The 144,179-nt window shown below is 37.7% G+C and overlaps 4 protein-coding genes, 2 non-coding genes and 1 pseudogene across 14 annotated transcripts; 4 read left to right on the plus strand and 3 right to left on the minus strand.

Moving 5' to 3' along the window:
• Positions 1–1,016: 1,016 nt before the first annotated feature.
• LOC105880694 (RNA-binding protein 8A pseudogene) lies at positions 1,017–3,932 on the minus strand (annotated as a pseudogene).
• A 65-nt stretch (positions 3,933–3,997) lies between these two features.
• On the plus strand, positions 3,998–54,226 carry PPIG (peptidylprolyl isomerase G). Of its 4 annotated transcripts, none has more exons than XM_012781897.3 (13): positions 3,998–4,154; positions 19,277–19,354; positions 19,440–19,514; positions 20,471–20,578; positions 21,196–21,240; positions 23,218–23,305; positions 29,285–29,314; positions 29,405–29,544; positions 44,590–44,800; positions 45,671–45,838; positions 48,102–48,189; positions 52,561–52,697; positions 52,898–54,226. In XM_012781897.3, exons 2-13 carry the CDS (start codon positions 19,294–19,296, stop codon positions 54,003–54,005), a joined length of 2,259 nt encoding a protein of 752 aa, XP_012637351.1. In that variant the 5' UTR covers positions 3,998–4,154; positions 19,277–19,293; the 3' UTR covers positions 54,006–54,226. The 4 variants fall into 4 exon arrangements, with proteins under 4 accessions (XP_012637351.1, XP_012637352.1, XP_075861753.1 ...); XM_012781898.2 differs by lacking the exon at positions 3,998–4,154 and adding an exon at positions 4,205–4,556; XM_076005638.1 differs by lacking the exon at positions 3,998–4,154 and adding an exon at positions 4,205–4,533.
• A 3,833-nt stretch (positions 54,227–58,059) lies between these two features.
• CFAP210 (cilia and flagella associated protein 210) lies at positions 58,060–96,629 on the minus strand. 4 transcript variants are annotated; one of them, XM_012781899.2, is made up of 9 exons: positions 96,457–96,629; positions 88,304–88,530; positions 83,684–83,857; positions 83,396–83,589; positions 76,244–76,400; positions 71,861–72,000; positions 68,246–68,438; positions 67,054–67,218; positions 58,066–60,060 (listed from the first exon to the last, which is right to left on the minus strand). In XM_012781899.2, exons 1-9 carry the CDS (start codon positions 96,524–96,526, stop codon positions 59,719–59,721), a joined length of 1,662 nt encoding a protein of 553 aa, XP_012637353.1. In that variant the 5' UTR covers positions 96,527–96,629; the 3' UTR covers positions 58,066–59,718. The 4 variants fall into 4 exon arrangements, with proteins under 4 accessions (XP_075861756.1, XP_075861755.1, XP_075861757.1 ...); XM_076005641.1 differs by lacking the exon at positions 88,304–88,530 and having other exon boundaries at positions 58,060–60,060; XM_076005640.1 differs by lacking the exon at positions 83,684–83,857 and having other exon boundaries at positions 58,062–60,060.
• Positions 65,015–65,121, minus strand: LOC142872820 (U6 spliceosomal RNA). Its single transcript, XR_012920906.1, has one exon. It is a non-coding gene; the product is annotated as a U6 spliceosomal RNA (small nuclear RNA).
• Positions 96,630–96,667: 38 nt separating the features above from the next.
• On the plus strand, positions 96,668–104,212 carry PHOSPHO2 (phosphatase, orphan 2). 3 transcript variants are annotated; one of them, XM_076005643.1, is made up of 4 exons: positions 96,668–96,927; positions 98,016–98,159; positions 99,967–100,133; positions 103,450–104,212. In XM_076005643.1, exon 4 carries the CDS (start codon positions 103,476–103,478, stop codon positions 104,199–104,201), a length of 726 nt encoding a protein of 241 aa, XP_075861758.1. In that variant the 5' UTR covers positions 96,668–96,927; positions 98,016–98,159; positions 99,967–100,133; positions 103,450–103,475; the 3' UTR covers positions 104,202–104,212. The 3 variants fall into 3 exon arrangements, with proteins under 3 accessions (XP_075861758.1, XP_012637354.1, XP_012637358.1); XM_012781900.3 differs by lacking the exon at positions 98,016–98,159; XM_012781904.3 differs by lacking the exons at positions 98,016–98,159; positions 99,967–100,133.
• A 9,542-nt stretch (positions 104,213–113,754) lies between these two features.
• LOC142872435 (small nucleolar RNA SNORA51) lies at positions 113,755–113,882 on the plus strand. The gene has a single exon (XR_012920695.1). It is a non-coding gene; the product is annotated as a small nucleolar RNA SNORA51 (small nucleolar RNA).
• Positions 113,883–119,595: 5,713 nt separating this feature from the next.
• Positions 119,596–136,460, plus strand: KLHL23 (kelch like family member 23). Its single transcript, XM_012781906.3, has 4 exons — positions 119,596–120,043; positions 120,983–122,197; positions 126,515–126,667; positions 134,070–136,460. Exons 2-4 carry the CDS (start codon positions 120,985–120,987, stop codon positions 134,378–134,380), a joined length of 1,677 nt encoding a protein of 558 aa, XP_012637360.1. The 5' UTR covers positions 119,596–120,043; positions 120,983–120,984; the 3' UTR covers positions 134,381–136,460.
• The last annotated feature ends 7,719 nt before the right edge of the window (positions 136,461–144,179 follow it).

Below are 144,179 nucleotides of genomic sequence, written 5' to 3' on the forward strand. Positions count from 1 at the left end.
AAACTCCTCAGCCTCCCGAGTAGCTGGGACTACAGGCATGCACAACCATGCCTGGCTAATTTTTTCTATATATTTTTGGTTGGCCAATGAATTTCTTTCTATTTTTAATAGACATGGGGTCTCCTCTTGTTCAGGCTGGTCTCAAATTCCTGAGCTGAAACTATCTGCCCGCCTTGGCCTCCCAAAGTGCTAGGATTACAGGTGTGAGCCACCATGCCCAGCCGGAAATCCCTGTTTTAATGATCATAAAAATATTTTTTTTGTTTTTAAATTTGCTAATTTTTTTTTTTTTTGAAAGAGCATCTCACTCTGTTGCCTGGGCTAGAGTGCAGTGGCACCATCATAATTCACTGCAACCTCAAATTCCTGGGCTCAAGTGATCCTCCTGGCTCAGCCTCCCAAAGTAGCTAGGATTACAGACACTTTTTGTAGATACAGGGTCTCGCTATGTTGTCCAAGCTGTCTCAAAATCCTGGCCTCAAGTGATCCTCCCAACCTGGCCTCCCAAAATGCTAGGATTACAAGTGTGAGCCACTGTGCCTGGTCTAAAAATATTTCAAAACACTAAAACATTACAGTGAATCTTGTGTCTACCCACAGTATAGAATGGTCACACTAATTATGTAAATACTATCTTTTCCGCCGGGTGTTGTGGTTCATGCCTGTAATCCTAGCACTCTAGGAGGCCAAGGCGTGCGGATCATTTGAGCTGAGGTGTTCAAGACCAGCCAGAGCAAGAACGAGACCCCATCTCTACTGAAAAAATAGAAAGAAATTAATTGGCCAACTAAAAATATATATATTTAAAAAATTAGCTGGGCATGATGGCACATTCCTGTAGTAGTCCCAGTTACTCAGGAGGCTGAGGCAGAAGGATCCCTTGAGCCCAGGAATTTGAGGTTGCTGTGAGCTAGGCTGACACCACGGCACTCTAGTTGGGGCAACAAGAGTGAGACTCTGTCTCCAAAAATAATAATAATAATACTATCTTTTAAGGGTATTATATGGTCCAGACTGTTAATTTTCCATTATAATACAATGTTTTTAATTTTTATTTTTGTTTGTTTTAAATGTAGAAAACAGAAATGGTACATTTATTTGTAACTCAAACACTAAGCAGGTAGGGTGAGAGAGTCAACAGAAACTCAGAAAGTTTCCCCCCAGCCCCATTTCTCCAAAGTTGCCTGGTCAACAGGAATCTTGGGGAGAACACCCAGACAAGAGGACCTGTCAGCGAAGTCTCCGGTCTGGACTCCGGCTGCGCCTTCAGCCACGTCTCCTCTTGCCCTCGGGTGGATCCCGAACAAACACCAGTCAACACTGATTGGTTGTCCCATCAAATCCTGGCCACTGAGTCCCTCCAGAGCAGCACGGGCTTCCTGGTATGTTTCATACTCCAGTAGAGCATAGCCCTTCAGGTATCCAGTTCTGTCCAGATTGAGGTGGATGTTTTTCATTTCCCCGTATTCTGTGAATTTGTCGTGGACGTCTTCTTCAGTGGCTTCCTCGGAGACTCCGGTGATAAAGAGAATCCAGCCTTCAACAGAGCGCCGTGGGCCGGGTTCATGACCGTCCTGCTCCACACTGGATGCTCCCGCATCCACGCTCTCGACCCCTCTTGGGAGCCAAAGCCTCGACCCTTCCGTTTCTTTGCTTTTTCTTTCAGCTTGTGAATGCTCTTGTGCCCATCGTCATCCATGATGAAATCTTCACCCCTGGCCTCGTGGAGGTCCAGCATATCCGCCATCGTGCCTTCCTTGGAGCTCTCTGTTGGCTATGGTGTTTGGAGATTTCAAGTTTCACTTAACCCCTTAGAGCTGGGTGTGGTGGCTCATGCCTGTAATCCTATCAACCTTGGAAACCCAAGGTGGGAGGGGATTGCTTGAAGCCAGGGTTTAAGACCAGCCCGAGCAATTATAATACATTTTTGTTTTCTTTCTAGGCACATGCCATGATTATTTCCCTTATTATTGGGTTCGAAACTGTAATTTTGTCCTCACTGATGGAATTAGAGCCAAAGTGGCATGTGCAGTAGCATGTTCTGGTTTAGGCCTTAAAACATTCTCTTCTTTTCTCTTCCTGCAAGCTGAAACTCAAAGCAACACACTCTAATCTTGTAATGATAAGACCCTGAGGTACACTGAAATAACATGATGGGAGAAACTAAAGCCCCTAAATAACTACATGGTGCAGAGCTGACCTCTCAACTGGGCTACTTACCTAAGATCTATCATGTAAGAGAGAAATAAACCCATTAAAGTCAGTTTTATTGGAGATTACAATATTTCCTTTTACTTGCAACATATTCTTTTTTGGAACAATAAATCCATGTCCAATCAATTTGGGAAAGTTTGGGATTTCAGACCAATGAAATTTCAGTGTGTTTGGGGCTCAACACAACATGCCAGCTTTTCATTTGTCCAAGTAAGGACATCTGGAGAAAGAAAACAACTATCATATTCTACAACCATCATTTCACAAAAGGATAGTTAACACTAAAAAAAGGTGACAAACTTAATTTCAAAACAAAACAGACCATTTTTCCTAAGGACAGAGAAGTGAAAACTTCATTGTGGCTCAGAACCAGCCACCAGTCCTGGAACTGACATGGCTAATGCTGGTTCAAAACTTCTTTTGAGTCTCCTAAAATCTAACCATTTATAATATATACTAAAGCTAATAAGTACTTATTAATATTTTACTATTAAATAATTCTTCAATCACTTTATATATGTCTCTTTCTCTATGAAGATATAGAAGGTATGTAGATGTATACCCTGTAATAAGACAAGTAATATTACCTTTGTATACCTCAAAATGTTAATTATGGTATAATAATCTGTATCATATCCTCAAAAAATGTCTCTGACTGAAGGAGTGAGAAAGAGAGAGAATACATCAATACAACAACTATGCCACTTACACATTACCTCTACAAGTAAGTGGAAACCTAAGAAACTAATTTGTATATCATAGCTAAAAAAGCATATATTCTAAAGGAAGCTGCACAACAAACCAATGCTCATAGAAAGTCATCTTTTAAAAAATAGTTTTCTCAGTGGTACTTAATATAATCTTTTAAGGTATTGCAGAATTGCTCTGCCCACTGCAAAGTGTAAATCTATTCAAACTCTGGACAGTCTAAATATGAGTATGCTACTGCTCTCCTGCTATAAGGGCAAAGGTGGGCAAGGGACAAGGGGTGGCAGTTCCTTGGCAACATTGTCCTCTCAGTTTTACTGCTATGTAAAATTGGTCAAGCCCCTTATATGTACCACATGCCTAATTGTGCTGACAATTAATTTACCTGAGGTAAATGAGTGAAAATTTTAAATGATCATAACTTACATTTTTTTAAACCATAGGAGCAATTTATGTCCTATAGCTAGCTTTAACTATAGGAACTACAGGAGCTATAGTTCCTTTAAAACACATTCCACATCCCTACAAGGATAGCTGCCCCTTCCCCAGCCCAAATAGCAGTGATTATTTCTAATATAATCCAGGGACCCTTACCCTTTAAAATAACTGAATAATAATATATGACATATTTTCCTTAGAAGGCACTGGATTTGGAATCAAAAGACTTGCTTTGGTACTTACGAACAGTGTGTTTGAGAGGGAGGTATATCTTCCCTGAGCCTCAATTTCTTTATCTGTAAAATAACAACAGCAAAGAAGGTTAATACCCTTTGCAATTTTCTCCTTTCCTCAAATAGCACTTTGCTCATTGCTGCGTTTTAGAACTTGTATCCTAGCGTTAACTGGAAGTTGAAATGGAAACTCTATGAAGGTAGGGTTCCTTTCCAATACCCTGCCAGAGATCAGTAAGTGTTTATTAAATGAAGCACTTCATTTCACGAACGATATGGCATTTTGACGGTTACAAACGTTCCCAGTCAACTCAACTAGCTATCTGAAAGGCATCAAAATCCTAGAAATTCAGAGAGGTAGTAGTGACGCAAGCAAAGGAACGCCGGGAGATCCCGTCAATCAACCCATGACGCACTTCCGGTGCGACGCTTTCCCTCCACGCCGGGACGGGCTGTGGGGGAGGGAGGCGGTTAGCGGGCTTTAGCGCCTTTTCTGGCGGCGGTAGATTTGAAGCGCTTTAAAGGACCTGACCCGGGGAAGAGGAAACTCTACCGGTGCAGGTAAGTGGCTTGAATCTCATGTTATTTTGATGGCGTCATTTGCAGCAGTCCCGGGTACGAGAGCTGCAAGTGGTCAGGGAGACGGGCGGAGCCGGCGCGGCAGGCCGGACCAGGTTAACCGTCTTCCTCTCGAGGTATCTGGGCTCCTTGGGCCTAGAGGGGGCACTTGAGAACCTCAAGACTGGCTTTTGCAGCTGGAGAAGGCTTCCAGCCGAGCCTCCCAGGCTTGGGAACGGCCCTTCCTATGCCAGCCCCCGCCCTCCCCACTACGGCTCACACCTCCCTCCCTGACGCATTTTGCCGCACAAGCTGTAATATGGCGGCAGCGATGGCGGCCTGAACTCTAGGGATCCGGGTTGATTTTTAATGCTTCAAAATCGTAAGACTGAGCACTACTGCAGGGTAGGTGGAAGGGTTGGTAGGAAACTGGGAGGCGCAACCTGAGGTCCTGTCAGTTTAGGGTTGGAGAGTGACGGGCGAAGAGCCTGCATGACAGGGATTAAAATTGAAGACAAGCTTTTCCTACTACTCCGACCTTTTTCTCTCGCAGGACAGCGGTTGTCGTGCATAGTTAAGTGGCCCAGGCCACTATGTTAAGCATTCTCCTAAAACTCAAATCCAGTGTCTAACCTGAGCTCTTAGGAAGTTCTCCCACGTTTTCGAGGAGCTGTGAGCTGAGGAGGCCTTTAAGAGGAGATCATTTCTCTTTAGGAGGAAGGGTGATGGTTTCGGAGCCCCATATGCCTTAAGGAGAAGTGTGCTAATTGGTTGATCTTTAGTCTTAAGGAGCAAAGTCTGGGTCTACTGGCAAGGAGAACGCCCAGTGGTTTTGAAAATGTTGTAAAAGCACCATTTTGTGCATTGGTTTTTTATTTCGTCCCACAACGGTACTTTCTGTATAGTACCAAAATTTTGCAGTAGCGATCACAAACACAGCATCCAAGGAACAATGAGATGTTTTAGAAATTTGGGGGTCCGATAATAACTCTCAGTAGGTAAAACCAGAAAGGGGGAAATACATATGTTTATTATGTCTGTGTGTATTCCTAGCTGGTAAAGGAGGATGGCCCGTATTTGCTAGTTCGTAACAATGATGGGGGGAGGGGAGGGAGAGAACATTTTATAAATTTTGAAATCGTGCCATAAAATCTGGAAAAAATACAAGTTGCTAGAATGGTTGCTTCTGTCCTTGGTGTTTTTTATATACCTGAAAATTTGCCTGTTTTAGTACCTTCTCCTTTTTTTTATGTTAACCATTTGAAATGGGATCATTTCCACAAGAAATTACATACGCCTTTGACCCATTGTACATTGTTTAACAGTTTTTTTATGATTCAGAATTATTGATGCTCGGAGATCCTATAGGGTCTTGTAATAAAATTCTGCCATTTGAATTGTGTTTCTTTCTTAAGGCTTTTTGTACTCTGCAGGCAGTTGTTAGGGTTGCCTTCCCCTGCTGTCAGGAGTGTATATGTGTGCAAACTTAATAGGTTAGAAAATTTGTATTTTCTGGCCAGTCTTCTGAGTGTCGGTTTCTTCATCTGCAAGATGACATTGTTTTGATTTCCAGCTGTCATCAGCTATGGGCTTGAAAAATACTCAGGTTTGTTAAAAGACAATTCAGCGGTTTTACTGTGAGTGAAGAACATTCATTACATTTATTTTGACTTATTAAAGCATTTATTTTTTAGTGCTTGTTGGGTTTTTTGGTTTTATTTTGTTTAATTACATAAACTCAATGTACAATGGTGCTTGTTATTGTGGTCTTATAGTATTGGTGGCCTATGCGTAGGGTCTTTGTCTTTTTGATATTTTGCCTATTTTAAATTAGATTTTCTGGCAGGTGGCATCCCATTCTTTATGCAAAGGGAAATTGGTGGCCATTTATAATAGAAAGATGAACTAGTTCTATTAGTTATGACATTATCTGCAATTCTCTAAATACTAGTTTCTTCTCTTAGGAAATACATGTTGACTCCCCCCCTTATTACTTTACAAATAGAGTATTTCAACAAAATTATAACTATTTTCAGTATCCTAATGTACTAAGAGGTCATATGAGTACGAATTCAGTGATAATTCAAGTGATTTGAAGAGTTTGTTCCAAGTCTTTCTGCTACAGTGTGGTATTGCTTGCTTTTTTTTTTTTCTTTTAATATTAGTACTAAACATCAATTTTCATTTTGCTTAAGTTTCAGTGGTTTTGCCCTGGTTTAATGCATATATGGTTGCTGTAAGAACTTGTTGTATTTTTATTTCTGTAGGACAGAACTTACATCTTGAAATTTACTATGGGCAGTATTATAAATATTCAGAGAAAACTGCTATACCTGGGACTTTGCACTTTGAGTGCCAGAGAGGAAAACTTTTTGTACTTTGCTTTAGAGTGGTGGTTTAAAGAGATCACAAACCTTTTCTTGATATTTGATTATATGATACTAATAAATGTAAGCATCATTTTTGGATATTAAAATGATAATTTAAAAACATGAATGATTCTTTAACTTATTTTTTAAATGAATGAAGTAATTTTGTTTATATGTTAAGGTATTGTTAATTGTACACTTTAGCTTAAGGTTTATTCATGATTAGACCATTGCATTATGGTCATATGGTGGAAAGTAAAATTGAATAAACTATTAGCTGAAATATTTGCGAGTAAACTAGTTTTTACAGTGGAGTTGTAGAGAGTACTAAACCAGATCTTTTATTATTTTCCATTTGTGAATTTGAGCCAGTCATTTCAGTTCTCGTCCTGTTGTTCTTGGTCTATAAAATCAGAAGATTGGATCAGATTATCTTTTAAGGTTCCTTCAAACCTTAAAAGATAAGTCTTTAATTTTTTTATGTAGGAATTACTGGATAAGGGGTCTAAAATGGTTTTGAGGCAGTGGTTCATGCCTGTAATCCTAGCACTCTGGGAGGCCAAGGTGGATGGATCTTTTGAGCCAGGAGTTAGAGAACAGCCTGAGCAAGAGTGAGACTCCATCTCTACTAAAAATAGAAAGAAATTAATTGGCCAACTAAAAATATATAAAAAATTAGCCAGGCATGGTGGTGCATGCCTGTAGTCCCAGTTACTCGGGAGGCTGAGGCAGAAGGATTGCTTGAGCCCAGGAGTTTGAGGTTGCTGTGAGCCAGGCTGACGCCCTGGCACTCTAGCCCAGGCAACAGAGTGACACTCTGTCTCAAGAAAAAAAATAATAAAATGGTTTTGAGTATATCTCTGAAGACAGTGGGGTCAAATTTATGATTATAAGAACTTAAGTAATTGCAGGTACAACGTTAAGGGTATTAGCAGAGATTTCCCACTTAGTATTTGCCTCTGTGGTCTGGTACTGATATATTGTTTTTATATTTCTCAGATTGTATATGTAAAGAGTGCATAATATCCTTATTTATCCAACACCAAATTTGAAATTTAAAAAAAACCGCTAAATTTGGCAACATTACAGATTATCTCTTTCTGTTTTCTTAAAGGATTTAAGAATTTCAGAAGTGCCTGTTATTCATGCTGCTACCAGTGCAGCAGGGGTTTTATGTCTGCCAGAAACACCAAGGGAATGGGTGCTATATGAAAGAGCATAGTTGCCTTTCCTGACACTCACCTCAGAATTTTACCTTGTTTTTATTTAATTCATTAGCAACTTGGCATTCATAAATGTATACAAATGTTTTTGAAGAAGCAAGTCTACTTTCATTTCTCATTTGATCAATGTGAACTACATTAGGAGTGGGTTAAAGTGGCTGGTATGAACGTTAAATTGCTTTCTTTGACAGTAATCTTAAAGATCTGGTATAGTTTTAATTAATTAAACTTACATGATTGCACTTAGAGGTGGAAATTTTATGTAAAAAATGTCTCCTGTTTCATTAAACTTAGTAGATGAGAACATCTTTTGTTTTTTGGTTTTGAACTGAAGAAGTGGATTATATTTTTAAAGGGGGGGGGCAGAGATACCTTTTAAACAGAATACGGCCCCAGTAGACAGACCTAGGAAATGGGTTCTGTATCAGTTGTGGATTAGGCTAAGAGGATGATTACATTAGGCTCTGGAAGAATTTGCTGACTACAGATAAATATTAGCAATAACCCATGTGAGAAGCAATACATTTAAGGTGAAAGGCACTGGGTTATGATAGAAGAGTCTAGTTCTACTGATGCCTCCATTGACTAGTATTCTTTCTGTTTGATAAAGTAGTCACTGTACTTGATGTTGAAGTTACAAAGGTTTCAAATTGGTGGCATTTAAAAACAAATTTTGGGGATAATGAGAATAAGATTAAACCTGGGAGAATTGTTTAACCCTTAGAGAGTCAGTGTAAAGTTCCCAGAGAGTGAACTCTGGCTAAGTTGAATCTTACAGAACTTGTAGGAATTGGCCAGGGAAATTGGAAGAGGCAGAGAGTTGCTCAGCATCTTAATAGTTAAAAGAATTTACTGTCTGCTTTTTCAAGACTGGAGACTCAATGCTATGCTGACTCTCTTACTGTGTGAAACTTCCAAATAATATAATAATATAATTAATATAATAAATTAATATAATAAAAACTCACTATATTACTTATTGCCTTATTACAAACACTATGTCCTTTACTATATTTTAATAATTAGTTGCCTATATCATTGTTCTTTTTTTCATTGCATCCTTTAGTCATATTATTTTAGGATAAATATGGAAATATTCTATGCATGAAACTACACGATTAAACTTTTTACACATGAACTGGTTACCTCTTGCTGATTTTTTTTATGAAATGTATTTGTTGGATATGTTTATAAACCTTAGCATTTTGTGATATTTTGCAATTTTATTACTTTATCATTGAGGTGCAAAAGTGACTATATTGTTGATAGACATTAAAAACAACATATTGGGCCGGGCGCTGTGGCTCACGCCTGTAATCCTAGCTCTTGGGAGGCCGAGGCGGGCGGATTGCTCAAGGTCAGGAGTTCAAAACCAGTCTGAGCAAGAGCGAGACCCCGTCTCTACTATAAATAGAAAGAAATTAATTGGCCAACTGATATATATATAAAAAATTAGCCGGGCATGGTGGCGCATGCCTGTAGTCCCAGCTACTCGGGAGGCTGAGACAGAAGGATCACTGGAGCCCAGGAGTTTGAGGTTGCTGTGAGCTAGGCTGACGCCACGGCACTCACTCTAGCCTGGACAACAAAGCGAGACTCTGTCTCAAAAACAAAACAAAAAAAAAAAAAAAACAACATATTGTAATCATCTGCTTAGAAAAATAGAATATAATAAAATATTAAAAGCTATAACTATTAGGATTTTGTGCATTTTTGTATGATCTAATTTTTTCAGTGAGATTTACTTTATTGCTTGAAGTACTAAAAATGTATTTTCATAATGAAAAGAAAACTAGATAAAATTTGGTATTCAAGGCCAGGAGCGATGGCTCACACTTGTAATCCTAGCACTCTGGGAGACCAAGGCAGGAGGATTGCTTGAGGTCAGGAGTTCAAGACCAGTCTGAGCAAGAGTGAGACCCCATCTCTACTAAATATAGAAAAATCAGAAGTGTTGTGGCACAGTACCTGCAGTCCCAGCTACTCAGGAGACTGAGGCAGGAGGATCACTTGAGCCCAGGAGTTTGAGGTTGCAGTGAGCTAGGATGACACCACTGCACTCTACCCTGAGCAACAGAGCAAGACTCTGTCTCAAAAAAAATAACTGAAATAAAATAAACTGTAAAAAACAAAATTAAAAAATAAATTTTGGTGTTCAAATTTCTAAAGGGGGCCGGGCGCGGTGGCTCACGCCTGTAATCCTAGCTCTTGGGAGGCTGAGGCGGGCGGATTGCTCAAGGTCAGGAGTTCAAAACCAGCCTGAGCAAGAGCGAGACCCCGTCTCTACTATAAATAGAAAGAAATTAATTGGCCAACTGATATATATATAAAAAATTAGCCGGGCATGGTGGCGCATGCCTGTAGTCCCAGCTACTCGGGAGGCTGAGGCAGAAGGATCGCTCGAGCCCAGGAGTTTGAGGTTGCTGTGAGCTAGGCTGACGCCACGGCACTCACTCTAGCCTGGACAACAAACCGAGACTCTGTCTCAAAAAAAAAAAAAAAATTCTAAAGGGGTCAGGCAGGTGAGTTGAGTGTGTGGGGTCAGGTAGATAATAAATGGTAACAGCTAATAGGCAATAATGGGAACTAGGTCAAACTAGAACATATATATGTCATGTAGTGGGAGCAGACTGCTGATTGCTCTACAGAAATGGGGCACAGTGCCAGCCATGGTGATTTTTTTTTTCCCCTAAGAAAAATTCAAATCTGGATTTTATACATATGTCTGCAACTCATTCAGTCAGACTAAACAAATATGCAACAAACAAATCACCCTCAGACTACTACTCCGAAAGCTTTGATTATATTTTAGTATTCTTAAGCAATTCATGAATTATTTTATTGAAAATTTCATGGGGTTAATTTTTTCCTGAAATTTTGATATCTCTCAGCATTGTTTTCTCTTTACTTTTTCTTGGAAAAAATAAGATTCATGTCTGTGTCTGACTTTAGATATTATTTAGTTAGTAATACCAGGAAATCATAATTATAGAGGAAATACTGTCTCCTATTTCTGATTAGTAATAACCTGTTAGTAATGGTAGAGACTGTGTGTGAGCCATCTTTTGTGTCACCATTGTTCTTCATTAGCTACTAATATTAGAGCATTTACATACTCAAGGGATTTATGTAATAATTTTAATAATAATATGCTGTCTTTAATCTATCTTGATTTTAAGATATATTTGATTTGTCATTTCAGGAAAACTAATTTTAATCAATTTCTGTGAAAAGTATACCCTTGAGTGATAGGATTTAAATACATATTACAACCATTTTCAGACAAGTACATTATCTTAGAAGAGTCTATATACATTTTTCTTTTATTAGGAATTTTTTTCTTTATAACGCTTATTAAAGAAAAATAGAAAGTAGTGCGGCAAAAGCCCTCTCCAGTACTACAACCAAACACAATAATGATTGTTTCCTTTTGACTCTTTTTTTTTTTTCCTTTTTTGTAAATCTTTGCCTAAGCTTGAGGGTTGGGAGTAGTTTACTTGATTATGATAATATTATATATGCTGTTTTGTACGTTGATTATTTTTAACAAATTATGAGCATTTTCCAAATTATTAATCTGTATATGCATTGCTTTAATAACTATGATATTTTGTTGAACCAGAGACCTTAACTTAACCATTTTTTTGTAATGTTGGACAGGCTGCTTTTGATTATGTTAATAAAAAGCACCAAGATAACCAACTTTATACCTGAAGGCTCTGTGAATTTGGGGTAGTTCCTTATGATAGATTCCTACCAGTTGAATTTTACTGGTTCCAGGTATAAACACTTAAGAATTTCAAATACTGCTAAGTATTGGAGTTGTATACTGTTACTAGTAATATTATAAATTCCTATTTCTCTTCATTTGTACATTTATTGGGAATTCTTTTAAAAGATCTTGCTATTGATAGGCAAAAGAAATCTCAGTAATATTTCTCTAAAAATATTTTTTACTTGATTGTAAAATTAGTATCTGTATTAAAGAAATTTAGAAAACAAAAAATAAAAAACCAAAAAAAAAGAAAACAAAAAAAAAAAGAAATTTAGAAAACAGAAATATGTAAAAGATAATCTTTATAGGCTGCGCGTAGTGGCTCAGGCCTATAATCCTGGCACTCTGGGAGGCCAAGGCAGGAGGATGGCTTGAGGTCAGGAGTTTGAGACCAGCCTGAGCAAGAGCGAGACCCTGTCTCTACTAAAAGTAGAAAAAAATTAGCCTTGGCACGAAAGTAGCTTTAGTCCCAGCTACTTGGGAGGCTGAAGCAGGAGGATCACTTGAGCCCAGAGTTAGAGATTGCCGTGAGCTGTGATCACTGTACTCTACTCAGGGTGACAAGGCGAGACTCTGTCTCAAAAAGAAAAAAAAAAAGAAATAATTTTTAAACCCATGGCCCAAACATAATTATTGTTAATATTTTGATGTAAGTTCTGTTTATTTTCTATGCATACTGATATGTGTGAAATTGGGATTTTACAGTTAATACCGTTTACTAACTTTGCTTTTTTCACCTGACACGAATATTCTGTCATCCATGAATACTCTTTGATCATTTTTCTTCTCAATTTTATACATTTTTGTAATAATTTTTAATAATACATTTCTTTGTTATAAAATTGAAATCATATGTGTATAAAGTTAAAAAATCTTCCTTACTCAGCTACCCATTTTCTTTCCCACCAGATGACTTTATTAAACTAGAAAATAAATACTTTTCTTTTTGCTTCTTTTAAAAATATACAAAGAAGGCGTACCATATACATTTGTGTACTTTGTGTGTGTTTGGTGTTTTTTTTGTTTTTTTTTTTTTTAAGACAGTCTTACTCTGTCACCCTTGGTAGAGTGCAGTGGCGTTATCACAGCTCACCACAACTTCAAACTCCTGGGCTCAAGCAATCCTGCTTTAGCTTCCAGAGTAGCTGGGATTGATAACAGGTGCGTTCCACCACGCCTGGCTAATTTTTTTTTTTCTTTTCTATTTTTGGTAGAGACAGGGTCTCACTCTTGCTCAGGCTGGTCTTGAACTCCCGACCTTAAGCAATCCTACTGCCTCAGCCTCCCAGAGTGCTAGGATTACAGGCATCAGCCACCATGCCCAGCCTATACCTTGCTTTTTTTTTTAACTTGACAAAATGAGTTAACATTTAAAGATCTTAGGAAATAATTTTTCCAGCTTCCTTATTCTTTCTTTTAGCTTTGTATAATACATTGTATTGATACGCTATGATTTATATAACCTATTATCCCTCCTTTAGGAACATGTAAGTTTACAGCATTTTACCACTACAAATGATGGTGCATTGAATAACTTATGGTACATGCTTTATTTTGCAAATGCATAGAATGAATTCCTAGAAGTGAAATTACTGAGTCAAAGGATATTTGATGCATTTGTAATACTGATATTTGTTGTTAAATTGGCAAAGAATTATATCAGTTTACCTCTTTACAGCAGCAGCAGTGTTTTTATTTTGGTCAATCCAATAGATGAAAAATGTTATCTCTGTAGTTTTAATGTGTGAAAATATGATTTCTAATGGGTAGATGGTATCTCATTTCATGATGGCATCATTTAACCAATTCCTATTACTATATAATGGTTTGGGTTTTTATTTTACTATTATAAAAAGTCATATAATGACAGTCCCTATCTACGTTATTTAAATATTAATATTTAAAATCTTTCAAAACTATATATTAGTATCTTTATGTTTTCATTTGTCATTTAAAAAATATTTTTTTCATGTTATAAAATAACTTACTTTTCCTAGGCAGTCCATCATATGAACTAATTTACTTAACTCTTGTGTTAGACATTTAGGTTGTTTCTAAATACTCACTGTCACATCATGGAGCTTATATTTTAATGAGAAGAGATGGATATAAAAACTTGAATTTATAATAAAAACCAATTAGCAATAAATGTTGGGAAGAAAATTAAAGCAGAATAAGAGGATATAAAGTGTTGGAGGTTGGGGGCTGCTCTTTTCAATATGGTAGACTAGTCAGGGATGGGCCTCTGTGAGAAGGTGATACTTCAGCAGTGACTTAAGTGAGGCTGTGAACCATCAGAAGATGGGATAAGAGCATTCCATGTAGAGGGATCAGCAAATGTAAAGGACATGATGAGAGGATAGGCCTTGGGATGTTAGAAAAACAGTAGGATACCAATGTAGCTGAAGTAAAGTTGAAGAAAATGTTAGGAGATGAAACTTGAGGAACATGCATAGAGGTCAACAGTAACTAAAATATTGAGAGCCATATAATTGAGATAATGGGAGCCATGAGCCACATGTGCTTATTGAACACTCAAAATGTGGCTAGTCTAAATTGAGATATGTTGTAATTATAAAATATACAATGGATTTCTAAGACTTAGCAAGAAAAGAATGTAAAATATCTCAACATTTTTATTTTGATTATATGTAGAAATAATAATATTTTGGACTTCACAGCATTAGGGTTGAGCATCCCTAATCCAAAAATCTGAAATCCAAAATGCTCCAAAATTTAAAACTTTTTGAGCACCACAAGTGGAAAATTTCACACTTAAGTACTTAATAAAAACTTTATTTCACTGGGTATGGTGGCTCATGCCCGTAATCCTAGCAATCTGGGAAGCTGAGGCAGGAGGATTGCTTGAGGTTAGGGGTTTGAGACCAGACTGAGCAAGAGCAAGACCCTATCTCTACTAAAAAAAAAAAAAAAAATAGATAAATTAGCCAGGCGTCATGGCATACACCTGTAGTCCCAGCTACTTAGGAGGATTGCTTGAGCCCAGGAGTTTGAGGCTGCTGTGAGCTAGGCTGATACCATGGCACTGTAGCCCAGGCAACAGAGCAAGACTCTGTTTCAAAAAAAAAAAAAATCACAAAAAACTTAATTTCCTGCACAAAATCATTTAAATATTGTGTAAAATTACGCTCAGGTTATGTGTGTAAGTATATAGGAAACATAAATGAATTCGGTGTTTAGACTTTGGTCTCATCCCCAAGATATGTTATATATATACACAAATATTCTAAAATTCAAAAGATTGGAAATCTGAAACACTTCTGGCTGTAAGCATATCCAGCAAGGATGCTCAACCTGTACATCCTAAGTTAAATAGAGTATATTATTAAAATTAGCCTAATTTTACTTGTCAAAATGTGGGAACTAAAAAATTTTAAATTACCTATGTGGCTCATATTTCTATTGGACAGTGCTGGTGTAGAGCCTTAATTCATGCTAAGACATTTCAGTTAAATAGGATGGTAAGACATCAGAGTTTTAGGCAGGGGGATGATGTATTTAGGTTCATGTTTTAGAAGAATCAACATTCTGGTTATTCTGTGGAGAATAGGCAGTATAAAACTAAGAGTAAAAGTGGAGAAACCAATTAGGATGTTATTGTAATAGTTATATAAGAAGTGACGGTAATGGTAAAGGTAGTAGAATGTTTGACATAGTTTTTTGTTTGCTTGTTTAAAGAGAATGGGGTCTTGCTCTGTGGCCCAGGCTGGAGGGCAGTGGCACAAACATAGTTCACTGCAGCCTCAAACTCCTGGGCTCAAGCCATTCTCCTGCCTCAGCATCCTGAGTAGCTGGTAGTCATGTGCCACCATGCCTGACTAATTTTTCATATTTTTTGTAGAGATGGGGTCTTGTTATGTTGTCCAAGCTTGTCTCGATCTCCTGAGTAGGCTGAGATTACATGTGAGGCCTCCTGAATAGATGAGATTACAGGCACAAGCCACCATGCCCGGCCATTTGTGATAGTTTTTGAAACTAGAGCCAGGCCAGGCACTGTGGCTCTCACCTATAATCCTAGCACTCTGGGAGGATGAGGCGGGAGGATCGCTCAAAGTCAGGAGTTCGAAACCAGCCTGAGCAAGAGCGAGACCCTGTCTCTACTATAACTAGAAAGAAATTAATTGGCCAACTAAAAATATATAGAAAAAATTAGCCAGGCATGGTGGCGCATGCCTGTAGTCCCAGCTACTCGGGAAGCTGAGGCAGAAGGATTGCTTGAGCCCAGGAGTTTGAGGTTGCTGTGAGCTAGGCTGACACCACGGCACTCTAGCCTGGGCAACAGAGTGAGACTGTCTCAAAAAAAAAAAGGAAAAAAAAAAAGAAACTAGAGCCAAATTGACCTCCTAATGATTTGGATGGATAATGAGGTATGAAGGAAAGTGTAACCAAACGTGACCCTAAAGTTTTCAGCCTTAGCAGCTGACTTGGACGATCATAATGTTTATTAAGTATTTGAGGCAATAGGGGTAGGGGAATGAGTTTTGTTTTAGATATTTGATTGATTGATTGACAGGGTCTCTCTTTGTGTCTCAGGCTGGAGTGCAGTGTCCAATCACAGCTCAGTGTAATCTCAAACTCCTAGGCTTAAGTGATTCACCCACCTCAGCCTCCCGAGTAGCTGGGACTACAGGCGCATGCCACCATGGCTAATTTTATTTTTATTATTTTTTGTAGAGGTGGGTTTCGCTGTGTTGTCCAGACTGATCTTCAATTCCTGGTCTCAGGCAATCCTCCCATTCTGGCCTCCCAAAGTGTTGGGATTATAGGCATGAGCCACTGAGCCTGGCCTAATTATTTTTAATAAAAAGTACACATTCTTAAGTATAGCTCAACATTTTCCCAAAGTAAAGTCACCCATAAGCATTGAGATTTTTTTAAAAAACAGAACACACTACTATCCTAGTAGCTCCTCCCACGTAGGCTCCTGACACCATAATTAGTAGTGATATTTATTACAATTTCCAAGTCCCAGAATGACAGGGTGAATGAGATTGTGCCTTAGAGTTGTGAAATTTGGAAGATCATCAAAGATTGTGTCTAAAAGGTTATGGGTAATTAGGGATTTTTTTGAATTTTCATTAACTTTTGCTTGGTTTTCAAATTTGGAGTTTGTTTTAAAGAATGCAGTCTTTAACAAATTAACTGTAGTTGTAAACAAAATTTGGTATGTTTTTGACAGTGACACAAACTACAGGAATAGAAAGGTTGGGACATTGTAATTAAACAAATACCTGTAAAAGTTTCTTTGGAAGAAAATACATAAGTAAATCATTAAATTTCCTCTTTTCTTCCTCTATCCCCCAAAGTAGAGAATTTAAGAAGGCCTACAAAAATTGTTTAGAAGGTAAAGATAATCAGGCACTATATATTAATTTAATGTTTTTCTTTTGTTTTGTTTTGTCATTCTGTCGCCCAGGCTAGAATGTGGTGGCATCAGCCTAGCTCACAGCAAGCTCAAACTCCTGGGCTCAAGTGATCATCCTTGAGCCTCCCAGAGTGCGAGGATTACAGGTGTGAGCCACTGCACCTGGGCCTAATATTTTTCTTATTTTTTTTAAAATTATTATTAATTTATTCTTGCTTCCTGCCTGCAATTTTTCTTTAAGATTAGGATAATTACCTCAGATTTATGGATTCAGAGTATTCTCAATTCTAAATGTGCAGCACTTGAAATCCTTCATGCTTGTCAAGCAGAATTGTATGAAAGAAGAAGTAAAAAAAAAAAAAAAGCTTAATGCAACAAGTTTGGCAGGATATTAAGATAGCTAGGTTTTTGTTCTTCTAAGGAAGTCTATGTCTATTTTCTGTTGGAGGATTGAAAGGTAGCTGTTTTTGCACAAAAAAATTCTAGTGTCTGTTATATCTCTTAGTAATTTTTAAATGGAGGAGGTTATGAGAAAATATTATTTTTCCCCCTTTCCCATGCATTAATGCCAAAAGTGAATATACCAACACTTGGGCTGAATTTGAACTCAGCGTAATCTTTTATATAATAAAATTCTTCACACAATCAGCATTAAATGAATGAATGCATGTAATTTGTGTTTTTCAAATTGTTAATAATTCGGGCAAAGGGGTTGTTGAGCCTCCCCTTTCTCTCCCTTGCTTTTTTTTTTTTTTCTTTTTTTGAGACAGAGTCTCACTCTGTTGCCTGGGCTAGAGTGCCGTGGCATCAGCCTAGCTCACAGCAACCTCCAACTCCTGGGCTCAAGTGATCCTTCTGCCTCAGCCTCCCAAGTAGCTGGGACTACAGGCATGCGCCACCATGCCCGGCTAATTTTTTCTATATTTTTTATTTGGCCAATTAATTTCTTTCTATTTTTAGTAGAGATGGGATCTCGTTCTTGCTCAGGCTGGTTTTATACTCCTGACCTTGAGCAATCCACCCGCCTCGGTCTTCCAGAGTGCTAGGATTGCAGGTGTGACCCACTGCGCCCAGCCTCTCTCCCTTGCTTTTACACGTGTGATATAATTGTGTAAAACTAAACTTGAGTACAAGTAAAATTGGGGAAATGGGAATAAAACAGGTGAATTGTAACAGCTATTATGCTATAGTTGTGCAATTGTATCTCAATTTTGCAAAATGTTCCCATTGAAGGGAGCTGGGTAAAGTGCACACTGGATCTCTCTGTATTTTCTATAGTTGCATGTGAAACTACAATTATCTCAAAGATTTTAATTTAAACGGATAAAGGGCCAGGCTCAGTCACTCAGGCCTGTAATCCTGGCACTTGGGGAGACTGAGACAGGAGAGGATCTTGGAGATCTTTTGAGGCCAGGTGTTTGTTCGAGACCAGCCTGGGTCACATAGGAGACCCTGTCTCTACAATAAATAAATAAATATTAACAAGACATGATGGTGCGTGCCTGTTCTTAGCTGTTAAAACTTGAGAGACTGAGGCAGGAAAATCACTGGAACCCAGGAGTTTGAGGTTGCAGTGAGCTGGGATCATACCACCGCAGTCTAGCCAGGGAAACAGAATGAGACCTTGCATCAAAAAAAAAAAAATGTGTTTTTATTCAGAATGTAAACCTACTATACATGCCATTTCATGATACCATGCTGTCACTAAAATGCCGTCAGGTTTTTTTCTTCCTAGATGATTTATTTTTGGTGTTATTGTAGGAATTTGAATATTTTTCTTCAGTTTTTTAAAGCCTCACATTTTCTTTCTTTTTTTTTAGCCATTCAAATTTAGCAGTTGGGGGTTGAATACCAACTTCAGTGACACTAATGTTAGTCAAGTTCTGATAACTCAATACCATTGGATCAGCCAAGCCTCGCATTTTAATCAGAACTCTCATTTTCATTTAAGGGATTAGATCAGTTGTCCCTGGGTTTCTTGTTTGTTTGTTTGTTTGTTTTGGGGGTTTTTTGGTTTTGTTGGGTTTTTTTTTTTTCCTATTTAAAGGTAATCTGTTGAGTTCACTAATCATACAGACTTTATACAATTTTCTGTTTGAGTTGGTAATCTGTTGTTGGTTTATAGAATAGAAATTTGATTACATAATAATGATTAAGACTTACCTTTCAAGTCTTTTCTATTTGCCTCACAAAATGCAATCTAATTTCTAAAATGAAAGCAGTAATAATCCACATGATTTACTTCAGAAATAAATACCAAAATAAATTCAAACTACATTTCTAGTTAAATTCCATAGAATTATTTTTCCAGAAATTTGTGAAAAATCATTGCTGTTTTAGTGTGCTTCTCTGAAATTGTATTTTACTCATAGATTGCAGTCTTGGAGCCATGGGAATAAAGGTTCAGCGTCCTCGATGTTTTTTTGACATTGCCATTAACAATCAGCCTGGTAAGAATATTAGTTAACGTTTATAAAGAAGTATTTAATATTTTAAATTAGTAGAGAAGTTTAAACCAACTACTTTCTTTTTCAGCTGGAAGAGTGGTCTTTGAATTATTTTCAGATGTGTGCCCTAAAACATGCGAGAACTTTCGTTGTCTTTGTACAGGTTTGTTCACATTTTCATTCTCCTAATAGTAGTCCCACTTGACTGTGGCTTGATTTTTCTTTTTTTTTTTTAAGAGACAGTGTCTCATTATGTTGCCCAGACTGGCCTTGAATACCTGGACTCAAGTGATCCCACCTCAGCCTTCTGAGTGGCTGGGATTACAGGTGTACACCACCACACCTGGCATGACTTGCTTTAATTTTTGATTTATTATATTTTTTATTTCTTCATGCATATAACTTTTTCACATGAGGATTATGTAGCATTGACTAGGGCATAAAAGTAATTCTTAGAAGTATTGGTTGTAATGGGATATTATCTGAATATAATAATCTGTATTCTCCAGAAATATATGGGTGGTTTTTAAATGAATTTTTTAAAAATTCTGAAAGGAGGCTGGGCGCGGTGGCTTATGCCTGTAGTCCATAACACTCTGGGAGGCCGAGGTGGGCGGATTGCTCAAGGTCAGGAGTTCGAAACCAGCCTGAGCAAGAGCGAGACCCCGTCTCTACTAAAAATAGAAAGAAAGAAATTGGTCAACCAATATATATAGAAAAAATTAGCCGGGCATGGTGGCACATGCCTGTAGTCCTAGCTACTCTGGAGGCTGAGTCAGTAGGGTTGCTTGAGCCCAGGAGTTTGAGGTTGCTGTGAGCTAGGCTAATGCCACGGCACTCACTCTAGCCTCAGCAATAAAGCAAGACTCTGTCTCAAAAAAAAAATTCTGAAAGTATTGAAAATTCTGTTTTAAAGAAGTCTATAAAGTGTCAAGACATGTATATTTTATTCTTTTTATTTTTAAATTTTGATTTTTCATTATTTTTATTTCTTAGTATGAGGAGTATTTTGAAAAGAGACATATATTTTACGGGGCAAAAGTTTTCATTTATTTGCTTTAATACTGCATCTTTGATTTTTTTTCTACTAAATGTCATGCTAATTTTTCTTCTCTGTAGGTGAAAAGGGGACAGGGAAATCAACTCAGAAGCCATTACATTATAAGAGTTGTCTATTTCACAGAGTTGTCAAGGATTTTATGGTTCAAGGTGGTGACTTCAGTGAAGGTGAGACTTTTTAAAAAATCATGTGTTCTTTTGTTAAGTATCACAGATCTCAGAGTTATACAAGTCCCTAGTCTTAGTCCAATTTTCTTCTCACTCCATTTAGTCTTTGGTCAAACAATTAAGAGTACTCATGGAAATATATAAAAGACGGAAGCACATAAAAATAATTTCACCTTTGATGCATGAAATTAATTTCAAGAAATTTGCTTCTGGATACCAAAACAAAACACTATGCTTATCTCTTAGTAATCTGTCAGTGTTAAGTGTTTGATTTTGTCACAACTAGTAATCCTTACTACAATATAATTTTTACCTATACTTTTTTTATTGTAAAAACATTGGAACTGTATTTTTAAAGACACTTTGGGGAAAAGTCATTAATTCCTGTTGAAAGACCTGGATAAGCATCTTTAGCATCTGAAAGTTCTTTTTTCCATGTATATTAGTAGTCTTTGTCATAGTTATACCATATCTTTTATGATTTGGTATGATCCTTTGAGTATTATTGATTCAGAATCATTTGAGCATCTACTTTTTCAGAAGTATATTGTTCAGGTAGCATCTTTGAAGAACTCGCTTTCTTGCCAGTATTAAGAGTTTGTGTTTTTCATTCTTAGGAAATGGACGAGGAGGGGAATCTATTTATGGAGGGTTTTTTGAAGGTAAAAATGTTTACATTTAAATTATGTTTTTAATGTTTTTTTATTCTGTTTATTTGATTTTTCTCTATTGACTCAATAAGATTATTTATTAAACAGTGTGTTAATATCCAGCTACCTTAAATGAATCTGAAGGTTAATTTTCTTGTGAAATATTTTATGTTTGTATACTTTTTATGGTGATGGATTTTTTATTTTTGGGATGTTTGTACATTGTACTATTTGAAAGAGTTTAGTTGTAGTGTTAAACTAGGAACTTTTATAGCTCAATCTTAACCTTCATTAAAGGAGATCCAGCAATATTTCTTAGTAACAATAACAAAATTTTCCAATGAAATTTTAAGAAATCTCTTTGATATTTTAAAATTTTGGTTATAATGTTTTCCCCAAATTTAAGTTTTCTCTCTGGAATTTTTTTATTGATACGAAGATCATTTGGAAAACTCCACACATTTTAATGTGCAAATAATTTAATATTTTCCATCTTTCGGTTTTTAGATTTGGTGAAATTTTGTTTCAGATTCTACATGTTTTGTTCTTAATATAATTATCCATGATTGGAATACAAATTCTTCTCTTTGCAGTAAGTAACTTTTTTTTTTTTGAGGCAGAGTCTCACTCTGTTGCCTGGGCTAGAGTTCTAGCCTTGGCGTCAGCCTAGCTCTCAGCAACCTCAAACTCCTGGGCTCAAGCAATCCTGCTGCCTCAGCCTCCCGAGTAGCTTGGACTATAGGCTTGCGCCACCATGCCCGACTACTTTTTTCTGTGTATTGTTAGTTGGCCAATTAGTTTCTTTCTATTTTTAGTAGAGACGGGGTCTCGCTCTTGTTCAGGCTGGTTTCGAACTGCTGATCTTGAGTGATCTGCCCGCCTTGTCCTCCCAGAGTGCTAGGATTACAGGCATGAGCCACTGCGCCTGGCCTCCAATAAGTGATTCTATGGCAGAGGTTGCATTAATGAGTCCAGGCTCAATAATGTTATGTGTGCCTCTCTGTGCTCAGAAATGAAACAAGTGAAATGTAAAGAAATCCTATCTGGACTCGTATTTTTTTGTTGTTGTTTTTAAGAGATGGGATCTTGTGCGGGCGCAGTGGCTCATGACCTCTTGGAGGCCGAGGTGGGAGGATCGTTTGAGCTCAGGAGTTCGAGACCAGCCTGAGCAAGAGTGAGACCCCCATCTCTGCTAAAAATAGAAAGAAATTAGCTAAACAACTAAAAATAGAAAAAACTAGCCAGGCATGGTGATGTGTGCCTGTAGTCCGAGCTGCCCAGGAATTTGAGGTTGCTGTGAGCTAGGCTGACGCCATGGCACTCAAGCCCAGGCAAGAGAATGAGACTCTGTTTCAAAAAAAAAACAGGAGAGAGATAGGATCTTGCTATATTACCTTTGCTGGAGTGCAGTGGTTATTCATAGGTGGGATCATAGTAGGCTACAACCTTGAACTCCAGCACTCAAGCAATCCTCATGTGTCAGCCTCCTGAGTAGCTGGGACTACAGGCGCACACCTGGCTACTCTTTAAATTTTTTGTAGAGACGAGGCCTTGCTATATGTTGTCCAGGCTGGTCTCGAACTCCTAGGCTCAAGTGATCCTCCCGTCTTGGCCTCTCAACATACTTGGATTATAGGTGTGAGCCACTATGCCCAGCCTGCCTTCTCTTGCTTTTTAAGGAGAGTTTAGTTTTTTATTTAAGAAAGCTAAGTTGTGTTTCTAAAAATTTTGAAGAACAAATACAAGTGGAAAGAAAAGGGATTGATAATAGTATTTGGGTTTTATAAGCAGTTGGCATAAAATTAACAACATTTTAATCTAAAAATATGGGAGGAAAAATTCATATTTGATTCACTATTCTTTCATAAACTAACTTGGTTATCTAAATTGTGTCTGGCACTAAAGAACTACATCAGATTTGAAGAGGAATAAAAATGAATTTTTTGGAGGTTATGCCTATAATGTAACTGAAAACTTGCTTCTCTATAGATGAGAGTTTTGCTGTTAAACACAACAAAGAATTTCTCTTGTCAATGGCCAACAGAGGGAAAGATACAAATGGTTCACAGTTCTTCATGTAAGTATTTATAATCTGGTGATTTAAAACATCCCAGTTTTGGTCTACCTTTCTCCATGTGCCTGCCATTGATGACTAATAAATAGAGAGGAATTCATGAAGAAGAAGGAATTGTTGTTGTGGGAATAAAGAATTTTTGAAGAGGAGAAAACTGCTGAGGGAAATTGAACTACGGTGCTAAAGTTTTCAAATGATAGAGACTTGTCTAGAGGACACAGGAGTCAGCTTAAAGGGGTTCTGACAAGCCAAATTAGGACATTTTGAACATCAAAATCAATAATGATAATATCGGTTTATAATCAAATAGGAGCTAGGATTCCACACTGATATAAATAAATGAATAGATAACAAGGGAGAAGGGATGGCTATCCCTTTAGTGGAATGTCAACTAGTAAATATAAAGGGAATGATGGAGTTAGAAAAGTCACTGTTTTATAATCATCGCAGTAATAATTGATTCAGGCAAGAGTCTTTCTTCTATGAATGCTAAATTTAGAAGGGCAATTATAATGAGAACAGGATGTTGACATGGAGCATTTGTCCACATATTATTTAATTACAAAGAGTAAAATACAATCAATCAGTCCTCACTATTCCCTGATTCTGTATTTGTGATTTCATGTACTCGCTTAAATTTATTCATAACTCCAAAATCAATCTGTTAGGGGTTTCCAATTCTGACTGGTTTCTGATTCTGATTGTGACCACATCTCCTATTAGCAATATATGTATTTTTTTTTTTTTTTTTTTTTGGCTTCAAGGACTCTAAATTATATGAATTTTTTAATCCTATCCCTGTGAATACAGATTTGCTTTCCTCTTCAACAGCCTTGAGCTCTCCTGGTCTCTGAGGAATCTGTCAGCACCCTGTGGATTATTTTGGTGTTTCCCTATTTCATATTTATTACTCCTTTCTTCCACAGTGAGCAGTCTGGCGCCTGTAGTCTTCAACGTTTCTATTCATTTGCTGAATCCTAGAATGAACAATTGCCATCCTACACTCCTGTGAAAAGAACCTCTGACTAGAGTTCACTATTCATAGTTATTTTTGTTTTTAGACTGAGGGTAGTAGTTAAAACACCATGTTTAAAAGTGACTTAGTACTTTTTTGTGTGATTTTCTCTGAAATATGTTAGATTCATTTGTTTCTAATTGTATTTCATTTCTCCTTCCCACGTTTTTTGATTTGTTTTGTTGTTTTTTTAAGTTTATAAAATACTAACATGATTCCAAAAGTCAAAACACAAAGAATACTCTAAGTGTCACTTCTACCCAGCCCTTCCATTCCATTCCCATTTTCCCACTTTTTTTACCCCAGTCCAACCTATCCATGTTAGTAATCAGCCTCATTAGTTTCTGGATTATTTTCGTATATTTCTTTTTGCAAACATAAGCAGATATATATGTATTTTTTTACACAATAGATAGCATACTATATATACTGATTTGCTCTTGTCACTTACCCTTGAAATCACTGAGTATATCAGTTTACAGAGATCATTTTCATTCTTTTTTGTAGTTGCGTAGTACTTCATTGTTTGCATTTACTGGAGTTTATTCAACTAATTGCTCATATATGGGTCTTTCTGATTTTTAAAAATGAAACAACTTACATTATTACCTTTGCTGTAGGAAAATTAGAAAACACAGGAAAATAAAAAAATCTACTCCCAGAGCATCTTTCTATGTAGTAAAAATGTTGGTGGACTTTTGCATATGCTCTATAATCAACTTTTTTTTTTTTTTGAGACAGAGTCTCACTTTGTTGCCCAGGCTAGAGTGAGTGCCATGGCGTCAGCCTAGCTCACAGCAACCTCAGACTCCTGGGCTCAAGCAATCCTCCTGCCTCAGCCGCCCGAGTAGCTGGGACTACAGGCACGCACCACCATGCCCGGCTAATTTTTTGTATATATATTAGTTGGCCAATTAATTTCTTTCTATTTATAGTAGAGACGGGGTCTCGCTCTTGCTCAGGCTGGTTTCGAACTCCTGACCTGGAGCAATCCGCCCGCCTTGGCCTCCCAGAGTGCTAGGATTACAGGCATGAGGCACCGCGCCCGGCCTTATAATCAACTTTTTTTTTTTTTTTTTTTTTTTTTTTTTTTTTTTGAGACAGAGTCTCACTTTGTTGTCCAGGCTAGAGTGAGTGCCGTGGCGTCAGCCTAGCTCACAGCAACCTCAAACTCCTGGGCTTGAGTGATCCTTTTGCCTCAGCCTCCCGAATAGCTGGGACTACAGGCATGCGCCACCATGCCCAGCTAATTTTTTATATATATATCAGTTGGCCAATTAATTTCTTTCTATTTATAGTAGAGACGGGGTCTCGCTCTTGCTCAGGCTGGTTTTGAACTCCTGACCTTGAGCAATCCGCCCGCCTCGGCCTCCCAAGAGCTAGGATTACAGGCGTGAGCCACAGCGCCGGGCCTTATAATCAACTTTTAAATGTAATGTAAATCCCTTTGCACATCAGTAAGTATATTAGCATTTTAATGACTACACATTGATCTCTTATTTGAATGTACTGTGCTTTATTAGTCTAATATTTGGACATTTGGTGTGCTTCCTGTTTTCCAAACAGCTTTGATGAATATTGTGCCTATTGTTTGGTGCAGTTTTAAAAATTTCTTTAGTATAAGTTGCTAGAGGTTTAGTTAGCGAAATATTTACACGTTTTAAGTCTTTTCATATATATTGCTACATTGACTTTCAAAACGAAGTATAGTTTAGCACCAGTTGTATGTAAGGGCTAATTTTACCAAATTTTCAACAACACAGAGTAATATCATTTATTTTCCTCTTTTAAATAAAACTCTCCCTGTGCTAAACAAGACCCCCATGTTAAGTTCATATAATCCTTCATGTATATTCTCAGAATCTTCTAAGTGTTGATTTCTCCTTATTTCTTTCCATTTTCTAGGTAACCCTTCCTTACTTACTCTGTTTTTGAAAGGAAACTTCAGTTTTTAGAGAGCTTCAATCTTTTCTTAATAGTTTTTACTGGCCGGGCGCGGTGGCTCACGCCTGTAATCCTAGCTCTCTGGGAGGCCGAGGCGGGCGGATTGCTCGAGGTCAGGAGTTCGAAACTAGCCTGAGCAAGAGCGAGACCCCGTCTCTACTATAAATAGAAAGAAATTAATTGGCCAACTAATATATATACAAAAAATTAGCCGGGCATGGTGGTGCATGCCTGTAGTCCCAGCTACTTGGGAGGCTGAGGCAGGAGGATCACTTGAGCCCAGGAGTTTGAGGTTGCTGTGAGCTAGGCTGACGCCACGGCACTCACTCTAGCCTGGGCAACAAAGCGAGACTCTGTCTCAAAAAAAAAAAAAAATAAAAATAATAGTTTTTACTATAAGATTTGCTGTTTCTGTAAGTGCTTGGTTCAGTCATGTTTATTTTCACAGTATTGTACAACCATCACTACTATTTCCAGAATAGTGTCATCCTCCCAGAAACTCTGTAACCATTTCCCCTCCCCTCCAGCCCTTGGTAACGTCCAATCTAGTTTCTGTCTCTATTAATTTGCCTGTTCAGAATATTTTATTTAAGTGGAATCACACAATATTTGTCCTTTCTTGACTGGTTTGTTTCACTTAACATGTTACCAAGGTTTATTCATATTAAAGCATATATCAGAACTCCATTCCTTTTTTTTTTTTTTTTTTTTTTTATTTTGAGACAGAGTAATCTCACTCTGTTGCCCAGGCTAGAGTGCTATGGCATCAGCCTAGCTCACAGCAACCTCAAACTCCTGGGCTCAAGCAGTCCTTCTGCCTCAGCCTCCTGAGTAACTGGGACTACGGGCACGCGCCACCATGCCCGGCTAATTTTTTCTGTGTATTGTTAGTTGGCCAAGTAATTTCTTTATATTTTTAGTAGAGATGGGGTCTTGCTGTTGTTCAGGCTGGTTTCGAACTCCTGACCTTGAGCGATCTGCCTGCCTTGGCCTCCCAGAGTGCTAGGATTACAAGAGTGAGCCACCGTGCCCAGCCTCCATTCCTTTTTATGGTGGAATAATACCCCACTGTATTTATATACCACATTTTGTTTGTCCATTCATCTGTTAATGGACATTTGTTTTGTTTCTACCTTTTGGACATTGCAATTAATGCTACAGTGAACATTGGTATTTGAGTCTATGTTTTCATTTTTGGAGGGTATATACCTAGAAGTCGAATTGCTGGGTCATGTCACACGGTAATTCTATGTTTAGCTTTTTGAAGAACGGCCAAACTTTTTTACAGTAGTTGCACCATTTTGCAACTACATTCCTACCAGCAGTATACAAGAGTTGTAATTTTTTAATGTCCTTACCAACAAACTTGTTTACTTCTCTGTGCATATCTGCAAACGGGCATGAAAGCACCACAAGTATTATTAATTTTGGGGTTATAAATAAGCCTTAGCAGAACTTGCAAATACAGAATCAGTGAAATGAGGATGTAATCTGTAATATAAGTATATATATTATTCTATAAATATATATAGTATACCAATGTTTTCACATTTCTAGGTGATTGTAGCAAGTTCAAGTAAGCATAGTATAGTAGTGAGGAAACAAGAGTAGGTCTTTCAAGTTAGGTAAACCTAAAAATACACGTATGTGTTATAATTTTTTTCAGTAGTATTATGCTTGCTTTAAGGAAGATTTAGCTTAAGTTGTGTTCCTTTTTTGTTAAGATTTTTAAAAATAATCTTATAAAAAGCCCATCTTTATTATGCCTGTATGTCTGGTACACATTGAAGTAGTAGTCTTCTTTTTATTTTTTTTTGAAGTAGTAGTCTTCTTAACTACATAGACTTAAGGTAGATCTGGCAGGGGGAATTTTTAAAAATTATTTTATTTGCCCAAAAAAGGCTAATTTTGGCCGGGCGCTGTAGCTCACGCCTGTAATCCTAGCACTCTGGGAGGCCGAGGCGGGCGGATTGCTCAAGCTCAGGAGTTCGAAACCAGCCTGAGCGAGACCCCGTCTCTACTATAAATAGAAAGAAATTAATTGGCCAACTAATATATACAGAAAAAATTAGCCGGGCTTTGGTGGCGCGTGCCTGTAGTCCCAGCTACTCGGGAGGCTGAGGCAGCAGGATTGCTTGAGCCCAGGAGTTTGAGGTTGCTGTGAGCTAGGCTGACGCCACGGCACTCTCTAGCCTGGGCAACAAAGCGAGACTGTCTCCAAAAAAAAGGCTAATTTTAGGTTTTGTTCTAAGTTCTAATCCAGGTCTCTTTCTTCATCATGAAGTTTACTTTATGTCAGGGATAACAAATTCAAAAGCCTAGGCAAGGCAAGTAACATAAATAACACCTGCTTGGACAAGAAACCAAACTATTTATCCGAGACAGGAATATTCGGCTCTGGCCAACTATTGCCATAAGCCAGATACCACACTCTCAGGTTTTCCAGAGAGGTCTGAACTGTGATTTTTATGTGAAAGTATCTGAAAGTTTAAATGTTGGCAGCTAATTTTCAAATTTGTAAACATGGTGTGGACCAATTCTGTGAGATCTAAAAGAGTATGCCTGAAGACCATCAGAATATGACCACACTCTAACTATTTAAAATATTTAGATTGAATAGCACTATTGTTAAATCCATAAGCTGGTGAACGGTTTAATAAATGTTGATATGTCTATATAGAAGAATATTATACAACCACAAATATTCACTAAGAACTCAGTTATATGCAAGAAACAGGAATAACACCAAAATGTCAACTTTAATTATATCCAGTTTTTAACAATGAGTAGCTATTGCTTTTATAATCAGAACAAGTTTTGAAAAATATGTTATGTGGAAAACATAGTGCATCCTGTTCTACCTAAGGTTAAGGTAATATGATTCTATTATGGTAAGATAGCATATGATTTTTTTGTTTTCAACTGTGGTTTCCAATACAGTTATTTTCTTTTCCTTTTTAGAGATGCTAACTTTGTTTTTCTCTGACTTTGTTTTTATTCTTCTATCTGATGACTTCCAAAAGAACAACAAAACCAACTCCTCATTTAGATGGGTAAATATTATTTTACTTATTTTACAACCTGATTGAAGTTAATACTAAAATAAGAAATTTTTATTTAATCATCTTTGCTTGATTCTGTAGGCATCATGTTGTTTTTGGGCAAGTGATCTCTGGTCAAGAAGTTGTAAGAGAGATAGAAAACCAGAAAACAGATGCAGCTAGCAAACCATTTGCTGAGGTACGGATACTCAGTTGTGGAGAGCTAATTCCCAAATCTAAAGGTAAGAACACATACGTGTTTCTGAAAATTTTTTATGCATGCAGAATAAGCAGAAACACTAAATAGTTGGCATGAAATTCATACTAAAGCTGATCTAAATGAGGTTTTTGTGTTTTTAAATTTATTTTTGTGCTTTTATATATTTTTCTACTTTATTTTTTTGTTTATAAAATTGTATACAATAAATACTTATGAACAGTATGATGCTTTGAAATATGTATACATTGTGGAATGGCCAAATTGAGATAATTATCATATGCATTACCTCACAGACTTATCATTTTTTATGGTGGGAACACTTAAAATCTAGCCAGGTGTGGTGGCATGAACCTGTAGTCCCAGCTACTTGAGAGGTTAAGGCAGAAGGATCATGAGTTCAAGCCCAGCCTGGGCAAAAGAGTGAGACTCTTGTCTCCAAAAAAATAAAATTAGAATAATCTACTCTCTTAGCAATTTTCAAGAATGCAATACATTGTTATTAACTATAGTTATCATACTGTATAATAAGTCTCTTGAACTTATTCCTCCAATCTAACTGAAATTTTGTATCCTTTGACCAACATTTCTTCAATCCACATCCCTGACCCCAGGCCTCTAGGAACCATCATTCTACTCTCTACTTCCATGTGTTCAACTTTTTTAGATTCCACATGTAAGTTACATCATGTGGTGTTTGTCTTTCTGTGCCTGGCTATTTCACTTAACATAATGTCCTCCAGGTTCATTCATGCTGCTGAAAATGAGAGTATTTCATTCTTTTTTAAGGCTGGATAGTATGCCATTGTGTATATATATACCACATTTTTTTAATCTGTTCATCCATTGATGAACACTTAGATTGATTCTGTATCTTGGCTATTGTGAATAATGTGGCAGTGAACATGAGAGTGTAGCTATCTCTTTGACATACTGATTTCATTTCCTTTGCATATACACCCAGTAGTGGGATTGCTAGATCATAAGTAGTTCTGTTAGTTTTTTGAGGAAACTTCAAACCATTTTCCATAATGTACTAATTTACATTCTTAGCAACAGTGTGCAAGGGTTTCCTTTTCTCTGCACCCTCTCTAACACTTGTTATCTTTTGTCTTTTTGATAATAGCCATTCTAATAGGTGTGAGTTGATACCTCATTGTAGTTTTAATTTGCATTTGTCTGATGATTAGTGATATTGAACATTTTTTTAATACACCTTTTGGCCATTTGTATGTCTTTTGAGAAATATCTGTTCAGGTTCTTTGCCCATTTTTATAATCAGGTGGTTTTCTTGCTAATGTGTTGCTTGCATTCCTTATTTATTTTGGATCTAAATCCCATATCACGTATATGGTTTGCAAAAATATTCTTTCATTCCAAAGGTTGTCTCTTTATTCTGTTGGTTATTTCTTTGGCTGTGCAGAAGGCTGTTAGTTTGATGTAATCCCATTTGTAAAAAATCATTGCCCATATCACTGTCACATTTTCTTTTAGTAGTTTTACAGTTTCAGTTTTTATGTTTAAGTCTTAAATCCATTTTGAGTTGATTTTTGTATATGTTGTAAGATAAGGGTCTAATTTTCTACATGTGAATTACCAGTTGTCCGAACACCATTTATTGAAGAGACTGTCCTTCCCCATTGTGTGCTTGGCAATTTTGTGTTTTTAAATATGTTTTACCCTACTTCTTACTTTGTTCATTTACCATGGAACCACTTGACTTTTTCTTGTTAATAATTTGCCCTTTTGCTTCCACTGGGTTTTTGGGGGTTTTTTAAACCAAAGTTGTCTATACAGCATGGTGTAAATAAATATTCTTCTAGAGAAAGAAACAATGGGGTGATGAAGGGCAATTAAAGAGAGTAAGATAGATTAAGAGTGAATAAATTTTTTGCTCTTTATGCACTGCTTAGATTCAGAAGCATCCTACCTGTTTGAGAAACTTCTTTTATTTAGACCAGACCATTGGAAGCTAACATGAGTAATTTGAAATATTATTTGAAATGATAAGAACTTTGTTTTAAGTAAATATTTGAAATCTTTATATTATATCTGAAATATGTGACTACTGCCGTTTATTACAGATGTTGGATCTGGTACTCTAAAAGTAATGGAGTGAAATCTCTAAACCTGTATAGAAAGCAATAAAACATTAAACTGACTCTATTCTTACTAGTCTTAGGGAATATTAATATCAGTAGTTAGTTTCTTAGAGTTAGCAAATATGAGAGTAATCTATAATCTTTTCTAATCCTCGCAATAATCCTATAGTAATAATTCCCCATTTTACAGAAGAAAATAGAGATGAAGTTATTGCCATGTCAGGGAACTAGGCCTCAAATCCAAGTTTGAGATCTAGCACTTTTTCTTTTATATGTTACTGGTTTGTTAAAGTTTAAATGTCTTTAACATTTCTTTCAGAATTGCCCTAAGTGGAAAATTCATTCTCCTCTCACCTTTTAGGTGGACTGATTTGCTTTATAATATTTAGAAATATGCACATTTTGTTTTGTTTTAATTTGAAAAGACCCAACATTGGCATAGAGAAAGCAAATGCTTATTTTCAAATTTTTTATCTCTGCATTCCATTTTTATTCTGATGATTTTATTTTCTTCTGTCATAAAACTTCTTGATGTACATGAGGCTGGCTATCTATCCTACAAACAACAGGTGTAATGTATGCCCCCCCCCTTTTTTTTAAAGATTCAGTAAAGAATGCATTTATTTACATTTAAGAAAAACACTAAAAAGTAATCTATAATAATATTTGCAAGTTTTAAACCCTGGGCCTAGTGATGTTTAAACTTTGGAATATTTTAGTTTAAGGCATTACTTTTTCCCATGTCATCTAGAATATCTGTTGTTGTTGTGTTTTTTTTAAAGACTTGTCAACTGCAGTAGTGAAAAGGGGTCTTTTATTCTTTACTTGACAACTGATGTTTTTCCTTATATTTTAGTCTCTATGGTCTCGTGTTAGGATCTAATCACTACTTATAAATATTAAGGACGCTGTGTGGTTTATATATTCAGAAAGAGAATGAGGTAATAAAAAGCTCACATATTAAACCATAAATGGTAATCATAAACTCTTTAGTAGATTTGATGTAAATGTTCTTTGGGTACTAAAAGGGTAGTGTTTGAACATTTGCCCACAGGATAAGGAAGTAAATGAATGTAGCTCTTTATATACTATTATTTTTTTTATATATTATTACATCTTTATAATGCATTGTCACCTGAAGAAATAAATGCTAGTTTTGCCCATGCCATTGTAGCCAGGAAGTTGTGCTGAAAGTTGATATAGCATCCTACTGTGTGTCACTGAAACCCATGTTAAGCTACCATACCTTCCAGGGGTGAGGAACCCGCAGCCTCAGGGCTACATGTGGCCTTCTGGTTCCTTGAATGTGGCCCCTTTTCGAGGGGAGTCACTTTCAACAGTTGAGGAATATTTGGCCCTTTATTAATATCTATCTATCCCGGAGTTCCTGAAAAGGTCAGATTTGTTTGAGCCAGACCTCCAGTACCTACTCTGTCCAGGATCACATTGTAGAAAGAGGAAAAGGTCTTTATGTTTAAGATCACACAGTTGAGTACCTGTTACCCCATATTCTTCCAGTTACCATTTAGAACATTGGTCAGAGTGGATTTTTGTCATGCATCTATGTAATTTTTGTAGGCTTGGTGGCCTCTTTACAAGTATTTTAAATTGAGAATAGTAAAAATGCTTTGTGCAACACTGTGATGTTTATCATCATTATATTTAAAACCTTGTGTGAGAGATTTATACCCTAGTTTAAAAAGAAATAAATACAGATTTTTTTTTTTCCTTTTTTTAACTTCCTGAAAGAAAACAAAAAGACTTCTGAAGAAATCTGACTGGGCCCGTCTGTTTATGGTCTTGGTGAGTCTGGACAATCAATCTTTTGGGCCTTTCTCCTTTTGCAATTCTGAGATTAGAGATTCTACTTTTTGTGGCTATTTGCATAGGCCAGAGAAAGTTCAGAGCCAAGGAAAAGACCCTTCCAACAGATGCATAGTTCCTAGCTGGAACTGCAGGCACTGTGCCACCACTAATTTTTCTATTTTTTGTAGAGACTGGTCTCAGGGTCTTACTATGGTGCTCAGGCTGGTCTCTAACTCCTGGCCTCAAGTCATCCTTCTGCCTTGGCCTCCCAAAGTGCTAGGATTATAGGTATAAGCCATCAAGCCGAGCCCCTTATTATTAAATATAGTCAGCATATGGAGCAAACAGATCTCAAAAAACTTATTCTTCCCGTCTAACTGAAACTCTGCGCCCTAATTTTTTTAAATACAATGCATTATTTTGGTTCTGAATTTAGAAGGCATAAAAGGATAGTGGTCAGTGAAAATTCTCCTTCCTGTCTCTGCCCATGAGTTTCCATTTCCACATTTTGGAAATCATTCCACGTGTGTGAATTTTGGTCACATGGAATAAATTCCTAGAAATGGAATTGCCTGATTATAGAGGTTATGTATTTGTTCATAATTTTGGTAGATACTGCCACTAGAATACAGGAAAATAAGTTGCTCTACGTACACCTTTTGCAAAACTATATATTATCAAACTCTTAAATCTTTGCCAGCCTTAAAGGTTAAAAAAATGCTACTTTTAATTAGCATTTCTTAGCTATTTATATTTCTTTTCATGTGAACTAGTTATTAATTCCTTTACCTCCTTTTTACCCATTCTGTTCTTCTTTTCTGAATTTCAGGCCTCCTTCTGTTATTTCCTTTCCATTTGAAAAACTTCCTCTAGCCATTTTTTTAAAGGTTAGGTCTGCTGTTGACAGATTATTCTGGTTTTCTGAAAATATCTTTATTTTACCTTCATTTGTGATGGATATTTTCACTGAATGTAGAATTCTGGATTGTGGCAGTTCTTTTTTGTACTTGAAAAATGTTAAAACTACTTCCTTCTCTCCCATTCAAATCATTGTTTCCCTTTAGGTAATGTATTGTTCTTATCTGGCCACTTTTAGTATTTTTTCTTTATCTCTAGTTTTAGAAGTTTGATTTTGATGTATCACAGTGTGAATTACTTAGAATTTATCATGTTTGAAATTCACTTAGCTTCTTTTATCTAAGAAGGTCTATACCTTTTGCCAAATGTGGGAAATTTTGTGACATCTTTATTTATTTTATTTATTTATTTATTTTTATTTTTTCTTGAGATAGAGTCTCACTCTGTTGCCTGGGCTAGCATGCCATGACATCAGCCTAGCTCACAGCAACCTCAAACTCCTGGGCTCAAATGATTCTCCTGCCTCAGCCTCCCGAGTAGCTGGGACTACAGGCACGAGATACCACGCCCAGCTAATTTTTTCTATTTTTAGTTGTTTGGCTAATTTCTTTCTATTTATAGTAGAGATGGGATCTCTCTCTTGCTCAGGCTGGTCTCAAACTCCTGAGCTCAAGCAGTCCTCCCGCTTTGGCCTCCCAGAGTGTTAGGATTACAGGCATGAGCCACCATGCCCGGCCAGTTTTATTTTATTTATTTTTTGAGACAGAGTCTCGCTTTGTTGCCCAGGCTAGAGTGAGTGCCGTGGCGTCAGCCTAGCTCACAGCAACCTCAAACTCCTGTGCTCAGGCAATCCTCCTGCCTCAGCCTCCCGAGTAGCTGGGACTACAGGCATGCGCCACCATGCCCGGCTAATTTTTTCTATATATCTTAGTTGGCCAATTAATTTGTTTCTATTTATAGTAGAGACGGGGTCTTGCTCTTGCTCAGGGTGGTTTCGAACTCCTGACCTTGAGCAATCCACCCGCCTCGGCCTCCCAGAGTGCTAGGATTACAAGCGTGAGCCACCGCTCCCGGCCTTATTTTTTTAAATATTTTTCAGTTTCAAACTTTTTCTCCTTTTCTTCTGGAACCCTTGTTAACACAAATGTTAGATCTTTTATTATTGTTCCATAGGTCTGTGAGGCTTTGCTCATTTTTTTGTTGTACAGTGTATTATCTCTGTGATATTCAGATTGGTTTAATGAGTTTTTAATTTCAGCTATAATATTTTTAGTTTTAAAATTTCATATCTTTTTTCTGAGATTTTTTTCACTTTTTGCTTTTGTTTCAAAAATGTATGTAATTGTTCATTGAAGCATTTTATGATGGCTTCTTTAAAATTCTTCTCAGTTAATTCCAACGTCTGAGTTATCTAGGTGTTGGTGTCTTTTTTTTGAGACAGAGTCTCGCTTTGTTTCCCAGGCTAGAGTGAGTGCTGTGGTATCAGACTGGCTCACAGCAACATCAAACTCCTGAGCTCAAGCAATTCTTCTGCCTCAGCCTCCCAAGTAGCTGGGACTACAGGCATGCGCCACTATGCCCGGCTAATTTTTTTCTCTATATATTAGTTGGCCAATTAATTTCTTTCTATTTATAGTAGAGATGGGGGTCTCACTCTTGCTCAGGCTGGTTTCGAACTCCTGACCTCAAGCAGTCTGCCCGCCTTGGCCTCCCAGAGAGCTAGGATTACAGGTGTGAGCCACCATGCCTGGCCTGTGTTGGTGTCTTTTGATTGTCTTTTCTCACATAAGTTGTGATTTTCCTGGTTCTTGGCAGTATTTTTTGTTTTACACTATCCTGGATATGTTATGAAACACTGGATTCTGTTTATATTTTCTGTTTTAGCAGCAGCCGCCCTATTTAGGTTTGGCATGTTGATTCTGGACTACTTTTGTGGCCTGTGAATTCAGTGATAATTAAATTTTCAGGGCCTTTGCCATGCTATTCTGGTCGACTTCATTTTTGTGCTATTCAGAAGCTAATTGGAAAATGTGGATGCTATTCAACACTTTAGTTCTGAAACCTTTCGCCCTTCTAAGTCTGGTCGATTTCATTTGGGGGTTCTACCAAAGACTTCATATATCGATTTAAAGATTCCCTTTCTTTAGTTCCTTCTCTCTGAAATCTCTGCCCCCTGTCAATGCAGCAGGAGTGTTGGGGAAAGTTGGAGTTAAGGCTTCCTACTTTTTCTCCACTGGCATCACTCAGGCAAGGGAAAAGGAATGTTACTTGGCTATTACCAGGAATACAGGAGGATCAGAAATCTAGGATCTCCACTTGGTCTTTGCTGACACTGCCAGGGGGTGGGGGCAGGAGGATGCACACATTATTTTCCTTGGTATTTGGTTGGAGTAGAGCAGGTATTGTCCAAATTTTTTTCTTTCTTTCTTGGAGAGAGAGAGTCTTGCTCTGTTGCCCAGGCTGGAGGACAGGATTATAGCTTACTGCAGCCTTGAACTCCTGGGCTCAAGCCATCCTCCCACTTCAGCCTCCTGAGTAGCTGGGACCATAGGTGTGCCATTATGCCTGGCTTTTTTTTTTTTTTTTTTTTTTTTGGTAGAGACAGGGTCTTGCTGTGTTGCCCAGGCTGGTCTCAAACTCCTGGCCTCAAGTGATCCTCTCACGTTTGCCTTATGAAGTGCTGGGATTGCAGGCATTAGCCAGTGTGCCTGGCCATTGACAAAAAATTTTATGTACTGCTAAACCATCGTTATTTCAGTTGTTTGTCTGGAATGAGCAGGGTTTTCTTGGAGCTTTTGAAAATCTGTGCCTGTTGGCATTTCTCAGTTTCAGGTTTCTTTAGCATGCAGTCTGGTATGGGAATAAAAATGAAAACTACTGTGTCATTACCAAGTCAAGAGATCCTTGGACACTCTACCTTTCTAACTTTCAGAGTCTTCTGTTTGTTCTTGGTACCATGTCTAGGGTGTCTACTTGCACTTAACAGGAAGAATAGGGAGAGAGGAATCTATCTTATTCTGAATTGTTCCATTCCTTTTTTAAAACTTTTTATTTTGTCTTAAATTGTCTTCATTTTTAAAATCAAAATCTACTCATCCTTAAATGAAATTACACTTATAAAGGACTTTATACTGTGCTTAGCACTCTGTAAGTACTCTGTATATTTCTCCCCATTACTTTCTTCTCCTATTTCAAATCCCAATATAGTCATTTCTGCTATACTGCTTGTTTTGAAAACATACATTTGTTTCAGTGTGGTTGGTATATTAGAAAACAGTTTAAGCCTAACACCAGTTTCACATTTACTTGGCATGATCTTGTCTGCAGGAAACACTGAGTAGTAAATGCAGAAAACTATATCCAGCTGAACAGCTTCATAAGAATACATAAAAAAGACAACCACATGTACCTCAAACATCTAATAGCTACCATAGTTCATCCTGTTATGATCCATACTCATACACAATCTGCAGTTAAAACTTTATCTGGAAGTGCCTGTCAATTCATGAGTGGATAATTAAAATTTGATATATGTTCACAGTGGAATATTACTCAATTCTAAGAAACAACAGCGAGCTAGCACTGTTTATACTATCCTGGATTAAGCTTAAGCCCATTATCCAAAGTGAGGCAACACAAGATCAGGAAAATGGGCTCCACATGTACTTGCCATCAAATTGGTACTGACTGATTAAAACTATGGTGCTCAAATGGTGGTAGGTTCTTAAAAAACAAAACTCCATCTGATTTCAGTTTACCATCCTTCCACCACTTTACAAGAACTTACAAGCTACAGCCCTCTGACACTCATTTCCATGAACAAACCTAGGTCCTTTTCAAAGTAAAGTGCTATATTATTGTATACATGTACTTCTTAAGCATTTAACATATGTAAAACTGTGTTGCTGCTCTTTTTCTTAGTCTCCTTTTTTTTTCTTTTGTGCCGCTGATGAAGTTTTTGAGTGTCATGCCCTTAAACTCCCTCCGTTTTCCCATTAACCATACTGTTTTAATTTCACAATTTTTTCATAGCACAGTGCTTATAGGAAAGCATATGTTGTGTAATAGCAGACCTGATTGTGCTTCTCTAAACCTTTTCTGCTTTATTTTTACCCATATTAGCTATATTCACTTCCAAATTCATATATAATTTATAGTCTATAAGATGTATTGTATAAGTGTATATTTTCTCATGCTATTTGAATTCACGCCTTTTGGCCTTATTTTACCACATAGATTATAAACTCTATGGGGGCAGGGCCCGTGTCTTACAAAGTTTTGCCTGGAATTTTGCTGTATACTCTTCAATTCTTCATCTCCATGTCCTGGCATCATATTGAGTATGTATTTATATACTATTCAGTTAAACATACTGGTTGACTTGGAGAAGGATAAAAATTCAGCCATATTCACAATATGTCTAAATAGTTTTTTTTCTTTTAAAACATATCTGAGGCCGGGCGCGGTGGCTCACGCCTGTAATCCTAGCACTCTGGGAGGCCGAGGCGGGCGGATTGCTCAAGGTCAGGAGTTCAAAACCAGCCTGAGCGAGACCCCGTCTCTACCATAAAAATAGAAAGAAATTAATTGGCCAACTAATATATATAATATAAAAATCAGCCGGGCATGGTGGCTCGTGCCTGTAGTCCCAGCTACTCGGGAGGGTGAGGCAGGAGGATCGCTTGAGCCCAGGAGTTTGAGGTTGCTGTGAGCTAGGCTGACGCCATGGCACTCACTCTAGCCTAGGCAAGAAAGCAAGACTGTCTCAAAAAAAAAAAAAACATATCTGAGGTTGGAACCTTAATTATATTTTTAATTTTAGGTTAACACAGATTTTGAAACTCAAGTTATAGTCTACTAGAACTACTATTGATATTGTTGTCTCCAGTTTTTGCCTTTTTGCCCTTCTGTACTTTATTGCCATCTCTTTCTCAATTATTTTCTCTTTATTTCTGAGCATGTTCATAGGAAAGGGACACATAAATTTGACTCATAAAATCATATTGACAAATGTCAAAAGAGAGGACCTTTTTTTTTTTTTTTGAGACAGAGTCTCGCTTTCTTGCCTAGGCTAGAGTGAGTGCCGTGGTGTCAGCTTAGCTCACAGCAACCTCAAACTCCTGGGCTCAAGCGATCCTCCTGCCTCAGCCTCCCGAGTAGCTGGGACTACAGGCATGCGCCACCATGCCCGGCTGATTTTTATATTATATATATTAGTTGGCCAATTAATTTCTTTCTATTTTTATGGTAGAGACTGGGTCTCGCTCAGGCTGGTTTTGAACTGACCTTGAGCAATCCGCCCGCCTCGGCCTCCCAGAGTGCTAGGATTACAGGCGTGAGCCACCGCGCCCGGCAGGACCTTTTAATTTTAGAGCTTTGTAAGCTCTATTTCAAGGCACATTTACTAAAACATGTTTTTATTTTCTTTTCATAGTTAATGTCTGATATGGAAACATTATATTACTTTAAAATTAATTATAAATCTGGCCTTCCATATTATTGTGATATCTTGTTTCACTAAAATGTTTTCTTCAAAAGTGATGTGTAAATTAATCTTCATTTGAAATATATTTAATGTACTTGGTGAAGAGGGTGTACTTGCTTTTAAAATAAATCAACTGTGATGTCCTTGTTAGAGGAAAGAATCTATGTAAATTGGAGCTGGTGCATAAAATTTTGTTAATTGTGGGATAAAGAGTTACTATGTTTTGTTGAATAATTTTAACAGGTATAGTAAGTGTAATATTTTTATTTTGCTTGCATATAATGTGGGCTCAGATTTTTTTTTTTTTTTAAGATAGTCTCGCTCTGTTGCCCTGGTTAGAGTGCCATGGTGTCAGCCTAGCTCACAGCAACCTCAAACTCCTAGGCTCAAACGATCCTTCTGCCTCAGCCTCCTGAGTAGCTGGGACTACAGGCATGTGCCACCATGCCCGGCTACTATTCCTATATGTATTTATAGTTGTGCAGATAATTTCTTTCTTTTTTTTTTTTTAGTAGAGATGGGGTCTCAATCTTGCTCAGGCTGGTCTCGAATTCCTGAGCTCGAGCAATACTCCCGCGTCCGCCTCCCAGAGTGCTAGGATTACAGGCATGAGCCACTGTGCCCGGCCCAGACTCAGATTTTTTTTTTTTTTTTTTTTTTGAGACAGAGTCTCACTTTGTTGCCCAGGCTAAAGTGAGTGCCGTGGTGTCAGCCTAGTTCACAGCAACCTCAAACTCCTGGGCTCCAGCAATCCTTCTGCCTCAGCCTCCCGAGTAGCTGGGACTACAGGCATGCACCACCATGCCCGGGTAATTTTTTCTATATATATTAGTTGGCCAGTTAATTTCTTTCTATTTATAGTAGAGATGGGGTCTCACTCTTGCTCAGGCTGGTTTCAAACTCCTGACCTCAAGCAATCCAGCCTTGGCCTCACAGAATGCTAGGATTACAGGCGTGAGCCACCGGGCCCAGCCAGATTTTCTTAGAGTTATTCATATTCATTAAGAATTTATTTTCTAGGCCGGGCGCTGTGGCTCACGCCTCTAATCCTAGCTCTTGGGAGGCCGAGGCGGGCGGATTGCTCAAGGTCAGGAGTTCAAAACCAGCCTGAGCAAGAGCGAGACCCCGTCTCTACTATAAACAGAAAGAAATTAATTGGCCAACTGATATATATATATAAAAAATTAGCCGGGCATAGTGGCACATGCCTGTAGTTCCAGCTACTCGGGAGGCTGAGGCAGAAGGATCACTCGAGCCCAGGAGTTTGAGGTTGCTGTGAGCTAGGCTGACGCCACGGCACTCACTCTAGCCTGGACAACAAAGTGAGACTCTGTCTCAAAAAAAAAAAAAAAAGAATTTATTTTCTATAGTCACATATGAGGTGGAAAGAAAACAAACAAAAAATGAATTAAATTAAAAAAACATTAAAAATTTTTATTTTTATTAGATTTCTTTAATATTTGATTTTTCTGCCCCCTCAGGCTTTTAGTTTAGTATACATAAGTAGAGTTTTCAATATATACATGTTTGCCTCCCTACTCTGCTTCACCAGTAGCAGTAGCAGTGGTGTTGGGTTCAGATTAACAGTTGGATTTATGAGACAACATAAGCTTCACTGGGCATTAAGTTTACTTACCTTTAAGAAAGGCTATAGGACAAGAAACAGCACACCTGGTACAGCAACAGCCTAGTGGAGTTCTTGTGATTTCCAGGCACATTTTGCTTATATCTTAAGTATCTCACACTTGATATATTCATGGTCCTGAGGGACACAGCTGGGTGAGGAAGGACTACCTTAGTTCAGTGAGGCCATTACACCTGGAGTCTCTAGCTTTTATACCTTGTTCCCATTATCCAGTGCAACAAATGCCTCGTCAGTACTGGGTAAGCAATCTTGATAGTGGACCACAAGTCCCTGGTTAAGTACATGTTAACTTCTGCCAGATTCTCATTTATCTTGGATTAAATATGTTCCTGTATATAATCCCAGCTACATAGAAGGCTGAGATAGGAAGATCACCTGAGCCTAAGACTTTGAGGCCAGCCTGAACATAGTGCGACGCTGTCTCAAGAAGAAGCAAAAGAATTGCAAGGATGATTTGGACCAAATGTCAAATCCTCAGATATTCCTGAGGCTAAATGAAACGTCATAACTGTTAACAGTTATTAACCCTTTCAATTACGGTCCTATAGCCAGGTAGCCAACAAACAATCCAGAGATGTATATTCTTTGTCCTCTTTGACTTTTTTTTTAGCTACCACCATAGTATCCAGACCTCTTGACTTTTACTATATGGAAAATATTCACATATACTCAAGTCAATAAAATAGTATAACAAACACACATGTTCATTACCTATCTTCAAAAATTTATTCTTGGCTAATCTCATTTTAACCATCCCCAGCCACTTTTCCCTTTCCTCTTATTTTGAAACAAATACCAGGCATAATCTTTTATTAATAAATATTTCTAAAAGATGACTCTTAAAATATAACCAATACCATAATTATAAACACACTGACTTGGTAGGTAGGTCTAGAAAATTGATCAGATGCAGTTTTGACTTTATTTTTTATTTATTTATTTATTTTTTGAGACAGTCTCACTTTGTTGCCCAGGCTACAGTGAGTGCCGTGGCGTCAGCCTGGCTCACAGCAACCTCAGTCTCCGGGGCTCAGCGATCCTACTGCCTCAGCCTCCCGAGTAGCTGGGACTACAGGCATGCGCCACCATGCCCAGCTAATTTTTTGTATATATATTTTTAGTTGGTCAATTAATTTATTTTTTTTATTTTTGATAGAGACGGGGTCTCGCTCAGGCTGGTTTTGAACTCCTGACCTTGAGCAATCCGCCCGCCTCGGCCTCCCAAAGTGCTAGGATTACAGGCGTGAGCCACCACGCCCAGCCTTAGTTTTGGCTTTAAAACATTCCTTTTTGATGAGAGCAGGAGTCACACAGGACAGGTTATTGCTTTGTGCTCTGCAGCAGCCATGGTGGTCATTGTCTTAAAGGAGGTTGCAAAATGATGATATTCTAACCCTGTAATTCCTTCTTTTTTTATAATTTTTTAAAAAATTTAATTTTTACTTTTATCATTTTGTTTTTTTCCATTTTCTGTTTGGCTAGAAGTAATTCCTTCTTCATTTATTCCTGGAATGTTTCTAATAAAGAGCAACTTCCCTTCATATATATGGTTAGCTGGTGGTACAGTTTGAATAGGAAAGGCAGGACAAATGCATTATATTTTATTTACCAATGTCACTATGAGCTGATGGATTTTAATGTATTTGATATATTTCAGTTTATGGTACCTTTCATCCATATATCTGTGTTGTCCCATCTTTGGCCTGAATTAACCTCTTCAAATTCGCCATGGTTTGAATTAATGTACATTTGGATGGGTCAAGCTCTACTTGATTTGTTATATCTTCTTCTAATCCCTGTTGTATTATACCTTCTAGCTTCACTTACTTATGTTAATTTCCTGATCCTTTTAAATCCTTGAGATTTTGGACCCTTTTTAAAATTTTTACTTCCTTAACCCAAAATAAAATTTCAATTTGAAGTGATTTTTGTTTTTTAAGACAGTCTCACTGTGTCACCTAAGATGGAGTGCAATGGTGCCATCATAGCTCACTGCAACCTCAAACCCTTGGACTCAAGCAGTCCTCCCGCCTCAGCCTCTTGGTAGCTGGGACTATAGGCATGTGCCACCATGCTCAGCTAATTTTTTCTAGTTTTAGTTGTGATGGGGTCTTGCTCTTGCTCAGACTGGTCTTGAACTCCTGACCTCAAGTGATCCTGGGCCTCCCAGAGTGCTAGGATTATAGGCATGAGCCACTGTACCCGGCCTGAAATGATTTTTTTTATAGAGACCCCAAAACAAAGCTATTCATCATGGGCAAATGACTTCTCTCTGTTATGAATCTGCTTGTCAACTAAAGCTAAATTTCTTAATCATTAGAAGGCTGTTCAGGCATTGAAATAAGCCCATACCAGTGAAGTCATGTTTCTTATCTTTTCATGTTCATAGTTTTTCTGTTATTTCACTGTTACGAATCTACTACTAATCTTTTTTTTTTTTTTTTTTTTTTTTTTTTTTGAGACAGAGTCCCTCTCTGTTGCCCGGGCTAGAGTGCTGTGGCATCAGCCTAGCTCACAGCAACCTCAAATTTCTGGGCTCAAGCAATCCTTCTGCCTCAGCCTCCCGAGTAGCTGGGACTACAGGCATGCGCCACCATGCCCAGCTAATTTTTTCTATGTATTTTTAATTGTCCTGCTAATTTCTTTCTATTTTTAGTAGAGACGGTGTCTTGCTCTTGCCAGGCTGGTCTCTAACTCCTAAGCTCAAATAATCCACCTGCCTCGACCTCCCAGAGTGCTAGGATTATAGGCGTGAGCCACTGCGCCCGGCCTCAAATATTTTTTAAAATTAACTTAGTTTAGCACTTTAGACTCATCTGTTTTCAAAAGTTCTCTGGCTTAACAAGTTTGACAGATAACAACATTCATTTGACCAATGAATCTGGAGTTCTGGATTTTTTTGTTGTTTGTTTTGTCTTTGTAATTTAAAGAGCTTTATTTTGAGCGGAATGTGTATGACTCTGACCCAGAGCATATGGTCTCAAGAGGTCCTGAGAAAATGTACCTGAGATCTGAGTTCTAAGTCTTAACTCCTTTCCTCTACTCTTCACTTAACATAGCCGGATGAGCAAAGTGCTAAACACTGGACTTAGTGAGAAACTGCAGAAAATTTATATTTCCTCTTACAAAGTTTGTCTAAAAGTTACTGACTAAAACCTTTTGTTTTTATTAAAGTTAAGAAAGAAGAAAAGAAAAGGCATAAATCATCATCTTCCTCATCATCATCCAGTGACTCAGATAGCTCAAGCGATTCTCAGTCCTCTTCTGATTCTTCAGATTCTGAAAGTGCTTCTGAAGAGAAATCGAAAAAAAGAAAAAAGAAACATAGGAAAAATTCGCGAAAACACAAGAAAGAAAAGAAGAAGCGAAAGAAAAGCAAAAAAAGGTCTTAATTTTATAATGCTAGCTTTATATTCTGATTCCCTTTTGTTATAAATAAATCTATTGAGATTTTGGATCAGTTATATGGGAATGTCAAAATAGAAATATTTTATAACATGGTGTATCATACGACCATTTTGATATTCTGTGGTATATATATTAAGTTTAGGTACATTGATTTCTATCTTTTTCTTTCTTTTTCCTCTATCCTGCTTCAAGAAAGAACATTTCCTTTATAAACAAAACCAATCAGTTCATTTTTTCTGCACTCAGTGAAATGATGCTTTTGGTTTCACGGGTTTATATATTTTTATGGCAGGATTGTGAGATTAGTGAAAATTATAGGAAGCCACCGATTGTTTTCCTTATTTTCAGTGGCCGTCTCCTTTGCTCTTATGATAGTGTAATAGTGTAAGGATAGAAAGCAGATAACATCAGTGTATTTACTTTCTTTTCAGTTTTCTTTGAAATAATCTGTTTGTATTAAAACTTATCTTTATCTCCCTATTGCTTCAACAGCAATTAAGTTGCTTTACCTCTATTGTAAAGCACTTTAAATTTATCAGAGAGTGCATTGCTCACACTTTCTTTTTTTAGTCAACCCATAAGCATGTTTACAGAATTTCATATTTTGGATCCATTTTATGGAAAAATATCTTTTGGGAATGTGATAACAGACACATTTTGTTTTGATTTTTTTTGGTTAGTTGGTTTGTCAGGGGAATGGAGGAAGATTTTTCCCCATGTGATTACATTTTGGGGACGGACAAGATGGTATATGGATTGTGATATGTGAGAAAAAAATACTAATAATTAGAAATTTGGGGTAGTTGCAAAGTAACCAAACGTAATTTGTTTTGTGTGTCCTATTAAGTGCATCAAGCGAAAGTGAGGCTGAAAATCTTGAAGCACAACCCCAGTCTACTGTCCGTCCAGAAGAGATCCCTCCTATACCTGAAAATAGATTCTTAATGAGGAAAAGTCCTCCTAAAGCTGATGAAAAGGAAAGGAAAAACAGAGAGCGAGAAAGAGAAAGAGAGTGGTATGTGAATGTGTGTATTTTGTAGAGTACCCTACATATTTTACCATAGAACTTTTCTTCTTTAAAAGTTTTTACTTATTTTAAGCAAAATTTAATTGGTGACCTTTGTTCCAAGGTTGAAATCTTTTTTATAGAATGTTGTTAGCAAAGCTGCTTTTTTGCTAATCACATAGCTAATAAGATAAATTGACTTAAATTACGAGCAGATTTTGAAATAAAGTTACTTTTTTAAAATAATAAGCACTAAGGAAAAAGGATGTTAAAGTGGCATTCCAAACCAATAACAGAATAGTGCTTAACCTTAAAACGAGATAGTTTTGCTGTGTTATTTGTATATACATTAAACTTCTAAGCAAATAAGATCCTTGATTTTTCAGTGTGTCTAATAGGAGAAAATGCTATTTTCCTTACCTGATTTGTAATCTTGTAGTAATAAAAATTGATATCATGTTCTCAAGTCCTTTGAAAATCTTTATATATAAATCCACATTATTATCAGTAGAGCTAATGGATCTTTATAAATCATTTTAACAGTTATATTCAAAAGTAGAAAAAAGAAGATTGAAGTCTTAGTTATGACCAGAAATATATTGTCAAGTAGTAAAATTTTGAGCAATCCCCCTATGCTTTCACAATACAGTAAAAACAGGGCTGGATGCAGTGGCTCACACCTGTTATTCTAGCATTTTGGGGGAGGCCAAGGTAGGAGGATTGCTTGAGACCAGGAGTTCAAGACCAGCCTGGGCAATAGTGAGACCACATCTCTACAGAATTTAGCCGAGCATGATGGCATGTGCCTGTGATCCCAGCACCTGGGAGGCCAAGGCAAGAGAATTGCTAGAGCCCAGGCATTTGAGGTTGTAGTGAGCTATGATAAACACTACTGCACTCTAGTCCAGGCAACAGAAAGAGACCTATTTCGAATGAATGATTTGAAACTTGGACTAATTTTGATGATTTGGATTGAATTTATTTTTCTACTATTATTAGAAAGAATATTTCTAAGGAAATAAAGATTAAAGAGAAAATATTTGAACTGATTTAGAATGAACTTTTCAGATATCACTTACATGGATTTTGTTGATGTGCTAATTAAATATTAACTGATATAGCTATTATGAAAAACACAGTTTTCCTTTTTGATATAAACCATGGTATGAATGTTTGACTAATTCAGGCCAGCTTGCCTTTGCTTAATTCACATTACTTATATTACTATAGTTCTGTTACCAGTGAACAACTACTTATAGGATAAGAAGGTACTTTGGAGTAAAATAGTTTAAAAATTATTCTCTCAACAGCATGTAGCTGCTTCTGAGCTCTTCTATGTTAATTTTCCTCAGCACTATCAAATTAGTTTCATCTTAGTAATGAGTATATAACAGTGTTTCTCGAGGGACATGATTGGCATTTTGAGGCAGGATAGTTCATGTTCATGCTCCTACATTTCAAGATTCTAGCATTTCTGACACTGGGGCCCTATTTAGCAGTAGCACCCTATAGTTACTGATAGCATTTTTGGTTGAGAACCACTGATTATACAGTTGTACCTCATATCCACGTGGAATTGGTTCCAGGACTCCCTGCAGATACTAAAATGTGTAGATGCTTATCTCTTTTATAAAATGATACAGTAACCTACACACATCCTCCTATGTGTTATACTTTATGTCATCTCTGGATTACTTGATAATACCTAATACAATGTAAATGCTATGTAAATAGTTGTTATACTATATTTTTTGTTTGGTTGGATTTTTTTGTTTCTTTTTTTGATACAGGGTTTCATTCTGTTGCTGGATCGAGAGTTCAGTGGCATCATCATAGCTCATCGCAACCTCAAACTCCTGGTCTCAGGTGGTCTTCTTGCCTCAGCCTCCCAAGTAGATGGGACTACAGGCTTGTGTGACCACACCCAGCTAAATTTTTTATTTATTTTTTTTTTTTGGTAGGGATGGGGTTTTGCTGTTGCCCAGAACTTTTGACCTCAAGTGATCCTTCTGCCTTGACCTCTCAAAGTGCTGGGATTCCAGGCGTGAGCCACCACGCCAGGCTTGTATTGTTATATTTTGTTGGAGCTTTTTTTCTTCTGAATATTTTTGATCTCCTGTTGGTTGACTCGGCGAATATAGAACCTTTGGATATGGAGAACCAACTGCATATAGGATTTTAAATTTATTTAGATCCATAAAGCTGTATTCTGAAGATTTATTTTTATAAAAATAATGTGTTTTAACTTTCCTTTTGCTTTCTCTGTCTCTAGTAATCTACCTAACTCTCAGCCAGCTTCATACCAGAGACGACTTTTAGTTACTAGATCTGGCAGGAAAATTAAAGGAAGAGGACCAAGGGTAGGTGATTCTTTCCTCAGAAATCTTCAAAGTATTGCATTTGTCTTCTTTAAATAATTTTAGAGTGTTTCTTAAATTTTATTTTATTGTATAAGTAACTTAAATTGAGGAGGGATGTGGATATTGAATTATATGTTTTTTCATGGTGACTTCTGTTTGTTGGTACTTCCACGTTGAAAATTCATAAAATATAAATAGAATTTACATTTACATGGTTTAAATGGATCAAGGTCTTTCTTTACTCTTGCTAAAAATAAATAAACAAAAATTAACCTTATTCTTGGGTTTCCTTTTCTTTCTCTTTACTAGATTATCCTCATCAGAATTTAAATTATCTTCTTGTGTTTTCAAAACATTTTAGAAATTTGGCTATACAGCGCTTGTATAGTCAGCTCCGTGTCACAAAATCCTGTGGACCCTTTTTAGTCTTCATCTTACTTAATCTCCCTCCTTATAATAATACTTTTTACTTACTGCTTTCATCACATTTTCTTCCTATGTCTCTAGCCAGTCTATCTTAAATTTCTAATGCTAGTTCATATTCTTTTACCTGACCTTTAAATATTGTAGTACCTCAAGTTTTCAACTCTCCTTATACTGCATATACTCCTAAGCAGTCTCATTACTCCCATGGCTGGTAACTGTCAATTTTTTTATCTTTTTTTCTCGGCATCAAAGGCTTATTTGACTAAGGAGCCTCTCTAAATTTAGCTTATACTAAGTTGAACATAAGCACATCCTGTTCGGATCTGATCCTTCTTTTTTTTTTTTTTTTTTTTTTTATTTCAGGATATTATGAGGGTACAAACATATTGGTTACAAGTAATGACTTTACCTCACTCAAGCCAGGACTAGAGGCATGCCCTTCCCCCATACAGTGTACACCACATCCATTAGTTGTGAGTTTACCTACTGCCCCCCCAACACCCATTGAATGTTACTACACTGTGAGCACCTTAATGTTGATCAGTTAGTACCAATTTGATGCCAAGTACATATGGTGCATATTTTTCCATTCTTGTGATACCTTGCTTAGAGGGATGGGCTCAAGTTCTATCCGGGATAATGTAAGAGGCAGTAGATCACCATTGTTTTTTGTAATTGAGTAGTATTCCATAGTATAAATATACTACATTTTATTAATCCACTCATGAATTTAAGGGTACTTGGGTTGTTTCCACATCCTTGCAATAGTGAATTGTGCTGCCATAAACATTTGAGTGCAGGTGTCTTTATTATAGAATGACTTTTGTTCCTGTGGGTAGATGCCTAGTAGTGGCAGATTTTGATCCTTCTTTAGGCGCTCCTCATCTTAGTCACTGGCATCACCACCAGTGCAGTTCCTTAAACCTACAGTCCAAGAATCATTTTGATTCTCCACTTTTGTTTATACCTTATATATCTTATCCATCACCAAATTCTGTCAGTTCTACCTCTTAAATATTCTGAAATCCGTCTGTTTCTCGAGCTTTACTCCCGCCATGTTACTTCAACTCAGTATCATATTATCTGAACTATACATGACTTCCTAAATTCTGTTTTGGTAGTTCTCAGTACCTCTTTACACTGTTAAAAATTGTTGGCCAGGTATGGTAGCTTCCACCTGTAATCCTAGTACTTTTGAAGACCAAGGTGGGAGGATCTCTTGAGAACAAGAGTTTGATACCAGCCTGGGTAACATAGCAAGACTCTGTTTCTACAAAAGTAAAAAATTAGCTAGGTGTGGTAGCTTGCGCCTGTCATCGTAGTACTCAGGAGGCTGAGGTGGGAGTATCGCCTGAGCCCAGGAGCCCAAGGCTACAGTGAGCTATGGTTATGCCACTTCACTCCAGCCTGGACAACAGACTGAGACCCTGTCTCTATTAAAAATATGTGTGGATATTTTTTATAGAGACAGGATCTTGCTATGTTGCTCAGGCTGGTCTTGAACTCCTAGCCTCAAGCAACTCTCCTGCCTCAGCCTCCCAAAATGCTAGGATTACAGGTGTGAGCTGCCACATCCAGGATTAAAACTGGGAGATACTTAAAACACAAAAATATATAAGCACACATTCCATTAGCTGTGAAAGTAATGATATTAAGACATGTCACATAGTCTGAATAACTTCAGTGTGTAATAATGAAAGTAAAAAGGCACATATTGTGATTTTATAATGAAAATAGTTTTGGCCTTCAGAGATCTCCAGAGTCTTAAGATCTCTAGATCATACTTTGAGAATCATTGATCTAATCCTTTGTTAAAACAGTAGCCAGAATAGTCATTTAAAATTGAAAATTGGGCCGGGCGTAGTGGCTCATGCCTATAATCCTAGCACTCTTAGAGGCTGAGGCAGGCGGATTGCTCCAGGTCAGGAGTTCGAAACCAGCCTGAGCAAGAGCGAGACCCTGTCTCTACTATAAATAGAAAGAAATTAATTGGCCAACTAACATATAGAGAAAAAATTAGCCAGGCATGGTGGCGCATGCCTGTAGTCCCAGCTCTTCAGGAGGCTGAGGCAGAAGGATTGCTTGAGCCTAGGAGTTTGAGGTTGCTGTGAGCTAGGCTGATACCACGACACTCACTCTAGCCTGGGCACAAAGCAAAACTCTGTCTCAAAAAAAAAGAAAAGAAAATAAAATTGGATTTTGTGTTGCTTGTTTACCAGTGATCTTAGGATATATCCAAAATTATTACCATGGCCTAGGAAACCTCACAAAACCTAGTCCTTACCTCATTAGTTATTTCTATCCCTTCCCTCTTCCTCTTTCCCTCTTCTCTCTTCTCCCCCCTCCCCTCTGCCTAGTACTACTTTCCCTTGCCCCTTTTCAGTTAGTCATACTTGATCTGATCATTTCTAAAACATGCTATGTTCTTCCTGTCTCAGAACCCTCAAACATGGTATTTCATATGCCTTATGTATTTTTCCTCACCCATCGGTCCTTACCATGTTTTACCTCCTTCTCCATACCCTTTCCTAGGTAACTCATCATAAACATCCTTTAGTTCTCAGGTTGTATCGTTTTAACTGTTCACACTCTCATACTAGATCAGCTCTCTTTATTACATACTCTCTGACTACCTTTTCCTTTTATAGTCATTCTCTTATAGCCACATATATGGGGGTTTTTTTGTTTGTTTGTGTTTTTTTTGAGACAGAGTCTCACTTTTTTGTCCATGCTAGAGTGCTGTGGCATCGGCCTAGCTCACAACAGCCTCAAACTCCTGGGCTCAAGGGATCCTCCTGCCTCAGCCTCCCGAGTAGCTGGGACTACAGGCATGTACCACCATGCCCGGCTTAATTTTTTCTATATATTTTTAGTTGTCCAGCTAATTTATTTCTATTTTTAGTAGAGACAGGGTCTCACTCTTGCTCAGGCTGGTCTCGAACTCCTGAGCTCAAACGATCCACCCACCTCGGAGTCCCAGAGTGCTAGGATCACAGCTGTGAGCCACCACACCTGGCCAGCCACATATATGTTTTTTTTTATTTTGTTTGTTTTGTTTTTTTGAGACAGAGTCTCGCTTTGTTGCCCAGCCTACAGTGAGTGCCATGGCGTCAGCCTAGCTCATAGCAACCTCGAACTCCTGGGCTCAAGTGATCCTACTGCCTCAGCCTCCCGAGTAGCTGGAACTACAGGCATGCGCCACCATGCCCGGCTAATTTTTTCTATATATATTAGTTGGCCAATTAATTTCTTTCTATTTATAGTAGAAACGGGGGTCTCACTCTTGCTCAGGCTAGTTTTGAACTCCTGACCTCGAGCAATCCGCCTGTCTCGGCCTCCCAGAGTGCTAGGGTTACAGGCATGAGCCACTGCACCCGGCCACACATATATGTTTAATATCTGTGATTATATGTCCATTCATGTGTTCCATTCCTAGTCCTGTAGAATTGTTCCAGGAAAGCAAAATCAGATATATCTTGGCTTAATAATGTTTTCTCGGTGTGTGGTATAATGGTTGGCCATCCTAAGGGTTGGGTAAGTATTGGTTGAATAAATGAACATCTATGCAGTTAGTCAGTTTTTCTGATATTGTGGAAAATGTTTGCTTTCAAACATCAAGTGTACATAACATTCAGATTGGAACTTGGAAACTTGTAATGGTTATTGCACTTTGCATGCTCTAGCAACATCACTTAGATAGACTCTTCCATGGAGAAGACATGGGTGTCTAGAGTTTTTGTGATTAATGTTTCTTATTTGGAATTTTTAACATGTTTAAGTTTCTCTGCCTCATTGATTTCCTATCTGAAAATTGTGAAATTGTAATTTTAGAGTGCATAAAAATTTCAGACATTTTATTTAAACCTATAATATATACTCTTTGTCTATTGTTGTAATGCTTTATATTCTTATACATTAATTTTTTTTCCTTTTTATTTTCCTTAGCGTTATCGAACTCCTTCCAGGTCCAGATCAAGGGATCGTTTCAGACGTAGTGAGACTCCTCCACATTGGAGGCAAGAGATGCAGAGAGCTCAAAGAATGAGGGTATCAAGTGGTGAAAGATGGATCAAAGGGGATAAGTAAGATTTAACTGTTATTTCAAATCTTGTGATAAGTATTTATTTTTACTATTGTACATAAAGTCATTTTATTAATAGTCATTTAAATTATTCCTGAATGCCTTAAGAAAAATAGAATATCATTTTAGCTAATGATGTATACCTTTCCTTTCCAAATAACATTTCCAAAAAATCTTTTTTTACTTTTTCTTATTGTTTAGGAGTGAGTTGAATGAAATTAAAGAAAATCAAAGAAGTCCAGTTAGAGTAAAAGAGAGAAAAATAACTGATCACAGGCATGTATCTGAGAGTCCAAACCGAAAAAATGAAAAGGAAAAGAAAGTTAAAGACCATAAATCTAACAGCAAAGAGAGAGACATCAGAAGAAATTCTGAAAAAGATGATAAATATAATAAAAACAAAGTGAAGAAAAGGGCCAAATCTAAAAGTAGGAGTAAGAGCAAAGAGAAATCAAAGAGTAAGGAAAGAGATTCAAAACATAATAGACATGAAGAAAAGAGGATGCGGTCAAGGAGTAAAGATAGGGATCATGAGAATGTTAAAGAAAAAGAAAAACAGTCTGAGTCTAAAGGAAAAGATCAGGAAAGGAGTAGAAGTAAAGAGAAGTCTAAACAGTTAGAATCAAAAAGTAATGAGCATGATTACAATAAAAGTAAGGAAAAGGATAGGCGTGCACAATCTAGGAGCAGAGAATGTGATATAACTAAAGGTAAACACAGTTACAATAGTAGAACAAGGGAACGAAGCAGAAGTAGGGACAGGAGCAGAAGAGTGCGATCTAGAAGCCATGACAGGGATCGCAGCAGAAGCAAAGAGTACCACAGATACAGAGAACAGGAGTACAGAAGGAGAGGACGGTCACGAAGCCGAGAGAGAAGAGCAACACCAGGAAGATCAAGAAGTAAAGATAGGAGGAGGAGGAGGAGAGATTCACGGAGCTCAGAGAGAGAAGAAAGTCAAAGCAGAAACAAAGAAAAATACAGAAACCAAGAAAGTAAGAGTTCACACAGAAAAGAAAATTCTGAGGGTGAAAAAAGAATGTACTCTAAAAATCGTGATCATAGTAGCTCTAATAATAGCAGGGAAAAAAAGGCTGATAGAGATCAAAGTCCATTCTCAAAAATAAAACAAAGCAGTCAGGACAATGAATTAAAGTCCTCCACATTGAAAAATAAGGAGGATGAGAAGACCAGATCCTCAGTGGAAAAAGAAAACCAAAAATCAAAGGGTCAAGAAAATGACCATGTACATGATAAGAAATTTGATCATGAATCAAGTCCTGGAACAGATGAAGACAAAAGTGGATGAGTGAGTTGGGTAAACTTATTTCCATTCTGTCTAAAATTTTAAGTTTTAGAGACTCGCTAATGAATCTCCTTTATGTTGTTTTCCTTTTCATTGTTTTTGGGTTATTTTATGTTTTCCTTTTTTTTTTTTTTAATGTGGATTTCATTGAGTTGCTCTTTTGATAATCTTCAATCTGGATAATTTGTACTGCTAAAGTTTTAATAAACTTGAAATGAGAAAAACACTTTGGTGTAATACTGTGTGCTGTGTTTAACTATTATATATGTATTATTGTGTTGCAACAATCAGCCAGTAGCATCCTGATTTGTTTAATCAGCCATTTGGAAACAGGCATAAGTGATGGCTGCAATACATTGTTAAAAAGGCTGTGTTTCTCATAATTAAAGTAACTTTAGAAGCCACTAGAAGAAATCTTGTGTAGATTTTTTGACTACATTTTAATAGAGGTTTGCTGCAGTTTCTTTTAATTATGCAGAATCAGGATCCTAATAACTAGAGATCTTATTAAGTCATCACTTTTGATTTTATAGTAATTTGTGCTTTAAAATATTTAGTTATTTATATTGCACTTCATACTTTATAGTTCCAGCCATAGCTTTTTTCATATTAATGCTTTTCCTGTCTAGTTTTGTTTCACTTAACTGCTTATGAAAGTCTTACAAGAGTAATTTTTCTGTTGATATACTGATTGAGCTTCAGTTGCTGTTATACAGCATTTGACCGGAACTATACCTTGGAAAATCAGATTGTAATTCTCAATTCTATGTTGCTTTTGGTTTGAGAGTTGAAATTATTGCTTTGGGGGGGAGGGCATTGTTTTATTATCATTAATACCCTTTTTCTAAAATAAAAAAAAATTTCTCACTAAAACATACCACTCGTACAGGACTTTAAGCTAGACAGATTCTAAAAATTGTTAGTATTGACACCTTAACTTCTAAGATTTCTCAGTTTTGGCCTCCGACCTATATAGAATTGAGTGTTAACTCTGCATGCTTTTTGTTTTTTGTTTTGTTTTGTTTTTTTTAATTGAACTGACTTCTCTAGGTCTCTCAGCTGTGAGTTTCAAATGGCCAGAAAATGCATCTTTTCTATATCATGATATAGGCTGTGTAGCATGTTTATGACTCTGGTTTCTTTTCTGTTCAGGTGGCTTTATACCATTACTCTTAGTGTTATTTTTAACTTGGCATGTGTAACATTGCCATTTAGGGTAGAGTAGAAAGTTGCAAAACTTGATAGCTTACAGAGTTAAACACTAAACATATCCAAAGTCCATTTAGAGTTTCGTGTGTTGTATTTTGCTATTTTTGTGATGTGTGGCCTTTTATTCTGTAATAACTCTTTTAAAGAAAACATTGAACATCCAGCAAACATAAAACCTGCCTCATTTGAAAAGAAATTTCAAGATTCCAATTAATAGTAGCCTCTAGAGAGTTTTGTACTTTAATATTTGTCAGTATAGTGTCAATTCTATTACCACGGTAGCTTCTTGGTTAATCCAGTAGCTACTCAGTGCTATTTGTACTCAATAAAGCAATGCTTAACATGATACTTTCCATTATTGAGTAATATAGTTAATGATACATTTGGCATTGTGGTAGCTCTTACAGAATGAAGTGTAATGATTATAAGATTGTTTGGGAAATTGTAATAAATACAGTGGGTTCTTTCCAAATTTTTTTTTCTAATGATAAAATAGTGGATGTTTATTATAATCCAGGGTGACTGATTCCTTAGAGACTGACCACAAACCCACATTAAGGATAATTGAGTCTGAGTGTCCAAACTATATAATCTGTTATATAGTTTAAACAAATTATTGTTTGTTTTAAATTCAGTAAATGGCATTTTAAAATCTTTGTTATAAACTATTTGAGCTTCAAGACAGGTGCTATTTAAGAAAGGATTTCTAATAGTTATATATATTTTTTAAAAGTCCACGCTATGTAAAACTACTTCAATGTTGTCTGATCCCACAGCTTTATCTACTAAGAATTACAGACAAGGACTTTCCAAATCTTAAGAGTTTCAAAAAGTAACCATAGGGGGAAAAATTTAGTAATTTCTATAAGCAGTATTCTCCTGTTTGGATTTCCAAAAGAGTGACTCCTTGCTAAGCATGATTCATAGTCCTTTTTTAAAATGCTTTGTTAGCTCTTTTTATAGAACAGATGTGAAGGAGTTGAGAGGACAATCAGATTTTGTTTTTAGAATATAAAGAATATTTAGGAAAAGATTAAATAGCATTAACTGTACCTCAAGATATATACTTGCATATGAATAGCACATAGCTCAAATGGTCATTTCCTTCTTTTATATTTTAATAGTTGTACCATCTTTAGTTTTTACATTACACATTATCTGTTTTCCTGAAAGCCAGGTGTTTGCTTATCAAATTGATTTTATAGTTATGTCTAAGCTTATAGTTTATGTCGAAGTATCTTTTACTTAATATCCTTTTAAAGATATTTAACTTGGTTTATTTTTATTGCTTGATTGATGATAGCCAAGAAAATTTTTCAGTATGTAGAATTTTCATGATATTATTTTGTGTGAGTTATTTTTCTGGGTAAGCTGTCTGCCACAAAAATTGACACTGCAGAGAGATTAATATCAATGAAATGAGCAATAGAGAAGCTGCTGGGTTGCTTTAAAACATTCTTTGATTAAGTTATGGTTGGTGAGTTCATGTAACAAAGTAGTTTGTTTTAAGTTACGTACTTGAAACCCTCAGAAGTTGCAAAGAATTTATGTGATAAATCTGTCTTTGCACAAGTGTGATATTTTGATGCATGTTGGCTTTTGCTGAATGGCCTTTGATTCTTGTGCCTAGTGGAAAGTATGAAACTAAACAAAGTTTGTTTAATGCTATGAATAGGCACAAATTGGGTTTCTGGTATTTTGGGTAGTGGTATTGACTGGCATTTCTAATTTATTTTCTAGTTAGTAAATGGAGCAAGTTAGTATGTCTTTCAGTAGTTTATAGTACTTCATTCCAGTTGGTAATAGTTTTTCATCACACTGAACTTTTTATAGTAAATTTCTATAGAAAGTTGAGTTTGCCTTCACCAGAAGGTACTTTAAATATACAACATATAGCTGATAGTTATAAAGAAATAAAATGGGTGTTTTTCTGTCTCCTTTTGGTTATGTTTTCTGTAATTATTTTGATTAGAATTCATACATTTACAATTGAATAAACTCTCTAAAGGATTTTAGGTTGATAACCTCTTTATTGTGAAAAGATGTGTTTATTACAAATACTTGTTTAAAAAATTAATAAAATAAGCCCCAGGAAGTTCAGTATTGACTGGCACACCTGCCCATAGTGGGCTTCCCAACTAACTGCCTTTAAGGGATTCAGGCAAATGCAAACTCTGTGACCTGTTGTGTGACAAAGTAAATATTAAAGGGAAAAAAATCACATGAATAGGAAAATTACATCAGCAAGGTTGGAGAAGGGAGTCTTTGAGGGTTTTCTTTGTTTTTTGTTTTTTGTTTTTTTTGGTACAGGGGGCAGTGGTGGGATTGATTTGTGTTTCTCCATTTTTGTTTTGTTTTTTTCTCTAAGCAAAATTCCGTATGTTACCAAAAGCACATGCTGTATATTTTCTTCCCCTTTTGTGTGTATATAGTGTTTTTGAAAGACTGATAAATGAATTGGGTATTTGTATGTGGGGATGTTCAAAGTTGTGGCTGCTCTCTTTGTGGAAGGAAGAAACATAAATGAAGTTAATGCACTTCTTTTCTGAGCTCAAAGGTCACTGTGATGTATATTTTTTTAATGAAATTTAGAAATAAAGCTGTTGTCTTCTCGATTGTAAAATTGTAAAATGCTGCTTCTCTTATCATTAGTCTAGTAATTGTTGAGCTGTTTTCTGCAAACTGCATTTTACAAAATTTAAACTTCAAAACTGTATTAACTTTTATAGTTAAACATTGTATTAAATAAACTATACTATAATAAACTGTGGGTTTGTATCTTTAAATTAGTATATTATTCAACCTGTTTTTAAATTAAAAGCTAAATGAAAATAAACCAACTAAACTTACTTTAGAATAAACCAACTTTTACTTACAGAGATATGAAATCATTTGTATTATGAGAAAACCAAATAAGCATTTCTCCAAAGATGATATACAAATGGCCAACAAGCATATAGCAATATGCTCAACATCACTAATTATTAGGGAATGCAAATCAGAACCACAATGAGATACCACCTCACAGCGACTGACAATGGCTACTATAAACAAAACAAAATAAATGTTGGTGAGGACGTATACCCTTGTGCACTGTTGGGAATGTAAAATGGTGTAGCTGCAGTGGACAACAGTATGGCAGTTTCTAAAAATTTTAAATAATATGATTCAGCAATTCAACTCTGGGTATATATCCAGAAGAATTGAAAGGATCTTAAAGAGTTATTTGTACATCCATCTTCATAATGCTATTCACAATACCCAAGAAGTAGAAGCAAACCATGTCCATTTATGAAGGAATGAATGAATAAAATGTGGTATACACATAGAGTAGAATATCACTTTGCTTTTAAAAGGAAGAATACTGACATGCTATAACATGGATGAAATGAGGACATTATTCTAAATGAAATAGTCACAAAAGGACATATACACATATACCCAGTGGTCAAATTCATAGAAAAGTAGAATGGTGTTTCCCAGTAGTTGAGAGGATGATAAAATTCTGCAGATTTCTTGGCAACATGAATATACATGTAGAAATGGTTAGGATGATAAATGTGTTTTTTACCACAAAGTGAAAAAAGTAAAGGAACGAGAGCACAATTCATAAAAACACTAAACTTTTGTTTCAAGTTGGCAAACTATATGTAGAATTATTTTAAGTGACTTTATTGTTTGAGTGGGGTATAGTGGGTCATGCCTATAATCCCAGCACTTCGGGAGGCTGAGGCAGGAAGATCACTTGAGACCATGAGTTTAAGACCAGCCTGGGCAACATAGTGGGACCCCCATCTCTACAAAAAAAAACTTTTTTTTATAAAACATGGTAATTCATACATGTCTAGTAAGATACACTCTAAACCATAAAGAAGGCTTTAACTGCACTTAGTAATCCCATTGTAAGTAGTAATGCTAGTATTGTACTACTTTTGGAAAAACCAATAAACATGAATTTCTGCAGAAAAGAAATATATACAGTAGAATATTATTCAGCCATAAAAAGAAATACACTGATATATGGTATAACATGGATGAACTTTGAAAATATGCTAAGTAAAGTAAGCCAGACACAAAGTGTTACAGTATGATACTATGATTCTGTTTCTGTGAAATACCCAGTATAGGCAAATCCATAAAGACAAAGCAGATTAGTGGTTACCGGGAGATTTAAGGAGGAGGTATGAGCGGGGGGTATCTGTTTACTGGGTACAGGGTTTCCATTTGGAGCACCAAGAAGTTCTGGTCGTACAATACTATGAATGTACTTAATTCTCCTGAATATTCATTTAAAATTAAATTTTACATTGTGTATGTATTTTCCAATTTAAAAAAGAAAACTAACGGGGTTCTATATATGCCCAATGGAAATACTGTGAAGAATAAAATCAGACAATTGTATTTAGATGAAGAACAATTTTATTAACAAATTTTAAATATATAATCCACTTACATTTGTAGTTCATGTTTGCTACAACTTAGTCTTGTCAATCAAAAATAAATTTTTCTACCATGTAAAACCTAGCCTTCCCTTAGACTTCTGAAAACTATATTTTGATCCCTGAGAGTTATAAAAAGGGAGCTGGACTCCAGTAATGTCATTTGACTGATAGCTGGGTCTCAATCCACCTCTGTCCACAAAAACTGGCCCACGGCCACCTCCAGGTCCTTCCTGTACAGCTTTTACAAGAGGATAAATATGTTTATTTGCTGTTTCGGATTCAAGTTCAATTACTTCTCTGGCGTAAGCCTGAAATTCTTTCTCCTTTTCAACTGCAAGAGCTTCAGTAAGTCTGTAATAATCTAATTCTGCTTGTTTTGCTTCCTTGGCATTAACCTTATTTTTGGCCTATGTGGGAAAACAAAGGAAATACAATTTAATATTGGTTTAAAACATCAACTTTTAAAAAATATATGTAGTATTTGGAGATGTAGCTATAATTTCTAGACTGACAGTTTACAAGTTCTGATTTCACAACTATATACTGTCATTTATTTAAGAAACTCTCCAATGCTTCTCAGAACAGTATGCTCAAAAGTAGTGGCTCAATGAAACTTACCTTTATTAATAGCCTTATGTGATATATCCTCAAAGAAATAATAGCAGAATGGTGAAAAGCATTAAATTTATGTATGTAAAAGTCAGGTAACTGAGTTTACAATCCTGTTTCAACCATTTATAAGATGTGAACGTTGGCAATTTAGAAGGCACACCATTGTCCTGCCCAGCCACTATTCTGAAAGACACTTGCTCAACTCCGGTCCTGAGTCAGCCCAGTATATCATGTGCCCTAGCCATATAAGATCACATAAGTCAGCTGTGAATATCTGAACTAAACCAATCACATTCTGTTGCCCAAAAATTTAAAGTTGGAACAATGAGTGACATTAATGAAGGTTGATCAGAAACCGAATAGAGAAAGTACTCTAGGCAATCTGCCAAAACCCAATTTATCAATATTTTATAAAAATTTTTTGTCTTTGAACTGTGTATAGTAATTTCCATTGGATGTGATGATTTTTATGGCTTTTCAGTGAAGTTCTGGCTGGCAGTTTTTCACTGTGTGTTCTCTATGGCATCTTAAGAAATGCTGAGTTTGTCAGTTTGTCTACTTAGGAATATAGTTTAATTTTCATAAAAATATTTTTCAAACTCCAAAACTTTGGCATAAAACAGTGGCCCAAACCTGATATCTACCATAAATTGAAATTTTTGAGGGAATAGAGGAACCATATGAATGTGAAGTTTCATATTTTATTACTGAACTGAGCATGGTAGCTCATGCCTGTAATCCCAGCAACTCAGGAGGCTGAGGTGAGAGGATCACTTGAGGACAGGAGTTCACCCCCAGGCTGGAGAACATAGTGAGACTCCATGTCTACAAAAAATTTAAAAATTAGCCAGGTAGGTAGTACATTCCTGTAGTCCCAAAGGCTCAGGTGGGAGGATCGCTTGAGCCCAGGAGTTGGAGGTTATAATAAACTATATTATGCCAATATACTTAAGCCAGGACAACAGAGTGAGACCCTGCCTCTTAAAAAAAAAAAATGACAATCATATACTCTGAAAGTATTAATTCATATTACAATCCTACAGCCTATATTTTGACAAATCCCGCCAGGTAATATGGTGGAGGGTGTAGTGAGCTAAGATTGTGCCACTGTACTACAGCCTGGCAGCAAGACCTGTCTCTTAAAACAAAAATTACCACTTGAGTACTGTTAATACAATTAAAAATTGAGACTTATGAGCTATTTGTGGAACTGATAGAATAGCAGAATTTGAAAGGCTAAAATCTATCTCATCAAAGGTAAAATGCTAAAATGTGGGATCTTACCAAGGAGCAAATCGGATATGTTAGTTTAGTAACCAGAAAGATACTGAGGGAACACAGAACCATTTGAAGCACGGAAAGGAAGTTAACAGTGAAAGGAAGGAATTACAATGAATTGATCATATGATTGGTGCCTCAAATTTGATAGGCATTAAGCATAAATACAAATTTATTAAAAAATAATTTGGTTGTAAAATTCTAAAAATGTGAACACATGGGGGTATAGTAACAAGCACCTTTGTTAGATACTAGAGAGCTAATTATTTTTTCTACTGGAAAATAAAGAAAAAAATGTCTTTAAGAATTGTACCTCAGGAAAACCAAATAGTTAACCATGAGAACTTCTTTGAAGGCTTCAGCAAATCAATCATAAGGTTTCCAAATAGATTTGATCCTGATTCAAATGACAAACTTTTAAAAATATTCATGAAGGCCGGGCGCGGTGGCTCAAGCCTGTAATCCTAGCACTCTGGGAGGCCGAGGCGGGCGGATTGCTCGAGGTCAGGAGTTTGAAACCAGCCTGAGCAAGAGCAAGACCCCGTCTCTACTATAAATAGAAAGAAATTAATTGGCCAACTAATATATATATATATATATAAAAAATTAGCCGGGCGTGGTGGCGCATGCCTGTAGTCCCAGCTACTCGGGAGGCTGAGGCAGAAGGATTGCTTGAGCCCAGGAGTTTGAGGTTGCTGTGAGCTAGGCTGACGCCACGGCACTCACTCTAGCCTGTGCAACAAAGCGAGACTCTGTCTCAAAAAAAAAAAAAAAAAAAAATATTCATGAGATAATTTGGGGAAAATTTAAACACTGAATATTAGTTGTTTTTGATGTGATAATGGAATTATGACTGTTAATTTCTAGAGAGTCCCTGTCTTTTAGAGATACATACTGAGATACATACACATGGGTAAAATGATATATCTGGGATTTGCTTTAAAATAATGTGGGGGATTCTATTTCTGATAATGGGAGCATGAGGAGTTTGGTCAATTTCCCTACACAAAAAAATAAGTTTATTATTAACAATTATTAAAACCAACTATTTCAGAGCAGTAGTGACTATATGCTCACAACTACTTGAAAAGTGCTTTCACACACAAAAAACCCCTGCTACTAAGTCAGTTCAGAACTCCAAAGTTGTGGCATTTCTATTGAAGGCATTGCTATCCTTCCAGCTGATGTAGTGAAAACCTACAAATTTACTGGGGCAATGATGGCGGATTCCATGGGATTGGGTGGCAAAACAACTGGAAATTTTAGGGTGAGAGTCTGAAAACGAGACAATCATAGAAGGGCTGAGATAAACTCTCCAGACATCATTGACCAATTGCTAAACTACACATTCACACAGAAGACCCCAGGAAGCCTAGCAAAAATTAAAAGTCTGAGGGAAATTCTATTAATAAATTTTGTTTTCTTCAAGTACTTCCTCAAGCCATACACAGCTAAAAGAGCATTACTGGCTTAAGATGTCCTCTGCCTACATTATTGGTTGGTTAATAAACTTCCAGCACAGTAAAGAACCCTAGGTAATCAGGCTTTAAACAAAAAAACCAAAACAAACACAAAACTGAGCAGAGACTTTGTATTGTGGTAAAGACATTTCAGTTTGAGTCTAGGGAAAGCAATTGCATACTAATACAAAAACTCTCATAACAAAACAATCTGGAATTGGTACAACACATTCTTTACAATGTCAGGTTTTCAACTATAAAATACTAGACCACAAAGAAAAAGAGAAGTGTTACACTAAGCAAAAAAAGTCAACAGAAACTATTATAACTCCGTGGACCCAGATATAGACGTTAGCAATCAGATTTCAAAGCAGCTATTATGAATATTTCCAATGAATTAAAGGAAAATAAGCTCAGTATGAGTGGAAAGAGAATCTAAACAGAGAAACAGAAACTATAAAAAAGGACCAAACAAAATTGTGGAGTTTAAAAGTTCAATAAATGAAAAATTCAGTAGAGTTCAACATCAGAATCAGTGAATTTGAAGGTAGATTAACCCTTTGCACTTGCTTGCTTTTTTCTCATTATCCACTCTACATTATCCACATTCAACATCGAGTGCAAAGGGTTAATAGAAATCTTCCATCTGAAGAACAGAGAGGAAAAGACTGGTAAAAAACAAACAAAGCCTCAGAGACCTGTGGTACAACATCAAATGTCTCTACATATGTGTAAATCGAGTCCCTGAAGGAAAGATAAAAAAGAGGCAGGAAAAGTATTTGAAGAAATAATGGCCAAAAACTTTGCACAATTGATGATATGAACTCACAAATCCAAGAAGCACCAAAAACCCCAAGTAGGATAATCACAAGTAGGAAAATATATCACGCTTGATCTGTTAAAAGCCAAAAATAGAGAATCTTGAAACCAGCAAGAAAATAAATGAAACATCACATATAGGGAAACAGTGATATGATTAATACCTGATTTCTCATCATACACATGAAAGTCAGAAAACACTGGAATAATATATTCAAAGGTCTGGAAAAAAATGATATCTAATAATTTTATATTTAATAAAAATATTTCCTGAAAAACTTAAATTGGAAAAATTTACTGCTAGCACACCTGTGTCATAACACATGCTAAAAGAAGTCTTAGGCTAAAACAGAAATGACACAAGATGGTAAATTGGATCCACAAGAAGGAGTGAAGAATATTAGAAATAGTAAATATGTGGGTAAATATAAAATATTTTATATATATCTTTTCTGCTCTGAATTTCTTCCAATGAAGCAAACTAAAGCAAAAGTGTACTTCTACAATGTTAGATTTGTCATGAATATAGATGTAATGTATATTTAAAAAAATAGCTCCAAGGGGAAATAAGGAGCTATATGGTCCAAAGTCCCTATTTAGTACCAGAAAATATCATTTACTTCAAGTAGAATTTGATTCCTAAATGATATATGCTGTAATCCCTTGTATGCAGTGGTTGCCCCTCCCAACCAAGGGATATTTGGTTATTAAATTTTAGGTTATTATAACCAAGAGGATGTACTATTGGCATCCAGTGCATAGAAGCCAGAGATGCTGCTAAACATTCGGCAATGTGTAGGAAAGTCCACACAATAAAGAACTATCTGCTCTAAAATGTTAATAGTGCCAAAGTTAAGAAGCCTTGACTAGAAAAATGTCACACACAAGTGAACATACACTGAACTATAAAAAGTCAACAGATTAATTTAAATGATATGCAAAAAAGGGAAATAAAGGAATAACACAGAAATGAAAAAAATGAAACCGAAAAAGCTTAGATAAATAGAAAACAGATCCCAAAATGACAAAACTAAATCCAATCATATTACATTAAATAAGATTATACTGAACATTCCAACAAAAGGCAGAGATTGTGAGATTAGATAATGAAAGTGAGATTTGATCTAACTATATACTGTCAGTATATAGTTTATAAAAATTTATAAAATTTATAAAAATTTATAAAATTTATAAAAATATGAAATGTTTCACAAATTTGCATGTCATTCTTGCACAGGGGCCATACTAATCTTCTCTGTATCATTCCAATTTTAGTGTATGTGCTACAGAAGTGAACACAACAGATGCATTTTACTTTATTTATTTTTTTGAGACAGAGTCTCGCTTTGTTGCCCAGGCTAGAGTGAGTGCCATGGCATCAGCCTAGCTCACAGCAACCTCAAACTCCTGGGCTCAAGCAATCCTCCTGCCTCAGCCTCCCGAGTAGCTGGGACTACAGGCATGCGCCACCATGCCCGGCTAATCTTTTCTACATATATTAGTTGGCCAATTAATTTCTTTCTATTTATAGTAGAGACAGGGTCTCACTCTTGCTCAGGCTGGTTTTGAACTCCTGACCTCGAGCAATCCGCCTGCCTCAGCCTCCCAGAGAGCTAGGATTATAGGCGTGAGCCACCACGCCCAGCCCACCGATGCATTTTAAATTAACACACTGACTGTCATATGCATTGTATTTAACTCAGGCTAATTTTCAGCCCAGAGCCCTCATGAAGTAAAACCATGCATGTGATTTGTGAAAATCTTACTTGTTGATGGTCTTATTGTTGCAATTAATATTGACAATTTAATTCTAAAAATGTGCATTGCATTGCATATAACTCATGTACAGAAAACAATAAAAAATAACAAATTAGAAAAGATTATTTTGTTTTAATGAAACACTGTGGTCCCAGGGAAAAAATTTTTCTAGTGTGGCAGTCAATGTGTTAAAAAACAAAAGTAGGCCAGGCACTGTGCCTGACCCTGTAATCCTAGCACCCTGGAAGGCTGAGGCAGGGGGATCACTTGCAGTCAGGTGTTCAAGACCAACCTGAGCAAGAGTAAGACCTCATATCTACCAAAAATAGCTAGGCAAGGTGGCAGTTGCCTGTAGTCCCAGCTACACAGGAGACTGAGGCAAGAGGATTGCTTGAGCCCAAGAGTTTGAGGTTGCAGTGAGCTATGATGATGCAACTGCACTCTAGCCCAGGTGACAGAGTGAGACCTTGTCTCAAAAAAAACATAAAAATGCTACTCTGGGAGGTCGAAGTGAGAGGATCGCTCAAGGTCAGGAGTTCGAAACCAGCCTGAGCAATAGCAAGACCCTGTCTCTACTAAAAATAGAAAGAAATTAGCTGGACAACTAAAAATATATATATATAACATTAGCCAGGCATGGTGGCGTATGCCTGTAGTCCCAGCTACTCGGGAGGCTGAAGCAGGAGGATTGCTTGAGCCCAGGAGTTTGAGGTTGCTGTGAGCTAGGCTAATGCCACGTCACTCTAGCCCGGGTAACAGAGTGAGATAAAATGGTAAATTTTATGTTATGCATATTGTACCACAACAAAAAAATAAGTTAAACTCAACAAGAAGAAAATAATACAATTAAATAATTGGCAAGAGACTTAAACAGACACTTCACAAAAAAAGGCATTCAAATGGCTAGCAAGGACATGAAAAGATGTTCTCTATCTATGGTCATTAGGGAAATACGAAATAAAGTCATGAGATATCACTACACTAGAAGACTTAAAGGATGACAATATCGAGTGTTGGTGAGGATGTGGAAGAAGTTGTATTCGCATATATTGCTGGTAGAAATGGAAAATGGTACAGCCATTTGGAAACTGGTTTTAGTCACAAATGATTGGACGCCAGACTCTCTACATCTTTTCAAATCTATGACAACCCCGTTCACCTCAAATCTGAAACCTATGAGATCCCAATCAACATTGTCTCTAGTTAAAGAGGCAAAAAAGTAAAACAAAGAAGATGAGCATCATGGTCTGCATTTGTATTTTCTATGCATTTGTATTTTCTTTAGTCTTTACTAATGCATAATAGACATTAAGAAGGATAAACATTTGTGTAAAACCAGCATGGGAACTTCAATGAAGATAAGACCAGAAATTAACCTCACATTTTTTATATATTTATAAAAGAAACTGCTTTCGAGATAGAAAACTTACCTATTTATTGCTAAAATAAGTATAAACATTCAGGAATAATTACCATTTGCTGAATATGGGAATCTTGAACTTCTCGGCGTTCTTTATCAGCTTTGCGTTTTTTCTCCTTTTCATATTCCCTGAAAATCTCATCTGCTTTCATGACAGCCAGCAATTGTTCTTGAGCCGCTATTTTTCTTTGTCTTTCTTCTTCCTCTTTATTTTGCATCTAGATTTTAAAGGCAAATTTGCTTCAAATTAAAACCAGTTTTAGCAACCAGTCCTATATGAAAATACACTGAGTTAGGAGTGTCAACCAGGAGCAAGGCAAGAGCAGAAAATTGTATGCACCTAGGTTGATTCCCATGGGTTGTGTTCTATTTCTGAAATAACAGGAAACACCCAAGTGATAAAAGACAATATCTATTGGCTTAAAAAAAAAATACAAGAACTGAAAAGATCTTCTCAAGGTAGGGAAATATTTGTAGGTAAAAAATTAACTGCTACAAAGTTTATAAACTACCCAATTTAAATGTTATGACAAGCAGTTATGTAAGAGAGAAATTCTGAAAGATTACAAAATACAGGCCAGGCCCAATTGCCCACACCTATAATCCTAGCACTTTGGAAAGTTGAGACAGAAGGATCACTTAAGCCAGGAGTTTGAGGTTGCAGTGAGTTAAGAATGACACTGCTGCACTCTGGCCTGGGCAACAGATTGAGACCCTGTCTCCAAAACAATATATATATATATGTATAAATATATATAGAAACATAATAGGGTAATTTTTATGTGATTTGTCTTGAATATATTCAAATGAAAAATACACTAAAAATGTTTGCATTTCAGATGGTTCTGAAACAGAAGAGATTATTACATTGCATCTATAAATATCTTTCTTATAATTGACTGTCATGTCATCTTATCTTATAAGGTAAAGAGATGGAGTGTGGTGGCTCACGCCTGTAATCCCAAGCTTCTGGGAAGATTGAGACAGAAGGATTGCTTGAGCCCAGGAGTTTAAGGCTGCAGTGAGCTATAATTGCACCACTGCACTATAGCCTGGGCAACAGGCTATGTTGGGGCGAGGGGCTGAAATTAAATATTTGATTTCAAAAATATAAAAAGACAATTCATACACTGTTTTTCACATCTCTTCTAGCTTTTAGTTAGAGACGCAAAGGATGTGGAAACCACAGTGGAGAGGTCTTAAATTTGTCTTTTGGTTTTTATTTGTCATCATTAAATTGTTTACCACAATGGCTCTATATTCTGCAATCGCTTTTAATTCTGCTTTGTTTTTTTCACATTTTTCTTCTTCTCTTTTTTCCCATTCAGCCTCAGCTTCTGCAATATCTCTAGCAAGAATCAAATCTTCATTGTCAAGTTTCTCTTTCATTAGTTCACTCAGGAAGTTATTTATTCTTTCTCTCCGTTCTTCCATTAGCCTATAACAAAATACCATACTTGTCAAATCTTCATGAACAGATTTGCAATGGAGCCAAAATAATTTAATTAGGAAATCTGAGATATTTTACAGTCTTTTAGAAAACTAAAAGGAGCCCCACTGCTCTTTGTATACACTGATTAAGTGGAAATTATTTTTTAAATGTAAAGAAACATATAGCCTAAAAATCCAAAGAGAGTGATATATGTCATACATACAATATGATCTTTATGTGTGTATGTGTTTAGAAAGAGATGTTAAAATCTCTATATTGAAAAATATTTTAAAGTCCTTTATCAGACTACCCTGCTTACTTTAGCATTGGAGGTTTAGGCTATAAAAGGCCTTTTTTTTTTTTTTTGAGACAGAGTCTTGCTTTGTTGCCCAGGCTAGAGTGAGTGCCGTGGCGTCAGCCTAGCTCACAGCAACTCCAAACTCCTGGGCTCAAGCAATCCTGCTGCCTCAGCCTACCGAGTGGCTGGACTACAGGCATGCGCCACCATGCCCGGCTAATTTTTTCTATATATATTATTTGGACAATTAATTTATTTCTATTTATAGTAGAGACAGGGTCTCGCTCTTGCTCAGGCTGGTTTCGAACCCCTGACCTCAAGCAATCCACCCACCTCAGCCTCCCAGAGTGCTAGGATTACAGGTGTGAGCCACCACGCCCAGCCTATAAAAGGCCTTTTTGTAAAAAAAACTAAGAAAATATTTAGAAAGGGCCAGGTACAGTGGCTCCTACCTATAATCCCAGCACTTTGGAAAGCAGAGGTGGGAGGATCAATTGAGGCCAGGAGACCAAAACCACCCTGAGCAACATAGTGAGACCCTACTCTACAAAAAATACATAAATAAATACAAAGAAAAAAATCTGGCTAAACTGACCTCATAAGAAAATAAGGGGAAAAAAAAAAAACAAGAAAAAAAAAGAAACTATTTAGTAAAAGATATCAAAAGCCACCCTCATAATACTCTGTCTGGCATTTATACATAGCACTTTGTTTATTTGATTTGTTTGTATGTCTCATGCCCTTTATACCATGAGATGCCTCAGGTCAGGGATTGAATGGGTCCTCTCTCTAGTCCAGGGCCAAGCATGTGCCTGGTACATCATAACAAAAAATATATTTTGTTAAAGAAATGGGTATATATTTATTTATTAAATTGGGCAAAAAATACGTTAGTTGTGACAAATTCACGAATTAAGTGAATTTTTGCAAAGCAACAACGTGTAAGAAATGGTAAGAAAGGATGCAGTGCATACCCCAAGGAAATTACAATATAAAATGGAGCAAAACATTTATGCAAATAAATACAAGGCAAAGGGTGATAAATGCCATGAAAAAGCTAGACAGAGATATGCACAAAGGAGAAAAAAGAAAGCTTTCACAGAAATGATGACATTTCAGTTAGAATTTCAAAAAACAATATTTTATTGTTTGTTTTTGTTTGTTTGTTTTTGTTTTTTTGAGACAGAGTCTCACTCTGTTGCCTGGGCTAGAGTGCCATGGCATCAGCCTTGCTCACAGAAACCTCAAACTCCTGGGCTCAAGCAATCCTCCTGTCTCAGCCTCCCCAGTAGCTGGGACTACAGGCATGCGCCACCATGCCCGGTTAATTTTTTCTAAATATTTTTAGTTGGCCAATTAATTTCTTTCTATTTTTAGTAAAGACAGGGTCTTGCTCTTGCTCTGGCTGCTTTTGAACTCCTGACCTTGAGACATCCCGCCTTGACCTCTCAGAGTGCTAGGATAGCAGGCGTGAGCCACCGCACCCGGCCCCAAAAACAATATTTTAAATACATGTATTGATTGTTCGCTATGTGCCTGACACTATTCAAGGTGCTGGGGACATAACAGTGAGCCAGAACACTAATAGTTGGGCGGCACAGGCTGGGTGCAGTGGCTCACACCTGTGCTGAGGCTAGAGGATTGATTGAGGCTAGGAGTTCTACACCAGCCTGGGCAACAGCAAGATCTTGTCTCTATAAAGAAAATTTAAAAAATTAGCTGGGCATGGTGGAGCACTCCTGTAGTTCCAGCTACTCAGGAGGCTGAGGCAGAAGGATTGCTTGAGCCCAAGAGTTCCAGGCTGTAGTACACTATGATCATGCTTGTGAATAGCCATTGCACTCTGCCTCTAAAATAATTTTTAAATAATAAATAAAATAAAAATCTCTGCCCTCATGGAGCTTTCATTATTGCTACAGGATAGGGACAATAAACAAAATAAATGATTAAAATATATAGTGCCATATATCAAGCAATGAGGAGAAAGAAAGCAGTTAAAATCATAATTGGGGAAGAGGTATAATTTTAAATAAGGTGGTCGTGGAAAGTCTTCATGACAATATTTAAGTAAAGATCGGAAAGAGTTAAGGGAGCAAGTTATATGTTCTCTGGAGGTGGCATTGCCTAGAGAAGACACAGAATTCCAGTGTAGGTGAAGCTTGGATCAGCTGGGAATGAGGGTGGGTGTAGAACCTTATGGGCCGTTGTAAGACTCTAAGTGAAATGTGAAACCACCAGAGGATTTTGCAAGAGGAAAAGCATGGTTTAGACAGAAACACCGTGTAATGCAACTTGGCCTCCTACTCTTCTCTCTCCATCCTATCACAAACTGCTCACTAAGGTAAAGCAATAATCTCTAAATCTATTGGATGCTTGATTTTTTAAAATCTTATTTAATTCTTCTATTGACCTAACACTGACGATTGCTTCTTTTTTTATTTATTTTTTTATTTTTTGCTATTGGCTCCTTGATGGTGGGTGATGACTGCTTCTTACTGAAAACTCATCTCCCCTGGTGTTTCTCTGGTTTTCCTCCAATCTCTGGAAACTATTCTTCGATCTTCACATTATCTTCTTTGTCTATTTGACCCTTAAATATGGAGTTCCCCAGGGACTACATAACCTTCATTTCTTACCTATTCACCCTAGGTGAGCTCACCTGTATCCACAACTCCAACTACCATTTATATGCCAATGGCTTACAAAGCTATCTCCAGCTCACATCCCTCGCAGACCAGTATTTCCAACCATCTACGAGATAATGTCCTAGATATTCCAGGGGTACCTCAACTCACATGTCCCAACTGAAATAGTCAAGTCACTAAACACTCTACTCATATATAATATACTAAGACTTCTCTTGCTAAAGATAACTCTTATATCACAACTTCTGATTTGTAGCAATATAATTTCACACAGTACTTTATTAATTATACAAATTATTATTTACTTATTTATTATGTCAACACCCAGGCTGACACCCAGGCTGGAGTGCAATGGTGCGATCATAGCTCACTGTAGCTTGGAACTCCTGGACTCAAGGATCCTTCCGCCTCAGCCTCCCAAGTAGCTAGAACTACAGGCACAAGCCACTGCAGCACCTGACCTACAAATTATTGTAAAAGCCTACCTGTGTGTTTCAGCTTCTTTTTCTTTCCCCATTTGTATAAGACGCTTTTTTGCTTTGATAAATTTTCTAATCTTTTCATTTTCCTCTTCTTGCTGCTGCTGTTCTACAGCTTTGATGATATTTCTATCATGCATATGTTCCTTGGGAAAAAAACTGTATTATTATCCTATCACAAAGAAAAATATCTTTCAACATGTCAATATCTAACAAGAACCTATCAAATGGTCACAGCTTCTGACCCAGTTATTTCTCTCCTGGAAATTTGTCCCAAAGAGATGATCAGAGACATGCATAAAGGTTTATGTACCATGTACTTCATCTCAAAGTTATTCAGCAAAAAATTGGAAACAGCCTCTAAATATTTAATAATAGAGAAATGGTTAACTAAATCATACTCTCATTGACATAGAATGATACAAATAGTATAATCAATAAGTGGAAGGAGAAAGAGCAGAATATAAAACATTATATAATATATGTAATATTCACAAATACATATAAGTACAGCTTTATAATGTATATATGACTAGAGGAAATATGTCAATGTTAACAGTAGTTATCTCTGGGGTATGAGATAATGAGTGAATTTTACACCTTCTTAAATGCTTTTCAGTATTTCTTTTCAAATATCTCATTTCTTTAAAAATATATAATTTAAAATAATTATATAATCAGAAAAATATATTAAATATAATTTTCATGTAATGTTTAAATAATAATCTAGTCACATGGCTCAAAAACTTTTAATATTTTTAACATACCAGTGTAAGGTATCCTTCCACTCCATTCACTGTCTCTTTCTAATTCCCCCTCTAGACTCAATCACAGTTACTAGTTTCATGTCCAGACTTTCTTTTTGTGTATATATAAGAAACTACAAATGTGTATTCTAACAAAATTTTTAAGCGAAAAATAAAAATCTGTTCATATTAGTAAATGTTCCATCATCCCAGCCTGAGTTAGCCATCAGTGTCTTTGAACATAATACTCTGAGTATATAGATACTAATATATTGGTGATTCTGTTATTGGAAGTAGAAACCAATTCAAGGTGAAAGTTGTCAGGTACAGCATTTAATCTACCAAAATATTTATAACGCAGGGTCTAGTATGTACCTAGAATTCTTAACTAATGTTCTATTTTATGTGTTAGCCTATAATCTGGTCAAGAAATATACTGGTCAACATGGCCAATATGATAAACTAATGAAAACACCAAACTGTTAAAAGTGATTATTTTGAATGATTCCTTAAAAGTTTTATTTTGCTGTTTTTTCCAAGTTTATTCTAATATCCATTTTATAATAGGAAACAATATAGAGTTATCACAACATTAATTCTTATTTTTCAAGATTGAAAGCTTCAGCTCAAGGTCACATAACTAGTTAATGGCAGAGTTAGCATCTAAAACTAGGTCTGTTCCACTCCAAAGTGACTTGGAGAGATAACAATTATTGTATCCATGAACCAAGAACAAGAATTTATGAAAAAGAAGCAATAAAATTATAAGTAAAAATTAAAATTTTGATAGCTAAAATAAAAATTCAATAGAAGCCTTAGAATACAAAGTTGAGGACTACTTTCAAAGTAGAACAATAACAACAACAAAAGGCAGAAACAATTAGTTGCCTAACCAAGATTCTTTCCTCTCTGCTTCATTAGCAACAGAACCCAAATTTTATTCAGGGTGAAAATATGCTCAGGTAGGAGACTGTATTTCCAAGCTTTCTTTTCAGCTAGGTTTAACAAAATCATAACCAATGAGATTTTGTGGAAATTATTAAGTGGGACTTCTGGGAAAGTTCCTTAGAAGGAGAATAGATAGTTAGGGCACTCCCTTTTGATCTTCACCCTTTCTCCCTTCTTGCTGTTCAGAATGTGGACTTCAGAGCTAGAATTCCAGCAGCCATTCAGGGCATGAGGTAACCTTGAGGATAGATGCCATCTATGTTCTAAGAATAGCAGAGTGAAAAAAGAGGTGTCTCAATCCCTGTTGATTTTGGAGGTGCCATTACCAGATGTGTAATGAGCACCCCTGCAATTTTAAGTCCGTATTTGTTTAAGCTACTATTATTTGGGGTTTTTTACTGTAGCTTTTGAGCCTTTTCCTAACTAATGTGAAAAGATATTTTAAAATTAAAGCATCAATTCGAAAGTCCAATATCTATCAGAGGGGTTACAGAACAATAGAAGAGACAAAACTGAAAGGGACAAAATTATCCAAAAGATAAAACAAGAAAAATTCTCAGGATGAAAGGAATATGAGTTTCCACAATAAAACCATCAATGGAATGTCCAGCAAAATGAATGAAGGCACATCATCCAAGGCAGATCACTGTGAAGTTTCAGAACACCAGAGATAAAGAAAAGCATTCAGAGAGAGAGAAAGAGAAGAAAAAGAAAAAAACAAAAAACAATTATATATATATCTGGTGCAGACCATAAATGATAGCATACATCTCAACGGCAATACTGGATGCTAGAGGAATATGAAACAATAAAAACAAAATTCCAAATTCTGACCCCAGAATTCTATAAGCAGTCAAACCAATCAAATATGACTTTAAAAGATTACCTTTTCAGATAATTCAAAAAATTTACCTCCCATACCCTTTTTCTTAGGAAGCTACTCAAAGATGTATTTCAGCAAGATGAGGGAATAAACCAAGAAAGAAGAAGACATAAGATTCAGGAAATAGGAGGTATGGCCCCAAAAAGCGGTAGAGGAAAGTCCCAGAATGACAGCTGTGCAGAAGGGCTAGTGAGCAAACACTCAAAGAAATTATTTTAATCCTAGAAAAATAAACATTTATGCAAGTGGGCCGGGCATGGTGGCTCATGCCTGTAATCCTACCACTCTGGGAGGCCGAGGCAGGCGGATTGCTCGAGGTCAGAAGTTCAAAACCAGCCTGAACAAGAGCGAGACCCTGTCTCTACTATAAATAGAAAGAAATTAATTGGCCAACTAATATATATAGAAAAATTAGCCAGGCATGGTGGCGTGTGCCTGTAGTCCCAGCTACTCAGGAGGCCGAGGCAGTAGGATTGCTTGAGCCCAGGAGTTTGAAGTTGCTGTGAGCTAGGCTAACGCCGTGGCACTCACTCTAGCCTGGGCAACAAAGCGAGACTCTGTCTCAAAAAAAAAAAGAAACATTTATGGAAGCAAAGAAATATAACCACAGTATATTACTTGGTTCTGCAGAGGAAAATATTTATATAGTCATAATAATGATTTAAGTAAAATTGTGACAATTATTTGTGGGGGAGGAGAGGAGAAGAGGGGAATAATGAAAAAGAGCTAAATCCTCAACTACCAAGACAAAAAGGCAGGAAATATCTCAAATTGATAAATCAAGATATATATCTTTTACAACCTAATATGTATTTTTAACATCTAAATATAGAACATTATAATTTTCTAACAGAAGAAACAGCTAAAATTAGAACTTGGAAGTGGGCGGGGTGCAATGGTTCACACCTGTAATCCCAGCACTCTGGGAGATCAAGGCAAATGATCAAGGTCAAGGAGGTCAAGGTCAAGGATCACTTGAGCTCAGGAGTTTGAGATCAGCCTGAGCAAGAGTGAGATCCCATCTCTACTAAAACCAGAAAAAATTAGCCAGGCATGGTGGCATGTGTCTGTAATCCCAACTACTCAGGAGGCTGAGGCAGGAGGATCGCTTGAGCCCAGTAGTGTGAAGTTGCTGTGAGCTAGGCTGATGCTATGGCACTCTAGCCCGGGCAACAAAGTGAGAACTCTGTCTCAAAAAAAAAAAAATCTCTTCCATCTTGAAGTTATTCCTAAAAAAAAAAAATCTCTATAATGCATTCCTAGCAAACCAGAGGCTAATTTTACAAATTTGAAAACTTATACTCCACTATTTTTTAAAAATATATTAGAGTTAGGCATTTTCAGTCACAGAAAGACAAATATTGCATGTTCTCACTCATATGTGGGAACTAAAAAGAAAGATAGCAGAGTCGCACAGCGGAAGTTTGCTGGGCCCATAATAAAGATGATGTCATGGAGTTAGAGAGTAGAATGATAGTTACTGGGAAGGGTGTTGGGGGGTGGGCAATGTACGAGCATACAGTTAGATAGAAGGAATAAGTTCTAGTGCTTAATAGCACAGTAGGGTGACTACAGTTAAAAACAATATATTGTATATTTCCAAATAACTAGAAGAGAAGATTTCAAATGTTTCTAACATTAAGAAATGATAAACGTTCATGGTCATAGACAACCATGAGTTGATCATTACATATTATTGCATTTATCAAAGTACCACACATATACCCCCAAATATGTACAAATATTATGCATCAATAAAAAAGTTAGGCATTTGACTTTGTACGTTTTTGTACTTTTGCACTTTTAACTTACAAAAAATAATCTCCTTCTTTCATGTATCTCTTCCTTTTTCTTTTCTAGTTTTTTTCTCATTTCTATTTCATATAGTGAATTCTGTCGCTTTATTTCCTCAGCATCTTTTTCTTCTCGTTTTCTCCTTCTTTCTTCTTCTTCTTCATGTTCCTTTATTCTAAAGCCAAAGCGTAAGTATAATTGAGAGCAAAGCAGAAAAATAGGTTATGTTTTTAAGAAATGAATTAATAAAAGATTCTAACCTGGGATGATCTGAAGCTGCAAAGAACTTGTAAATTTCTTTAAGGAAAAGAACAAACATTAAACAGCAATGACTAATACTAATCCAATCTTGGCTAACCCAGAATTGCCAATACTTTCCTTTCCTCAAAATTTATTTCACTGGGCATGGTGGTATGTGCCTGTAGTCCCAGCTACTCAGGAGGCTGAGGCAGGAGGATAGCTTGAGCCCAGGAGTTTGAAGTGGCAGTGAGCTATGATGATGTCACTGCGCTCTAGGTGTCACTGCACTCTAGCCCAGGAAACAGAGCCAGACCCTGTCTCAAAAAAAAAAAAAAAAAAAAAAGCTGGGGGCAGTGGTTCATGCCTGTAATCTGAGCACTTTGAGAGGCCAAGGCAGGAGGATCCCTTGAGGCCAAGAGTTTGAGACCAGCCTGAGCAATATAGTGAGACCATGTCTCTATGAAAAAATGAAAAAATTAGCTAGATGTTGTAGCATGAGCCTGTTGTTCCAGTTACTTTGGAGGCTAAGGCAGGAGAATCACTTGAGCCCAGGAGTTTGTAGTTGCAGTGAGCTATGATGATGTCACTGCGCTTTAGCTCAGGCAATAGAGTGGGACCCCAACTCAAAAATAATAATAACAAGGAAGTTTGAAATATCAGTAGAATTACCAAAATGTGACACAGAAACACAAAGTGAGCACATGCTGTTGGACAAATGCTGCTGATAGACTTGCTTGATGCAGGGTCACCACAAACCTTCAATTTGTTAAAAAAACAAAACAAAACAGTATCTGCAAAGTATAATAAAGTGAAGCACAATGTAATTACAAATTATAGTGTTATAAAGATAATAAAAGATTAAGCAAAATAATAATGATTGCATTATTTAGATAACTTTGGACAGAGCTGTACTCTAAGATAGGGAAGCACTCTCTACTGAAGAATGGGATAGTAAAATTCCAGACAAAGAAAAAGCATGTTAAGAAGGCACTGAGATATACGAGGGTTTTGCAGGTGCTCGAGGCCCTGGAAGACCAGTGTGACAGAGGAATCACAACTAAGGGAAAGGAGTGGTAGAGAGGAGGTTGAAAAATAGACAAGGCAAGATCACACAGGGCCTTGATGGAGATGATCAAATTTCCATTTTATTTTAAATGAATAGAAAGCCATTGAAATGTTTAAGGTAGGAGAATATGACCAATTGTCATTTTAATACGAAATTTTTCTTGATGATAACTAAAGAAGGGATTGGGAAATAAGACAGTATGTGAGGCCAGTTAAGAGGCTGATGCTACAAACCATGAAATATATGTGTGTGGTCTGTACTAAGAAGACAGCAGGCCGGGCGCTGTGGCTCACGCCTGTAATCCTAGCTCTTGGGAGGCCGAGGCGGGCGGATTGCTCAAGGTCAGGAGTTCAAAACCACCCTGAGCAAGAGCGAGACCCCGTCTCTACTATAAAATAGAAAGAAATTAATTGGCCAACTGATATATATATAAAAAAAAAAAAATTAGCCGGGCATGGTGGCGCATGCCTGTAGTCCCAGCTACTCGGGAGGCTGAGACAGAAGGATCACTCGAGCCCAGGAGTTTGAGGTTGCTGTGAGCTAGGCTGATGCCACGGCACTCACTCTAGCCTGGGCAACAAAGCGATACTCTGTCTCAAAAAAAAAAAAAAAAAAAAAAGAAGACAGCAGTAAATTCAAGATTTGTTTTGGAGAAAAAAATCAACATGAGCTGCTATTAGATTTGATGTGGAAGATAAAGGAAATGAGGAATCAAGGTGAATTCTTAGGTTTCTAGTTTGAACAACTGGGTGGTTAAGGATACCACTGGAAAGTCCACTGTCAGGATAGGGAATCAATAATTCTATGTTAAGGCCGGTGCAGTGGCTCACGCCTGTAATCCTAGCACTCTGGGAGGCCGAGGCGGGCAGACTGCTCAAGGTCAGGAGTTCGAAACTACCCTGAGCAAGAGCGAGACCCCATCTCTACTATAAATAGAAACAAATTAATTGGCCAAGTAATATATATAGAAAAAATTAGCCAGGCATGGTGGCGCATGCCTGTAGTCCCAGCTACTCGGGAGGCTGAGGCAGGAGGATTGCTTGAGCCCAGGAGTTTGAGGTTGCTGTGAGCTAGGCTGACGCCAGGGCACTCACTCTAGCCTGGACAACAAAGCGAGACTTTGTCTCAAAAAAAAAAAAAAAAAAAAAATTCTGTGTTAGACATTTAAGTTTGAGATACCTTCGAGACATTGATATGAAGATATCAGGGAGGCAGCTGATAGGTGAGGCTGGGGATCAAGAGAATTGGTTTAGACAGATTTCAATGCCAGATTTAAGATGGCATATAAATCTAAAAAATGGATGAGGTCCCTTAAATCCTCTTCTCTTTCTACCCTTTCCCTAGATGATCTTTATCCAGGGAAAAGTGATACAAACTATCCTACCTATGATGATTTTTTTCTTCTTTTGGCAAGCTGGTGGGATTAACAGATAGTAGTCTTCTAAAGCAAGATAGTTAAGCCCTTTATACAGAAAGGCTAACCTATCTATATAACAAAGGAGAGCTAGGAAGTATCTATAGACGTTTTGTTAAGTTTCTTTTCAATAATTATGTATAAAGTTCTTGGTCAAAATCCCTCTATTTGGGGATTTTGGTGTCACTACTGTCCCTTATTTGCCTCATCCCTATCCTTATCATTCTCACTGTGTTATGAGTCATAGGTAGACTCTTATGGCAGTCAAAGTACCACAGTGGAATAAACAGCCCAGGTCTGGAGCCTAGAGATTGTTTGGAAAGTGTGTAAAAAAAATATTATTTTCAGGCACAGGACCAGCAGCTGTGCTATGTGTTTCAATTGTCTATTGCTGAGTAACTAAATACTCTAAAACTTAATGGCTTAAAACAATAAACATTTATTATCTCACAACATTGCTACAAGTCAGGAATCTGGGAGTGAGTTAGTTGAGTAGTTCTCAAGATGATGAGTTAAGATGTCAGTTGGGGCTGTAGTCATCTGAAGGCTTGAGTGAGGATGGTAGCTTGCTTCCATATATCTGTTGTCAGGAGACCTCAATTCCTTGTCACATGGACTTCTACATTGAGCTATTTAAAAATGTCCTTACACCGTGGCAGTTAGGTTCTCCAATAAGCAACCAAACAGAGATAGCACGGAGGAAGCCACAATGTCTTTAATATCCTAATCTTAGATGTCACCTACCATCATTTCTGCCACATTCTACTCCTTAGAAATGAATTACTATGTATAGCCCACACTCAAGGGCGTAGGAATTAGGTTCCATCCTCTGAAAGAAAGAATATCAAAGAATGTGTAAAAATATTTAAACCACCACAAGGCAATTCCTGGGTAGCACTTGGTAATACAATTAATAAGGCAAGCAAAGCTGGGCATAGTGGCTCACATTTGTAATCCCAACACTTTGGGAGGCTGAGGTGGGAGGATCGCTTTGAGGCCAGGAGTTTGAGACCAGCCTGGGCAACATAGCAAGACCCAATTTCTAAAAAAAATTTTTTAAATTAGCTGGGTGTGGTGGTATACCTCTATAGTCCTAGCTACTCAGGAGGCTGAGGCAGGAGAATTGCCTCAGCAATTCTGAGCCCAGGAGTTCCAGGCTACAGTGAGCTATGATCATGCCACTTCATTGCTGTCCAGCTTGGGTGAGAGAGCGAGACCTTGTCTCAAAAAACAAAAACAAAAACAAAAATAAGGCATGCAAAAAAAGTCTTGCCTCTTGGTACCTTGTAATTTCTATTTCTTTGTAATTAAACTAATTAAAATATGGTCTTTGCCCAAAGAGGAGAGTCATTCCAAATTCTGGCAGACCTTAAAGCACATGGCCCACAAAGCACATCATGACTAGTCCTAGCCCTTCTCTCTAACCTTATCTTTGAGTGTCCCCTTAGTCCTCTATAGCAGTGGTCCCCAACATTTTTGGAAACAGGAACTGGTTTCATGGAAGACAATTTTTCCACAGACGGGGGGAGATAGGGGGGTGAAGGGCGGAGGCAGAGCTCAGTCAGTGATGCACAAACTTGTTTTCCTAACAGGCCACAGACCAGTACCTGTCTGTGGCCCAGGAGTTGGGGACCACAGTTCTATTCTACAGCCATCTTGACTACTTGTAGTTCTCCAAATCCACCATAGTCTACCTCACTTCTGGGCCTTTACCTGTGCTATTTTCTCTGCTTAAAATACTTCTACAGCCCATTCTTTACATGGCTTATTCCTACTCATTCTTCAGAATTAAGTGCAGGAGCCAATCTCTTCTGAAAACCCTTCTCTAGACTGGGTCAGATATCCATTTCACATGCTTCCATATACCTTCCACATATATTTGCTAAAATATTAACATTTATCATTATATTCTAAATATTCCATTTTTGTATGCTCCTCTCCCAGATTGTGACCTTCTTAAGGAAGAAGACTGTAGTGTATTCATCTCTGTATTCTCAACAATTAGAAAAGTGTCTAGCAAATGGAGGTTGTTCAATAAGTATTTGTATGAATGAATGAATGAATATACCAATGAATGAATAAATTACCTATTTTGAAATTTTGTCCCTGAATAAACTCTTATAATAGTTATAAGTTATAATTCAAGAAAGGGGAAACTATCCTTTGCATGTCTTTTCTACCTCTGTTCTTCCTCTGTTTCCAACTCAGGTTAATACCAGTACTCCTATTCCAGTTCTATGATTTAAAAAGGCTTTTGATGGGCTCATCACCTTTATTCCTAATAGTATTTTAAAGTAACATGCCTTCTGAGGTCTTTAAAACTGATACATGAATCAATATTCAACAGGATACACTTAGTGATAATTTTGTAAACTTACATATTTTTTTAAAATTATAATAATAGATTTATATTTTCCTATGTTGTCTTCAATTACAGAATTGAGTATTTCTTATTAAATTTAAGTTGCCGGCCTTCTGGAAACAAATTGGCAACCCAAGCTTACATGTTGAACATCCTTCCTCTCCTAATTCCCCACAATGCAACCAATATAATGGAATTTTATACCATTGCTAGAAACTAAACCAGGGTCTTACCCACATACCTGAATTTTCAAGAGATTTCTGGGGAAAATAAGGCAGCTGAGAGTGCATTGAGCATATGTAATATTTGGTCACCATCCACAAGGACAGAGCCCACCGTGGGCAGTAAGTAAAGGAGTTTACACTGACCACAGAACCTAATGAATATTTCCTAGACTGAACTGAAGACATACCAAGAAAACAAATAAAATAAATCCTAAACCTGCTTGAACCTCTAACCTTTGCCAAATACCACATACACACACACACAAAATCCTGTGGCCTAACCACAGCCTGCATACAAAGGCTCTCAGTGGGTAGATGGACTGTGAAGGTGTTGCTGGGTAGCTTGCTGGAGATCAGACTGCTACCTTTGATTATCTCTGAGCTGCAGTATAGAAGAGAGATTTCTCAAACACAAGGGACTCACTGATCAAATATTTGACTGCCTCTGCCCATGGCTTTGTCCCTTACTTATACAAACCCTTAGACTTTACACTGCCAAAGACAAAATTACAATAAATTCAAAGGTTTCTCTTCTCTTTTTACTACAGATTAAACTGAAAAATATACAATTTGGCAATATATGTATCCTGAGAATTGATGTCTATGTCACTTAGACACATAATTTTGAGAAATAATTTTATATATGACAAAATGAGAAAAGCATTGAATAAAACAATACTGTGGATTCAATTTCATTTTATAAAATATGGGTATATTTTATGTGCTCAGGAAAAAAAGTTTGTATCAGTAGATCAATGATTGCCAGAGGTTGGGGATGGGGGATACAACTTAGCGCAAAGGGGCATGAGGGAACTTTTTGGGGTGATGGACATGTTCTATGTCTTGATTTGGGTGGTAGTTATGCAGCTATATGCTTTTTTTTTTCTTTTTTTTGAGACAGAGTCTCACTCTGTTGCCTGGGCTATAGTGCCATGGCGTCAGCCTAGCTCATTGCAACCTCAAACTCCTGGGCTCAAGCAATCTTTCTGCCTCAGCCTCCCAAGTAGCTGGGACTACAGGCATGCACCACCATGCCTGGCTAATTTTTTCTATATATATTTTTAGTTGTCCAGCTAATTTCTTTCTATTTTTAGTATAGACAGGGTTCTCGCTCTTGCTCAGGCTGGTCTCAAACTCCTGAGCTCAAATGATCCACCCACTCCAGAGTGCTAGGATTACAGGCGTGACCTACCATGCCTGGCCTATATGCTTTTTACAAGGCAAATTTTACTGAATGTAAATTATATCTCAATGAGCCTGAAGCCTCCACCATAAAAAAAAAAATTCTAATGGCTATACATCAAAATAATAATAGTAACTTCCCACTTTCATGGACATCTACTCTGTTCCACTGTTGTTGAGGTTGATCATATGACTTCCTTTAGACTCATGATAGGCCAAGTATAGGTATGTCCTTGTCCTTTGACAGTTTAGCCGTATTCTTGCAATTTTATGCTTACTCTCTTACATCTCTGTCAATAATATATGAAAAGTTTCCCCCAGGTGGCTTTTTCATCCTTGACCTCAGAATGAATATACATAGAGTGAATCAGAACCCTCCCCCACAACAATGAGCTGCCTATCTAAGTCCAGTGTAGATCAGCCAACTGTAGCCAACCCACAGATACATGAGTAATGTTTGGTGTTGTAGGCCACTAGATTGTGTGACTGTTTTTTATGCTGCAATATTACTAGAGTAGTAACCAACACACATCTCTGAGTAAGGAAGTGATAGTGATTTTTAACCTCTTTCTATTCTACTTTTCCTATTGACTAATTATTTTAGCATGTATTACTTTTAAAATGAGAAAAAAAATATATCCATTTGAGAAAAAGAGAAAGGTACAAATTTATGTACACCTACTGTTTTAGATGATCTTTGGCAAGAGCCATGTTTTCTCTGTGTCGTTTTTCTGCTTTTTCTTGTTCTTCTTTGAAAGCTTTTTCAATATTGAGTTTCAATTGTTCCTCCCATTTTTTATCTGATTTTATCTTACTTTTTTGGAATTCAATCTGAGCATCACGTTCTTTCATAACTCTACTAAGAAGAAGTCCTGCCTACAAAAAAAAAATTACAGTATTTTAAGAAAATGTCAAATTATGTACAGATATGTTAAATATATATAAAAGTACAAGAAAACTCAAGTAGTACATGAAAGTTTTTCACTCTTTCTGTCTGGTAGAATTGATATTGCTTTGCACTTTCAATGGCCTTTTTTCTTTCTCCTTGTTTATGTATTGCTTCTTCCACATCAAGAATTTGTCTTTCTGCTTCTATTTCTTCATCACGCTTCTTTTTGGCTTTAAGTTTCTGTTCTTTCATTCCCTATTAAAAAAGCAATATTTTGCTTACATTTTTCTATTTAATTTTATCAAAATTTAATGTTATAAAGTGATAATTTGAGCTTTCATTATGAATCTTTATTATATTTGCATATTTCATTAATAAATAAAAAATGAGGTTACACTTACAAGCTAATTGTTTAAATTGAGTTTTTTATACGTTAACACATTACATGGTTCAAAATTCCAACATATTGCCAAAATCTATAGTGAACTTCTCCTTACAATCCTAACTTCCATTTGCCATCTCCTTTCACTCTAAGATAACCACTGTTATTAGTTTCTTGTGTTTACTTCCAAAATTGCTCTCTATAATTACATAATAAATATATATTTTACTACTAATTATATAATAAATATATATATCTTACTACTTTGCTCCTTTAAAAAACCACAGTAGCATATTTTATATGCCCTTTTATACCGCTGAGGAGTCTACTCAATGTTCTACTTCATATGAGGGCTTTCTTTTCCTCTATTGGCCATACTGTCTAGGTCTTAAGAAAACCTTACTTGCCCTGATATACTGAACATATTCTATAATTTATGTTAAAAGTTGTACTGTTTTGCCTTTTAAATATAGGTCTTTAATCCAGCTGAAATTCATTTTTCTGTATTATTTTCTATTTGCTGAATCTTCTGACCCATGAATGTACTATCTCTATTTATTGAGGTCTTAATTTCTGTAGGCAATATTTATAGTTTTCAGTGTATAGGTCTTATACATCTTTTGTCAGATTTATCCCTATGTATTTCATATTTTTGATATCATAGTAAATGGTAGTTTTTAAAGTTTCAATTTGCTATTGTTAGCCACAGAAATACAATTTTTGCTTATATTGATCTGTATGTATCCTGCAACATTGTTAACCTCATTAGTTCTAGTACCTTTGCTGTACATTCCAGCAGATTTTCTACATAGACAATCATAGCATCAGAAAATAAAGACAGTTTTACTTCTTTCTTTCCAGTCTGGGTGCCTTGTATTTTTTTTTTCTTGATTTATTGCATTAAGTAAAACTTCCAATACAATGTTGAATAAATGTAGTCAAAGTGTACATTTTTGCCTTTTTCCTGATTTTAGGGGGAAAGTATTCATTCTTTCACCTTCAAGTATAATACTAAGTGTCAGGTTTTTGTAGCTGCCCCTGATCAAGTTGAAGTTATCATCTGTCCATACATTGTTTAGTATTTTGGTTCTTTTAAAATCAGGAATGAATATTGGATTTTTTAAATGCTTTTTTGGGTGTCTATTGAGATAATTATGAGGTTTTTATTTTCTAGTTTGTTAAGACTGTGAATTACATTGATTGATTTTCAAATAGTAAACCAAGCTTTCACTCCTCAGATAAACTCCCATTGGTCATCATGTATCATTCTTTTGATGCATTTAATTTGCTAAAATGTTATTAATATTTTTGTCTGTGTTCATGAGGGATATTGCCTACAGTTTTTCTGAAATGTCTTTGTCTGGTTTTGGTATCAGAGTAATACTGTTTATTGTTGTGATGCAGGATTGCACAGGAGAACAGAGAGTACTTGAAACTATCAGAAACTAAAGCGGCTTCTCTTTATTTTTGCCCCTGATTTATCTGTCTGTTTGTTTCTTTCTCTCTGGAACTATATAATGTTTTTGCTGTGCTCCTCTGTCCTTCTGCTAGCTTCCCTCTACCTGAGAGATAAAATAGTCCAGTTTAGTCCCATATGCATGAATGAGAAACTACTTTGAAGTGGGGAGGTGTATTCCCTGACTCCTTTTATTATCTCACTTGGGGGAGAAGTGCTGTGAAAAGTAATCCTTACTTGCCCTTTTCACTTTCCTCCATTGTTTGAGGCACTGAGAGACAGGGTTATTTTTTATTTTATAATAAAAACATTACAACTACAGATAAGCATAAGTTCTATTTAGAGAGTCCTTGCTTTTTTTTAAAACATTGCATGTTTCCTTTGTTGTGATATACATTGTTTATCTTTGGGAAGGAATATTAATAGAAAGCTTGTGGTACCTTGCTTTAAGAACAATGTTCATAATTTATTAATTCTTTTCTTTTCTAGAAGAGGGAACAATGATGTCATATCTAATAACATATATATACCATATTACATTCTCAAAAAGGCAAAACTATAGGGAAAGAAAACAGATTACTGGCTGTCAGGGACAACAGGTAGAGGAGTAGTTGGCTATATAACAGGGTCTGAGGGAGTTTTGGGGGAGCATGGTATTGTTCTATAAGTGACTGTAAGTATTTGTAAACTGTACACTAAAAGGACATATGTAAATTATAATCTAAAAAACTTGGTTTTTAAAAAGCCCCTGGTACATAAAGGAATTGAAGGATATAGGATATAGAGTCTATTTTTCTTATACATTAGTAGCATACCACACATAGTGATTTATACCTCCACAGGTATTAAAGAAGAATAAATGAAGATTCATCTTACCAGCAGCAAGATTTACTATAAACTCCTACTAGTTAAAACTGTGGTATAGGCACAGAAATTTAACAGAATGATAGGCTAGAAACAAACCCATGTTGTGACAACTAGAAATGTCTTCAAAGAGAATTAAAATAAAAAGAAACCCATGTTATTTATAGGAACTTGACATATGACATAAATGTCATTGCAAATCAAAAAAGAAAGGATGGGAATTCAATAACTGATATTGGGATGTAGAGATTCAACATAATCCCAATCAAAATCCCAGCTGGCTTTTTCATAGGAATTAACAAACTGATTCTAAAATTTATAAGGAAGTACAAAAGACCCAGAATAGTCAAAACAACTTAGAAAAAGAACAAAGCTGAAGACTGATACTACCTGATTTCAAGATCAATTGAATCTATAGTTATCAAAACAGTGTATTGTTGGAGTAATGATGAATAGGTCCATGAAACAGAAAAGCGAGTTCAGAATTTCCTCCACATGTATACAGATAGACAACTAGATTTTCAACAGAAGTACTAAGGCAATTCAGTGAAGAAAGAATAGTCTTTTCAACAAATTATTGTGGAATAATTAGATATTTATATGCAAACACAACAACAACAAAAAACCCAAAATCAATCAATACTTCACTGCATATAAAAAATTAATTAAAAATGGCCCACAGACCTATATATGAAACTTAAAATTCTAATAAAACTCCTAGAAGAAAACATAGGAAAAAATCTTTGTGATCTTGGTAAAGATTTCTTAGATCTAGGTAAAGATCTAGGTAAAGATTTCTTAGATAAGCCACTGAAAGAATGATCCATATAAGAAAAACTGATAAACTAGACTTTACTAAAATTAAACACATCTCTTCAAAAGACACAGTAACGGAATGAAAACTCAAGGCACAGACTGGGAGGAAATATTTTTTATAAAACCTAATAAAGAACTTGTATTAGAATGTTTTTTAAATTCTCTAAACTCAATAATAAAACAAAACTAATTTTAAAATAGGTTAAAGATTTGAACAAACACTTCACCAAAGAAGATATATTGGTAGAAAAGTTCATGAAAAGATGTTCAACATCATTTTTTTTAATTTCATGAATTCTAAATCCACTGTACATCATTTTTAATTAGAGAAATTAAATTTAAATTTCTCTAGAGAAATTGATTTAATTACAGAAATTTAAATTAAAACTATAATGAGATATTTCACACCTATTAGAATGTCCACAATTAAAAAGATTGTCTATACCAAGTGTTGGTAAAAATGCAGAAGAAACAGAACTCTCATAGACAACTGTTGGGAATGTAAAGGACAATTACTTTAAAAAACAGGAAGTTTCTTACTAAGTTAAATTATATACTTATCAAAAGACAGCCATGCTACACAAAGATATTTACCAAGAGAAATAGAAGCATGTCTACACACAGACGTACACATCAGTGTTTATTGAAGCTTTATTCGTAATGGCCAAAAAATGGAAACAACTAAAATGTCAACCATCAACAAGTGACCAGACATACAAATTGTGGTATATTTGTACAATGGAATACTGCTCAGCAATAAAAATGAATGAACAATTGACACATACAACATGAATGAATTTCAAAGTAACTGTGCTGAATAATATCTATAATAATAGGAAGCAGATCAGTGGTTGCCTAAGAATGGGGTGGAGGAGGGACAGGGAGGAGTGAGAATGAGTAAAACAGGCATGAGAAAACTTCTGGAGGATAAACTTGTTCATTATCTTAAATGTAATGACGGTTTTGGGGGAGTATACATATGTCAAAACTTATCAAATTGTACACTTCAAATATATCCAATTTATTGCATGTCACTTATACCTAAATAAAGTTATTAAAATGTGTTTCAATGTATTTTATGATATTTTACATGTATAAATAATTATAAAAGAAGTATAAGAGAGTACTAAGAAACAAGAGTAAATCTTTAGTGCATGTGTACACCTGCATAGTTAATACTTACTGCATATGTATTAGTCCAATGTTTCACCACTTCTTGGGATCGAAAATGCATTTCTTTCTTTGCCTTTCTTTCTGCACGAAGACGTGCTGCTTCTCTTGTCAAACTGTCTAGGCTATCTTGAATCCTTTTCCATTCATCATGTGGAATTATGGTCACCTGCTGGAGATCTACTTTGCTGGGTAGAAGAGGTGGATATGGAACTTGATCTTCTTGACTGTTTCTTATTTCTAATAAGTTTTAAACAATGATTATTAAAGACTTTCAAGAAGAGTTTCAGTGACATTTTTTTCTCAGAAATTTCTAAACCTGGAACTTGTTACCTGGAAATTGTTTCAATTATTTAATTTATTCTTGTTATCTCAAGAACAGCTAGGATTAAATGAAAAAACTACAAGGCCTTGAAATCAGAAGACATACATTGGAGTCCTTGATTGGTCATTTCCTTACTGTATAAACTTAGGCAAGTCATTTAACTTCTTGGAATCTTGGTATCTTCATCTTTAAAACTGAGATCAATAATATCTATCCTAACATGTTTTATAAAAGCATTTTTCAAAGTTAACAGGGTGGCAGTTTATAAATGGATAACTTTGGAGATGTTTATCTTTTGGGGTTGTAGGCATTGTAATTGACTCTATTCAACCTCTTCCCCACTGAGCAGTAGCAACACAATTCGGAGAAATTACTACAGTTCCAGGATGGGCCTATTTAGCTTAAGAATACTTGCATCTCCCTTGCCAATAATTATTTTTCTAATACGCAAAGAAATAGGACAAAGGGTTTACTTGCAACCTTTATTTTTTATTTTTGCTGGATGCCCCAGCCCTGCACGAGCTAGCTGAGACGGAAGCTCAGGTAGCAAAGGGGCCTCATACTTGGAACTTTTAGAAGTTTTTCCTTATTTTTCTGGGAGAGACATCCAAAAGACTCTCAAGCTAGATATGAACTAGGAAGCAAGAAAGACAGATGGGCAGCCATACTATCACCACAAGATACCATGTACCTGAACCTTCACCACTGTTGCCTCTGAAATTGGTACACTTTTGATGCCATTTTCTCCAAAGAATTGATTCAACATGCTGTTTGCTTCCATATACTGCTCTCTTCAGATTATAAATCTGGCATATGTAAAGATTCTGACTTAGTCCTGGTCCAGTGCTTTCACTTTAGCTGTAAGACAGGCTAAAAAGATGAAGTCTGCATTCTACCTTAAGGAGGTAGGACTTGTAAGGAAGGAAATTCACCAAAATAGGAAAGGCATTTGAAAAATGATGGGTAGCCACAGGCATAAATAACAAAGCTAGGATAGCACAGTGGGTAAGAATGTGGATTCTGGAGTCAGACTACCTGGACTTTTTCTGAACATACCATATACTAACTGCGTGAACCTAGACAACATTATTTAACTCTTCTGTTTCCTTAATTGCAAAATGGGGGTTAATAACAGTACTTATTTTATATGGTTTGTGTGAGAACTAAAGTAATATATGTAAACAATTTAGAATAGTGCCTGTTACACAATATGTTTTCAACAAATATTAGCTATTATTATTTTTACTATTTTTATTAGGAGAAGAATGAAAGAGAATTAGAGAGAAAGAAAGAAAAAAAATCACATGGCTCCAGAAAGAGAGAAAGATACTGAAAGACAAGCTTCCAGGATCAATTAAAGTCTTCCTGAGGTTTGGATTAAGGTTGACGGGAGTGAGAAATTGGTGGCTAAAGTATGAGTTTAGAATTACCATCTTGCCTACCACATACCAAGCCTCTGTATGCAGAACAAAGTCAAGTAAAGCTAAGAAGTAGAACAGTGTTCTGGATCAAGTTATAGCTCAATCCTCAGGTATGTCAGCCAAAATATTTTCCTTTTGTTTTAACTACCATGAGTTAGTCACTTGCAACCAAAGAATCCTGACCAATTATAGCCTTGACAGTTATAGTCCTGACATCCTTATAGCCTTGTAACAAATTTCCTTTATTTTGCCTAAACCACCTCAATTTGGCTGGTGTTACTTGCAATCAGAAGTAGCCATACAATGGCCTCTAAGTTAAACCATCTGCCTTTTGATTAACATATTTTTAGGTATGTTACTACCTTTCTCTGACCCAAGAGTCATTCTATTCTTTAAGATGTGAAATAAAATGAGGAAAATTCAATTTGCCAAAATTCTATAGAGACTCACTATAACGAACAGCCCATTCTGGCAGCAGCTGTACCCAAAATATACAGTGGTGAGCAGGCCTTGGCAGTGGTGGCAGGACAGCAGGATGTCAGAAAGCTGTGCAGTGCACAATGTGATCCCTCCTCTTTGACATCTCAAATCTTCAGTAGAACAACTATATTCATGAGATTTTTTTTTTTTTTTTTTGAGACAGAGTCTCACTTTGTTGCCCAGGCTAGAGTGAGTGCTGTGGCGTCAGCCTGGCTCACAGCAACCTCAATCTCCGGGGCTCAGCGATCCTACTGCCTCAGCCTCCCAAGTAGCTGGGACTACAGGCATGCACCACCATGCCCGGCTAATTTTTTGTATATATATTTTTAGTTGGTCAATTAATTTATTTCTATTTTTGGTAGAGACGGGGTCTCGCTCAGGCTGGTTTCGAACTCCTGACCTTGAGCGATCCGCCCACCTCAGCCTCCCCAAGTGCTAGGATTACAGGCGTGAGCCACCACGCCCGGCTTCATGAGATGTTTTATTCAAGTTGATCTTTTTATGAACTCTGATATAGAAACACAACAAAGAGAGCAAGGACAAAAGCAGGAGGAGGTGGGTAGTCACAAAGAAATAAGAAAGAACACCCACAGATAGTTTGGGAAAGGAATTTTAGTATCCTGAAGTTGGGTCAAATTACACCGTACATTTGAGGATCAGGAGGGCCCTGATTGGTAAAAAAGATTTCATATATCTCCACTTTTTTTTTTTTTTTTTTTGAGACAGAGTCTCACTTTGTTGCCCAGATAGAGTGAGTGCCCTGGCGTCAGCTTAGCTCACAGCAACCTCAAACTCCTGGGCTCAAGCAATCCTGCTGCCTCAGCCTCCTGAGTAGTAGCTGGGACTACAGGCACATGCCACTATGCCCGGCTAATTTTTTCTATATATATCAGTTGGCCAATTAATTTCTTTCTATTTATAGTAGAGACAGGGTCTTGCTCTTGCTCAGGCTGGTTTTGAACTCCTGACCTTGAGCAATCTGCCCGCCTTGGCCTCCCAGAGTGCTAGGGTTACAGGCGTGAGCCACCCTGCCCGGCCATATCTCCACTTTAATCAACTGCGTTGGTAGAGTTTAATTCTCAGAGGGAAATTTTATTTTCAAGATTCCTACCTCACAGGGACTTTCATATGATGCTAGTAGAGGTTGTCAAAGAAGTTATAGTAGAAAGGGTAGGCCACAGTTGAAAGGAACAAAAGAGACAGAGACAGATGAACAGAGAGAACATAAACAGGCAGACTCTCAAGCAGTAGAAAGCGGACAAAAGCAGGGCAGCGGCAAGTGACCTAAACATATTTAAAATCAGCTCATGTGCTTGCCATATTGACACATTTTCCATGGATTACAAAATATTTTCTGTTGTTGTTGTTTTTGTTTTTTGGTGTTTTTTTTTGAGACAGAGTCTCACTCTGTTGCCCGGGCTAGAGTGCCGTGGCATCAGCCTAGCTCACAGCAACCTCAAACTCTTGGGCTTTAGCGATCCTTCTGCCTCAGCCTCCCTAGTAGCTGGGACTACAGGCATGCGCCACCATGCCTGGTTAATTTTTTCTATATATTTTTAGTTGGCCAATTAATTTCTTTCTATTTTTAGTAGAGATGGGGGTCTTGCTCTTGCTCAGGCTGATTTCAAACTCCTGACCTTGAGCAATCCACCCACCTCAGCCTCCCAGAGTGCTAGGATTATAGGCATGAGCATCGTGCCCTGCCAACAAAATATTTTTTATTGAGAGATAATACACATAACATGTAAAGGGTAACATTCAGTGGTTTTTACCCTATCACAAGGCTGTGCAACTATAACTATTATCTAATTCCAGAACATTTTCATCTCCCCAGAAAGAAACTGTACTCATTAGTAGTCATTCTCCATTCCCTCCTCTTCACAGCCCCTAGGAACCAAATGTACTTTCTATCACTATGGATTTGCCTATTACAGACATTTGATATACATAGAATCCTACAGTATGTGGCCTCCTATATCTGGCTTCTTTCACTTATGTTTTCAAAGCTCATTAACATTGTAGCATGTATCAGTATTTAATTGTTTTTTATGGCTGAATAATATTCTATTATGTAGATGTAGCACATTTTGTCTATCTATGCATCAGTTGATGGACATTAGAGTGGTTTCCACCTTTTGACTATTATGAATAATGCTGCTATAAACATTCATGTCCAAGTTTTTGTGCAGACAAATATTTTCAATTACCTTTGGTACATACCTAGGAATAGAATTATAACTCCATATTTAACATTTTTAGAAAGCGCCAAATTGTTTTCCAGAGTGGCTGCACTATTTTACATTTCTGCTAACAACATATGAAAGTTTTAATTTCTCCACATCCTCCCCAAGACTTGTTATTGTCCCCTTTTTTATTTCAGTCATCCTAGAGGTGTGAAGTGGTATCTCACTGTAGTTTAGATTTGCATTTCCCTAATGGCTGATGATGTTGAGTATCTTTTCATGTCCTTATTGGCCATTTGTATATCTTAGTTGGAGAAATATCAGTTCAAATCATTTCCCATTTATAAAATGGGTTGTCTTTTTATTATTGAGTTGTAAGAGTTCTCTACAATCTCAAAACTAGATCCTATAATATATATTATTTGCACATACTCCCCCCCCTCATTCTTTGGGTGTCTTTTCACTTTCTTGTTAGTGTCCTTTGATGCACAAAAATTTTTAATTTTGAAGAAGGCCAAATCTATTTTTCTATAGCTTCATACTCCAAAATTTCTATTTGGTTCCTTGTTATAATTTCCCTTTATTGATATCTGTATTTGGTGAGGCAGCATTATTAATACTTTCCTGTACTTCTTTACACCTATTTTTTTTTAGTTCTTTGTACATATTTACAATAGCTGTAAATTCACAAAAGTTTTTGTCTAGTAAATCCAACATCTGGGCATCCTCAGGGACAGTTTCTATTAAGACTTTCTTCCCATGTTTGGGCCATACGTCATAATTTGCATCTTCATAATTTTTGTTGAAAAGTGTACATTTTAAGTATCTGTCAAGAAATAAGATTGCTACACACTCAAAGTTTGTTGCTGTTTGTTTGGTGACTTTTCTGAACTAATTCTGTAAAGTCTATATTCTTTGCCATATGTGGCCACTGGAATCTCTGATTGGGTAGCTTAGTAGCCAGCTAATGATTAGAGAGAAATTTCCTTAAATGACTGGAACTAATAAGTCCACCAGTCTTTGCCAAAGGGCTCTCTGTGAGTATTGAGGCATGCCTTCAATGCTCAGGAAAGTAATTTACAAGTCCATCTTAGCCTTTACTTTTTTCCTACACAAAGCTTCAAGGTCAGTCAGAGTTGAGAGCTTAAGGCATTTTTAGGTCTTTCCTGGAGATGTACATAACTCTATGCATACATTTGGCCTTCTTGATCCCCAGGAAAAAGTCAGGAGCTTTCCAAAGTCCCCTATGGACAGACATATCATTTCCTAGCTATTCCTTTCAAGTTTTTTGGTCAGCTTGTTGTTTGCCCCCAACTGTTATCACTGCTTGTCTTAGTCTGTAGTCTCTGCTGCTATAACAGAATATCTGAGACTGGGTAATTTATAACAAACAGACATTTATTGGCTCATGTTTATGGAGGCTGGGGAGTTCAATATCATGGTGCCAGCATGTGGCAAGGGTCTTCTTGCTGTGTCATAATATGATTGAAGGCATTACATGGCAGAAGGGCAAAGAGTAGGCAACAGAGAGTGAAAGCCAGTTGAACCTGCCCTTTTATAAGGAACCCACTCCTAAGATAATGGCACTAATCCACTCCTGCCCAGGTGGCCTAATCATCTCTCATTAGTCTCCACCTCCCAACATTGTTACCTTGGGGATTAAGGTTCCAATCTGCTTTTGGGGGAGTCACATTTAAACCAGAGCACTGCCTGAGGCAGCTGTGAAGTTAACAATTGCCACTGATCATTCTGGCAAATGTACCTGGTGTGCTCTAAACCAAATCAAATAACAAAAAGCCTTACAAGTGAGATGTTCCAAGGAACTGTCAGACTTCAAATAACAGTTATACGGGAAATGAGTTTTGGAGGGGGCCAAACTCTGTTCTGCCCCTCCACAAGTTGCTAAGTCACTAGTTTTCACTGCAATTACTGTGGTTTTCTAGGCTACCATGGGACAAGGAGAAAAGTAAGGGACTAGGGCAAGTTAAAATGCCAAAAACCTTGCTGTTTTTATCAAGATTCAGCTGTACTGCATATATAGGAAAGTGAGTATGTGAGAATAATTATGCACTTTCAATATTTGCCATATTGGTACAGGCTCGTTCTCTCTCCCTCTTTTTTTTTTTTTTTTTTTTTTTGAGACGATAATCTTGCCCCAGGTAGAGTGCAGTAGCCTGATCATAGTTTACTGCAACCTCAAACTCCTGGGCTCAAGCGATCCTCCTGCCTCAGCTCCCCAGGTCTCTGGGACTACAGGTGGGTGCCACGACACTGGGCTAGTTCTTCTATTTTTAGCAGAGATGGGTCTCACTCTTGCTCAGAACTGGTCTAGAACTCCTGATCTCAAGCAATCCTCTCACCTCAGCCTACCAGAGTGCTAGAATTACCAGCGTGAGTCACTGCTTCCGGCCCACTCTCCTTTTACATGACAAGACTCACTGGGGCTACTTCATAAAGCCTTCACTGCACAAATACTGTGTTTCCCTGAAAATAAGACAGGGTCTTATATTTATTTTTCCTCAAGAAGACACCCTAGGGCTTATTTTCAGGGTATGTGTTATATTTTTTAAGTACGGTACAACAATCTACATTTGTTCAAATATAGTTAAGTCATCTTCTTCTGGAATATCATCATAACTCTCCCATCCGGGAATTCCATCCTGAATTTCTTACGACTCTATTTCCTTTAGAACCATTGGCCCCAATCTCTCATGTTGAGCAACAAAGCTCTCATGGGGCGGATGAGAAGGGCTGCTCATCTTTCCGGCTCTGCAAGGAAATGCATGGGTTGTGCAGATGCGCTGCGTAGCCACGCCCATAACTAGGTCTTATTTTCTGGGTAGGGCTTATATTGCGCAAATGCTTAGAAGTCCTGCTAGGGCTTATTTATAGGTAGGTCTTCTTTTGGGGAAACACGGTAGTGTCCTTTGGTGTCCCACCAGTGGTGAGAGAATGGGAGGCTATCACTCTGCATCTGGCGCAAGGGGCGCTATTGCTACAGAAGCGCAGGGAGTGACCTAAAGATAGTTCAAATTCCCAAGGTTCTAGTTGTCACCATGACAACAGTAAGTGGTAATTTACAGATTTAAGAAACTGTCGTAGTTGGAATTGAAAAGGGTTCTTTGGAAGCCTATTTCTATTCCAAAATCAAATTTTTATAACGGGTCTTCTGAATTACAATACTTTATGAAACTTTATTTTTTTACACTCTGTAAAATCAAACTTTACCTTCATTTTAGAGGAGAAGGAAAAGGAAAGGAAAGGAGAGGAAAGGAAATTTAGATACTTCCTTCAGAGACTTTAGTAAAGACCACTTTAGGTTTTGCAGCACAGCCAAGACTCTGAAGAGGTCATTGATATTACCAGTAGTTACTCCAACAATCAGTGATTAACAAAGCTCAAGCGTGAGGGAAGCAAACTCCAGACTCTTGGAGCTGCAACCGCGCAGTTTTAGGATCTGACCAGCCGCCGTGGTCTCTGATTTCCTATCATTTCTCCACTCCTATTTCTGTAAATTTTCTCCCACCCACCCCCACTTCTCCTTTTTCTTTTCCACCCATTCATCTGAGGGCAAAACGGTATAACTTCCACAGAGCCCAAAGATAAGCATCTATGGATGCTTATTACTCAGGATGCCTTCAACTTGGTGGCGCCCATTTCAAAAGGCAACCAAAGCCCTCACTTGGACCCTCGTCTCTCACCCTATGCCTGGGGGCCAAAACCAATCCCTGTCCCAAGATGGGTCAGTTTAGCTCACCAGTGTTTTCCTTCGCCCGTCCATAGCGGCGCCGGCCAAACCGCGCCAGCATCTGTGACGAGGTGCCCATGCCGCTCCCAGACCTCGAAAGGCGACCGCGGCGCCAAATGCCCCGACTCCTATCTGCGGAGTGTTTCTCCGCCACGCGGTCGCTTAGCAACGCCGCCGGAAGTGACGCCAGCCGTCGCCGAGGAACGGGGAACGCGCTGCAGTCGGCAGGGGCGCTAGAGAACAGCGGCTGCGCCTGCACCCGGAAGCCGGGCGTGTGAGTGGGGCGGCCTTCTCCGGCAGGCGCCAGGGAGAGGTCGAGGGTCCTAGGTGCCGGTGGCTGCGTAGATGCCTAGCCAGAGTCAGTGAGGAGACCTTGGGGCACAGCCCTGCCTGGTACTCCCATACCCACCTGGCGCGCGCCTCAAGGGGAACGACCCCCGGCTGAGTCCAGACGCCTACCTTGCGGGGTGGACCAGGCAGGTGTGTGAGAGCGCGAGGCCTAGGCTTGGTGTGTGCGGCCACAGATCTCCTCGCGGGTGGAATGTGAAGAGCAAAGTCCTCCCTTAACTATAGAAGCCCGGGGATTAATTAACATAAAAGCTATTTTTACATCCTTTGGTTTCTGAGACATGGTTAAGGCTAGATGGGGCTACTCTTTTTAAAAATAGGAATGTTAAAACTTGGGTTAGGACCTTAGAACATTGATGTTAAGACCTTTAATTAATTTTAAATTGCTTGGTAAATACGTTATTGTAAGTTGAAGTGTTTTGGGGACCAGTCAGACCTCTGTAGACACAAAAATCTGTTGGGTAGATGTGCGCTTGGCTTCAAGATCATTTTCTAACACATTGATGTATGAATGATTTCATTACTAACAAGTTGGCTCCGTCGTGTCCGCATTAGACACGGAATTGCAGTTGCTCAAAGTGAAAAGGACATAACATTTTCAATAATGAAAGTTCTAACACATAGTTGTGCTATTTGTCTTCAGCTTTACTATCAGATATTCCACATAATAATGCTGGTAAGTGTGGGAAAATTGCTAAAATATTTGTAAATAATTAGTTTGTGTACATGCAATACTGGTGGCTTTTTGGAAGCATAGTTTAAAAAGTATAAGAACTGGAAAGGATCAGAGATTTCACCCTATTGCTGGCTAACAATACCCTTTTACCCTATTGCTGGCTAACAACTTAGCCTGCCATAGTTTTGTAGAATACACAAGATTCTACTCTCAGAAATGAGTTACTAACAATAGTAGCCAGAATATCAGCAATTTTCCTCAGTTCCCCCAAGCCTCAGTTCCCACAGGATGATGCAAAGTGGTCCAGAAATCACCTGCCTGGATGTGGAATGTATTGCATTACAGGACAGGAACTCTGAGCTTAGGGAACAACTTTTTTTTTTTTTTTTTTGAGATGGAGTCACCTGGGCTGGAGTGCCATGGCATCAACCTAGCTCACAGCAACCTCAGAGTCCTGGGCTCAAGCAATCCTCCTGCCTCAGTCTGCCAAGTGCTGGAACTACAGACATGCGCCACCATGCCCGGCTAATTTTTCTGTTTTTAGTAGAGACAGGGTCTCGCTTTTGCTCCGGCTGGTCTCGAACTCCTGACCTCAAGCTTTTCTCCTGCCTCGGCCTCCCAGAGTGCTAGGATTAAAGGTGTGAGCCACCTCGCCGGGTCAAGGGAACCCAAATGTTTATTTTGCACAGTAAGCATGCCTTTCAAGTCTGTTCGCTATATGGACATCTGAAACAATACTCCAGAGCAAAGGGAAATGAGTGCCTTGCTTATAAGGCATGCAGAACTGCTAGAGATCTGTGGAGAATGTGTCTCTGGAACAATAAAAATTCTATGGAATTTTAGCTAAATTAGTTACAAAAAGTATTGAATCTCATACAGTTTGATGTCAGTGATTTGCCAATTTGACATGATGGTCAGATGTCCTTTGACTTCAAGCTCCAGGTTTTATCTCTCTAAGCTGTGGACCATTATAACCAAGTCAATCTAGAGTTATTTGTTCTTTTATAACCCCCATCCTTTTTTTCTTTGTTGTGAATTTTAGAAGGTATGACATATGTACTCTGATATAAAACAGTTTAAATTATTCTTAGAAGAAAAATGTTTTATTACAAAATCAATGTAGGAAAAGTATGAACTACAATTGAACCACCCATGACCACTGTACACATAAATTTTCTTTTTTTTTTTTGAGACAAAGTCTTTGATCTGTCATCTGGGCTGAGTGCAGTGCTGTCATCACAGCTCACTGAAACCTCAAACTCCTAGGTTCTAACAATCCTGCTTCAGCTTCCACAGTATTTGGGACTACAGGCACATGCTAGCATGCCTCGCTAATTTTTCTATTTTCTTTGTAAGGCAGGGGTGGTGGTGTCTCTTGCTCGGGCTGGTCTCAAATTCCTGGCCTCAAGCAATTCTCCCACCTCAGCCTCCCAAAGTTTTTTTTAAAACAAAAATGGGATTATACTATACATACTATTTTGTCACTTGTTTGTTTAATTTGAACTGAACATCTTAGCTTTTACTGGCCGAATAAATATTCTATTATATAGCTTTCACATACCTACCATATTTAACCAATCCCCAAGTTTTGGATATCTATGTAGTTTCTAGTTTTCATTATTGTGTAATGTAGATAGGTTATTGTTATACTCTGGAAACATTGCATACATACCAAGTAGACACTGCTTGTGCTTTCCAAGAGAATAACTGTTTTTGGAATTTTAACAAATTGGTTTCAAAATAGATTCATATTCTTTAAATCTTTGTGCACATCCTTAATTTTTTCAAAACATTTTTATTTCAAGTACAGCACTAAATCTCTGAATGTTTATTGACAAAAGAATATAATGTTCCTCTATTATTCAACAAGTAAAAAGAAATAATATGGCCGGGCGTGGTGGCTCACGCCTGTAATCCTAGCTCTCTGGGAGGCCGAGGCGGGCAGGGTGGCTCACGCCTGTAATCCTAGCTCTCTGGGAGGCCGAGGCGGGCAGATTACTCGAGGTCAGGAGTTCGAAACCAGCCTGAGCAAGAGCGAGACCCCGTCTCTACTATAAATAGAAAGAAATTAATTGGCTAACTAATATATATATATATATAAAATTAGCCGGGCATGGTGGCTCATGCCTGTAGTCCCAGCTACTTGGGAGGCTGAGGCAGAAGGATTGCTTGAGCCAGGAGATTGAGGTTGCTGTGAGCTAGGCTGACGCCATGGCACTCACTCTAGCCTAGGCAACAGAGCGAGACTCTGTCTCAAAAAAAAAAAAAAGAAATAATAAAATCTGGAAATCTCAGTCAGCTTAACACTTGTGATTTTATCCACTGCGTAAATACTGATTTTCACACACTATTCCCTGTTTTATATTTATGATTTTCTCATTTAACCAAAATTTTTCTCCTCCCATTGCCAATAGATGCTTTTCTGATAGAAGAAAAAACAACATAATTAGAAAACACAAAATTTAAAGCTCTTGAAATACTTTTTTTAATTTTAGGAGTTAAGAAGTTTCCATTCTTTTGCTCCAAACCAGAAGACTTTGTTTCATGTATGTAGAATAGGAATAATGTTTTAAAACAACTGGCTGGCGTTTGAAACTGAAGATTATCATGACCTAAGTCCTATGCTGAAGTAAGATTAATTGTCTTAGAAGTACTAAGTTGGGTAAGTATTTTTAATAAAGGTTTATGTTGAGTGGTGAGAAAAGACTAATAGAAAAATATGAAATTATGAAAAGTGCGCTGTTATATTAGCAGTGAAACTATGTTACCTTCGGTTACATTCTATTTTGAGGCTAATAGTTCAGGAATTTCAATAATTTGTGGCTAATTAAATCTAGGCTTGAGGCAGTTTTCAAGCAACAAGCTACATTTTGAAAACAATTTTTTTTACTTATAAATTCAGAATGCTCAAAAAGCATGTTTAATTTAAAATATGCCTAGTAATAATGTGATAACAATTATGCCTTATTGTTATTTATTACATTGTTTCTATGGGAAAGTGAATTACGCATTTAAATTTCTGGGAGCCAATCAGAGACACCTGGATTAGTCATTTAGAGCTACAAGGACCCAGAGAACTAAATTAGTTATTCTCTAGATATTCTAAATTGAGAGACAGAATAATTACTCTTAAGTGAATGAAGAGCTCTATTCTGTCTTCACTACTAGGTATCTGTTGTTATAAACTGGAGAATACTTGTGGTTAAATGGCATGTTTTCCATTTTTGATTGATCTCTTATTGGTGGGGTTCTTTTCTTTTTAGTATTTCTTGCTAAAATTTCAGAATCTCTATTTTTATTTGTTTATTTTATTTATTTTTTGAGACAGAGTCTCACTTTGTTGCCTAGGCTAGAGTGAGTGCCGTGGCATCAGCCTAGCTCACAGCAACCTCAAACTCCTGGGCTCAGGCAATCCTTCTGCCTCAGCCTCCCGAGTAGCTGAGACTACAGGCATGCGCCACCACGCCCCGCTAATTTTTTCTATATATATTAGTTGTCCAATTAATTTCTATTTATAATAGAGACGGGTCTCTCTCAGGCTGGTTTCGAACTCCTGAGCTCAAGCAATCCACCCACCTCGGCCTCCCAGAGTGCTAGGATTACAGGTGTGAGCCACCGCCCGGCCTAAAACTTCTGAATCTTTATAAAGTAGATCACAGATGTGTTATGGGTTGTGTGTACTTTGAGGCTAATGAATATTTTTATGTAATTAAACATCTTTTTTTCCAAAGTGACCTACTTAGTATTTTATTTTATTTTATCTTATTATTATTTTTATTTTAGAGAGAGGATCTTACTGGAGGCTGGAGTGCAGTGGTGTGATCATAGCTCACTGCAGCCTCAAACCCTCCTGGGCTCAAGCAAGCCTCCTACCTCAGCCTCTTTGTTAGGTAGGACTACAGGTGTGCACCACAATGCACAGCTTTTGTTGTTGTTGTTTTTGGTCTCACCATGGGGTCTCACCATGTTGCCCTGCCTCATCTGGAAGTTTTGGCCTGGAGTGATCTTCCTGCCTTCACCTCCCAAAGTGCTGGGAATACAGGTGGGAGCCACAAGTCTTAGCCCCCAGTATTTTATTTTTAAACTGATGAATAATCTTTAAATAATCTATTTCTTAGGTACTGGAGTTTGGTGCTTAAAAGCATGAACTTTGAAATCAAACCAACCTGAGTCCAAAACTCCAGCTCCGCCACTTAACTAATAATACTTAAGCACTTTAAGCTACAATTTATATATCTTTAAGTAAGGATAAAAATAATTCCTACTTAATAGGGTTGTGACAGTTAAATAAAATAATACTATAAAGTTTTTAGGTCAGTGCCTGGCATATAGTGATCTCTCAAAAATGTTAGTTATTCTTTTTATTTATGTTTTGATTATATACACTAATTATAGATTTCCCTGGGTATTCTGAATAATTATTTTTTCATGATAATTTTCATCCATACCATCTGTTGACCAGCTTATTCTTTCTTTTTCTCTTGAGATTATAATTAATGACCATTCATTATCTTCTAATGAAAACAGTGTTAAGTAATTGTCATACCATAAGTATTATAATTACTTAGTTGAATTCAGATTATTTGGCACCCGAGAGCTAAACTATCTAGAACGGATATAAATAACATGTGAAAACCATTAACAAAAATTATTTCTAGTTTGTGAGAATTAAATTGATTTCCAGTTCTCAGGTAATTTGTTTAGAAATTTTTTTATTTGTCAAACTTGAGCCAGTTTATAATTTGTTTAGAATTTTAAATACAGCATCAAGCAATCATTTAGTTATAACATTAGCATTTAGAAATGGATTTCAAGGCCGGGCGCGGTGGCTCACACCTGTAATCCTAGCACTTTGGGAGGCCGAGGCGGGCGGATCGCTCAAGGTCAGGAGTTCGAAACCAGCCTGAGCGAGACCCCGTCTCTACCAAAAATAGAAAGAAATTAATTGACCAACTAAAAATATATATACAAAAAAAAAAATATATATATATATATATACAAAAAATTAGCCGGGCATGGTGGCACATGCCTGTAGTCCCAGCTACTCGGGAGGCTGAGGCAGTAGGATCACTGAGCCCAGGAGATTGAGGTTGCTGTGAGCCAGGCTGACGCCACGGCACTCACTCTAGCCTGGGCAACAAAGTGAGACTCTGTCTCAAAAAAAAAAAAAAAGAAATTGATTTCAAGATAAACACCATTTTTTAAAAATTGTTTTACATTTTACAACGTTTCATGGTAAATTTGTTTAGAATTTTGGTTAGTACACAGGGAATCTATATTATATATGACTTATTAATAAGAGGATTAATATAAATATTTTAATCTAATAAGTATGGCTATGATTGATAATTTAGTGATAGTAAGAAAGATTAACCTGCATTTTTCTTTTCTTTTTTTTTTTTTTTATTTTAACTTTTATAAGAATCATCCCAAACTGGGCACGGTGGCTCACTCCTATAATCCTAGCATTCTAGGAGACCAAGGCAGGAGGATCACTTGAGGTCAGGAGTTCAGACCAGCCTGAGCAAGAGCAAGATCCCATCTCTACTAAAAATAGAAAAAATTAACTGGGTGTGGTGGTACATGCCTATAGTCCCAGCTACTTTTGGGAAGCTGGGGCAGGAGGAATGCTTAAGCTCAGGAGTTTGAGGTTGCAGTGAGCTAGGGTGACAACAGTGCACTCTACCAGGCGCAACAGAGGGAGACTCTGTCTCAAAAAAAAAAAAAGCATCTGCACAGGAACACAATGAGACTATGAGTTTCTTTTTTATATATTTTGTTTTCCATACACTTAAAATACTCAAATATGAACTTTGCTTCTTAGGAAAAAGTGCTTAGGTGATGGTTTTAAAATACTTAATCACTTGTCTATATTCCCTGTTTTAGCATATTAACATTTAGTTGTATTTATTAAATAAGTATAATAGCTACATATGTAAACAGAGTATGTGTAGGGAATAATATTTCTTCTTTTTCAGGGTAACCCAAATCTACTTCTGGAACCATGAAAATTTTGCTGGTTTTTGACTTTGACAATACAATCATAGATGACAATAGTGACACTTGGATTGTACAGTGTGCTCCAGGCAGAAAGCTTCCTATTGAACTCAAAGATTCTTATCAAAAAGGATTTTGGACAGAATTTATGGGCAGAGTCTTTAAGTATTTGGGCGATAAAGGTGTAAGAGAAGATGAAATGAAAAGAGCAGTGACATCAATGCCTTTTACTCCAGGGATGGTGGAACTTTTCAACTTTATAAGAAAGACTAAGGATAAATTTGACTGTATCATTATTTCAGATTCAAATTCAGTCTTTATAGATTGGGTTTTAGAAGCTGCCAATTTTCATGACGTGTTTGATAAAGTGTTTACAAACCCAGCAGCTTTTGATAGCAATGGTCATCTCGCTGTGGAAAATTATCATGCTCATTCTTGCAACAGATGCCCAAAGAATCTTTGCAAAAATGTAGTTTTGGTAGAATTTGTAGATAAACAGTTACAACAGGGAGTGAATTATACACAAATTGTTTATATAGGTGATGGTGGAAATGATGTCTGTCCAGTGACCTTTTTAAAGAAGAATGATATTGCCATGCCACGGAAAGGATATACCTTACAGAAAACTCTTTCCAGAATGTCTCAAAATCTTGAGCCTATGGAATCTTCTATTGTAGTGTGGTCCTCAGGTGTTGAAATAATTTCTCATTTACAATTTCTAATAAAGGACTGATATGCCAACAATTGAAATGTGTATCAGTTAAGATTAGGTTCAGCAGCATAAAATTAAACTTCAAATACCAGCGGCTTTTACAAAAAGTGATTTTTTTCCCTCTCACTTAAAAGAATTTCAGAGGTAAGTATTTTAAGGCTGCTGTGTTGCTCATACTAACCTCATCACTTGGTTTCCAACCCATGATCCAAGGTTACTGATCAAGGTCCAGCCCTTAGAGTAACATTCTGGCCAGCAAGGAGGGCAGTGAGAAGCTTACATCCCTCTGTCTAAGGAAATTTCCCAGAAGTTGTACTCAACATTTCTTTTTCAGAATGTTATTGGCCAAAACTTAGTCATAATGCCCCACTTGTAAACAACAAACAAGCGTGGAAAATATAGCTTTCATTCCTTGTGGTCATATGCCCAGGAAAAGTTGGGGGAGAAAGAGTACAGAACTGAGGTTGGTGCAACTAGTGGTCTCTGTTAAAGGTTGTTGATAGGTAATTTATATTTTTAAATTTATTACTAAAGAGAGTAGTCATATTTTATTCTCTTAGATATTTATTTCAAAACCATGTCCAGTAGTTACAGATCTTAAAAATAAGCTGGATGTTTTATTCACACAAGAATAAATGCCCCCCAACTGTATAATTTAGAAGGACATTATGTCCTTCCAAATCAGTGTGTTTGAAAGATAGGGATGCAGTATCTATCAAATTTTCATCAATTTCAGACTTTTAAAATACATATTGTCCTTCAGATATTTTAAATTTCTATCATAGCATCATAGACAACTACAGTATACTAGTTTAATTAATGTGTTTTTATTTGGCAGTGCAATCTTGAGCAATATAGTACTATATATAATTTGTAGGAATACTCAACATTAAGCATCTGTTTCACATGGGGATATTAGCAAAATATAAACTGATTTAAAAAGTCTTATAAATCCATGATAATTTCTAGATTATGTTTCAGCCTTAAATATTCAATAATTAATAATAGGATTTTCTTTTCCAGATTATGGAAAGCTCCAGAAATAGAAATATTCAATATATGGGGAAAAATTGGTACTCTCTCATCTATTTTTTTAAGTTGAAAAAGTAAATTTTTGTTTTGCTTTAATAGGTTAAATTATGTTAAAACACATCTCTTATAGATTATTATTTGCATGTTGAGGCTAGTAACAAATTATTAATTATGGAAGTAAAAAAAGACTTTTATTTACAGTAAGGGTAGACCAAGTAATTTGGACTAGATCTGCTGAGAATGTCTAGAAAAGCTGACAGCTGAACAAAACTTAAAAATAGTCTGAAGACATCAGAGAGCTGGCAACAATGAAGAATTCCTAAGAAAGCACAGAAATATTGGTAGGTAAGCTGTTTTCCTTTGTGTTGGCCAATTCTGTGAATGGTGGCTGAGATGCTGAATGGCTATGTGGATAACCTCATGGGAACAGGGAGAAGAGGCATTGGAGTATGGGGCCTGTACTGGTAAACCTTTCCTTTAATTTGAGTGAGGATACCAAAAGGCTGCCCATTGGGAGTAAGAATGATCCAGAAGTAAATAGGCCTTCAATGGGATGGCAGCTTAGCTTTGAATACTCTCAGTCTCTAAAACTGGATTGAAGTTGTCTAAGATTTTTAGAGCTCCCAGGTGCCTAGCAGAAACAAATCTAAATTTTCTTCTCAGGAGGAAATTAATATCCTAAGTATGGAGACAGACTCTATGGTGGTTCTTATAACTCCTGTCCTCTGGTATTCTTTTTGTGGGAAGGGATTCCTATGACTTGCTTCTAATCATTAGAATACCATGAATATGATGGGGGATATACATGATCCCATGTATACATGACTACATCAAATTCTAATGTCCATCTTGTTAAGAAACTCCGTTACTGATTTTGAAGAAGTAAGCTGCCATGTTGTGAACTAGCCTTTGGAGAGGGCCACATGGCATGCAACTAAGAGTGGCCTCTAGCCAATAATTGGCAAGAAACAAAACAGGTCCTTGTTCTAGTATTCTGCAAGGAACTGAATGTTGCCAACAACCATGTGATTTTAGAAGTGAATCTTGTCCCAGTGGAGCTTCAGCTGAAGGCACAGTTCCAGCTAATACCTTGATTGCAGCATCATGAGACCACGAAACAGGAGTCAGCTAAGCTGTGCTTGGACTCCTGACCCACAGAATCTGTAAAATAATATATAGTGTTTTAAGACACTAAGTTTGCAGTGGTATAGTTACACAGCAGTAGAAAGCTAATATGTAGGCCTCAAATCTATAAACAAGTTTGTAAGTACATTGTAGGGCACACAATAAAAAGTAGCCACACAAAGACAGGAGTGAACACCAGCAGAGGCTTTCATTTGAGCAGATCTGCAGGACTTCCAGGTACTGAAGGTTTCAAAGACAAACTTCTCAAAATAAAAGAAAAACTGAGACTTTTGGCAAAGAATTGAAAATTATATTAAAAACAAGGCCAGGCACAGTGGCTCATACCTGTAACCCTAGCACTTTGGGATGCCAAAGTGGGAGGATCACTGGAGGTTAGAAGTTTGAAACCAGCCTGAGCAAGACTGTCCCTCCAAAAAATAAAAAAATTAGCTGGGTATGGTGGCGTGCACCTGTAGTCCCAGCTACTCAGGAGACTGAGGCAGAAGGATCTCTTGAGCCCAGGACTTTGAGGTTGCAGTGAGCCATGATGATAGCCACTGCACTCTAGCCCAAGTGACAGAGTGAGACCCTGTCTCCAAAAAAAAGAAAGAAAACACACACACACATACACACACACACACAATGGAGCAGCTAGTAGGAGAAATAAGTTCTAATGTTTTGTAGCACTACAGGATGATTAGTTGTTAATATGTATTTTCAAATAGCTAGAAGAGAGAATATTGAATGTTTACAACACAAATGAGAAATGTTTGAGGTGGTGGATATGCTAATTACCCCTGTCTAATCACTATACATTGTATATATCAAAACATCACTGTGTACCTTGTAAATAAGTACAATTATGTGTCAATTAAAAAATAAAATGGAAATACTAGTACTGAAAATTACATTCACTGTTAATCAAAATAGTTAACAACCATTAGAAGCACCAAACAATCAGATAATAAGCACCAGCCAATAAGAGTGGATAGGGGCCCAAACATCCCTAACAGTGCCTTTTACTGAATAGCAGCCCTGCACTTGCCATATGCCAGCACCTCACACACATACTATATACACTGAATAAAAGTTCATTGAGGTCCAACTTTATTTTTAGTCATTTCAAATATCTGGGGCTGGGTGTGGTGGCTCACGCCTGTAATTCTAACACTATGGAAGGCTCAGGCTGGAGGATCCCATGAGGTCAAGAGTTCAAGACCAGCCTCAGCAAGAGCGATACCCTAGCTTTACTAAAAATAGAAAGAAATTAACTGGCCAACAAAAAACAGAAAAAATTAGCCAGGCATGGTGGCACACACCTATAGTCCCAGCTACTTGGAGGCTGAGGCAGGAGGATTACTTGAGCCCAGGAGTTTGAGGTTGCTGTGAGCTAGGCTGACACTACAGCACTGAAGCCCTAGCAACAGCAAGACTGTCTCAAAAAAAAAAAAAAATCTGGGTATGTCCTTTTCTAATTTATCTATAGAGTCTTGTGTTCTGCTTATCTATTTGTCTAAGTACTTCATATATAGAGGATATAACATTGCCAAATTTATGGCAAATATATGCATTATATTGTATTAATCTTTTCTAAATCTTATGTTTGATTATATGTATCTAGATAATCTGGTTTTAATCTTCATTTTGAAATATAAACATCTAAATTGAATATATTGCTTATTATCTCATTAGATTATATTACACTTAATGAACAAATGTATTGACATACACTAACCAGGCTTTTTGAAATGTAAGATTCTTTTTTTTTTTTATCTTTTTCTTTACAAACAGAAGAATCCCTATGTTCCCCCTAAAGATAAGCAAATTCTTCAAGGCCAGTTTTTATTATGCTTAAATGTGCACTTATAAAATAGAGATGTGGCCGGGTGCGGTGCGGTGGGTCACGCCTGTAATCCTAGCTCTCTGGGAGGCGGAGGCGGGCGGATTGCTCAAGGTCAGGAGTTCAAAACCAGCCTGAGCAAGAGCAAGACCCTGTCTCTACTATAAATAGAAAGAAATTAATTGGCCAACTAACATATATAGAAAAAATTAGCCGGGCATGGTGGCACATGCCTGTAGTCCCAGCTACTTGGGAGGCTGAGGCAGGAGGATTGCTTGAGCCCAGGAGTTTAGGTTGCTGTGAGCTAGGTTGACACCACGGCACTCACTCTAGCCTGGGCAACAAAATGAGACTCTGTCTCAAAAAAATAAATAAATAATAAAATAAAATAGAGATGTTAGAGTTAAATGTATATCAAAAAGACAGTTAAAGTCATGATAGAGTTGGATAGAATAGCAGAGTAGAGGAACCTCGTGTTTGTCACAATCTCTCTAGGATAGTTGTAGTAGGCAGAATTCTAAAATGGCCCCCAAGATTTCCCACCCCCTGCTGTACTCATCCTGCATAATCCCTGCTACTATAAATTTGATATATCTACTATAGTGATTAGGCTATTTCAGTTGACCTAAAAACAGGGAGATTATCCAGGTGGGCCTGACCTAATCACACGAGCCCTTTAAAAGCAAAGAGTTTTCCAGGCTGGTTGCAGAAGAGGAAATCAGAAATTTGAAGCGCAAGAAGGGTTCAACATGCCATTGCTGGCTTTAAGATGGATAGAGGTATGTAGTAAGGAATGTGGACAACTTCTGGGAGCTGAGATCAGGCCTTAGCTGACACCCAGCAAAGAAACAGGACCTCAGTCCTACAACTAAATGCAAGATAATGAATTCTGCTAACAACCATGTGATCTAGGAAGAAGACCCTGAGCCTCAGATGAAGAACACCTTGATTTCATCATGGTGAGATCCTGAACAGAGAATCCTGTTACACTATACCCCGACTATGACCCACAGAAATTGTGAGATAATAAATTTGTTGTTTTAAACTGCTAATTGTATGGCAATAGAAAACTAATGTAATATCTAATCCCATCAAGGAATAGATAGCCTAATATTCCCAGGCACACTTTTTTTGTAATTACTTACATATTTGGTAGTTCATATTATAAAATACTGAATTGTCTTATTCTTCTGATGAAATACCAAACATCATTATGTGTGAAGAGATGCTAGTTAAAATGTCTTTGCCCTTGAGAGTTTTAAGGGTCATCTAATTTTTCCGTTTTCTAATTTTTCATAATATGAGCATACTTTTTAAAAAATAAAAACAAATTTAAAGAAATAATGCACACCCCACCTACCAGTAAATGGGCCAGATCTGAGCTTATCAGTCAAGATTGACTACATAATTTGCAAGGCCCAGAACATAATGATGATGTGACACCCCTCGTTCAAAAAATTAAGAATTTCAAGACAGGGACAGCACGGCATTAAACCAGGAGTAGGGTCCTTCTGAACATGGGGCACTCTATGACTGCACAGGTCATAAGCCCATGAAGCTGGCTCTGTGCTGAGACCTTCTCTAGCAACTTTCAGATAAAAGGTTAGCCAAGGACTACATACTTTCCAAAGTCCCTGCTGCATCTTCACTATTTGGGTGACATATTCAGACTAATTGCCCATAATGCTGCCATCTAGGGCAACCAAATTCTTTCAGAATTTTCTCCAAGGGCGCATATATATATACACACAAACACACATACACATACGTGTGTGTGTGTGCTCTTTGACATAGCTGGATTATAATTGTTAGACTGCTTTTGTCACTTAAAATTATGGCAGCAGTATTCTCTGTATTAATATTCTTTGAGAATAAAAGTTTAAATATTCACATATTTGTTGTACATTAAATGGAATGAAGAGTTAAAATTATGAAAGATGGTAAGGAAAAAGTGAGAGCCAGAAAGGAAAGAAGCAATGGAGGAAAAAGAAAGACCACTGCCCTCCAAAGAACTCATAGAGTAAAATCAAAGAACAGTATTGAGGTGTAACATAGGTGTGTGTGTGTTTGTTTGTTTGTTTTGAGACAGAGTCTCACTTTGTTGCCCAGGCTAGAGTGAGTGCCGTGGCATTAGCCTAGCTCACAGCAACCTCAATCTCTTGGGTTTAAGAGATCCTACTGCATCAGCCTCCCTAGTAGCTGGGACTACAGGCATGCGCCACCATGGCCGGCTAATATTTTTAGTTGGTCAATTAATTTCTTTCTGTTTTTAGTAGAGATGGGGTCTCGCTCAGCCTGGTTTTTAATTCCTGACCTTGAGCAATCCGCCTGCCGCCTCGGCCTCCCAGAGTGCTAGGATTACAGGCGTGAGCCACCATGCCTGGCCTGAGGTATAACATAGTTATTAAGAAAATATAAGCATTACTACCTGTGCCATACATATAAACTCATTTTATCTTTAAAAAAACTTACAAAATAGAAATATTATTCTAATTTTTGTATAAGAAAAACTTTTAAAAAAATCCAATGAGGTCACAGAACCAAGCAATAGAAGGATAATTCAAAACTAGGTGACATTGAGTCAGACCTGCATTCTAGTCCCAGCTCTAACTGCTAATTTTTTTCTTTTTTAAGTGACAAGTTCTCATGCTGTCATCCAAGCTGGAGTATAGTGGCACAATCATAGCTCACTACACCCTTGAATTCCTGGGCTCAAATGATCCTTCTGCCTCAGCCTCCTGAGTAGCTGGGACTACAGTTGCAAGTTACCACACCTGGCTACTAACTGCTGACTAGCTGTGTGACTTTGGTAAATGCTTTCACATTTCTGGAATTTATTATCTTTCCTGTAAAATTACTGGATTGATTGTTTTTATCCCTAAATACTTTCCAGTTGTAAAATTCTATAATTTAAATATCATTATGAATTTGAGTGGTCTGGCTGATAGTAGCTTTTAAAAATCTATCCGAATAAAACTAAGTCATTATCCTATTTTTAAGCCCTGTAGAAGGTTTCCATTTTACTATAATTTAAAATCACTTAAGGGTCAGCATTGTAATTTTTAGGATATTAATAAATTAGAAAACAGATTTGAACTTAGTTTTGCTTAGTATTTTGCTTAGTATTGCTTAGTTTTGCCTTTCAGCTAAATAACTGTGATTTCTTTATCTGATCCTAGAAATCCATTTTTATTTTCCTCTCTTCTGACCTACTCACAAGTCCTTTTGACCTTCAAGATTGTCCTTGAACCAGACATAGTACTCTATTCAAGAATCCAGTCACCGAATATCTATTTCATTTTGCTCTTATAAGCATTGTCTTTGTCCTCTCTTCCTTTTTTTCATCAATGTATTAGAACAGCATTTCTCTGGGGATCATATTAAAATTCCAATTCTGTTTTAATAAGCTTGGAGTGGGACTTGAGATTCTGCCTTTCTAACACATCCACAGGTAATGTTGATGCTGCTGCTTTCTTGACCACACTTTCAGTAGGATAGTATATTCTAATGAAATGTGCTTTGTTAAAAATATATATATAGTTTTTAAACATTTCCAAGCATTTAGAAAAACCACTGCACTCTAGCCAGGGCAACAGAAGCAGACTCTGTCTCAAAAAAAAAAAAGAAAAGCATAAGTGTTGGCTGGACTCGGTGGCTCAATCCTGTAATCCTAGCACTCTGGAAGCCCAAGGCGGGCGGATCGCTCAAGGTCAAGAGTTCGAAACCAGCCTGAGCAAGAGTGAGACCCCCTCTCTACTATAAATAGAAAGAAATTAATTGGCCAACTAACATATATAGAAAAAACTAGCCGAGCATGGTGGCGCATGCCTGTAGTCCCAGCTACTCAGGAGGCTGAGGCAGTAGGATTGCTTGAGCCCAGGAGTTTGAGGTTGTTGTGAGCTGCTAGGCTGACGCCACAGCACTCACTCTAGCCTGGGCAACACAGTGAGACTGTCTCAAAAAAAAAATAAAAAAATAAAATAAGTGTCCTTCATAGGTATATAGCAATGAAGAAAACATAAAAATCACTGCTTTCATGTTCATGAACCTAACATAGTAGGGGAAACACAATAAACTGATTAAATAAGCTAAAAAATGTATAATATTATAGATGGTAATAAATACTATGGGTCAAAATAAAGCAAGGAAGGGAAATAGGGACTAGCACGTGGTGGTAGGGAAATAATTTTAAATGGGCTGGTGAAAGAAACCTTCGCTGGGAAGGTGGCATTTGAATAAACACCTAATGGAGATGAGCAAGCCAGTCATATGGCAGTAGCTGGGAAAAGAGCAGTCCAGGCAAAAAGAATACCTAGTAGTAAAGCCCTGCAGCAGTGCTGTTTCTGGTGAGGGCAAAAGCAGGCCTGGGTGTAGGGGTCCAAGGGCTATTTTAAGTATTTGGGTTTTTCTGAATGAGACAGGAAGTCTTTGAAGAGTTTTAATCTCTGACGTGGTTAAGAATATCCATCTATCTTGGTTGAGCCAATGCTCTTACCTTTATTCTTTTTCTATATGTTTGTTTGTTTGTATTTTGGTATTTTTGTAGAGATGGGGTTTTGCTATGTTACCCAGGCTGGTCTTCGACTCCTGACCTCAGGTAATCTTCCTGCTTCGGCCTCCCAAAGTGCTAGGATTACAGGCATGAGCCACCACTGCCGGCTTCTTTTCCTATTTGGAAGAATTAGATTTCTGTTCCTTGTAATTGAAAAAGCCCTAGTTTATTTTTCTGTCTTTTATCATCTGGAATTTAGCTCTAACAGTGGCACAAAAACATAGTCTCAAATGAACTGCTATCTTTTAAATGACTCCACTCTCCAAATAGTAATAAACTAGTTCCTATTTTGGAACTACTAGATCAGTCGTCTTTCAAATCTAGTAAGTTCAAGAAACTGTGTATTCACTTCCACATTTTTAGGTTAATATTAAAAACTTTTCATCATAAGTTTAAGTATTTCCCAAAGTTGTTATTTCTAACATATTATAAATTATGACATATATATCATATATAAATATATATGACATATATAATGTCATATATAAATATATATGACATATATATACATATATGTTTATATATACATGTTATATATATGTTTTATATACATGTTTTAGTTGTCCAGGTAATTTCTTTTCTATTTTTTTAGTAGACAGGGTCTCGCTCTTGCTCAGGCTGGTCTGGAACTCCTGAGCTCAAACGATCTGCCTGCCCGGGCCTCACAGAATGCTAGGATTACAGGCGTGAGCCACCATGCCAGGCCAATAATGACTTTTTAATAGACTGTTAAATAATTATTTTAAATCTATTTAGTAAAAGCTAAGTATAGGAATTCAAAACCCACTATCGTTCATTTAAAAATACATAAACAAGTTGTTCTTTAAAAGTAGGAAATCTTTTAGTGAGGCATGGTGGCACACAGCTGTAGTTCAGCTACTCAGGAGGCTGGGACTGGAGGATCGCTTGAACTCAGGCGTTTGAGCCTGCAGTGAGCTATGATTGTGCCACTGTACTCCAGCCTAGGCAACAGAGTGAGACCCTATCTCTTAATAAATTAATGAAAGAAAGAAAGAGAAATTTTTGGCCTCCTGGTACTTACCACAGGTTGTATTCTTACACTGTATAGAAAAAGTAGGCAGAGTAAATCTACTCCATATACACATCAGCCCACACCCTCTGCCTATTCTGTATTATGAATGGGGAAACATGGAGTTGAGGGGGGAAAAGTGGGAAAATTTTAACTCATTCACTTTTCTTCTTGAGCTCTTATTTTCATGTCATTTCTCTCAGAGAAGGTTGTCCCACTGAAAATACAGGCAGTCCTCACTTTGCACAATTGTACAGGACCATAAAAATAACTATGCAAGTTGACAATGTATAATGTGATATTAATAATCAATGGGGGCCGGGCGCGGTGGCTCAAGTCTGTAATCCTAGCACTCTGGGAGGTTGAGGCAGGTGGATCGCTCAAGGTCAGGAGTTCGAAACCAGCCTGAGCAAGAGCAAGACTCCGTCCCTACTAAAAATAGAAAGAAATTAATTGGCCAACGAAAAATATATAGAAAAAATTACCAGGGTATTGGTGGTATATGCCTGTAGTCCCAGCTACTTGAGAGGCTGAGGCAGAAGGATTGCTTGAGCCCAAGAGTTTGAGGTTGCTGTGAGCCAGGCTGATGCCACAGCAGTCTAGCCTGGGCAACAGGGTGAGACTTTGTCTCAAAAAAAGAAAAATAATAATGGGAAAAATTATCCTGTGACCTTTAAAATTTTTTATTGGAACATTAAAAACTCTCTTCCTGTTATAAATGCATAGTGAAATGAAAAAACAGAGTAAGACTAATATTTACTTAATACGTTGTAATCTTTCTTTCTCTTTCTCTTCTTTTTTTTCTGTTCTTTTCTTGACAGTGTCTCTTGCTCAATCGCTGGGCTATAGTGCAGTGGCACTGTCATAGCTTACTGCAACCTCAAACTCCTAAAGCAGTCCTTCTGCCTCAGCCTCCCGAGTAGCTAGGACTACAGGCATGCACCACCATGGCCCACTAATTTTTTCTATTTTTTGTAGAAATGGAGTCTTGCTTTTGCTAAGGATGGTCTCGAACTCCTGAGCTCAAACAGTCCTCCCACCTCGGCCTCCCAGATTACATTGCAATTTAAAATATTAGAAACATTACCAGGGATTCCGGGGTTGTGGGGGTAGACCCACATCTGAGGGATGTGGTGAGCATTGTGGAGGGGAAGGGCATACCTCTAATCTTTGCTAGGGAGAGGCAAAGATATAAAATGCAACCAAAATGTTCGTACTTTCATATTTTCTTGAAATAAAGTAAAATAAATAAATATAAGATAAAATATTAGGAACATTGAGGATTAAAGTGTTTTATTTCTTTGTAAAAAACATATCAAGAGTAGTTTGAACAGTTCCTTGTCTTCTTGCCACAGAATTTACAATATGGAGTGACCATCCTTTTATGCCTTGGTGAATTGTCATACTCTAAGTTTAGATCAGCTTCCAACGTGTTATCCTTCGCACTTTCAGTATCATACAATATCTCCAAGAGTTCCTTTAGTGGACATTTTTTTGCCAGTATCACTTCTTCTGGGACACCTTCATCCTTTTCATCACAACCACTTCCCTCACTTTTGTCATGAAATGAATCTGCACTAAGTAGCCCCGGCTACATATCTGGATTCTCTCCAAGGGTACAAGCATCAAAATTACCATGTCAGCTATTTCCTCTACAGCTTCATTATGTTCACTTCAAATTTCATTCACAGAATTACCACTTTTTATTTCCTTGCTACACTTTGATCCTTCTTGGCCTCTTTCAATTATCCATTTTCAATACCCTCTTTCAATTATCCATTTTCATAAAATGTCACATAACAGACATTTCACAGGCAGACAGGGAGGCAACACAATTACAAGCCTTGCAGTCTGTGAACTGAATCACAGATGCACAGTGATCAATCACTGACAGACTTTGAAAGAAGAGATGTGACTGGACACTGATCACGATGCACATCTGCTAGTGTAGTAATTTGTGGACATGAAGAGCTAGCCCCCAAATTTGCATTTATGTAATAACTCACAGTTAATATGCCACAGTAACTGAAATTTAAACCTTGTTCTTAAGGGACAGGTGTTATTTAAATTGTAGTAATTAAAATTCATGCATATCGGAACCATTCAAAGAAAGTATTTTCTGTATATTTTATACTTGAAAATCTTTTATTAATCATCTCTTAACCTCTGTAACAAAATAAACATAAATTAAAATTTAAACTATTCTGTGTCCTTGATTATTTTTAAAATTCTGAACTGATTAACATTATTATTATAATTTATCAAAAAATATTTCAATCTTGATGAATGGGACTATCTTCTTTTTATTTAGGGCATATATCCTTAGTTGAGTATTCCTGGAATGAACCAGTATTACTGCTGGAATGAGACAGCATTTAGGATCAATGATACTCCTATCATTTTTATGGATATAATCCCTGAGAAGATTTGTTCACATATAAATAGATCAAATTTTGTTATGGTAATGCCACTCATTTTGTGAGTCCTTTCCAAGTTATTTGTCAAAAGTCTTCTTTCACTTTTGTTGAAAACAAGAAATTGGAAACTTCTGGCTTCCAAAAGTATTTTTACCCAGTCATTGGAATGTGGTGGCCTTATAAATTTTGCCTACCTCTTTTTTTTTTTTTGAGACAGAGTCTCGCTTTGTTGCCCAGGCTAGAGTGAGTGCCATGGCATCAGCCTAGCTCACAGCAACCTCACACTCCTGAGCTCAAGCAATCCTGCTGCCTCAGCCTCCCAAGTAGCTGGGACTACAGGCATGCACCACCATGCTCGGCTAGTTTTTTCTATATATGTTAGTTGGCCAATTAATTTCTTTCTATTTATAGTAGAGACGGGGTCTTGCTCTTGCTCCAGCTGGTTTCGAACTCCTGACCTTGAGCAATCCGCCCGCCTCGGCCTCCCAGAGTGTTAGGATTACAGGCATGAGCCACTGTGCCCGGCCTACTTCTTTTTTTTTTACTTACCAGCAACTTGTTTAATCCAGTATGTAAATACAGTACACAAAATTTTTCTATCTATATCCATCATCTACACACATTGATAATGGTATCACAATTAGCATATCAAACATTTAATGGCATGGCTGTACTTAGTGGGAAGATGTACTAACAAGGGAAAAACAATTATTATTTTTAGGACCAGGAGTCCTTTAAAAGGTGAAGTGTGATGTCAACAAAGCATCAAATTCCATGTTATGCTTACTATCTGCCAAATTGCTTATGTCTCATTTCCATGGTGGTTCTTCATTTCTTTAAAACTTGGAATCCCGGATGGCACATCTGTTTTCTTGAACAGTGTCATTAATTTATTTGACTTATGAGAGCTAATTATATGTTTCTGAAGGCATCAAATCAGTCAGCACTTGGAAATAGTCTCTTTGATAAAACATGATAAAGGGAAACTATTCCAGGTAATATCCTACAAAACCTGCTCTTCTCTTGGCTAGGTGAAGCAGTCTAATAGTATATATATATATATGTACACACACACTATACATACACACACACACATACACACTGATATGTTTACCAATAATTCACAACCAAGGAACATCAGGCAATGGAAGCAAATGTTTCAATTGGTCCATGCAGCAATCTGAAATAACTGCACAAGTGACTATATAGTGAATTCAATTATTCAAAAATCATTTATTATTACATGTAGTTATGATTCTAAAAGTCCTTGCTCTAAGTTAGATGGAGCCTATAATATTTTCTATGCACAAACTTGGCAAACAGTAACTATAGCTAAAAAAATAGCCATCTCGGCCAGACGAGGTGGCTCACGCCTGTAATCCTAGCACTCTGAGAGGCTGAGGCGGGCAGATCGCTCAAGGTCAGGAGTTCAAGACCAGCCTGAGCAAGAGCAAAACCTGGTCTCTACTAAAAATAGAAATTATCTGGACAATTAAAAATATAAAGAAAAACTTAGCCGGGCATGGTGGCGCATGCCTGTAGTCCCAGCTACTGAAGAGGCTAAGGCAGAAGGACTGCTTGAGCCCAGGAGTTTGAGGTTGCTGTGAGCTAGGCTGATTCCATGGCACTTTAGCCTTGGAAACTGAGTAAGATTCTGTCTCAAAAAAAAAAAAAAAATAGCCATCTCTACACTTCGGTGACAAAAATATTTAATAGAAAGAATGCTTCTTAAATCAGTCACAACTGCATCCTTGAATGGCAACACTGACAATAGCATCACTATCAATTATGAAGAACAAAGTATCATTACAATTAACTACAAAGTTCATAATTTTGAAGAATAATAAGATATTAACTTCCAAATTGAGGTTGTAATGGAGAATTAAGTGTAAATATCTTTTATTATGATAGCTAACATTTATATACCAGATCCTAAGTGCTTTCACATTAGTAATTTTATCTTTCCAATAACTTTATGTTAACTTGAGAAAGTATTGATATTGTCTACGTCTTACAGATCAGAAACCTAAGGATTAGAGACGTTTAGTAACTTTTGAAGGCTATACGTTAGATACGTAGCAGAGCTAAACCTTAAGCCTGAAATTAAATCTCATATGCTTTCTTTTTCTACTAAACTGTTTACCAGATGTTGGCATGTTAAACCTTTCATTTTTTTTTTCCATTTTGGATCCAACACACATTTTCTTAATTGTGCATGATAATCACCTGCTCCCTTGATTAGAATGCAGGTTCCTAGGTCCCCACCCCAGAGATGGTAGTTTTATGGGGTGCTGCATAAGCAGCATCCCATGTAATTCAGTTAAGATGGTCTGATATGTGGAATTACGAGGAAACCACCCAGAGGAGAACAAACAGATGCTATTTATTCAGAGCATGCTATAGCAAGAGAGTCAGTCACCATCACTTGCCTTTGGCAGAGGCTCAAAGACAGGCAGGGGAATGGGAAAGGTTTACGGAAGTGAAAAAAAAGAAAAGCCCAGGTATGCTCTGACTGCAGGTTGTTAGCATGGGAAAGCTGGAGGTGGGCTACTACAAGTGGGGGGTATTTTATGTGACTGGTTTGGGGAACATATTTGGCTTTCTTAGGTTGGTGCTGAAATGGAAATAGAGCTAAAAGTAGGGAAGTTGGAAATCGTGGACCACTTCCTGTTCTTGTCCAGTTGCTGCAAAGGTTGTGGTTTGGCTTCTTATGTGGTTCAGAGTTCTGTTGTCATGTATTGTATGACCATTGTCCATCTGTATATTCTGTTTCTCAGACCATCCTCTGAGAAACACATTGGGCCTCCGGTGGTTTCCACCTGACCACCTTCCTCCCTTAAGGTGGCTAGACTGTAAGGCCCATGAAAATTATGGACCATCTTTCAAATCTGTTATTACTAGTGCCTAGCGCTATCAGGCACTCATAAGGCACTTAATAAAATCTTGCTAACAAATTTGTGCTCGCTTCAGCAGCACATATACTAAAATTGTAATGATACAGAGAGGATTAGCAATTTTAATTTTTTATCTAAAAAAAGAAATGAATGATATATGAAAACATTTGATATTAGCTTTTGTTGGAACAAGAAAATGAACTTTCTGGCATAGCACATGAACATTTTTATGTGAATAGATTGTTACCAAAAAGGCTGGAGGCTGCTCCTTGCCGCTACTGCGCTCTAAATTAAGTTACCCCAATCCTAGCCCTGGCTGACCCCAGTTTTCCTCAAAGCTGGTTAACCCGCAATGTGCCAGTCAGCCCCAAAAGCTCCTTCCTGAGTGCTCTGCTGGGCGTGGCATGGCCTTTGTGGGCAAGGGAGGCTACTTCTGGCATTTCGAAGGCAGCTCCAGTCCCACATTTCCTCCACACTTTTCTATCTCCCCTCACCATTAGGGCCTGGGGTGGTGAGAGCTACTGAGGCAGAGGAAAAAGTGCATACACACCCATATATGGTCTTAATTTGGGACTCAGAGTTTATCTAAGAGAAGACGCTCGGGAGTGTGTGTGAGAGAGGGCGCGGTAGAGCCAAGGAAAGAGGGGGAAGCCAGCGGAGCGGGCGGTCTCGGCAGGGAAGCCGTCCCACCTGCTGCGGGGGGAACCGCCGGGGAGGGGCCGCAGCCGCGCGGCCGGGCGATGGGGGAGTTCCCGCGAGTGGCCCAGCGCCCAGGCCGTACGGGGGGCTGTTCGGGTGGAGGTGGGGGAGCAGCCGGGACACCAAAATAGGAGCCGCTTGTGGGCTGGCGCTGCACTAGCAGGCAGTCTCCGCCGCGCCTCTTCCAAAGATGGTCAGAGGGTCCGGCGGCGCCCCCGCTCCCGCTCGCTGCTAGCCCGCGGGCCAGCACCGCGTCCCGAAGCTTCTGCCGGAGGTAGGTGCTGTGCGGACCCGCCGCCCGAGGCCAGGCGGCGGGGAGCGAGCGGGCCAGGCGCGGGAGGGCGAGGCCGCGCCGCGTCTGGAGCCCGCCCGCGGCAGAAGAGCACAGACAATGGCCGCGCGGGCGCCGGGCCGGGCCGAACGCGGCGCGCGGGGCTGCCTGTGGTGCCCTCCCCACACCTGCACCGGTGCCCGGCGAGGGCCGTGGGCACCGGGCCCGACGGGTGGCACGCGGCGCCCTCCAGTCAAGCCCGCGCCAGGCCCCGGGGCGGGGCGGTCTCCGGGCGGGAACGTGGGATAGGGGCCCAGGCGCCCGGCGCGCAGAAGCCCCTGCGGCGGGCGGGGGAGGGGGCGCGGGCTGGGGAGGCTGCGCCAGGCCGGTCCGCTTTCCTTTATCTCTGCGCTTAAGCTAAGAGGCACGAGATTACCCTTTTCTGAGATTTCTTATTGCCCACTTATATTTCAGTCATCCCTTTCTTGGCATTTCGATGTGATTGGAAAGGGAGATGGAGCTAGGGGGAAAGGTTGAATTGGGGCCAGGCTGAGCTGAGGCGGCCAAGGGTCGGCCTCGAGTGGGGTGACCCCTGGGACACTTGGCTTGCCTGGTGTGGGATCTCCTCTCAGACCGCCAGGCCAGGGCACACTGCGGAGACTGGGTGAATGGGTTAGCAAATCAGTATTCTCAAAAGGACTACTGCGAAATCTGGGGGCCTCATTTCAGGCTCCCAGCTACCCTGAATTTCAATTGACCACCATATAAATTATGAAACAGTCCGTCCACGTTTTTCATTTGTTACTTAGAATGCTGAACTTAGCCTAGTTTTGGGGTGTATCCGATGCTAGTTAATCATTAGAATGATTGGAATATTTAGCATTGATTATTTGAGGTAATGTGCAAAATTGAAACACGTTTATTATTTCATGTTTATTGCAGCCATGGCTCTAAAAGGACAAGAAGATTATATTTATATTTTCAAGGATTCGACACATCCAGTGGATTTTCTGGATGCATTCAGAACATTTTACTTGGATGGATTATTTACTGATATTACCCTTCAGTGTCCTTCAGGCATAATCTTCCATTGTCACCGAGCTGTTTTAGCTGCTTGCAGCAATTATTTTAAGGCAATGTTCACAGCTGACATGAAAGAAAAATTTAAAGATAAAATAAAACTCTCTGGCATCCACCATGATATTCTGGAAGGCCTTGTAAATTATGCATATACCTCCCAAATTGAAATAACTAAAAGAAATGTTCAAAGCCTGCTTGAGGCAGCAGATCTGCTACAATTCCTTTCAGTAAAGAAGGCTTGTGAGCAGTTTTTGGTAAGGCACTTGGATATTGATAATTGTATTGGAATGCACTCCTTTGCAGAATTTCATGTGTGTCCAGAATTAGAGAAGGAATCTCGAAGAATTCTGTGTTCAAGGTTTAAGGAAGTATGGCAACAAGAAGAATTTCTGGAAATCAGCCTTGAAAAGTTTCTCTTTATCTTGTCCAGAAAGAATCTCAGTGTTTGGAAAGAAGAAGCTATCATAGAGCCAGTTATTAAGTGGACTGCTCATGATGTAGAAAATCGAATTGAATGCCTATATAATCTGCTAAGCTATATCAACATAGATATAGATCCAGTGTATTTAAAAACAGCTTTAGGCCTTCAAAGAAGCTGCCTACTAACTGAAAATAAGATACGCTCTCTAATATACAATGCCTTGAATCCCATGCATAAAGAGATTTCCCAGAGGTCCACAGCCACAATGTATATCATTGGAGGCTATTACTGGCATCCTTTATCAGAGGTTCACATATGGGATCCTTTGACAAATGTTTGGATTCAGGGAGCAGAAATACCAGATTATACCAGGGAGAGCTACGGTGTTACATGTTTAGGACCCAACATCTATGTAACTGGGGGCTACAGGACAGATAACATAGAAGCTCTTGACACAGTGTGGATCTATAACAGTGAAAATGATGAATGGACAGAAGGTTTGCCAATGCTCAGTGCCAGGTATTACCACTGTGCAGTCACGTTGGGTGGCTGTGTCTATGCTTTAGGTGGTTACAGAAAAGGGGCTCCAGCAGAAGAGGCTGAGTTCTATGATCCATTAAAAGAGAAATGGATTCCTATTGCAAACATGATTAAAGGTAAGTACAGACTATGTTTATTCTGTATGTTTTAGATGTCTGGGGTTAGGCCAGCAGTCTCATTTCTCTTGAATTTATCACTTTGGGATGCTATCTAGTAACTAGTGGATTACACAACCAATGCTGCACAGAATGTTCCAGGCAAAAAAACATAGCATAGCAGAGTCTTCAACTTGTCTCAGAGCTATGTGATTAGGGTATGCTACTCTAATAGAAAAGAAATATCATTTATATAAGGAAACAGTATATTTCATTCTACTTTACATCCTAACTTTAGGTCTTATTCTAGATCTTGCTTCAAGTCTTAAGAATTTATACTTAAGTCAAAGGGTAAATGAAGAGACAAATCTGGATAATTTTATTAGTTCATGTTTTAACTTTTTTCTTTTAAAATTGAACACTTTTCATTTCTGCTTCTAACTATTCAACTTTTTTCCCCTCAAAATACACTGATCGTCTCTCAAGAGGTCCTTCATTAAAACCTTGGAAGCTTTGTTCCCTATACTATGTAACAAAGTACATTCTCTCAAGAACCAGAAACAACCTGCTTTTTGTAATTCAGTCTTGTCTTAAAACTCAAAGCACAGGGGCAGACACCATACCCTCCCTCACATGGCCCACAGAGCCAGGCACAATACTGGATCTCAACTATCTGTCTGATAAACACTGTATTTTCTTCTGTATTTGGTGATATATTAGGCTTCATCTCCTTCTCTCCCACTGGAAAAAAAGTTAAACTGGAATCTTATTTCATTACATTTATTCTTTGGTGCTGGGGAGTTGTACAAAAGCAGCTGATAGGTTGTTACCAAATTTTGTCCCAAGTGATTCTTCCCAGGCCTTTCTGTTTCTTTTTTAATGCTAGTGAGGGTGTGGGAATTTGACCTGGTCTGGAAATCTGACCTGGTATGATCCTTGGACGACAAGCAGGAAGCTGAGAGGCAGAATAGTCTTGTGATCAGGCACACTGCTTTGGAGCTAAACTGCTTGGGTCCAAATCCCCTTACTTGCTGGTAAGTTTGGATAGATTATTTAGTCTCACTGTGCCCCAGTTTTGCCATCTGTAAAATGAAGATGTCAATATTACATAGCCTGAAGTCACTGAGAGGAGTGACCTTATGCTTGTGAAGTGCTTAGAACAATATCTGACAGAGTAAGCACTCAGTAAACGTTACACATAATTGTCATGAACATCATTATAGAAGAACATGTCAGTTTTGATGGGCAGAAATATCTTTAATACTAAATCATGACCACTCATACATGCCCACAGGTTCAACAATAGTGGGTAGGGTAGGAGAGGTAGCTTAAAGCCTGTTGCTATTGCTGCTCTGATTTTTGGCTTTCCCAGAGCTTGACTGCTGCTTACTGACTCCAGGATGGTTCAGAATGTCCTGACTCTTCTCCTGAAAAAGAAACAAGGAAAGTGATATTTTAGCTGCTATTGTAAACCTGGATATATTTCTGCTTATGTTTCTTGATAATGAGATAACAGTGGTTATCAGTGGTTTTATGAGTATATTCTTTGAGGATGGAAGTTTATTACTTTACTGAAATTTTTAAAAATTGTATTTGAAACAGTACTTGCTGAAAAGAAAATGTATCTACTGTGAAAGAAACCTATATGTGTTCTTGCCTTAGCTTTGAGTGGAATAGGAGACCCTCATCCCACAAAGGTCTCCTCACCTCCCAGCTGGGTCTGAAATTCTAGTTTTATGCTTGTAACTCGAATCTTTGATTCTTGTTTATATCTAGTCATCCAAGGGAAGGGTAACACTTTTTGTCAGTTATATGCAGTTTTGACTAGTGTTTGTTCTGATGGTTAAACTCATACTGAACTTCTAGTTTCCCATTTTTCGTAGAAAGGATAACATTTTTCTCAGTTTGTTTTATTTTGTTGTCATGAAGTGAACTAACAGCTTTCCCTGGTAGCTCATGAGAACTTAATATGGATAGAGTCAAATTTCAAATTCATTTCCTTTTTGAGTCTAGGGATGTGATGTACATCACAAGAAATAAATACTTGGCTGTGTAGGAACTACTAAATTTTTTTTCATAAAAGACCCACTTTTATTTTGGAGTAGAAATGAACAGGAAGATTCATTTATGTGGATCCCACCTATAACAGTGCTAAGTAAAAGATGGTGGAAAGACAAAACCAGCTTTTCAACTAAAATGAATCTCATCATCTTTCTTCCTCTCTGTCTTCCCCTGCTGAACTCATTTCCTCCTTTCTGTGGCATCAGTGTTTCCTAGTTTTCCAGCTCAGAACCACAGAATCAGTCTGGTTTGTCTTTGACTCAGTCATTCATCAAGGACTATCTGTTTTAACTTTGTCTCTTGCTTCTGTGCTCTTCCCTCCATACCCCATCTAAATCAAGCCTTTGCTACTCCTCAGCTGGGCCAGTACCTCGATCTTTCTGACACCTGTCCTCTCACCCCTCCGCCCTTCCTCTGTTTAAAAACTTTAAAAAATCTCACTGAATTAAGTCCATATTCTTAGCTGGGCATCAGTATCCTTTGCTACGTGGCTTCAGCTTACCATGCTAGCCTTAATTCTCATGTAACAATGTGCTACCTGCCCTGGTCAAACTAGGCTATTTGACATTGTTCAGTAAGCCTATGCACTGGCCTATCCCTCTGCCTAGAATGTCTTCCTTTCACCTCTACCTGCCCAAATCCTACCTACCAAGGTAGGAGTCAACTTCTGCCACCCCCTGCCGTGATTTCCAGTCAAAAGCATTGTCTCTTTGCTCGGACCATTCCCAGTCATTCATTTTCCCCTTATTTATGGTACTTTTTCTATTCTAGCCCTTGTGTTCTAATTACAGTCGGGCTTTGCTTAACAACCTGGGGGGGGGGGAACGGGGGGCGGGGAGGTACATTTTCAGAAATGCATCACTAGGTGATTTCATCATTGTGTGAACATCATGGAATATACTTAAATAAACCTAGATGGTATAGCTTATTGCTCCTGGGCTACAAACCTGTGCTGAGTACTGTAGACAATTATAACACAATAGTAAATATTCATATATCTAAACAGAAAAGGTACAGTAAAAATATGGTATAAAAGATAAAAAATGATACAACTGTATAGTACACTAACCATGAATGGCGCTTGTAAGGCTGGAAGTTGCCCTGGGTGAGTCAGTGAGTGGTGAGTGAATGTGAAGGCCTAGGACATTACTGTATATTACTATAGACTTTTTACCAAAAATAATTCTTTCTTCAATAATAAATTAACCTTAGCTTACTATAACTTTTTACTTTATAAACTTTTAAAAAACTTTTTTTTTTTTGAGACAGAGTCTTGCTTTGTTGCCCAGGCTAGTGAGTGCCGTGGCGTCAGCCTAGCATCCTACTGCCTCAGCCTCCTGAGTAGCTGGGACTACAGGCACGCACCACCATGCTCGGCTAATTATATATATATATATATTAGTTGGCCAATTAATTTCTTTCTATTTTTATAGTAGAGACAGGGTCTCGCTCAGGCTGGTTTTGAACTCCTGACGTTGAGCAATCCGCCCGCCTCGGCCTCCCAGAGTGCTAGGATTACAAGCGTGAGCCACCACGCCCGGCCTTAAAAAACTTTTTAATTCTGTTAACACTTAGCTTAAAACACAAACACATTGTATAAGTATATACACATTTTTTCTTTATATCCTCATTCTATAAGCTTTTTTCTATTTAAAATTTTTTTTTTTTTTTTTTTTTTTTTTTTACTTTTTAAACACTTTGTTAAAACTAACACCATTAGCCCAGGCCTACACAGGGTCAGGATCATCAGTATCACTGTCCTTCACCTCCACATCTTGTCCCACTGGAAGGTCTTTAGGTTTAGGGGCAATAACATGTATGGGGCTGTTATCTCCTATAATAACAATACCTTCTTCTGGAATGCCTCTTGAAGGACCTGCCTGAGGCTCTTCATGAGGAATAGGTTTATTTACACCAGCATCACCACAAACACGTGAGTAATACTTTGAGCTATGTCTTTATAACAACTATGATGATGTCACTAGGTGATAGGAATTTTTCAGCTCCGTCAAATCTTATGGGACCACCATCATGTGTGGTCTGCAGTTGACTGAAACATCATTACATGGTGCATGACTGTATTTGTATGCATGTCTTACCCTCTTTTAAAAGAGCACAAGGAGCTTTCCTTTTTTATTCTTTTATCCCTCATAGCACCTAGCACAATACCTTGCATTTACCATCAATGATAACAAAAACTATAATAAACTTAGCTCAGTATTCATTGCAAAAAAGAATGAAGGTCAATCTAAAGATGTGGTTTTAATTAACACACAGGTGTGGGAAATGCTACTGCCTGTGTCTTACATGAAATTATCTATGTCATTGGTGGCCACTGCGGCTACAGAGGAAGCTGCACCTATGACAAGGTCCAGAGCTACAATTCAGATATCAACGAATGGAGCCTCATCACCTCTAGTCCACATCCAGGTAACAAAATACTATCTCAGCTAGTACTTGTGATATAGTTTATCAGTGTGTAAGGGATGGCTAAAAAATGGGCTAGAAATAGAAAATGCTAATTTTGTAGTAGACTACACATGGGTATAGTTAAAAGGCTCAAAATATTCATATATTCATATAACAATAATCATGATTAGATTTCAGTTAGATCTCATCTGCATGTATTTTTCCTGATGTCTTTACACAGTGCACATTGTAAGCCTTTGTGGTTAAAGGTGGTAGTTTCTTTTAAAACTTTTTTTTCACTTAGGTTCTTTTTTGTGTTTCCTTTTCCTTTGCTATATGCTTTCTTTCATTTACTACATGCATTACATAAAACACACTTTTTATAAACAGTTAAAAAGCACTTGTCTACCTATCAAATGGGAAGAGTACCTGGTGATTGGAGTTCAGCTAGAGATTATTTCCTCTTTTAAAGCATGTTCTTTCTGGATTTCAATTACTATTAAGCACTCACTCTTACAACATGCAGAGCAGAGGCCTATGTTGGCCTCACTTTAACAACCAACCATAAGGAGGACAATGTTGTCTGCCCATGGATGAGCCTGCCTTCTTTGATGTCTTTTGTTCTTTGACTTTTCTCTTTGTGAAGAGCTTGAGGGGAGCACAGGTTTTAGCCTATTACAGTTATGCCGTGTATTTACGTTTTTTTCATTAGGACAGATTCATATCATATCACTGTATCACTTTGAATCATTTTCCATTGAGCATCAGGATTCCATGTGGGTCACTGGAGAGGGTAGTTAAAATTCACAAGCTTGAACTGTCCGAGAGTAAAAGTAATAGGGAATCCTCTTGAGCACTTACCATAAGTCAGGCACTGGCTAAGCACATTGTATGTAAGGTGACATTAAATTCTCACTATAGCTCTATGACTAGGTCTTGTTTGTCACCATTTTACATATTTGGAAACGGAGACTAAGAAAGGATAAGTAACTTCCCCAAGGTCACACAGTTTGAAAATAGTGGACCAGAATTCACATTCTTGCAGTCTGAATTCTTCAACCTGTTTGTAACCGCTAAGCAATCCGCCTCTTAAGGGAAGCTCTCCTGCTTTGACCACTACAGCTCATACGTCATCTGTCTCATCTTATGGTTCAGGTGGAGTACACTTGAATCTGGTGCTACATCTCCATATGCCATAGGCTTTGTGTAAGAAGAAACTTCAGCCACAGGCTGCCCTGGCTCTGAAGACATCATGGAGGGCACAGGCCTACCCCACATGTACTATCCCAGACTCTCTGTTATGGTCACTGAAGTTATCACAGAAAGTAATCATAACAGCTCATGTTGAGTAATAGCTAGCATCTATTCAGTAAGTATGTACCAGGCACTAACTATTCCAATAATTTTACATGTATTAATTTATTTAAACCTCACAATAATTCTGAGAGCTAGGTACTGTTATTATCTCATTTTACAGGACACTGAGGCAGAGAAATTAAATAAATTGCTGAAGGTCAGCCAGATATTGCTTGTTAGAGGTGCGGTTCAATCCCAGACAGTTTAGCTTAGAGTTCATGCTCTTACCAACTTCACTATTAACTCATTTGAACCTCATGTCAACTTTATGAGTTAGGTATTACTCTGCCCGTTTTGTGGACAGACTTGTGTTTACGAAGAAAATCCAATGCATGAAAAGTCAGATTAACAAATTAGAGGACAGTTATTTATATTATAAATTTAATATATATTTCATAAAGGGATTCCCTTAAAAATTAGTATCCCATGACATATTTAAATTGCATATAGCTTATTGACTACTTGAAAAGAGTCTAAAAGGCAGTGTGACTTAATCCAAAGTATTAAAAGCCATGGAAAATTGAAAATCAATCCAAAATAAATATTAAAGTACAGTATAAATCAATGGGAACATATAATACCACTTGTAAAGTTTTGATTTACATTGGACTTTTTCCTGACAAAATGTAAAAAACAGTTATCAAATTTAGCATCTTGTATGATATGCTCTGTTTAGCTTTCACAGTGCTTAAAATATTTATGACTGGCTTGTTACTACTAGATAAAATTTAGGAGATTTCAAATAAAAATCATGATTTCTGACCTATAGAAAAATTGGAATATCTGGCAGCCTTGGACATATTCCTTCGGCAGCAATCACTGGAGCCAGGTTGTAGCTGTTCCTGTTAGATGAGACTTGTATGCTCTGTTTCACCATGATTCCTCCAGTTCTCATCACATCACAGACCTAGGGGGCCTGTGCTGTTGTTTTTCTTACCCCTGGCCTGCTTCACTCAGCTAGTGTATTATCTCCTTAAGCTCCTGAAGGCATTTGCATCTGCATCCCCTGAATTATATATAGCAAGGTATACTTCTTTGGCACTTCACCAGCACCTCTTGAGGAATGTAAAATGTCAGTCTTGAGTTGACCTTATATAAGATACATAGTTAGACTAAGAAGAAATAACTACTATTATTATTATTATTTTTTTTTTTTTTTTTGAGACAGAGTCTCACTTTGTTGTCCAGGCTAGAGTGAGTGCCGTGGCGTCAGCCTAGCTCACAGCAACCTCAAACTCCTGGGCTCGAGTGATCCTTCTGCCTCAGCCTCCCGAGTAGCTGGGACTACAGGCATGTGCCACTATGCCCGGCTAATTTTTTTTTTATATATATATATATCAGTTGGCCAATTAATTTCTTTCTGTTTATAGTAGAGACGGGGTCTCGCTCTTGCTCAGGCTGGTTTTGAACTCCTGACCTTGAGCAATCCGCCCGCCTCGGCCTCCCAAGAGCTAGGATTACAGGCGTGAGCCACAGCGCCCGGCCGTATTATTTTTTAAAGTTGTTATAAATGTTATCTTTTATCTTAACTCGTTTAACAGGGTAGCTTTGTATAATTGAAAAACATGGGGTTATTGTTCAATTAAATTCAAGATGACATTTATTGAAACCTTACATTGGGAAAGGTAGTATTCTAGTAGTTATATAAGATGCAAAGGTGACTAAGCGCTGGTCTCTACTGCCACAGGAACTCAGAATCTAGTAGCAAATATACATACATAATGCGAATACAGAAGAATCTTTGGTAAGTTCTGTAATACACAAAGAAATGCTGTTGAACTTGAGAACAGAGAGAGCTTAAGTCTAATTAAGGGAAATTTGGCACTCTTAGAATGCTTCTTTGGGTAGGTAGTTATGATTATGGGTAGGTAGAAAAAATTAGCTGGGCATGGTGGCACATGCCTGTAGTCCCAGCTACTTGGGAGGCTCAGACAGGAGGTTGGCTTGAGCCCAGGAGTTTGAGGTTGTAGTGAGCTCTGATGATGCCACTGTACTCTAGCAAGACTCTGTCTCCCCCTCCAAAATAAACAAGAAGAGAACCCCTTTTAGAACACATTGGGAGATAAACAGAAGGCAAGGAGATCTGCTAAAACTGCTATATTAATAACAGCCAGATGAGGAATGCTGAAAGCCTGAGAAGTGATAGGAGTAGAAAAAGAGGGGCAAATGTGAGGAATATTATGTATTCAACAGCTGGTTGCTTCCTTGGCTGATTGGATACAGGTGATGAGGCACAGAAAGGAGTTGACAGTCATCCCAGGGCCTCCAGCCAGTTGCCTGAGAGGATGGAGGGTACTGAAGGAGAAGCTAATGGGCAGGGAGAAAAGGGGAGGAGATGAGCTCAGTTTTGAAGTTGAGGGTGAAGGACTAGTTGAAGAACCCAAAAGAGCTGTCCAGCAAGCAATGGGAAATGTGGGTCTGGTAGAGGGATGTAGCTAAATATAGAGATCTAGGCATTGTTTGCTTGGATGACGGCTGTGGGTATGGGGATGAATGAGATGCCTTGGGAGGGAGGGCCCAGCAAGACAGTTATGGGCAGAATCTTAGGAAACAGGCTGAGTTGAAGAATGAGCTGAGGAAGAAGAGTGCATGAAGAACAGGGAAGGAACAGTAGATAAAGAAGGGCCTGTGCAGAGCTGTATAGAGTGGGGAAGAGAGAGCTCTCTCCTTGACCTACCATTTATTTAGTTGCCTATACAGTGGCTTAAGCGCTTGGGCCTTACTTTCCAGCAAAATAAGGAAGTTGGACTACATAAGCTTTATAAATTCTTTCAATGAGAACAATCTTAGGGAAAAAAATCGAAATCAATTCCAATGGATGTCATGGTTGTCTCTAAATCCCTCTGTCTCTTTGTTCATATCACTCACATTAACACTCAATACAACTGCCATGTATTTATTTTAACATTTTTGTGTAAACTCTTTGCGCCGTGACAGATCATGTCGTTCCCATGCTTGATCACTCATTTGTTCACCATTCATATGTCTAACAGGTATGTGTTTCCTATGCGTATTCTGTACACAGTGCTAGGAACACAGTAAATAAGGCACAGTCCTTATTAGTCTTAGTAGCTTAGAGGAGTTGACTGACAAAAATGCAGTTACAGCTGAGGAAGGAAAAGTTCCTATCAACAGTAACAGAACATTGTGTTATATTCGGGTAACAGGAAAAAGAATCAGAAATCACTTTATTTTAAACATTTTTACTACTATAGGAAGACTGGGATACCTTTCTCAACATAGGAAACACAAATGGAGGATTTTTTGGTAAACTTTGAAAAACTTAAGAAAAGCTTAGCAGGCTCATTGTTGAATCACTTATACCAACTGATAACATTTTTGAACCACCCTTAATTTTCACAATAACCATTGATGGAATAATTCATATAATTTATATAAACAATGTTTTACAAGTACTTGAAACAACTAACTCCTATAAAAATTCTACATATATATAACTGAAAAGTAAACAAATGAGTTTTTTTGTTTTTTTTTTGGAGACAGAGTCTCACTTTGTTGCCCAGGCTAGAGTGAGTGCCGTGGCGTCAGCCTAGCTCACAGCAACCTCAATCTCCTGGGCTCAAGCGATCCTCCTGCCTCAGCCTCCCGAGTAGCTGGGACTACAGGCATATGCCACCATGCTCGACTAATTTTTTCTATATATATTTTTAGTTGGTCAATTAATTTCTTTCTGTTTTTAGTAGAGATGGGGTCTCACTCAGGCTGGTTTCAAAATCCCGACCTTGAGCAATCCACCTGCCTCAGCCTCCTAGAGTGCTAGGATTACAGGCGTGAGCCACCGCGCCCCAGCCAACAAATGAGTTTTTAAGAGGTAGGAGGGCCGGGAGTGGTGGCTCATGCTCGTAATCCTAGCACTCTGTGATGCCGAGGCAGGAGGATCGCTCAAGGTCAGGAGTTCGAAACCAGCCTGAACAAGAGCGGGACCCCGTCTCTACTAAAAAAAGAAAGAAAATTCATTGGCCAACTAAAATATATAGAAAAAATTAGCCAGGCATGGTGGCGCGTGCCTGTAGTTCCAGCTACTCGGGAGGCTGAGGCAGAAGGATTGCTTGAGCCCAGGAGTTTGAGGTTGCTGTGAGCTAGGCTGACGCCATGACACTCTAGCCTGGGCAACACAGTGAGACTCTGTCTCAGTAAAAATAAAAAGAGGTAGGATAATTATTTCTTTGAATAATTGAAAATATTTAAATTGAATTGAAATTTGAGAACAATATGTGGAGTCAAAGCAAAGATGCCCTCTTCTGAAACTTTCCTTAGCCTAGCAGACCTAGGTAGTGGGGCCAAGCATGATGGCTCACTCCTGTAATGCCAACGTTTTGGGAGGCCAAGGTGGGAGGATCTGTTGAGGCCAGGAGTTTAAGACTAGCCTGAATGACATAGCACGACCCCATCTCTACAAAAAATAAAAAATTAGCCAGTCGTGGTGGTGCCTGTAGTACCAGCTACTTGGGACACTGAGGTAGGAGGATCACTTGAGCCCAGGAGTTTGAGGTTCCTGTGATCTAGGCTGATGCCATGGCATTCTAGCCCAGGCAATGGAGCAAGACTCTGTATCAAAAGAAAAAAAAAACAAAAAACACCCAGTCTAGGTAGGAAGAACTTTACTGATAAGAAGTTGTCTTGTACTCTTAAAGAGGAAATCACATTTCTGATTGTACATTCTTTCTAAAGAAGGGCTTGCTTATAAGATTTTCTTCCACATGATAGTGTGGGCACACATTGGGGCTCAAGAGGGTACAAGGTATAATTCATTCATTGATCCAGTAAACATTTATTACACAAGGAATATCCCAGATAGTAAGAAGTGCTATGGAGAGAATTAAAATAGGATGATGTGGTAGGCATGCCTCACTGGCCACTTCAGATTGGATGGCAAGGAATGCCCTCTGGAAAAGTTGACAGTAAGATAAAATCTGAGTGACAAGAAGAAAGCAGCCCCGCAAAGACCTGGGAAAAGGAGAAACTTCAAGACAGAAGGAACTGCTCAGCAACAGCCAGTTAAATCTTTATTTATTTGTTGTAATGTAAGTGCCACTGACAAATCTTCCTCTTCCTTCAGGGCTGTAGCTAGAAGTATTTGAGTGTAATTTTACGACTGATATTCCCAGAGAATGAATTATTAGGCTGGGAGTGATGTTAAAAGTGGGAGTGTGGAAGTAATAGGGCTGGGACTAGGATGAGGCCAGTGAGACATTTGAGGCACAGAATTTAAGGAATCGCTCAGAGAGTGATTCAGAGAGTTGTGCCTCCCTACATTTTGCACTTTAAGCACCTCACTCGCCTCACCGTCATCACAGCCCTGGGAAGAAGGGAGAGGAAGTAGGGATGTGAAACGTCCTTGTGCCTTCAAGAGCCAATGGATTTGGATGTGGAGGAGGAGATGAATAAAATGGGAAACACTAGAACAGCCTAGGAAGGGGGCCCCTAGATACAGACTTCCAGCCCTAGGACCCAGATCCCACACAGCAGCCCTCTGAGGGTAATAGACTTTCATACCCCACAGTCTGGGTGTGTATTTCTCTAACTTCCTGTGTCCATAGCTGGACCAGCAGTGTGAGAGAAGCAAGCGAAGCCATCCTGTGTGGCACCTGTGGCAGCAGACAAAACAGATTGCCTGCCACTGGTTACAGGGATAGCTGCCAGGATCTGAAGGAATCTGCTCCAGCTTACCTAGTATGTCGTCCTAGAAGAAGGACTCTGCTGCTACCATCTTGAAAGATAGGTGTCAAATAAAAGGATTCTGTGTTGGGAAATTCCCAGAAGGGTGGTGGTCTGTGGGATGAGTTCCTCCCTGGCATCTTGCAAAGCCAAGCTTAAGGGTGAGCTGAGGGATAAAGGGAGTGCGGCAGGAACAGGTGATTTGAATCAGGTGACAGGGAATGGATTTTAAGCCTCAATATTGCAGTACTGTGTGCCACAATTAAAACGTCATCACTACTCTTATTTTTGTATGTGAAGTTGGAAAGGATTATTATATCACCACACTATGATATCTCCTTTATTTGTTATTCTGAAAAATTGCTCTTTTTTTTTTTCTTTTTAAAAGAATATGGATTGTGCTCAGTTCCATTTGAAAATAAGCTCTATCTAGTCGGTGGACAAACTACAATCACGGAATGCTATGACCCTGAACAAAATGAATGGAGAGAGATAGCTCCCATGATGGAAAGGAGGATGGAGTGCGGTGCCGTCATCATGAATGGATGTATTTATGTCACTGGAGGATACTCCTACTCCAAGGGAACATATCTTCAGAGCATTGAGAAATATGATCCAGATCTTAATAAGTGGGAAATAGTGGGTAATCTCCCAAGTGCCATGCGGTCTCATGGGTGTGTTTGTGTGTATAATGTCTGATTGAATCTGCAGAAATGACCAGGTAATCACTGTTTGGGAGTATAGTGAGAAAAGAATGGAATGTAGGGTTTGGAGTTCCTTACTTGTTATTGTGATCTGACACATGACAGGGGATCGGTAGATTTTAATTCCTAACCCCACTCTACTCCCAAACCTAGTGATTAATGGGCAAGAAAAAATCGTATGTTTATATATAATTGAATAAGTGGGGTTAACCCCTATAATCTCTGCTTTTCAAAGGGGATATGGAATATTTGACACTTGGTAAAATGTGAAATACTTTTGTAGTGAATCTTTTCCTCCTGGTAGTATCAACACTGGGGATAGGTCAGAATCATTCTATGGAATGAAATGTCTCTTAAGAGCCATTAACTAACAGGAATTTGAAATTTAAAGAGGGAATCTTCTCTACCTCTACAAAATCAACACTTAAAATTTTCTTTTCACCTTTAGAATTATTTAGAATGTAGACTTACTTTAAGTCTGTTTTTTTCCTTTGTAGTGTAGATAATTTATTGTTGTTATTCTTTATTTACTGACTACCAGATATATATAAAATAATGTGCAAAGGATTATTACTGTTCAAAGAGTTTACAAACTAAATTTAAAAAGAATGGCAAGTATGAAAAATTGCAGAGAAGAAAGTCAAATATTTGCTTATGCTAAGGGGTATTTTTAATTTTCAGCTTTGATGTAAATTGCTGGCTTAGGTGTCTTTAGTTTAAGCATGTTAGGAAATGCCCTTTATTCTTACGTGTAAATACATGTCTGCTTATAAAGTTGAATTTCAGAAAGCATGTAGAACAGTTGTGGTATAGTAGAAAATACCTTGACAAGAAGATAATTTGCATTCATTTCCCAGCTCTTCCACTAACTAGATTTTGTTACTTGAGTCACTTAACCTGTCTTTGATTAGAGCTTCCTGACCTGTCTATGCACATTGGCACTGAAGGTCATAGATGTGCCTAGATACGGATCTGCTCACCCCTTGATGCAGCTAAAGGTAATCGGGGTCACCTTTGTCCATTTTCTCCAATGTGCCTATAGGATCACTTTCCATGTGTGCCATAACTTGGGAAAAGTTGGGAAGCACTGCCTAACTTAACTCCTCTAAACCTTTAGTTATCTGTAAGACCATCTATTCTATACTCTTTTTTTTAAAAGAGACAGTGAATATTTTTAATTTTAAATACTGATGTTTAAAACTACCTAACACCTCTGGTTTTTAAAAAAAATTTTAGGAGATTTTTTTTTTTTTTTGAGAGAGAGAGAGAGACTTGCTCTGTCACCCCAGCTAGAGTACAGTGGCATCATCATAGCTTACTGCAGCCTCAAGACTGCTGGGCTTTGGGCGATCCTCCTGCCTCAGCCTCCTGCGTAGCTCGGGCTACAGGCATACACCACCATGCCTGACTAATTTTTCTATTTTTTATAGAGATGGGGTCTTGCTCTTTCTTGCTCAGGCTGGTCTTGAATTCCTGAGCTCATTGATCCTCCTGCCTTGGCCTCCCAGAGTGCCAGGATTACAGGCATGAGCCACTGCGCCTGGCCAGGAGATTATTTAATACATTTATTTCAGATGTCATTTTAAAAAGATATAACCCTTTGGGAATGCAATATAGTACAACATAGCAAGGGACATAAAAATGATTATATCTTTTGCCCCATAAATTCTATTCCTGTATTTTTCACTTTTTAAAAAAAATTTCAAAAAAAGATAAATGCATGAAGATATTTATGTCTGCATTATTTAAATAGCAAAAAATTGTTTAAAAAAATCCATGTCAAAGATGAAAGTGAGCTAATAAAAATAGTGAAGTGTTATACTGCCATTAAAATAATTATTTGGAAAACTGTGTAGAAACATGGATATGTCTGTGATGTGGTAAGTAAAATGAGCACAATACAAAATAGTATGCACGCTGATTGTGACTTATAAAATCTTTATGCATGTGGAAGGTAATATGCAAAACAAATTCATTATGTTAGTGTAGGGAGCTATGGAATGATTTTTTATTTATTTAAATGTTTTTCTTTAGTATTACTTTGAATTTTCAATAAAAATAAATAAATCACTGTGTACATGGTAAGACTGCTTGAATTTGGGCCAATTCAGTTAAAGGACAGTCTGAATTAGTGAAACAACTAAACTGTAGACTATTTCAATTAGTAATTGAATTATAGACTTTTATTTCTCTCAAGAACATATAGCAATTAATGCTGGACTGATATGTTGCCCAGTATTGCTTTAGAGATCAGTTTTATGGAACAGATGAGAACAATTGAAATCACCTTTCCCAGCTTATATAGGTTATAAAATCCTGACTCAAGTTTATCATCTGGGAATTCTTCCCTGTTTTGGCCAAAGTAAAACTCCCATTTTCATAGTTAAGATTTTATAATTTATGTATACACAGTGTGTCTCTTGAGTAAATTTTAGATATGTACTACATCTTAGTATTCTCAAGGTCTAGCATTTCATATGTATATCCAGTGAAAGGGACGATGATATGGATTATTTTTAGAGAAAACATTATGGAGGTGCTCCAAGGATCTTGAAAATTGTTTGTGATCTGAGGCATTTAATTTGCAGTTCTTATTTTATATAAAATTCTTTTTTTGCTATTGATTTGTGCACAGAAGAAAAGATTAAGGAAGGTACACAAATTTCTTTCAGTTATTTCAAGTTCTAAATCACTGTAGGATGAATGAAAAATACTTTACTAAAATAAAAGCCATTGTTCTGAGAAGGCAAACATTGTACTACAAAATAGTGACAATTGTAGAGATGATTTTAAGCATGACTTAAGATGACTTTATCCAAATTTTAAAAGTTGCCGTTTCTCACAGGTTTTATTTTTAGTTTCTTAGCTGAAACTGAAAGAGGATTCACATCTAACGTATTTACTTAAGGACACATTAGCCTTTGTTTTCCCATTTATGTAAACATATACCTGTTGTGTTGTAGACTGAGTATTTTTGTCTTCCCAAAATTCATGTGGAAGCCCTAACCTTCAACATCACTATATTTGGAGATAGGGCCTTTATGGAAACAATTAAGGTTAAATGAGGTCCTGAGGATGGGACCCTGATCCAACAGAGTAAGTGTCCTTCTAAGAAGAGAAACCTTGCTGTCTTCAAGTCAGAAGCGAGCCCTCACCAGAACTCAGCCATGTTGGCATCCTGATCTCAGACTTCCAGCCTCCAGAACTGGGAGGAAGAAAATGACTGTTTGCCATCCAGTCCATAGTATTTTGTTACAGCAGCCCAAGCTGACTAATGCAGCCTGTGAAGGAAATAGCCCGTTATATGATGCAATTTAGGTGCTGGATCAGCTGGTAGTAGACAATCTGTCTGCAGACAACCCTTCCTCCCTCCCATCACATGTTCAAAGCAACCAGAAACACCTGTTTTATTAGTCTGCAAATGTCTGAAACTATAAATACAGCTGCTTAGGTCAGAGTAGATGCAGCTTGGGGTTTCTGTCTGCCTCAGAGCAGTTCTCCCCAAGGCTGTGTCTGTGCTGGTGCTGATGCCCTAACTCATTCCCTGTGGGACACTTCTACACTTGAACTATGCTATGGTTTGGATGTTTGTCCCCTCCAAACTTCATGTTGAAATGTGATCTGCATTGTTGGAGGTGGAACTTATCAGAAGATGTTTGGGTCTAGAGGGTGGATCCGGGGCTATGATTGACCAAGGTCCCTGCTGTGAGGACTACGCTGGTTTGAGTGAAGAAAACTAATAAAGATGCCACAGTGATTAGGGGTGGGGGAATGATGCTGACATCTTGGTTTTAGGCCTCCCTGATGCAGTTCCATCCCTGCCTTTTCTACACTTTGGTTTTATGAACCAATAGATCTTTTTGTTTAGAGTTGGGTTTTTGTCTTTTGTAACCAAAGAAAGGCTGACTAATGTCTTGCAAGTACTTTGTCCCTTGTTAAAATGTAAATATTTTTCAGAAAATATATTATTGTTTTTTATTTCTACCTGCAACTTTAATTCTCCTTTGCCATATAACCTAATATATTCACAGGTTCCAGTGATAAGGACATAGACATCTTTAGGAGGCCATTATTCTGCCTACCACAGGTAATAATATATTGTCCTAACCTGACTTTTACAATTCCATTTGATCTGAGAGGAGATTCTGACAGAAAGAAACAAAAAACAATGATGGGGCCGGGCGCGGTGGCTCACGCCTGTAATCCTAGCTCTCTGGGAGGCCGAGGCGGGCGGATTGCTTGAGGTCAGGAGTTCGAAACCAGCCTGAGCAAGAGCGAGACCCCGTCTCTACTATAAATAGAAAGAAACTAATTGGCCAACTAATATATATAGAAAAAATTAGCCGGGCATGGTGGCGCATGCCTGTAGTCCCAGCTACTTGGGAGGCTGAGACAGAAGGATCGCTTGAGCCCAGGAGTTTGAGGTTGCTGTGAGCTAGGCTGACGCCACGGCACTCACTCTAGCCTGGGCAACAAAAGTGAGACTCTGTCTCAAAAAAAAAAAAAAAAAAAAAAAAAAAAAAAAAAAAACAATGATGGGTCCCAGCGACTCCTGAGAACTGGAAGATAGAAAATTGGTTAAAAAAAAAAATTTGGATGACAGGGTCATTGACTATTAGACCATTCTGCCAAAGGCCAGCCTATCCAGCCTGAAAACAAATTATAATGCAAGAGTCACTAATTGTATCAAAGATGTGGATTACCAACCCTATAATCCTTCTTTGCTGGCAGAGAAGAGCCCCAGGTCTTTCTGTATATTAGGAATCCATGTACCTTAGATTTTTTTTATTTTATTTTATTTTTTTTATTTTAGCGTATTATGGGGGTACAAGTGTTAAGGTTACATATATTGCCTATGTCCCCCTCCCCCCTCGAGTAAGAGCTTCCAGTGTGACCATCCCCCAAATGTTGCACATCTTACTCGTGGTTGTATATACCCATCCCCTCCTCCCCCCTCCCACCCTCCTGACACCCGATTAATGTTACTCCTATATGTCCACTTAGGTGTTGATCCATTAATCATGAACCTTAGATTTTAATTAATCTAAGCCAGTCATTCTTATTCCATCCTCCTTGTTAGTATTTGGTTTATGAATATATATGAAAATAGTTCTAACCTCTAATATTGCTAAGAGGGGTTGTGTGTTTGTGGGGGGTCTTATAGCCAAAAAGGAAAAAGGTTTTTTGCTCCTAGGAGATGGATAGAAAGACAACATGGTAACACTCTCATATTTCTTGAGATTAATATACAAAGATTTTTCATGTAATTTCTTTGCCAATTTTTTCTTTTTCTTTTTCTTTTTTTTTTTTTTTTGAGGCAGAGTCTCGCTCTGTCACCTGGGCCAGAGTGCAGTGGTGTCATCATAGCTCACAGCAACCTCAAACTCCTGGGCTCAAACCATCCTCCTGCATTAATCCCCCCAAGTAGCAGGGACTATAGGTGCACACCTAATTTTTCTATCTTTTTTTTTTTTTTTTTGACAGAGTCTCGCTTTGTTGCCCAGGCTAGAGTGAATGCCGTGGCGTCAGCCTAGCTCACAGCAACCTCAAACTCCTGGGCTCAAGCGATCCTCCTGCCTCAGCCTCCCAAGTGGCTGGGACTACAGGCACGCGCCACCATGCCTGGTTAATTTTTTCTATATATATTAGTTGGCCAATTAATTTCTTTCTATTTATAGTAGAGACGGGGTCTCACTCTTGCTCAGGCTGGTTTCGAACTCCTGACCTCGAGCAATCCGCCCACCTCGGCCTCCCAGAGTACTAGGATTACAGGCGTGAGCCACCGCGCCAGGCCAATTTCTCTATTTTTCGTAGAGATGGAGTCACATTCTTGCTTAGGCTGGTCTCAAACTAGCCTCAAGCAATCCTCCTAAACCTCCCAAAGTGCTAAGATTATAGGCATGAGCCACCGTGCCTGGCCTCTTTGCCTATTATTTTTAAATGGCAATATTGTCAAATGTCAATTTTTAAATGTCAACATAGGACAACCCAAAGTACTTCATAATATTAAGTATTTTAACTATAGCAGTAATAGTTTAACAGCTAAGAAATAGAGCAGTGTAAGATAATATTTATTTTTATAAAGTTATAAAATAGCAACACTGATAGTAAAGCTCCACTAATTATCACAGTAGCAAAGAACATAACATACCAATGCTTCACATTTGAAGGGCTCAATATGAAATTAATTTTATTGTCAAGAAATTAAAGGAATTTTAATTCTTATTGAAGGCAATAAATACAGCATCTCCTAATGTATATAACACTCTTTAGTAAAAATCAGGGGTACATAAATTATAAAAGCGCAAGAAAAATCAGCCAGGAAGGACGTGGTGAGGTTGGCATACCCATCAAGGACAGTAACTACTACCATGGCTTCCGGCACTTTGGCGAAAACTCAGATGCGTGGCCTCCTGGCCAGGCGTCTGCAGATTCATATTGTTGGAGCATTCATGGTATCCCTGGGAGTTGCAACTTTGTATAAGTTTGGTGTGGCTGAACCAAAGAAGAAGACATATGCAGATTTCTGCAGAAATTATGATTCGATGAAAGATTTTGAGATGAGGAAGGCTGGCATCTTTCAGAGTGCAAAGTGATTTTGGAACATAAAAGAATTTCTTGACCTGTGTTCCTGAGCTATGATTATGTGGGCTGATGAGTAGTTTCTCTTGATAAATAAACCATTAACAGATACCAAAAAAAAAAAAAAAGTGCAAGAAAAAGCAATTTATGACACAAATTTTATGAACTATGTGGCAATGAATGTAAAATCATTATCAACAGAACTGTCTTCTTGTAATCCAAGGACATTACCACATAGTCTTTCACTCTAAATCTGAGTTTCAGTGGTATTTTGAAATTGTTAGTTATAAACAGATACCTCTTATGTTAGTCCTCTGAGTTAAAAGTAATATTCTCATTGGGCCAGACTGTGGTGGCTCACACCTATAATCCTAGCACTTAGGGAGGCTGATGTGTGAGGATCACCTGAAGCTTGGAATGTGAGACCAGCCTGAGCAACAAAGCTTGATTCTGTCTCAACAAAAAATTTTAAAAATCAGCTAGGTGTAGTGGCATGCACCTATAGTCCTAGCTGCTTGGGGGGCTGAGGCAGAAGGATCACTTGAGCCCAGGTGTTCAAGGCTGTAGTGAGATATGATCTTGCCTCTGCACTCTAGCCTGGGCAACAGAGCCAGACCCCATCTCTAAATAAATAAATGATTTTAAAAAATCATATACCCTTTGGGGCTTCACTGGAGAGGTGTTGAGCATCTTGCACAAACACCCAGTGAATATTGTAGATTCCAATTGGCCCCATACTAAGGGTGTGTTCTGTGCTGGTTTAGAAAGAGTCACTGTAAGTTGCACTCTGTTGTACACACAAGATTGTCAATAAAGATTGTCAGTATTTCAACTTTTAACTTTGTTGGGGAATCTGTAATACCAGCACTGTATCCATCGGCCTTAACAGGGTATAGCCAATTATGATCCCCCAAACTTTGTTCACTATCTGGTCATGTGTAATCTGTGAACACTCTTAGCAAAGCTTATAAGCTGCTAAAACTTGTAAAATACAGCTTTCCTTTTGAAAGTCCACAGATAAATCCTGTTTCTAGTTCTTTTCTGGACAGATAGATACATAAAAATGGTACTTATGGTTTCCCAAAGGTATGTTTCTATAGCCGTCTCCTGTCCCTTTAGCTTTTTCCTCTTCACACCTTGCTCATGGAGGAAGCGTGTCACACCTTCCCAGTCTAGAGATGATAGAACCTTATGCACAGGAAGACATTTGAGATAAGAGCTTCACTAGTTGTGGTATGATTTTTTTAAAACCTTTTTTTACTGTTAAATATAATACAAATACAGAAATCCACATGGAATAAATGTACAGCTTAATAAATTATTAAAGGGCAGCCGGGCGTGGTGGCTCATGCCTGTAATCCTAGCACTCTGGAAGGCCGAGGCAGGAGGATTGCTCAAGGTCAGGAGTTTGAGACCAGCCTGAGCAAGAGTGAGACCCCTGTCTCTACTAAAAATAGAAAGAAATTAATTGTCCAACTAAAAATATTTAGAAAAAAACTTAGCTGGGCATGGGGGCACATGCCTGTAGTCCTAGCTACTCGGGAGGCTGAGGCAGGATTGATTGAGCCCAGGAGTGTGAGGTTGCTGTGCGCTAGGCTGACGCCATGGCACTCTAGCCCCGGCAACAGAGTGAGACTCTGTCTCAATAAATAAATAAGTTGTTAAAGGGCACCCCCCTTGTAACTGGCATCCACGTCAGGAGAGAAGACCTTGCCAACGCCCCAAGACCCCTTCCACATGTACCTCCCAAATCCCTCCCAATAACCTCTGTCTTCACTAAGATGATTATTTTCTTTCTCCTTCTGGATATTATCACCCTGCTTTACTAGTTTTTTCCTGTGGCTGCTGTAAAAAAATGTACTACAAACTGGATGGCTTAAGACAATTTATTCTCTTAAGAGTTCTAGAGGCAAGAGGTCTGAAATCACGGTGTCAGCAGGGCTGTACTCCTGGAGGCTCTTCTGGCTTCTGCTGGCTGTTGACATTTTTTGACTTGTGACCATATCACTCCAGTCTCTGCCTTCTGGTCACATTGTCTCCTCTTCTTCCAGCTGTGTCAAATCTCCCTCTGCCTAACTCTTATAAGGACACATCATTGCATTTAGGGCCCACCCAGATAATACAGGATGACTTTCTCACCTCAAGATCCCTAACTTACATCTGGAAAGACCCTTTTCCCAATAAAGGTAACGTTCATGGGTTCCAGGGAGTAGGATGTGAATATATTTGGGGAGAGTAGACACCATTCAACCCACCATATCACCCAAGTGTAAATCCCTAAACACTGTATTTAGCTTTGCGTTTGTTTTGGATTTAGCTCTCTTACTCTGTAAGTTCCCTATCCATCTCTTCTTTTAACCCCTAGCAATGTTATTTGTTGAGGAATCTGGATCATATAGCCTACTTTCCAAATGTTGGTATTTTACTGACATGTTCCTATTGTTTAGAAAAGCATGTCCCTCTGTCCTCTGTATTGCCTATAAATTTGTAGTTAGATCTAAAGGCTTAATCAGATTCAGGGTTAATTTTTTTGTCAAGACTACTTCATAGGTGGTGGTGTGTTTGTCAAAAGACTTCTGACATCTGGTTGTCTATTCATGATATTAGCAGCTATAGATGCTCAATACCTAGATTCTTGATTCATTAAGGATTGCACAATGGTGATTTCCAATGCTATCATTTCTTCTTGGTATATTTGTTGAAATACTTTTTTTTTTTTTTTTTTTTTTTTTTTTTTTTGAGACAGAGTCTCACTTTGTTGTCCAGGCTAGAGTGAGTGCCATGGCGTCAGCCTAGCTCACAGCAACCTCAATCTCCTGGGCTCGAGTGATCCTTCTGCCTCAGCCTCCCGAGTAGCTGGGACTACAGGCATGTGCCACTATGCCCGGCTAATTTTTTATATATATATATCAGTTGGCCAATTAATTTCTTTCTGTTTATAGTAGAGACAGGGTCTCGCTCTTGCTCAGGCTGGTTTTGAACTCCTGACCTTGAGCAATCCGCCCGCCTCGGCCTCCCAAGAGCTAGGATTACAGGCGTGAGCCACAGCGCCCGGCCTGAAATACTTTTAAAAAGAGAAATTTTTCCTCATTTACTGGTTGTTCACCCAAAGGTATAGTTTGTAGAGTAAAGGCAGGACAAATACTTCTTACCTTTATTTACCAGGTTGCAAAATAGACAACTGTTAGCCTCCTGCAAAGGTGATTTATTAG

The sequence above is a fragment of the Microcebus murinus genome, chromosome 8 (genome assembly GCF_040939455.1).
Source record: "Microcebus murinus isolate Inina chromosome 8, M.murinus_Inina_mat1.0, whole genome shotgun sequence".
Taxonomy (NCBI): Eukaryota; Metazoa; Chordata; class Mammalia; order Primates; family Cheirogaleidae; genus Microcebus; species Microcebus murinus.

Excerpts from the sequence above, each read along its gene's own strand:
- CFAP210 (XM_012781899.2), bottom strand. The coding sequence starts at position 96,526 with ATGGGCACCTCGTCACAGATGCTGGCGCGGTTTGGCCGGCGCCGCTAT. Across the intron at positions 68,439-71,860 it reads AAAGAAGCTGAAACACACAG|GCTAATGGAAGAACGGAGAG; the intron begins GTAGGCTTTTAC and ends ATTTTGTTATAG. Across the intron at positions 67,219-68,245 it reads CAGAATATAGAGCCATTGTG|ATGCAAAATAAAGAGGAAGA; the intron begins GTAAACAATTTA and ends TTTAAAATCTAG.
- PHOSPHO2 (XM_076005643.1), top strand. The coding sequence starts at position 103,476 with ATGAAAATTTTGCTGGTTTTTGACTTTGACAATACAATCATAGATGAC.
- PPIG (XM_076005638.1), top strand. Across the intron at positions 21,241-23,217 it reads TTATGGAGGGTTTTTTGAAG|ATGAGAGTTTTGCTGTTAAA; the intron begins GTAAAAATGTTT and ends GCTTCTCTATAG. Across the intron at positions 29,315-29,404 it reads CCAACTCCTCATTTAGATGG|GCATCATGTTGTTTTTGGGC; the intron begins GTAAATATTATT and ends TTGATTCTGTAG.
- KLHL23 (XM_012781906.3), top strand. The coding sequence starts at position 120,985 with ATGGCTCTAAAAGGACAAGAAGATTATATTTATATTTTCAAGGATTCG. Across the intron at positions 122,198-126,514 it reads TATTGCAAACATGATTAAAG|GTGTGGGAAATGCTACTGCC; the intron begins GTAAGTACAGAC and ends ATTAACACACAG. Across the intron at positions 126,668-134,069 it reads CACCTCTAGTCCACATCCAG|AATATGGATTGTGCTCAGTT; the intron begins GTAACAAAATAC and ends TCTTTTTAAAAG.